Source organism: Pyrus communis, chromosome 8 (genome assembly GCF_041283825.1).
Source record: "Pyrus communis isolate YQ-2024b chromosome 8, ASM4128382v1, whole genome shotgun sequence".
NCBI classification, from domain to species: Eukaryota; Viridiplantae; Streptophyta; class Magnoliopsida; order Rosales; family Rosaceae; genus Pyrus; species Pyrus communis.
Window position 1 is genome coordinate 23,381,367 of NC_142572.1, and position 137,637 is coordinate 23,519,003.

Below are 137,637 nucleotides of genomic sequence, written 5' to 3' on the forward strand. Positions count from 1 at the left end.
CAATCGATTTTGAGAATTTTACAATATCATTATAAGTCAAAATTTGAATCGTTCTCACCACACCACATGTTTTCCAAAATTAATTTAGGATATTCCGCAGATTTTTTATAGATAAAATTGTATTTTAGGTGTAACATCCCACATCACCCAGGGGAGCGGATCCTGTAAGCCTTATATGTATATTCCCATCTCTACCTAGCATAAGGCCTTTTGGGAACTCATTGGCTTCGGATTTCATCGAAACTCTAAAGTTAAGTGAGTTCATACGAGAGCAATCCCAGAATGGGTGATCCACTGGGAAATTCTCGTATGAGTTCCCAGAAACAAAACCGTGAGGGCGTGGTCGAGGCCCAAAGTGGACAATATCGTGCTACGGTGGAGTCGAGCCCGAGCTGTGACAATTTGGTATCAGAGCTAATATCTGGTCGGATGTGCGTCGACAAGGACGTCGGGCCCTAAGGGGTATGGATTGTAACATCCCACATCACCCAGGAGAGCGGATCCTGTAAACCTTATATGTATATTCTCATCTCTACCTAGCACGAGGCCTTTTGGCGACTCACTGGCTTCTGATTCCATCATAATTCTGAAGTTAAGCGAGTTCGCGCGAGAGCAATCCCATGATGGGTGACCCACTGGGAAGTTCTCGTGTGAGTTCCTAGAAACAAAACCGTGAAGGTGTGGTCGGGGCTCAAAGCGGATAATATCGTGCTATGATGGAGTCGAGCCTGAGATGTGATAGGGACCTGGGGCGGGATGTGACATTAAGGTCTAAAAATCAATAAAAAAATAGTTTTGAGACCTAAGTAATTGTAGGATCACATCCAAAGGTCTTGCAACATTTTCCTTAACTCTCATGCAAATTATTTCGTAAAACAAAAAAATTCAATTTTTTACAAAAAAACTATGAGTTATAACCTATGTAATCGATTTTGGGAAATTTAACAAAAATCATTATAAACCAAAATTCGAGTCATTACGTTTATTTTCGACCAATAAAATTATAATTTAGGGACACTCAATTAGTTTACACTATTTTTTTTATAGTTTTCAATTTCAAAAATAAATAAAAAATAGTTTCGGGACCTAATTAATTGCAGGATCACATCTATAGGTCTTGCAATATTTTCTTGAACTCTCATGCAAAATATTTCTAAAAACTAAAAATTGTGAGTTATAACCCACATTTTCCAAATGATTTTGAGAATTTTAAGAAGAATCATTATCAGCCAAAATTTGAGTCATTCTCATTTAGACTACATGTTTTCTCAAATTAAGTACGATATTCCATAGATTTTTACAGATAAAATTATATTTTAGGGACACTCTAATAGTTTAATTAGTTTTCTACTTTACAACTTCAAAAATCAATAAAAAATAGTTTTAGTACCTAATTAATTGTAGGATCACACCCAAAGATCTTGCAACATTTTTCCTAACTCTTAAGCAAAATATTTCGTAAAACTTAAATTTCAATTTTTTACAAAAAAATTGTGATTTATAACCCACCCTTTCCAATTGATTTTGGAAAACTTAACAAGAATCATTATGAGCCAAAATTTGAGTCATTTCGTAGATTTTTGACTAATAAAATTATAATTTAGGGACACTCAATTAGTTTATGTTATTTTTCTATTTTTCAACGTTAAAAATAAATAAAAAATTGTTTCAAGGACCTAACTAATTGCAGGAGCACATCCATAGGACTTGCAACATTTGTTTGAACTCTCCCACAAAATATTTTTAAAACCTAAAAATTTCATTTTTTCACAAAAACTATGAGTCGTAACCCACGTTTTCCAATTGATTTTGGGAATTTGAACAAGAATCATTATTGACACACCCTGATCCAAAAATTGGGGCGTGTCAGTTATAATCCGAAATTCAAGTCATTCTCATCGAGGCTACATGTTCATCAAATTAACTTACGACATTCCATAGATTTTTGACCGATAAAAATTATATTTTAGAGACACTCTATTGGTTTATATTATTTTTTCTATTTTCAATTTTAAAAATCAATAAAAAATAGTTTTGGGACCTAATTAAGTGTAGGGTCACATCCATATGTCTTGCAACATTTTCTTATGATCTCATGCAAAATATTTCTAAAAACTAAAAACTTGAATTTTTTTTCACAAAAAACTATGAGCTATATAGCTCATGTTTTCCAGTTGAGTCATTCGCATCGAAACTACATGTTTTCTCAAATTAATTTAATGCATTATGTAGATTTTCAATCAATAAAATTATATTTTAGGGACGCCATATTAGTTTATATTATTTTTCTATTTTTCAACTTTAAAAATCAATTAAAAAAAAACAGTTTTAGGATCTAATTAATTGCAGGATCACATCCAAAGATCTTGCAACATTTTCTTTAACTCTCACGCAACATATTTCATCAAACTAAAAATTTCAATTTTTTTACAAAACCTGTAAGTTACAACCTTTATTTTCCAATTGATTTTGAAAATTTTAACAAGAATCATCATAAGTCAAAATTCGAGTCATTCCGTTGATTTTTAACCAATAAAATTATAAATTAGAGACACTCAATTAGTTTAAATTATTTTTTCTATTTTTCTACTATAAAAACAAATCAAAAATAGTTTCGGGACCCAATTAATTACAGGATCACATCATATGTCTTGCAACATTTTCTTGAATTCTCACGCAAATCATTTCGTTACACTAAAAACTTCAATTTTTTCACAAAAAAAGTATGTGTTATAACCCACGTTTCCCAATCTATTTTGGGAATTTTAAGAAGAATCATTATAAGCCAAAATTCCCACCATTCTCATCGAGACTACATGCTTTCTCAAATTAATTACGACATTTCGTAGATTTTTTACCGATAAAATTATTTAGGGATACTCTATTAGTTTAATTATTTATTTCCTTTCAACTTAAAAAATTAATAAAAAAACTAGTTTCGGGACCTATTTAATTGCAAGATCACATCCAAAGGTCTTGGAACATTTTCCTAAACTCTTATGCAAAATATTTCGTAAAACTAAAAATTTCAATTTTGATAAAACTGTGAGTAACCCACGTTTTCCAATCGATTTTGAAAATTTTAACAAGAATCATTACAAAACCGAAATTCGAGTAATTTCATAAATTTTCAACCGATAAAATTATAATTTTAGGACATTCAATTAGTTTATGTTATTTTTTCTATTTTTTAATTTTAAAAATAAATAAAAATTAGTTTCGGGACCTAATTAATTGCAGGATCACATCCCTAGGTCTTGCAACATTTGCTTGAACTCTCACACAAAATATTTCTAGAAACCAAAAATTTCAAAATTTCACAAAAAATTGTGAGGTATAACCTATGTTTTCCAATAGAGCTTGAGAAATTAACAAGAACTATTATAAGCCAAAATCGAGTCATTCTCACCAAAACAATTTGTTTTATCATATTTATTTACTACATTCCGTAGTTTTTGCCCAATAAAATTATATTTTAGGAACACTATTAGTTTTTTTTTTTGTTTTTTTTTTATTTTTATTTTTATCAAATGATATTATCAATATTATGGAGGGTTGTCTTAGTCTCATAATAGGCTAGCATGTGGTTCAAATTTGCCTTTGTCGAGAATTGAACCTAAAACCTCTCACTTACAAGTGAAGATAAATACCACTAGACCGTAATATTAAATGACACTATTAGTTTATATTACTTTTCTATTTTTCAACTTTAAAAATCAATAGAAAATAGTTTCAAGACCTAATCAATCGAAGGATCACATCCAAAGGTCTTGCAACATTTTCCTTAACTCTTACGCAAAATATTATGTAAACTAAAAAATTTTCAATTTTTTACAAAAACTGTGACTTATAACCCACGTTTTCCAATCGATTCTGGAAATTTTAACAAGAATCATTATAAGCCTTATTCAAGTCATTCTCATCGAGGCTACATGTTTCTCAAATTAATTTACAACATTCTGTAGATTTTTTACCGATAAAATTATATTTTAGTGACACTCCATTAGTTTACATTATTATTATTATTTTTTTCAACTTTAAAAACCAATATAATAGTTTTGGGACCTAATTAATTGCATAATTGTCACATCCCGACCCGGGACGGATCACCTCCCAGGCCCGCTCCACCATCGTAGCATGATATTGTCCGCTTTGGGCTTACCATTCCCTCACGATTTTGTTTTTGAGAACTCACGAACAACTTTCCAGTGGGTCACCCATCATGGGATTGCTCTAGCTTCCTTCTTGCTTAACTTCGGAGTTCCTACGGAACCCGAAGCCAGTGAGCTCCCAAAAGGCCTCGTTCTAGGTAGGGATGGGAATATACAATTAAGGATCACACCCCTGGGCGATGTGAGATGTCACAATCCACCCCCCTTAGGGGCCCGACTTCCTCGTCGGCACACACGCGACCAGGGTTAGGCTCTGATACCAAATGTCACATCTCCGCCTGAGGCGGATCACCTCCCAAGCTTGCTCCACCACCGTAGCACGATATTGTCCGCTTTGGGCTTACCATTCCCTCACAATTTTGTTTTTGGGAACTCACAAGCAACTTCCCAGTGGGTCACCCATCATGGGATTGCTCTAGCTCCATTCTCGCTTAACTTCGGAGTTCCTACGGAACCCAAAGCCAGTGAGCCCCCAAAAGGCCTCGTTCTAGGTTGGGATGAGAATATACAATTAAGGATCACACCCCTGGGCGATGTGGGATGTCACAATAATCACATCCAAATGTATTAACTCCCTCGCAAAATATTTCAAAAACTAAAATTTCAAATTTTTCAAAAAAAACTGTGAGTTACAACTCACATTTTCCAATCGATTTTGATAGTTTTTACAAGCATCATTATAAGCCAAAATTCGAGTCATTATCACCGGACCACATGTTTTTCTAAACTTGATTTTGGTATTTCCGAAAATTTTTCGCCACATCTCATGTTTCCTAAATTAACTTAATTTGGGGACCTTCTATTGATTTATATATTTTTTTCTATTATTCAACTTTTAAAAATAATAAGAAATTTCATAACCCAATTAATGGTAAGATCACATCGAAAGCCTCGTTTTCAATTGATTTTGGGAATTTTAGCAAGAATCAATATAAACCAAAATTTAAGTCATTCTCCTCAAGACCACATGTTTTCTCAAATTAATTTACGACATTCCCGTAGCTTTTTTACTAATAAAATTATATTTTAGCGACACTATTAATTTATATTAATCTTTTATTCTCAACTTAAAAAGTCAATAAAAAATAGTTTCAAGATCTAATTAATTGTAGGACCACATTCATAGGTCTTGCAATATTTTCTTGAGCTCTCACGCAAAATATATCTAAAAACTTAAAATTTCAAATTTTCACAAAAACAATGAGTTTTAATTCACGTTTTCCGATCGATTTTGAGAATTTTAACAAGAATTATTCTAAGTAAAAAATGGAGTCATTCTCACCGTGACTACATGTTTTCTCAAATTAATTTACGACATCCAGTGGATTTTTTACCGATAAAATTATATTTCAGGGACACTTTGTTAATTGATATTATTTTTTTCTATTTTCAACTTTAAAAATCAATAAAAAATAATTTTGTCACCTAATTAAGTGTAGGATCACACCCATATGTCTTGCAACATTTTCTTAAACTCTCATGCAAAATATTTCTAAAAACTAAAATTTTGAACTTTTTCACAAAAAACTGTGAGCTATATAATCCATGTTTTCTATTCGATTTTGGGAATTTTAAGAAGAATCATTAAAGCCAAAAGTCGAGACATTCACATCAAGACTACACGTTTTCTCAAATTAATTTAATGCATTCCGTAGATTTTCAACTAATAAAATTATATTTTAGGGACACTATTAGTTTATATTATTTTTCTATTTATCAACTTTAAAAATCAATAAAAAATAGTTTCGGGACCTAATTAATTGCAAGATCACATCCAAAAGTCTTGTAACATTTTCCTTAGCTCTCACGCAAAATATTTCATTAAACTGAAAATTTATTTTTTTATTTTTTTTATTTTTTTTAACAAAACCTATGAGTTATAACTTTTGTTTTACAATCGGTTTTGGGAATTTTAACAGAATTATTATAAGCCAAAATTCGAGTCATTCCGTTGATTTTCGACTAATATAATTATAAATTAGTTGACACACCCCGACCCAGAAAGTCCACTTGGACCCTGAATCGAGCTGTGCTGGCCGACACCTGGAAGGTGACGAAGCCATAAAATGTGATAGTGTATAAAAAGTGAATAAATTTGAATCTAAAAGTGTCTAAGTACCAGAGTGCGCTACGAGTGGGAGCGAACCCATTTCACACGCGATGTCAGAGCATAAGTAAGGTACAGTAGTATGGGTAAGAATCATACCCTCAAAATATCCATTAATACTAAGATTCACCACAGATTGTTGTCGATACAAACTCAGCAGCTAAAACCTGGAGGGCACCAAACAGAAGGTGTGAGTAAGCAATAAAACCAAGCTTCCCAAAGTTATTACCTCTCTAAAAGTAATGCCCTAATGTAAAACCCGTATCGTTTTCCATAAGACAGTACAACATATATACATATATCCAAACCATACTCAGAAATGACCAAAACCACGGTTTGCCATTAACTCCACCATACATTAATAAGTAGGCCAAATGAACTAAATCAATACAAAGTGATATATCAGTCAGAGTCATCTAAAATGACATGTACAACTTATCCGTATCTCATCAATCATGGCTAGCATATAAGTCGGAGTCACCTCTAGTGACCTGTACGACTTATCCATATCTCATCAATCCTGGCTAGCATATAAGTCGGAGTCACCTATAGTGACCTGTACGACTTATTCATATCTCATCAATCTTGGCTAGCATATAAGTCGGAGTCACCTATAGTGACCTGTACGACTTATCCATATCTCATCAATCCTGGCTAGCATATAAGTCGGAGTCACCTATAGTGACCTGTACGACTTATCCATATCTCATCAATCTTGGCTAGCATATAAGTCGGAGTCACCTCTAGTGACCTGTACGACTTATCCATATCTCATCAATCCTGGCTAGCATATAAGTCGGAGTCACCTATAGTGACCTGTACGACTTATCCATATCTCATCAATCCTGGCTAGCATATAGCTCAATAAGTATACCTGCACACGAGTCGGAACCACCTAAAGTGGTCTGTACGACAGGACTGGGTGTAAATAAATAAGCTCAAGTGCTACGATCACGTGAAGACTGGGCGAATAATCGCGGGTCACCTACGAGTCGGAACCACCTAAAGTGGTCTGTACGACAGGACTGTGCACCTACCTTGAATCCAAGGTGAGCATAAGGTGCGGGAGGTGAACATCACGTGAAGGACTGTGCCCTGGCCACGGGCGGGAGCACTAACACCGGGGTGCAGGTTTATGAGCTCTCAATGCATCTCAATATAACATGTGCAACACATGGCAACCAGTACGACAGTATCGAAGTTGCCTAACACATAACTGTAGTCATGCTATAACGCAATCGATTCAACTAGTACCATAAACTCACCTGAACTTACCTGGGTGTCCTGAGTTCACCTTTGCACTTGAAAGCATTCCCAATAATTATATGCAAGTAATATACATATTGATATACTATGATGCAATCTAATACTCAACCATGTCGTAGCATGTTCAATTATAAACAATACAGTGAGAAGTGTACAATCAATAACGCATTACTCCCAAACTACTTATTTTCAGGGATAATTATCCATGACGACCCAATTAACACTAATTTAGCTAACTAATTCATAAAACTAAAACTTGCCTTTACCAATTTCTTTCGCCTTACTCAATTTCCCAAGCAAGGCTTTGGTCTCAAATATTTTATGGCTGCATCTAACGTCTCGTTAGACTGCCTACGTACCCTAAATAGGGATCAAGCCATTCGTAGTTCATATCGTACTTCAAGCATTCACAATAATTAAATATGAAAGTAATATACCTAATCAATTTAAAATTGTCGATAGAAGTCTCAATAATATGTACGATAAAAAGGAAAAGATCCACTTACTTGGAGTCCACGCTATGATTCTCTAGCGCACACATCGAGGCGTCCTGAATGATTGGTCCCTGTGACCAATTATCAAATCACATCTCAGAACTCTTATCCGAAGAGTACGTAATTCACATAAAACACAACCTCAACGACATTCTAAAATAGTTTGATACCCATTGACCACAAGTCAACCGTCGATCAAAGATCGATGGTAGGGTTTACAACCCTGTATAACTTGACCCGGAAGATCCGCATATCAGATTTCCAATCCGCAACTCCCAACGATCCACAATATGTTTCAAGAATAACATACTAAAATTTCGTTACGATCCAACGGTCAGATCTCCGCCAATTGCCTAAAACAAGTGGCCATGAACATTTATTTTACTAACTTACAAATCCAATTCAGGAAGATCCGTAAGTCGGATTCCCGATCTGTAAATTCCTATAATCTTTAAATATTACGTATTATAATATATCCCATTTTGGTGATGATCCAACGGTCGGATCATCGATTCACATTTTTATCAAGTAACGTATCGTAACGAATTTAGGTTCCAACTATCAACCTACGTCATTCAAATGACAAAACTGAATTCAAGACATTTGACATAGCCTAAAAATAGCATTGGCGGCCCACTGGCCACGCGCCGCCGCACGCGCCGCCGCGGGTGGCGGTCCGCCGCCCCGACTCGCCGGAAAATCCAACTATTTCCAAAAATTCTCAAACTTCACAGAAATGAAGATCTCAGTGAGTGGAGCAACTTTCATACCTGCCACGAAGTCCAAAAGTGGACGGAAGATGGTCAATTTTGCCCACGAAGCCGGCGGATGCCTAAAACTTCCCGACGTCGATTCGTCGTCTACGGTGGTCCAACGGGGTCAAGGTTGGTTGGGTTTTGCTCCTGGGATGATGGGCTACAAAGCCCAAGTGGTGGCATCGGCCATTGCTTTGCCGATTTGCCGGAAAATCGAAAAGGGTGGCCGGAGCACCATTGATTTTCGTCAACTTTCGTGGCCTCAAACCGCCTCATACCATGGTCAATCAAGGTGGTTCTTGGGTGGGTTTTGTAGAGGGGAATGAGAGCTTCAAGATGGTGGTGGTGGCATCGAAAAACTCCACCGGAGTTGGCCGGAATCGGCCTTGGAAGATGGTCTCGTGGTGGCGCGGGTATGGGTGCACGGGAAGCTCTCTTCCCTTTTTTTTTTTTTTTTTTTTTTTTTCTTTTCTTCTTTCTTTCCTCCCTCCGTTACTGATTTTGGGCTTCCCCCACAAAGTGGGGGTTTAATTTAAATACACACTAAACCTTGAATAACCAATTTCGAACGTCCGTAACTATACCGTTATAATCCGGACGCGCAAACGGTTTTCGCCTATACGTTCGTACCAAAGAGTACTACGAGGATATGCTTAAAGAATAAGTCCCACACCTCTCAAGTCGATGGTCAACGGAAGTCAAAATCCTTGCCTCTAGGGCAATTTAGTAAATTCACGCTTTTAAAATAAAATAAAAACGTAAAATTCGGAACGGGTTGTCACATTAGTGACACTCAATTAGTTTATATTATTTTTTATATTTTTCAACTTTAAAAATAAATAAATAATAGTTTTGAGACCCAATTAATTGCAAGATCACATTCATAGGTCTTGCAACATTTTCTTGAACTCTCACACAAAATATTTCCTTAAACTAAAAACTTCAATTTTTTTTCACAAAAAACTATGCATTATAACTCACGTTTTCCAATCCATTTTGGGGATTTTAAGAAGAATCATCATAAGCCAAAATTCGAGTCATTCTCATCATGACTAAATGTTTTCTCAAATTAATTACAACAATCCACAGATTTTTGACCGAAAAATTACATTTTAGGGGCACTCTATTAGTTTAATTATTTTTCTATTTTTCAACTAAATAAATAAATAAATAATAGTTCCAGGACCTAATTAATTGCAAGATCACATTCAAAGGTCTTGAAACATTTTCCTTAATTCTTATGCAAAATATTTCCTAAAACAAAAAATTTCAATTTTTACAAAAACTGTGAGTTATAACCCACGTTTTCCAATCAATTTTGAAAATTTTAACAAGAATCATTATAAACCAAAGTTCGAGTCATTCCATAGATTTTCGACAAATAAAATTATAATTTAGGGACATTCAATTAGTTTATATTATATTTTCTATTTTTCAATTTTAAAAATAAATAAAAAAATAATTTTGGGATCTAATTAATTGTAGGAACATATCCATAGGTCTTGCAACATTTGCTTGAACCCTCTCACAAAATATTTCTAGAAACTAAAATTGTAAGGTATAACCCACGTTTTCTCATCGAGTTTGAGAATTTTAACAATAATTATTATAAGCCAAAATCGAGTCACTCTCACCGAGACAACATGTTTTCTCTAATTAATTTGCCACATTCTGTAGTTTTTGACCGATACAATTATATTTTAGGGACACTATTAGTTTTTTTTTTTTTTTTTTGGTTGAATGAACGATATTATGTACACTATGAAGGATTGGCTTAGCCTCACAATAAGCTAGCAACAATGTGGTTCAAATTTGCATTTGTCGGGAATCGAACATAAGATCTCTCACCGACAAGTGATGAGGAATACCACTAGACTGTAGTACTAAGTGACACTATTAGTTTATATTATTTTACTCTTTTTCAACTTTAAAAATCAATAAAAAATAGTTTCAAGGCCTAATCAATTGCAGGATCACATCCAAAAGTCTTGCAACATTTCCCTTAACTCTCACACGAAATATTCCGTAAACTACAAATTTCAATTTTCTCACAAAAACTATGAGTTATACCCACATTTTCCAATAAATTTGGGAATTTTAACAAGAATCATTATAAGCCAAAATTCCAGCATTCTCATTGAGACTACATGTTTTCTCAAATGAATTTACGACATTCCGTACATTTTTACCGATAAAATTATATTATAGGGACACTCCATTAGCTTATATTATATTTTGTATTTTACAACTTTAAATTCAATAAAAATAGTTTCGGGACCTAATTAATTGCAAAATCACATCCAAAGGTCTTATAAGATTTTCCTTAATTCTCACACAAAATATTTCATAAAACTAAAAATTTCAATATTTTCACAAAAATTGTGAGTTATAACTCATATTTTCCAATCAATTTTGACAGTTTTCAGGCATCATTATTAGCCAAATTTTGAGTCATTCTTGCCGCACATGTTTCCTATAATTGATTTAGGTCTTTCCGAAGATTTTAACTGCACCACGTTTCCTAAATTAATGTAGGAGATTTTGAAGATATTCAATGGATTAACTTAATCTTGGGGAGCCTCTATTGATTTATATACATATAATTTTTTTTTTCTTTCTATTTTTCAACTTAATAAATGAAAAAAAAATATTTGGAACCCAATTACTGGTAAGGTCACATTTAAAGGTCTTGCAACACTTTCCTTAACTCCCAGGCAAAATATTTCCTAATACTATAAATTTCAGAATCAATACAAATAGTCTCAGGACCCAATAAATGGTAATAACATATTCAAAGGTCTTGCAACATTTAACTCCCACGCAAAATATTTCCTAAAAATATAGTAGGATCACATCCAAAAATCTTGTAAACATGGGCTATGTATCCAAGATTCCGACTATCCCCTGTTGGAGGCTAAATGAAAGGAAGGATCAACCTTTAGGGCCATAGACAACTCAGGGCCAGCAATTAGTTCAAAACTTTTGGGACCAAGACACCAAAACTTGACCCACAGTTTTATTGCACACGTATTTTCTAGGGTTAACTGTACTATCCCTAACAACTTTTCTCTAGTGCAGACCACCAATACATATCTTAACATGCAATTCCTAAAGCCTACGGGACGCATCTAATTACAACTTTGGGGTATCCAATTGGACCTATAAATATTTTACCCAGGAGAGCCACTTCATCAACTAGGAGACATCCAAATTCTAGGGAGCTCAAAAGGCCCAAATTATGAATCATGACAAACTCAAAGACTTGTTCCATTCTAAGCCGGATTATCAAACGGATATCAGCAAAGCAAAAGTAGAAGAAAAACAAAACAAGCATATAATATAAATCAGCCTACATGAATGTGCCGGACAAAGACACTGCTGAAGTGGATAAGCTTGGATCCATAGCTCCGACTCATTCATCTTCTGCGCCGTCTAGTTCCATAAGCTTAGATCAACCCCAAAAAGCCGCAGCTGCAGCAGGGTGGTTTTATAGAATAACAGTCCTGCAATGCCAACCCAGTTTTCAAACCTGACAATGGAAAGTAAGATAAGAAGAAATGAAAGAACATGCGTAAGGGTCAACCTCATTCAGTGAGAAAACAATCCATCTTCACATCTGTTACATCGAGCCGCAGTATCTCTGCTCTACAACTTAAAATTGATCCAATGCTGCAAAAACACAATATTGATCATCAGTGCTTGTTCAAATTTAAGTTAAAGAAATTAAATAATTTCACTCAAATGTATATAACTCTTTCCTTTGCCGTTAAATGAGTTTTGATGCACGTATGCATCAACCCCTGAAGCAATGTTCAAGTTTGCAACATTATAAAATGACAGAGAAGGCCATTCTAAATTTCTAATGAACAGAACACACAGAATGGAGTTGCCAGCCTCTAAATAGAAGGGATCTCTACTGATCCTCCATTCTGTGATTGAGACAGAACCCTACTCTCTCAAGTTCAAGGTGATCAAATAAAAAATTATACCTAGGTTGGGTGCGTCCAAGATCCCCATGAACGAATTCCTTGATGTACGTTCCAGCCTGTGCTTCAAAGACATACATAAGTGCCTTGTTTCATATATATTGATTGTAATTTGATCTTTTCAATCAGTCAGTGGTAACAGGCAGAAATTCAACTAAATAAGCAAATAATATGGGAACTCTCTGAATTACTAAAAAGGTATTTTTTAAGTTTCTCTCAGCTGAATGAAATTCTGATGAGAGCAGTATTAATATGAAAAAAGATTAAATCCAAAATGAATTTTTATTCTCTTTATGACAGTTTCCACATGTTTTCCTAAGCCTTACAGAGAAAAGAAGAGGACAAATATATAGGAAAATGAAGAGTATTCATTGATTAAGGCTTCTCCTCAAATAAGTATGGAATTCGATTACCAAAATCGAACCTCTACGATGTGAATATGTAGGCTAACAAAATTTAGTTCAATAATATATTGCTTCAAGTTTTATTTTCAAGATAATGAGATAATTTACCTGGGTACACAGATGCAAAAGAAAATACTGAGAACTTCCAACAATCTTCTCAATTCTCATCCTAAATTGGAAAATGGAGAGACTCTGATTTAGATTCAGAAAAAGATTGGAGTCCAAACCAATGTTTGTTCCACAATATTTGAATAATAGACAAACCAATGTATGATCTTTTCTCGTTCTAATGGACTTCGGCGGTGAAGCACCCTGATGGGAGTCCTCTGCTGAATATGCTGTGCAAAATAAACAGATACTGGTAAGGAATCAGCACTAAGATAAGATTTCCCCAGCCACAGGAACTAGTTAAAAAAGTATAGTAAAAAAGGCCCAACAATTTGTCATCCTTTAAAGTTGACAATAACCAAGTAGAAAACTATTACGAGGCTCAGAAAACAGATCACCGTGTCTTTAAGTGAAGATATAAAATGCAAGTCCTCATCCTTGAGAGGGCGAGAAATCCACACTAACGCAACATACTGCTTCTGCATGAAAATTCAAGACAATATAACAAGAGGCCATCAACATGATGTGAAAAGAGGGGTAAGCAGGTGGGGGAGACCAAAAAAAAAAAAAAAATGAAGAAGAAAGAAAACCTGTTTCTCTGCTTCCCCTTCACGCATTAGATCCCATGACTGACTATCAACCAGCTTCAGATTTTTCACACCTACCTGCATGCATATTGTGCTTTTTTGTAATTGTTCGATGACAAGAAACAAAAATTCCAATTTGGCAGTGAGCTCACCAATTTATTTTCCAAGTTATTTATCGCTATTTCCAAACTTTTTACAGAGTCATCACACGGGACAAGGCGAGCGTTTTGTATCTCAAGCAGGAACGGCCTTCCAGAACCCAACATCCTCACCTAAGATATTTACATACTTTAGAATTTGCTAATTGAAATCAAACTGCAGTACAGAAAGGCAGATTTCCATTACATCGATATCTTCTCTTCCGGCAGCATGAAACTTGTAGTTATCACCATGACATATAGGAAGAACGTTGCTACCTAGTATCTCCTACGAAGGAGAACAGAAATAACAGTCAGCATCTCCAGATCTCCACCACTGTTTCCAGAGCAACAAGCCAAATTAGAAAGATTGTGGCCAGTATTTGGAGTAAATTTTACCTCGACGGATGATTCTCCCATTCTCTCATCATCAATAATCCAACAGGATTGACTCACATTTCTCGAGTACTGTAAAATAAAAAAGTAATTAGCACCAATTACAATACATTTCGTGTTAATAACGTCAGCTTATGGTACAGAGGTAACCATAAGATTAGCTTATGACACAAGTGACAACAAGATTGGCTTATAACACAGAGGCAACCTCAAGATTAAACTGATGCAAGCACTCTGATGTAGATATAACAAAACATTTAAACTCGTTTTCCAACTTTCAGATACAAGCTAATAGGTCGACGGTAGATTTCAATATGCCAAGATAAGCCTAACATTTGGTTATACTAAGTTAAGCTAGTTATTTTGAACAGGAAAAATCACAATTAGCTTACCTTCAGGTATCTCCCACCAACATAGATTTGCGTCCGGTAGCAGAGAAACTCTAAACAGCAAGGTTCACTGGACTAGAAAGGATAAAGTACAAGTAAAATTAGAATCAACAACATAAATGATTTACCGGACTAACTAGGTGATGTACAAGCATGAATAACCTAGACCATTCAGCCCTGATACCAAGTTAATGCTTAAAGTTTGAAACCAAGAAAGGCAGTCCAGTAACTGATCCCATAGTATAACCAAAATTGGACAAGTAACACTCAAATTAAGTTCACTCATGCATCATTATGCCCCATCACATTAAAAAATGGCAATTAAATTCTTCAGATCATTCGAAAAGCTTGCCACTTGGGGAACTAATACCATACAAAATTCCATGAGTACCTGCTCTAGAGGTAACTTCAGGCACACAGGCGATTCATTAGCTTGCAAACTCACAAAAGACCTTTCAACAACCGCATCAGCTTCACTTGTCGAAAACCCAGAGCATTTGATGTCATCATTAATTCTGTCCAAACCATTGCCTGAACCTATTAGAATAGCAGTAAAGAGACACTTAAAAAATCAGGCAGTTGGTATCAAGTTGGTATCAGATGTGGTGCCATTAAAACTGGGGTAACAGCCAATGTGCTACGTGTCAGCATGTAGAAATGCTGGAGACTCGCCTCCCTTAATTACGGTCTAACCATGAGAATTTGAAGTGAAAAAATGATGATGATGAATAAATAATGCTTCATCTTTTTTTTCACTATCAGATAATACTTTATCTTTTCAAATACTTTGAAAACCAGACATTAACACAGGTTCTCTCGCTTCTATTCAACACCCTGAAAATATACTTAAGCACGAGGAGAGAGAATAACAATAGACAGCTTGAAACAAATACTTTTCATTTTAGGCAGATGAAGAATTGGTTTCTAATAAACAAGCCCTGAGTTAGTTCTTAAAAGTTAAAACCTATTAAATATTCTCTTTAAAAACCATTGGAAAAAATCATAAAAGCAAAAGCTAGATGTAGCATCTTCTAACCAATCATCAAGGGATATCGACAGAAAGCATGACCAACAATTAGGCTTTGGCTACACCTATCTCCACAAACAGTAGACTGATTCCTCTTTGGGACTGATCACAGAAGGTTTACAAACACAATGCTTGCATATTCCCTAGTTATACATGACAATTTTTTTCTTAATATGAAACGTTGTCAGATTTCTCACTTCAGTATTAGCGTATAAATATCAAACAGTACCAAAATAGTGAATAATAACTTTAGAAACACATGTTATGTATATAAGTTCCCACTTATGTGCTAGAAATATAAGGGCAACAGAAAGCAAGATCCTACTGAATTTGGCAAGAAAACTAGAACAAGTGATGGAGTTTAAAACTGAACATGCCTGTTTTTCTTCTTTTGCACCCCTCATTAGAACTATCAACTGTTATTGATGCTATACGGTGAGTGTATGTCAAACGGATGCGGAAACTGCTTATGCTGGACTTACAACCCTGCAGAACTTCAAATTATTGAAGATTACTCTCATCCATTTGAAATTGATTATTCTTAGCTCTTATGGATCATATAAAACTCTATATTTGTTTTGTCAAATAATGTCATATAGATAACATAATTAGAATCTGAAAGAAGAGAAGCTTTACATACCAACATTGTTTCAAGGATCTCCGTAAGAGAAATTTTTAGAGCGTCCTTTGCAGAAATGCATTCAGAGAGTGATTTTCCTTGGAACCAAAGTTCAGATTCAAACTTTCTTTTCATATATAGCCTACAAAAGAAAGCACAAAATTACATTGACCTATATAAATAGTTTGTTCAATGAGCTTGGAGACGTTCAAACTTGGATAAACAGATACTTGACTCCAGTCTACAGTTCAGATGTAGAATGTGAACCGGATGCAGAAGATATAACTAATAGATTAGGTAATTTTGAAACTGTCCAAAGTTCAACAGTGAAAGAGCTTTACTGTGAAAGTACATTTCTTACCAAGCAATACGATCATTTTCCTGGATAATTGGAGGTATGGATACTTCAAGAGAAAAGCTGTCAATCTGAAAGCCCTGTTGCCTAATCAGATCGGAAATGGAAACAGCCAATTCACTGGCACTCTCCCTTTCTACCACCAACTTGTTATCCGCAGAATAAGTGAACTGCAAGATCCCCAAACAAACTCTGCAAACTACCGGTTCTCTAACATTACTATCCACCAAATGTTTCTCTGAATCTCCAAGAACTGAACTCAAGATTGACCGCGATAGTGAAGAACGATAGTAATCATGCTCTCTGATCCCAAATAACCGTAAGATGCATCTGGTGCATACCTACAAGGGAAATTTTTTTTATTTTTTTCTTATTAATCTCGGAAACACTTTAACTAATGAGGACGTTTGAACCAAACCTACTTAGAACTACGAATTGAATAATCACCGACTGCAAGTGAACGAGCCTCCAAAATATAAAAGTATTAGGTTTAATAAAATGCGGAAGAATCAATATTTGGAAGAATATGACGTTTGAAGCAGCCTCCAAAATATAGTGAAACCCTTGAATTAATAGAGGCAAAAGGTAAGAAGAGATAAACTAGGGCAAAAGCAGAGCTTACGCCGGAGGACCATAAGTCTACGACGGCGCGACTAGGCAACCCTCGGACGACGTCGCAGAGAGATTCCGCATTGTCGCCATTAACGGTGGCCTGCGAAGCATCTTGGGTCTCGTTTGCCATTTCGAAAAGCCCTAAAGCTCAATGGAGTGGATGATTACTTTGCTACTTCTCAGAACAATAGATGTAGATTGTGCCGATAAACCCTAACCCTAAGCTCCTTTTAGCTTTGTCGAATAACGGGCAAACTGGGCAAGTTAGGCCCTCTCCAACCGACTAAATACTTTTTCTGTTCCATTAGTATAGCTAAATTTTAATAGGATGACTCGGCGTCAGGTCCAATAATTTACAACCTAATCTTTTCAAAAAACTTCGTACAGTACTTTTGTGTTTACGAGCCAAAGTTTTAACATAAGAAAGTCAAAGTATATATTTTATTTGCGGTGATAGGCTAAAAATAGCCCGTTGACATGAAAATCATCTTTAATCGAGGATTAGGTTAAAGGTTTCTTGTTTCCACCCGCTCAAAAATGGGAGAACCGGCCAAAGAGCTGGCCAAGAGCCTCCAGCCCTATAGCCTAGCCCTCCAGCTCAGCCTATTTGAATTTTAACAACTACATGATGTCAGCATGATATCATCTAGCAACGACTAGCTGACATCATGCTGTCGTCAGGTTACTGTTAAAATTATTTTATTTTTTTTATTTCTAACGAATTTTTTTTAAAAAAATTTCTAATTTTTTTTCCTATAAACACCTAAGTCATTCTTGTACCATTTCTCACATATTTTTCACCATTTCATACTATCTTATCTCATTTTATTTCAATTCTTCACATTCTACTCTCTTACCTCTTCCAATAATCTAATTCTTCACTTTCTACTCTCTTACCTCTTCCAATAATCTTTCCTTTAATTTTTTCAATAATTTTCAAAATGTCACATCTGCAATGAAAGGAAGAGCTTGGACCCGACAAAAAGGTGAAACTCTTTGCAGGGCTTACAAATGGGTATCGGAAGATAGTGTCAAGGGTAGTTCTCAAACAAGTGAAGGTGTCTGGAGGTGTGTGAATTTTACCCCAATATCCAACCAATTTATTAACATTAGAAGCTGAAGATAAGAAGTGCCATGTAAATAAGAATCATATCTAAAATTTGCACAACAAATTACATCTCGACACGTGGCACTAGAAATCCTATAAAAAAAAATACTAAGATTACATATCGATAAGAAATCTGGAGAGTTACTCATTTTAGCAACACGTGTCACTCGAAATCTTATCGAAAAATTATTGAGCTTACATAAAGATAAGAAATTTGAAGAGTTACTCACGTTAGCAATACGTGTCACTCAAAATCATATCCAAAAAAATTATTGAGATTATATAAAGATAAGAAATCTAGAGGCTTATTCATTTGGCGACAAGTGACACTCAAAATATGTCCGAGAACCTTATTTTACTATGGTAGTTTAATTTAAGTAATCATATTAATTCAATTAAAATAATAAATTATGTTAGGCCAATGGCCTTTTGGCCCTCTCGGTTGAAAATGGTTTTTTGTCAAAGGGTTATGTTTGTCTATGGCCCTTTGACCCTCTCGATTGGAAATGATATAAAATATAGTATAGCACTGTTCATTAAAATATAATTTCTTATAGGGTTATAGGGCTAAAGGGAGCCCTTGACCTTCCTTCAGTTGGAGATACCTTGTAATATAAACCCTGGGCGGGCTAATTAAATTACTATTATCGCCTTAGTTATTGAAGTTTTTGTACGTTTTATGCTTTCTATTCCATTAAACAAACCGGCATAATAGTCATTTTACCTCTAATGAAAATGAGACATCAGTGTAGACACTAAATACTTGTAAGTTAGATGTCAAATTTGACTTTCATACTTAATATCCAATTATAATTGACGAGTTACAAATTCTCTTATTGTTGTGAAATCAATGATATGTGTGCAGTAGAATATAAAACAAATAAGACACAATATTTACGAAATTTTACAAGTGTGCATACGTCCTAAAGGCGGCAATAACACTTTCTCTTTCTTTCCTTTTCTCTTTCTGTGTGTTCTCCTCTCTTGCTTTGATGATTGTTTTATAGACAAAGTGTCTTCAATTTAACAAACCAGCCAAGCGACTTTCTTTGACAATTTTGTAAAGATACAAGTCATCCACTCAAACCAAATAATAGATGGAAGACACGTGGTCATCTATATTTGCAACACCCACGTTGTCTAGATATGTATAGATAGATAATTGACACTTAAAATGCATGTAAAAAACTTGATTCAAGAACAAAGACTTGTAGTTAAGAAGTTAAAAACATATCCCTTAACCCAAGATCCTATGTTCAAGCTTCAAATTCGTCCTCCTGCCACAACAATATAGACAATTTGGTTTGAATTTTCTTATTTGTCATCGGCCAATCAACACTTTATTTTCTAACGTAGACCACTTGACAAGCAATAGTGGGAGAAGATGATTTGAGGACATGAACTCAATATGGAGTACTGTTAACTTTAGGTGCAAGCCCATCGCCCCGTCATATAAATTTGCCCGTCAACGTTTTAGTGATAAATAGTTCAGCAAACAATTAATTGAAATTAAACTTTAAGAGGTAAATTGACAATGAGTTACAAGTTTAGGGGGAAGAATTTGGCATATACATGAAAGTTAACAACACTATGTTTTCTATACCCTAACTCATGGACAAGGAGGAATTCAGATTCTCTCATGATCTCGCAGTTTGAAACCGACGGATCAAGAAATCGGACCATTCAAGAGAGGGAGAGAGAGATCAAGACCCTTGATTTGTGAGGCGGCCCAATAATATGGGCTAATGGGTTGAGTAGTTTAAATCTCTGAATCCGTCAGCTCTAGACACAGAGATCAGGAGAGAATCTTGATTCGACAAGGAGTACCTACCGACACTATTTTCCCCTGTCTGCAATTCTGCATCCTGCTAGTTGTGGACTCTTGCCGTCCGCGGTGGTTTGGTTTCCAACAAAAAAACAGTGCCTGCAGGGTTCTTTTAGTTCAACCAAACTTAAAGATAATCTCCTTATGCTCTCACACATCACCGAAACTTGAATAATTTGTCACCTGCACAACCTTGTTATTTACAACTATGTCCTATACACCAACACATGTGAAGTAGTATGTTAAATGAAATTTTATTCAATACTAAATACACCAAGTTTTTTTTCTTATTGTTTACATTATCCATACACGTACAAGCAGAGGGCTATCAGACTTCCATAGTCCCCAAATAAAAATAAACAGAAAGTGTTCTACAGGCGCGAAGATAAACCATGTAGATCCACATAGCCAGAAAGCACCGCCCGGCTTCGTTCTTTCACCTTTGTTTGAAAAATCACCCTGCAGATTTTTACACTGACATTATCTCAATGTGCTTCTAAATAAATCAATCACAAAGACCAATAAGAGGCAAATCTACCTCAGGCCTTCGAGCCACATTTCAGTGAGCAAAGTTTCACCAGGGTAGACATGTAACAGGAACCGGCCTGATACACACTTGACCAGGTTTGGATCTTCTCCGCAAATGCATTTCACAATTGCCCTGACTGCAAATCCAAGTGTGCACAAGCCATGCAGTATCGGCCGTGTGAACCTTTGATAATGCAGCACAAAAAAGTTAGATAAACTGAAAACTTGGGTTATGATGAAATTGGAAAATCTATGGTACAGGATGCGGCCTTGAATATAAAATGAGAGCAGAATAGCTACAAGTTGTAATTTTCCTAGATTGTAAACAAAGCTTGTTTCAAATAAAATGGACCTCCTAATGACAGTGTAACCCATCGCAAAATTAAAAGAAAAATCTTTAAAAAAGTCCAGCTGTTCAATTTTAGTGTGGAACTCACCCTGCAGCTTTTGCGAACATAGGATCTGAATGCAAAGGATTGTAATCTCCAGATAGCCTATATAGCAATGCCTGTAGAAGGGCATAAAGAAGTCAAATGATTACATGGAATCCCATTTTCAAGGAGAACAGATAAATTGAATATCTTGTGTAACCATGTCAATTTATAATCTGAATGTATCTAGAGTATAAAACATCTTCGTCACTCACAAAGATGAATATACCTTTTTGTATACGATCATCAAAAATCATGTGCATCTTAAAGAAATATTATTTTAGTTTGGAAGCAAGCACAAGCCATTTATAGCTGCCTATTGGTCATTGTAAGCACCAATTGGGAATTAGGTTGACAATGAAGGAGCGACTAAAAGACTTGAAACATAGCTTTGGTAGAACTTGACGACTCTTAATTCTGCAGGAAAGAGTACCGCCTAACTCTTTACATGAGACAGTGACTTTACTTTTTGCAAATAACGAAATAAATGCTACATGCCTGAGATGGCTGTGTACAATCTTCATACACTGCAAAAGGTTGACCTTTTGGGGTTGTCACAGATGCAACCTGGTCTTTTGGATAGGTTGAATACGAATACCGCTGGGATGATTTTGAGAAGCCACCAGCACCTCGCAGAAAAACAGTCGACCTGGAAAGAAACACCCCATCTATGTCAATTGCTTGACAATATTAGATCATCTATTTCAAATGAGTACTCACCGATTCATGCAATACAGTACACCAGAATCTTTGTCGTAACTTTTTGTTTCAATCTCGAGAATAGCAGCTTTACCTGTAAATCAACAGCAAAAATTTGCTAATTATGGCCTTGCTATTAAAAAAGAATTTTTAAAAATGAACAGTACAACTTATTTTGGACCTTCGTTTAAGAGATGTGAGCCTTCAAGCAATATGTACACATCAAACTGATACACATACATCTTACTTATGTTTCAATATTAATAAACCTTTTAAGTCAAACTTCCTTGTACTCTTATGCAGATGATTCTGCAAGTTAAAGAAATAATAATACTTCTACTGATAGATACAAACCTTTATCATGGAGTCCAGCAAGAGTCACAATATTTTTTAACTGCATAAAACAACATAACATGGAGCTTAACAAAACCAATAAAAAAGACTCCTACCAAGGCAATCGCTGAAAGATCGATCAAGATATAAACTATCAACTTTGAATGTTATAAAAGCAAGGTACTTAATAAAAATTGTTGAATTGGAGGCAGACAATCTCCCTTTACTTAAACCAGTTATTCCATATGCTGGTAAAAAAGTTAAACTAATTCTATGTGAAGAAACCAACTACTGCATATTCAGGCATAACACGAACTATGTATCATATATATCTTGTTTTCAAAGGCCTTACAACAGCACTTGAAGGCAGTGGCTTGTAGAGTTCTATGTATTGTTGTCCATGCAGCAAGAGTTGCGGATCATATCTGGCGGCAACAAAAACCAGAAATTCTAGTTTGCTTCTCGTCAAGACAATGTAAATTCAAGCAAGAACTCAGAAAGTATTTTACTCATGAAATATGTAAGGGGTTCTTATCACTGATACTTACTGCAACCCTGGAAGACCAGCACCACCTGGCAGAGATCCGAGCGAGAATAGAGCAGAAAACGTCGGCAAGACCTACCGAAAACAGCAACATTCATTTACGCTACGCAAAATGCATATGTTATGGAAAACACACAAGCATACACGCACCTCGCAGCACCGTGTTTTTACAATTTACTCAATGTATTGTGCTAAACAAAACAAATCAAATCATGATTTAGCGAAAGCAAAATCGAATGAATTATTAACACCGCACCTGGATGAAATTCTGGCCCTTTTCATGATAAACATATTTCAGTTGGTCGACATCCACGGCATCCCGAGCGCAAGCTCCAATGCCCAACGCATACAGCGCGACATCTCTGCCGAGTTATAAAACATCAGCACAGGCAGTAAGCAAGTAATTAAGCGGCGTTAATTGAGAATTATATATGAATTTAATTATATATAAAAAAAAAAAAAAAAAAAAAGAGCTTTCGGAATTGCTGTAATGGAAGTGCTTAAGCTTACCTCTCGGAGTAGGTGTACGTGCGCTGAAGTCCCCATAAAAATATGCGCGCGCAACAAAAAGAGAAAGCAAAACGAAGTTATGAGAAAACGAGATCAGAGAGATAGGCTTAGTGGATCGCAATCCAAAGAATTACCAGAAAACAAGATTAATTGGAGCGCTGAGAGCTACAGAAACAAGCAATTAAACAAGGCGCGAAAAGCACCTCGGGGAATTTGTGAGATTCGATACGAGCGGGATCGAACTCGGACGACGCATCGGACGCCATATCAACGCTCTCTGTTTCTGCTGTGAATTCTGAGTAAGCTTGGAATGGGATGATGGATGGGGTAGATAATGGTCAGAAGAACTGCAGTCAGCGAGGGAGGTCGCAAAATGTTGGCACGCGTACCTATTCCCATTTAACAATGTCCAAATATTCACTACCATTATTAAGGTCTCGTTTGGTACGACGTATTACACGCCAAACAGGCGATTTAATAACGTGTAATCATCTCGGTCTGATTATGTTCTGGTGTGATAAAAGATTGTATCACTTCCGACTAATTAAAACAAGGGCCATTAGTTAAAAGTAGACATGTTTTTGACATTTGATTGTGCTTCTGATCATATTCTAAAAATTGCTCTACTTTTTCTTGTGACTAAGTCTATATTTGCCCTTTATTCGTTTTTTTATTGGTCCACATATCCTTCATTGATGTTAAACCACAAAGAACGCACCACCACCTTAAAGACACCCGACATTCTCAACTTCATTCTCATATCCATTTTTCGGTTGCTACGCCTTGACTAATTAAATTTGGAGGAGTGAAGAACATTTGAAACACCTGTAGACATCGAAATTTCAATGAAATAAATGTTAACTAATGTATTAAATTACAACATTTATTCATTTTACTTAGATCAGATATTCATTTCACTTACATCACACATTCATTTCACCTACATTACACATTTACTTCACTTACCAACTCCACTCACTTCACCAAAAAAAATGGATGGTGGTGATTCACTCTCTTGGCCTATAAATAGCCTTCTCCATCAAGAGAAAGGGGAGGAATTTTATATACACACCAAAACCTTGAAGCCTTGAAACTCTAAAGCTCTCAAGAAAATCCCGAAGGATCAAGAAAAACCCTCTTCGTTCTTCGTCAAATCCTCTTTCAAGATCAAGCTCCAACGGCCCTTGAAGAACTTCCACCAACTGAAGATCAAGCCCCGATGGCCTCTTGAAGAAAGTGTTCATCATTCATCATCCGTTCATCCTAAGATCAAGCCCCAACGGCCCTTTGGATCAACAACCTCAACAAACCCATACACCCATTCTTCAAGATCAAGCCCAACGCCCTTTAAAGATTCATTCATCAACTGTTCATCCCTAGATCAAGCCCCGATGGCCCTTTGGATCAACAGCTCATCCACAAACCTACACCCTACGAATATAGAATCAGAGGATCAAATTACAAAGGGATTGTAACCCCAAAAATCATTAATACAAAAATATATTTTGTACACGTATTCTTGTTTCTTGTTTCAGGAATTTTTCGTGTTTACAAATTTGGCACGTCCAGTAGGACATCTCTACCTCTCATCTTTATCCTCAAATCATCGAAAAACGCAAATGGCATCAAGAAAATATCAAGTTGTTCCCGCAATCAAAGCGAAGAACAAGAACATCATCGTCGCAAGTGGTGATATTTCGGGCATCACAACCTGAAGTAAGGCAAGAGCTCTTTTTGCCGTGGCTTCCGCCCCTGCATTAACTCTGTCAAAAGAACAAGAGCACCTGAGGCACAAGCCTGTGATCACCCTAGCCTCGCTAAGGGCGTTAAGAGGGGAGAGCCCGAGCAAATACTCAGAGTCCCTCCTCTCCGACGCTGATTCGAGCGGCAGTATAACCATGCAAGTCATGACCACTGGAGCAACTTCAATCGAGGAGCAGCTAGCTCAGATGAATGAAGCAATCGCAAAGCTCACACGAACTGTGGAAAAGAAAGACTTGCAGATTGCCGCACTTGTCAACCAACTAGATGCGCGGCCCGACGTGAAAGTCGACCCAAATGTTGGCCTATTAAAGAAAGAAGTCGACGAAGAAGAGGAGCCTCTAGCGGAGAAAGTCGAAGAGAAGCTGAAGCTAGACCAAGCAACGGCGTTCATGGGATCTCTCTCTATCCAGCAGCTACAGGAGATGATTGCAAGCACTATCAAGACACAGTACGAAGGAAGCTCACATGACTCCGTACTGTACTCAAAGCCTTATTCCAAGAAGATTGATGCTTTGAAGATGCCAAGGGGTTATCAGCCCCCAAAATTCATGCAGTTCGATGGAAAAGGCAACCCGAAGCAATATGTCGCCCATTTCATTGAAACTTGCAACAATGCTGGGACAGAGGGGGACTACCTCGTCAAACAATTCGTGCGTTCGCTGAAAAGTAATGCTTTTGACTGGTACACCGACCTCGAACCCGAGTCTATCAACAGTTGGGACCATCTAGAAAGGGAATTCCTCAACCGCTTCTACAGCACTCGCCGTACTGTAAGCATGCTAGAGCTGACCAGTACGAAACAGTGGAAAGATGAACATGTCGTCGACTACATCAATAGATGGCGCTCCTTAACTCTGGATTGCAAAGATCGGCTTTCTGAAACCTCTGCCATTGAGATGTGCGTTCAAGGCATGCACTGGGGGTTACATTACATCCTCCAAGGCATAAAACCAAGAACATTCGAAGAGTTAGCAACTCGTTCCCACGACATGGAACTGAGTATTGCTAATCATGGGAAAAAGGAGCCGATTACTAACTTCAAGAAGGATAAAGTATTCGCCCCAAATGTAGACAAGACCGGGAAGAAGCCCGCAAAGGAAGCTTTCACCATCAACACTACCCCCATCAAAACCTCCTCAGCGCCAATCAAGATCTCCTCCAAGAAGAAAACAAAGGAGATAAAGACAGGTGAGCCTTCTCGCACCCAAGACAGATACAAGAGCACCTTGAGAGAGTTGGAACAGAAAACGTACCCTTTTCCTAACTCTAACATGGCTGCCATGTTAGATGACTTGCTGGAAAAAAAGGTGATTGAGCTACCCGAATGCAAGCGTCCTGAAGAAATAAATCGCATAAACGATCCTAGGTACTGCAAGTACCATCGTATTGTGAGCCATCTTGTTGGCAAGTGCTTCGTTCTTAAAGAACTCATCATGAAGCTAGCACAACAAGGGCAAATTGAGCTCAACCTTGAGGACACGGCCGCAACGCATACCACTACAATTGCATTTGGATCGTTCGATCCCGTGCCTCTCCAAGAGACACCTGACCATTCTCGTGAATGCTCAAGCTGCACGGCACCTCCTACACAACCATCACTGGGGAAAGCGACCAAGATGCGCATACTGATGATGAAAAAGGATGGATATTGGTAACCTACAAAAAGACAAGGAAGCCAAGACCACGGGTCATACAGCCAAAGGTGGAACAAAGAAGAGATCACCACGGCCGCAACAATGGGAAGCCTAAAAGAAAGGATGATAAGACAACATATACTGGGGAACCTATAGAGCAGGAGCCACGCGTTCCCGTTTCCTTGCACGAGTACTTCCCGAATGACTTTTTCCAACAGTGCACTACCGTCGCTTGTCACATGGTTGAAGTAGAAATAGAAGAGCCCTCAAAAGGCAGAGCTATCACCACTGAGGTAGAAAAGACCCTCGCACCTGAAGAAGGTCTGCCAACACACTTTAGCATCAAGGAAGCGCTACAATTGCCAAAAAGGATGCGAAGAGCACTAGCAGCAGTCTTGGCAAGTCCTGGCGACCACGAAGTGCAAGAAAGTAACGACGAAGGCTCGAAGCTTTAGCCACATGAATGTGCCACATGTTGTGCCACCAATGACGCAATTAACTTCACTGACGAAGACCTACTGCTGGGATCAAAGCCACACAACCGTCCTCTCTTCGTCTCGGGGTACATAAGGGAACACAAAGTAAACCGCATGCTTGTGGATGGTGGGTTGGCCATAAACATCATGCCAAAATCAACAATGACCATAATTGGCATCAAGGTGAATGAACTATCCCTGAGCCGTCTGCTGATCCAGGGTTTTAACCAAGGAGGACAAAGGGCGATGGGCATGATTCGAGTAGAGATGACTATTGGTGAGCTTAAATCAAGCACGATAGTCCACGTGATTGATGCAATAACTTCCTACAGCTTGCTTCTAGGAAGACCTTGGATCCACGCAAATGGGGTAGTATCGTCCACCCTTCACCAATGCCTAAAATTTTACTGAGAATGAGTGAAGGTGATCCAAGGTGACACTAAGCCATTCACTGAAGCTGAATCACACTTTGCAGACGCCAAGTTCTACATGGACGAAGACATGGTACCCGAAGCTCTTCTGGAAGAGATCAAATCCACGGGCAAAATAACACTTAAAAAGCAGGAGTGGCAAGCCATGCCTAAAAAGCAAAAAGAGCAAGTCGTGCCATCGTTAAGCAAAGACGATAACGAGTTTGCTAAACCTGCGACAACCAAAAGGAGTAGGATGCCTTCAAAAGGACCGAACACGCCCATATTTTGGTATATCCCGATGTCAAGAAGAAAAAATGGTCAATCTCCATTCGAAACTGGAACAAGAAGAGCCGACACACGGTGGCACAAGGATAATGTGAAGTTGCTTAAGACGAATGTAGTTTTGCCTCTGACACAGCTAGGGAATGCTAAGGTCGCAAGACTACCATAAGGCTTCATAAAAGCTCTACCAGAGGAGGTGGAATCAAGCTTTCTTCCAACCAAAAGGACCGAGGAAGGTTTCGACCCAAACGCCTACAAACTCATGTCGAAGGCCGGGTACGACTTCGCTTCCTCTTCTACGGCTGGAAAGAAGGTTTCAAACACTGTCAATGACAAAGAACGTAACCTCACCAAAACTCAAAAGAAGTTGAAGGAGCATGGTTACGGAGTGGACAACAACAAAGCCGGACTTGGCTTTACACCAAATGCACCTGTGATGATTTCAAACAAAGCGAAAAATACTAGCGCTCAATAAGTCAGCGTGAGCATTGAACAAGACCAAGAAGAACCTAAACCGTCTCTCGGACGTCGGTCTTCGATAGGATGAGCCGTTCAAGCCCCAGAATTTCAGTGCTTAATCGCATTGGTGGTCAAGACCGAACCTCTGTCTTCAAGAGGCTTAACACGCCAACATCCCAAAGCTCTGTCTTTGAAAGGTTGTTAAAGCCTAAGAAACAAAGCAACACAGCTATCTCTCCTCTGCGACGATCAGCTTCAGAAAGATTTAAAGATAATGAAAAGCCTTCTAGAAAGAGGAAGACAACATCAAAGGAAGAAAAGCTCGATGGGTTAGCAGAAAAAGGCGACGTTCGAAGCTTGATTCCTTCAAGGATGAAGCGCCAAACAATCTTAGAGGTTGACACAAATGGACCATTGAAAGTAAGAAGGCGTACTATCATCCACACCGGACAATCCTCATGCCAACAAGCTCGAGAAGACAGCACTAAAGAGGAGGTCCAAGATGTCTTCCACATCACGATTCAAGAATGCAAAGAAGACGAAATCCCCGAGGAATATGTCACTGCTGCACCACCACAGCTCGAAGATGGGGGGCAAGCCACGGTTGATGATCTCAAGGAACTCAACTTAGGTACAAGCAAGGAACCAAAGCCTATCTTCGTAAGTGCATTATTAAGTACGGATGAGAGAGAAGAATATTATCAGCTATTGTTAGAGTACAAAGATGCCTTTGCTTGGACCTACAAAGAAATGCCCGGCCTGGACCCTATCATCGCTGTTCATCATCTTGCAGTCAAGCCTGGAACGCGACCGATAAAGCAAACTCAAAGACGCTATCGATCCGAGCTTATCCCACTAATTGAGGTCGAGATCAACAAGCTAATCGAAGCAGGCTTTATTCGAGAAGTGCAATACCCCAAATGGATCTCCAACATCGTAATTGTCCTTAAAAAATCAGGACAAATACGTGTTTGCGTAGACTTTCGGGACTTCAATAATGCTTGCCCGAAGGATGACTTCCCCTTGTCAATCATTGAAATCATGGTGGATGCAACCACTGGCCATGAGGCATTATCATTCATGGATGGCTCTTCTGGGTACAATCAAATTCGCATGGCCCTCGAAGATGAGGAACTAACAGCTTTTCGCACTCCAAAAGGTATCTATTGCTACAAGGTGATACCTTTTGGTCTAAAGAACGTTAGAGCTACGTATCATCGCGCAATGCAGAAAATATTCAATGACATGCTACAGAAAAACGTAGAATGTTACGTAGATGATGTGGTGGTTAAGACAAAGAAAAGATCAGACCACTTGAAGGATCTGCGAATAGTGTTCGAAAGGCTGCGAAAATACAACCTCAAGATGAACCCGTTAAAGTGTGCGTTTGGCGTCACCTCTGAAAAATTCCTCGGCTTCATCGTCAAGCACCGTGGTATTGAAGTGGACCAATCAAAGATCAAGGCCATTCAAAGCATGCCTGAGCCAAGAAACCTGCACGAGCTGAAAAGTCTACAAGGACGGCTAGCCTTCATGAGACGCTTCATCTCCAACCTCGCAGGGCGTTGTCAACCGTTTAGTCGCCTTATGAAGAAAGATGTTCCATTTGTATGGGACAAAGCATGCCATAATGCTTTTGAAAGCATAAAGAAATATTTGTCAAGTTCACCTGTCCTGGGGGCACCTGTGCCCGGGAAACCGCTCATATTGTATATTGCTGCTCAGGAAAGTTCAATCAGAGCACTCTTGGCGCAAGAGAATGAATCGCAGAAAGAAAGAGCACTTTACTACCTCAGTCGAACTCTCACTGGCGCTGAGTTGAACTATTCCCCAATAGAAAAGATGTGCCTCGCTTTGGTGTTTGCCATTCAGAAGCTCAGACATTACATGCATGCTTACACCATCCACTTGGTTGCTAAAGCCGACCCTGTCAAATACGTCATGTCTAAGCCAGTCTTGACAGGGCGACTCGCTAAATGGGCTTTGCTTCTTAATCAATATGAGATCATCTACGTCCCAGCTAAAGCCGTCAAGGGACAAGCGCTAGCAGACTTCCTTGCCGATCATCCAATCCCGGCTGATTGGAAAATCTTAAACGACTTGCCTGACGAGGAGGTGTTCTACATCGACATCTTCCCGACATGGACGATGTTCTTCGACGGATCCGCACGAGCAGATGGAGCGGGGGCAGGAGTAGTATTCATGTCGCCACAAAGGCAAATACTACCTTACTCCTTCCAACTGAGTGAGCTATGCTCCAACAATGTTGCTGAGTACCAAGCATTGATCATCAGGCTCCAAATGGCGATCAACATGGAAATCACGGCTCTTGAGGTATATGACGATTCCAAGCTCATAATCAATCAACTCTTAACTGAATATGAGGTGAGGAAAGATGATCTCGTCCCATACTTCCGGCTAGCAACTCAACTGCTACAAAAGTTCGAGGCCGTGACACTAGAACATGTGCCAAGAAAGGAAAATCAAATGGCAGACGCTCTCGCCAATCTAGCCTCGAGTATGACACTAGGAAAAGATGAAGCTGCAGACGTGCCAGTTTGCCAAAGATGGGTGATTCCGCTCGTTAATGAAATGTCACTGGATGATACAAATGTCATCGCAGTACTTCCAGTCGATGCTGAAGAGTGGAGACAGCCGCTGATCGACTACTTAGAGCACGAAAAGCTTCCAGATGATCTTAGACACCGTTCCGAAATACGTCGACGAGCACCTCGCTTCCTTTACTACAAAGGAACACTCTACCGACGCTCTTTTGAAGAAGTGCTCTTGAGATGCCTAGGCGAGGAAGAAGCTAATCAAGCCATGGAAGAAGCACATTCAGGTGTGTGTGGGGCGCATCAGTCTGGACCAAAGCTACATTTCCAGCTTAAAAGAATGGGTTACTACTGGCCGAGCATGGTGAAGGACTGCCTGGAACACGCCAAAAGGTGCCAAGCCTGCCAATTCCACGCCAACTTCATACATCAACCGCCTGAGCCATTACACCCTACAGTTGCTTCATGGTCGTTTGACGCATGGGGATTGGACGTTGTAGGACCAATTATGCCAAAGTCATCTGCAGGAGAAGCTTACATCCTAGCTGCAACAGATTACTTCTCCAAGTGGGCTGAAGCCATACCTTTAAGGGAAGTCAAAAAAGAAACTGTCGTTCGTTTCATCAAGGAGCATATCATCCACCGATATGGTGTGCCTCGCTACATTATCACTGACAACGAAAAACAATTCTCCAACCGACTCGTGGACGAGCTTTGCGACAAATACAAGTTCAAGCAGCACAAGTCTTCCATATATCATGCTCCGGCCAATGGCCTCGCGGAAGTATTCAATAAGACGCTGTGCAACCTCCTGAAAAAGGTAATCGGCCAAACAAAAAGAGACTGGCATGAAAGAATAAGTGAAGCACTTTGGGCATATAGGACTACACATAGGACTCCCACCCAAGCTACGCCTTATTCTCTCGTATATGGCGTGGAAGCTGTTCTACCGCTCGAAAGTCAAATCCCCTCACTAAGGATGGCTATACGAGAACACTTTCAAGTCGTGATGCTTCGATGCCCAACTGTTCTTGCTCTCGTATCAACGTATCTATACGTACTTGGACGGAAGCTAAAGAAGTTTCTGTGGCTTGATAATCTCCCGAAGCAGCTTGCTGAGAAGACTGGACTTGGGTTAGACCTGGTTTGGTACTGAGGTGATTCTGAAAAAAGCTGCTATAAAAAAAAGCTGGGAGCTGTTTTTGTGTTTGGTAAACACTCAGCTTCAGCTTTTTTTCACAGTTTTGGATGAAAAAAAGCCAAAAACAAGAAGCTGCAAAACCTAGCTTTGAAAAACCGGCTTTTTTTCACATCTGTTTTACATAAAAGTTTACCAAACACTCTAATACTGCTTTTTTTTTTTCTTTCAAAAGCACTTTTACAAAAAAGTTTACCAAACACTCTGCTGCTTTATTTCACAGCTACTTATTCTCACAGCACAGTAGAAGTAGTTTTTTTTCAAAGCACAGCAATACCAAACCAGCCCTAGTGACAAGTCTATTGCTGCAAGCTGGTGAGCTCTAACATCTGGACTCGACTTCTTCGAGGAAATAGCACGCAAGGAAGAATACTCAGTTGAAGCGGCCATAAGTTCGGCGATCTTGATCTTCAAGGATGAAGAATCAACGTTAAGATTGGCAATTGCAGAAATAAGCTTCGATAAATCCTCTTTAAGCAACGCAAGGTCCTCCAGTGGGCATTTTGAAATCCTCTCCTCAATATGGCTCTTGATATCCATTGCCGCACGAAGATTGATGCGATGAATAAGCTGCTCAGTACCACTAAGGTTTGGCCCTCTTAGAGAGATCTCAGAGCTAGCTGGTAAAGGTATAGAACGCATGACGGGATCTTGCATACCTCCACCTACACACGGCAAACTTGGGAAACTTGACGGATTTCGGACAAGCTCTGTACCAGGTGGATCCCCGATCTCCCCGCCTGTAGGAAGGTCACCTCCAAATAGCATCTCCGTATAAGAATAAATACCTGTGGTCGCCAAGTCAAAAGAACAAGAAAACCCAACCTAAAGAGAACAAAAAAAGTTGTTAGAAACAAAAGCTAGAACAATGAAAGCAGAAGAAGTCATAAGAGATAAGAAAATGCATACATCTTTCTCAAACGACACACTGTCATCGAGTTGAGGGAGCCTAAACACTTCTTTCTTCTTATGACAAAAATTGACATCGCTATCGACCTGAGCGCCTTCAAGTCGTCGCTTGTTTAAAACTTGTTGACGCTACCGCAAAACAAGTCCATCTTCGTGCGAATCAACTTCATCACTGGCCTCTTCAGATACATCCAGATGTTGAGAAGACAAGCGTGGGCATTGAGGGACTAAAACCACTGGTCTATCTTGCAAAGTAGCAGCACTCGCGCAATCAAAAGGTATCAGTTGTGTAGGAACCACAGAACAACCCCCTCGATACATTAAGGTGTGAATGAGAAGAATTGGTACCACTTGCCATCCCCAAGTTCTCATAATGTACCTTTGACCACCAACTTACGTAAGCACGGGTCACTAGACTACTCTTGAACTCGTCTTTGGCCGGCAGGGTGATAGAAGCATTTGTACATGCACGAGTACAAGACTCCTAATGCATATACACGGCTTGCAAGGAGTCTAATTGGTTTTTTTCCTTCAGCTTGCCTGGCACATTTTGGACAAAACCAAATTGCTTGCTGAAACGGTGGGGACTATACGGCTGAACAATGCATCGATCTTCTTGCCGCAAAGAAACATAACCCGAGCAAAGACTTATAAGGTAAGATAAGTCCGAGAAGCGAAGATGCGAATCATCTATGATGCCTCGCCGCACTGAGCCAATTCTCGCCAGATGGTCCATCTTCAAACCTTCACAGCTTCTAAACAGTGCTTGCGTCTGGGAATCATTGAGGCTTTTTGAAGAAAGCACGCCAGAATACTTCGTCATCAAAGGCCCCGACTTGTCTAGAGTTGAAGAAAAAAAATGAGTGCCGAAGTACTCACCCAACTAATCATACACATAGTGGTAGGGAAGAACCGCAACACGATCTTCAGTGTTCGCTGAGTTCAAAACAACACTCAAGCCGTTATAAATGTTGGCCAAGACCGGGATAGTAAGATTGAAAGAATCACCTGCAGCCATCTTGCTAGCAACTTTGAAAACCCCAGGACGAACAAAGTTGACGTCGCCGGTTGGAAAAACAAATTTACAAAGCCAACAAGCTAAGAAAGCAGCTAGGTAAGATTCTTCCACATGCTCTGATGTTATGCCAAGGTCCTCAAACGCTCTCAACTCGGCAGGGGAACGACGCCTAGCTGAACCAATAGCACCAGACGGATATGGGTCTCCCTTTGGCTTAGTGGTTTTGTTGCAACCTCTTTTCTTCAATGACTTCTTATACCTTATGTCCTCCCAATACCAGAAGCGGATCCATGAAGAAATCTTCACGCCTGATTTACCTCAAGCATCTTGGGAAAACTTGTGATATGCCCAAAATAAACAGCGACAACTCGCAGGCAATCATCGGCTATTGCAGAGAGAAAATTCCTCCGCACTAGGAACGACCTCGTCATAAAACTTACCTTGGATTGGCAAACCCCCTATCTTGTGGAGATCCTAAAGTGAAATTGACATCTCTCATTGAGCTGTATGAAGCGTGTTAGTGCTGAACACCAATGCTCGAAGAACGCATGAAGGATGGAAGGATGGAGATCATAACTGAACAAAGATGCGTACACGACATGGTAAAGGCCCACGCTAGTAAGCACATGTTTAGATCGGCCCAAGACATCTTCAAGCCACTCCCAATAAGACTCAGCAAAAATGGCTTCTCCGGTAGTCGACAAGGCATCATTCCAAGCCATAGCTCTGCTGCGGATGTGATCACCAAGAAGCTTAAACGAAGCTGGATGATTGTCACGAGCGTGGTGCGAAGGGTTCAAGATAAGAATCCTCAGTGTGCACGCCTTCTTCTCCGTACTTGATCGAACAAAGTCTGCCACCTCCCAAGATACTTCAGAAGACCACGACTTAATATGCATGGAGTTTTCTTTTGTAGGAAGAGCAAGCGCCTTAGGGCCAGTCAGTGGGGCGTAAATCTTCAGCGTTGTTCCCCTATCTTGCAGATCACTTTCCTTCGCAAGAATGGTGATGGTGTTGCTCTTAAAACACTTGAAAAATACCATGACCGCAACAAAGCAAAATCAGCCACAAAACTTGAACAGCACAACAAAAAGGGCAGCCACAGAACGTTCCTTCAAGACACGCTACAGTGGCAAAGAAAACCAAAATGTCACGCAATCGCACTACGCAACCCCGCAGCGATTACGCAAGCAGCTTTTTCCACCGCATGGCGACGTCACCACCAAGGGAAAACTGTGACCAAAAGGCATTACACAGCGAAGCCCCGCTGTAGTCTCTTGCACAGCACCACACGGCAACGCACCACCGAGGGAAAACTGTGATCAAAAGGCACTACACAACGAAAATCCGTTGCAATCTCTTGCACAAACACTAGGCAGCAAAAAAGCATATGTGCACCCGCAATCCTGCCCACTCTGCCACCAGCTACCACAACTTTGGAAACTTCATGAGGGTCCTAGCATCATGCTCTGCCTTCCCAAAAAAAAAAAAAAAAAAAAAAAAAGAATCGTATCATCACAACAAGGAAATCCATCAGTGGGGTACATACATTACATATTTTATACGCACAATGATGAGACAATCAACATATATATATATATATATATATATATATATATATATATATGCACAAACATGAAGTGACGGGACAAGCTATGAGACAATCACCTATATATATATATATACATATATATATATATATATAAGGTGCACACACACACGGGACATCCAACGTCCGTGCATGTATATATATATAAGTGCATGTCAGAAAGTGCATGTCAAAATCAATATATATATATATATATATGTATATATAAAAGTGCATGTCAAAATCAATATATATATATATATATGTACATATCAAAATCGTCTTCAGCTTAAAAGGATTAAACCTTACAAGGCAAAGGCTATGCAAAGAAACTTGCTAAGTGACTGCTTCCTCTCTTTCCCATCCACAGCAACTGAACTCCCACAAATAGCACAGAGAGCTGCAAAGGTTGAAGAAGTGGAAAGCAACTCGCCTTGGCAGTTCAAACTTACACTCGCAACCACCCTTTTTGGTCTAGCACCCAGTTCAACGGGCAGCAGACGTGGAGAACGCAGTGTAGCAAGGAAGCAATGCGTGCGGTTACCGGCAGGCAGGATTGCAGGGCAGGGTAGTCGGGATGCAAGAAGGCAGGCAATGCAGTGGCTGTGTAATGGTTGTGCGGTGACAATTCGATCCCATATAAATACATATATATATATATGTGCACATGAACCTAGAGAAGCGAATGAAGTGCAACGACTGTGCAAATAATGTTGCAGTGACTGTGCAAATAGCAATCCGCATGCAGTGAGGAATGTAATGAGATGACTGTGCAAACAGAAATGCACATGCAGTGAAGAATGTAATAAGATGACTACAAATAAATAAATAAAAAAAATGGTCCGCATGCAGTGCAGCCAGGAACCCAGCGGTGCCAGTCTGTCATACTCATCATCAGAACAATGTACAAGCATACAAAAAGAAATTGCAAGCTACTGTTAGCAAGTCAAGAAGGAAAAGGAAAAGAGGATGTGGCGACAAAATTATTACAAAGAAGAAAATAAGGGAAGGATGGTGCATGACACCACTTGCAAAAGTGTGATTAAAAAAAAAAGAAAAAAGGAAGGATGGTGCACGTCACCACTTGCAAAAGTGTGATTAAAAAAATAATAATAATAAAAATAAAAAATAAAATAAAATAATTAAAAAAAAAAATTTAAAAAAACGAAATAACACATCTTGGTGATATATATGTTTTATCTGTATTTAGCACAATACACTGAACAAAATAAAGCCTGTTCATTGATCTCCGAGAAATTACAAATGCGTACAAAAAAAAAAAAAAAGAAGAAAAAGATGGAGTTTTCACAAAGGTTGCTCACGTGAAGCCCCACTACTTGGCAAAACTCCAGGAGCGGGAGGCATCGAAGATAGATCATTCGAGGTCTCAATACTTGGTTGAACGCTAGATGACGAAGGCAAAATGTGCCTCTGAAAAAAAAAGCCATAAACCTTTGACGGTCACTTTGAATTCGACCTTCAGATTCTTGCAGCTGATCAAGCTTCCTCTTCATGCTCGTCGAATAATTATTTGCAAGCATGTGCAAATCACTATTCTCGCGCTTAAGCTGTTTGATCTCTTGTCTAAGATTTTCCACCTCCTCCGTCAATGATTCAACTTGACGGGTTTGAGCAAGTAGGCGTTGGCTCATGTTGGACACAGAGCCCGCACACTGAACACTGAGAGCTAGGGACTCTTGAACGGCCAACTCATCGGACCGTCTTGAAAGCAACCTATTATCTCTAGGAGTGAGGAGGTTCCTAGCTACTATCGTAGTTGTTGTTGCATCCTTCATCACGGAGTGTTCACCTGTAAGAGGCCATTAGAAGATAAGAAAGACGGGCACCATATATTACCCTGACGCGGCGCACCCGTATCACTGCTGAGACTCAAATCTAAGCAAATGTTAGATGGGTTAGCCATTTTCAAAGATGTTAAAAGAAAAGGGTGGGATGAAGTAAAATCTAAAAAAAAAAATACACCGGAGACGATTTTCACTAGCAGGTAATCTTCAAAGTGTGCATGTTGGATATGATCGATACCTCTATAAAAGGAGAGGCAACACAGCCACCAATTAATAAAAAAAAAAAAAAAAATATCGAAGAGACGCCACTCTTCAAATCTTAAAAGCCGGATTTTCCTGCGTAAAGTTCGTCAACGCTCTTCAGACGCAATCTCAGCTTTTCAGATAACGCGTGCAACTTTGTCAAAGATCTCTGACAAAGTTGAAAACGCGTGGAGGTCATTATCCCAACTACCACACTTTTGCCGACAAGCGTGGGTGACAAAGCCGCACCCGCACTACTAGTTGCCATTAAAATTCCTATATATGTCAACATTCATGGCAAGGCATACATCAAAAAACGCATGACTCTTCTTCTCGGCCGAGAATGTGGCTGCAACCAAACCTCTCAATATGCTTAGTTTTCTTCTTCCCTTGAGAACACCTAGGGGTGGTTCGGTATGGGCTACCATACCGAAACTAGTATCCCGAATCCCAAACCGAAATTTTTTGGGATGGGAATTTGAAGACTAATCCCAAACCAAATTTTCGGGAATCCCAAATTTCGGGAATCTCGAAATATTTTCGGGATTTTGGGACAAATCGGGAATCACAAATTGAAATATGAAATTATGAATTGTTCTTCAAATATATAATTCAAGAACACATTCATGAACTAGGAATTTCATTTCATTCACACTACCATTTAATTGAACACTGGCATGCTTGACTCTTTTTATCATAGTCAAAATTCAAATTAATTAAACTCTTTTTGCAATCTGTTGAGAGACAAAAAAATCAAGCCTTCTGAAATCATCAGCCATGGCAGCAGCAATAATAAAATCCACATGAATATCAAACAGAACATGAAAAATATGCAAGGTGTAGGGCATTCTAGGTTGCTGAGCATAAATTAGAAACTACTAGCATCAATTATAAAAGAATAATATATATATGTATAAATATATATATATAATAATTAATATTATATATTTTCGGTTTGGTATGGGATTCCCGAAATATCGAGAAGCCAATCTCGAATCCCATACCGAAATTTTGGGATTGGTTCGGGACAGCATTCCGAAAATTTCGGGAATTTCGGTTTGGGAAATTTTTGGTTTGGGATCGGGATTTTTTCGGTTCGGTTCGGGATTTTCGGGAATTTTTTCCACCCCTAAGAACACCTATCCAACTAAGTCTTCGAGAACAAACGTATCCCATATCATTAGGGTCGAAAGTAAGAGTATCTCATAGCATGCCTTTCCCCCGTCCTCTCCTTTGTCCTTGTTCTTCCCTGAAAGACAAAGAGAGAGAGAGAGAGATCAGTCGACACTTGGAATCAAGCTTTCCGTTTGGAGCCGACTACCTGGAATCCCTTCCCTGATTGCTTATCCAGCCCTGCTCTCAAATACTCATCTTCAACTATTGATGTACCCCCAAAGAAGATACCAGATGCCTGGAGTACAGATGAGGCAAGAGGAAACGGTAGATCGAAGCATGTGGAGACAAGCGCAACAAATATATGTGCTGATTCATTCGCTGCTTCTTCAAAAGCAAAATTATCTCATATCATCAAGGGAGAAAGCAAAGGTATCTCATATCATGCTTTTTCCCCGTCTTTTCCTTTGCCCTTGCTCTTGCCTGCAAGACAAGGAGAAAGAAAGCAATCAGTTGGAACCCGAAATTAAACTTCCGATCTGGAACTGATTACCCAGAACCTTTGCCTGGTTGCTTACCTAGCGTTGCTCTCGAGTACTCATCTTCAACTGTTGGTGAGTCTCGAATTCCCTTAGCGCATACTTCAGGACAGGTGACAGAGTGTCGGCTCTTTACACTGAAGCTGCCAAGCATGGATGAATTGCTGAGAAGTGATGCCCTGAAAGACCATTTAAAGGCAAAGGGTTGCGCACCACCTCGACTATGTAAAAGAAACAAGCAAAGAAGAATGCGGTACAATGAGCTGGAACAAATTGCCGGAGCGCGACACCTTCCCCTGCAGAACCATCCAGACAGAGGAATTTAAGTCAAATCCAAGCTCGACATCATTGTTCTAATCAAAGAGCTCGAGAAGCCTCAACAACCCTCCGCTGGCGTCGTCGCCAAAGAGCAAAGCCTCGCCGTGCGACGCTATTAAATCTCCAATACTTTTTCAAAAGCAAAAGTATCTCATATCATGCTTTCTCCATGTCCTTTCTTTTGTCCTTGTTCTTACCTGCAGGGCAAAGAGAAAGATAGCAATCAGCCGGCACTTGGAATCAGTTTCCCGATCTGGAACCGACTGCCTGGAATCTATTCCCTGATTGCTTACCTAGCGTTGCTCTCGAGTAGTCATCTTCAACGATCAATACACTTCCAGAGAAGATACCATATTCGCCTGAAGAACAGCTAAGACGAGTGACAATGAAACATCAATCTTGTGGATCGTCAGCCAACGCAACAACTGCACATGCTGATTCATCCCCTAACCCTCTTCAATATGAATTGGAAAGATTAAACAAAGAAACATGTCATCACCTCCACCTCGTGCTTGCCTGCCATGTGTCTGAATCCGGAAACCGCTCATGGTCCTATTTTCACTCAAGATCAAGCCTCGATGACCCTTGAAGAAATCACAAGTCCGATTCAAAATCAAGTGTTCACTACCCTTGAATCAAATTCAACTCCAGATAAGAAGAGTAAGTTCAGACCTTCGGAGGAGACCAAAAAAAAAAAAAAAAAAAATCTCTCCAGCCCAGTTCAAGATTAAGCCTGTGGAAATCAACGATTGGAGGAAACCAGAAAATCTTCCAATCGAATTCAAGTTCAAGCCCCGACGGCCCTTGAAGAAATTTCCAGCCCAATTCAAGATCAAGTCTCGACGGCCCTTGGGTTGACATCTACATTAAGGGACTTCAAAACGCATCTTCTACACGTGACAAGCACATGTATATGACGCGCCTTGAAGTGGGGGCATTTGTAGACACCGAAATTTCAGTGAAATAAATGTTAACCAATGTATTAAAATTACAACATTTATTCATTTCACTTACATCACATATTCATTTCACTTACATCACACATTCATTTCACCTACATTACACATTTACTTCACCTACCAACTCCACTCACTTCACCAAAAAAAATGGATGGTGGTGCTTCACTCTCTTGGCCTATAAATAGCCTTCTCCATCAAGAGAAAGGGGAGGAATTTTACATACACACCAAAACCTTGAAGCCTTGAAACTCTAAAGCTCTCAAGAAAATACCGAAGGATCAAGAAAAACCCTCTTCGTTCTTCGTCAAATCCTCCTTCAAGATCAAGCCCCAACGGCCCTTGAAGAACTTCCACCAACTGAAGATCAAGCCTCGACGGCCCCTTGAAGAAAGTGTTCATCATTCATCATCCGTTCATCCTAAGATCAAGCCCCAACGGCCCTTTGGATCAACAACCTCAACAAACCCATACACCCATTCTTCAAGATCAAGCCCAACGCCCCTTGAAGATCCATTCATCAACTGTTCATCCCTAGATCAAGCCCGGACGGCCCTTTGGATCAACAGCTCATCCACAAACCTACACCCTACGAAGATAGAATCAGATGATCAAATTACAAAGAGATTGTAACCCCAAAAATCATTAATACAAAAATATATTTTGTACACGTATTCTTGTTTCTTGTTTCAGGAATTTTTCGTGTTTACAACACCATGGAAGTGGTTGAGTAAGCTTCAATGCTCGAACACCATGTTTTGATATTTGTAAATACATCACCTAAAGATATGTGTGATTTCAATGCTACGTCTAACTCAATGTTATGGGTATTTTACCATTAGATTTGATTTCTACAGTTATGTATATCTTCTCTTTTCATTCCGTATCATTAGTGCTACATAGTATTGAAAAAATTACAAGTTCGATACTTAATTATGACTTAACTCCATATACTTCATATTTCTACTCCGTTAAAGCAGAATATTGTATATTATAAAATAAAAAATAAAATAAATACAATTATCTTACCACACTCGACTTAAAAATGTTATCCTACAAACTTTCCGGTTAACCCTGAAAAGATGTTGGGTGTAGAAGGAAAATTGTTAAGAAAATAATCAAAACAAAGAAAACCCAACCACGTTTTACCCGAAAACGATATTGGGTGTAAAAAGAAAATTGTTGTGAAAAAAATCACAACAGAGAAAACCACCTCCTACCACGGCAACAACCGCAAATTCCGTGGTGGTCCGAGCTGCCAAACATGGGGACTACTTTTGCCAGTGTCCATTGAGGACAACATTAGGGTTTTGAACCACGAATTGATGAATTGGAGTGGTTGGGAATAAAGACAGCGGGTGACGGCGATACAACCACCGGAGAGGGTGGAGGCTGCTGTCGGGTGGAATTAACAACATAAATCAGTAGCCCAAACGAGATGACCAGACCAAATAAGAAACATCCACTCAAAATAAATTCAAATTAAGTCCTCAGTTACAGTCCCGACGATATCAAAAACCCATTCTTCCAAAATTTTGTTTCGATCCCATCTAACAATAACATCAACGTACAAGACCACATATTGCTAGGCAAAAGAGCAGACATCAAAATACATCTGTTTCTGGCAATTCACATTCTATCTTCTCTCTTCCGTGGTGCACAGGTGATGATCTCATCAACTCTAAGAATCATCTCCGCAGCCTCTGTTGCAGACAGCAGCACGGCCTGCTTAACTTTAAACGCTTCTGATATCCCTCGTTCCGCCATGTCTCCTACCTGTCACAATGTTAAAAAAATGCCACCCGTCAAATCACTATGAGAGTTCAGACACTCGACAAGTAATTACTCCCCATTAACATGTAATGCTTCGCTTTGCATGAGAGATCACAGTATCGCGTAATGGATATGGCATTCCAAAGCTGAGGTCAAACACCATGCTCAATATACTAAAGAAATGTCATACATCTATGATTTTGTTCATTTCTTTTCGTTCTGGTACTTACTGTTCCAGAGATGACATCAATGCCGGAAGTGCATCCTTCTTTCTGGTGCTCCGCACGTAGCTTTGCAATCAATTCAGCACTGTCCAAGCCGGCATTGTCAGCAATGATAGTAGGAATGGCCAAGAGTGCCCGTGAAAAAGCTTCAATAGCATGAGATTTCTTTCCAGGCGTTTTCCTGGCCAGCTCATCAACTTCCTTTGCCATTATCATCTCAGGCCATCCACCTCCAAGCAAAACTCTGCTGTCATTGACCGTCTGAGACAGCACGCACAAGGCATCATGCAGAGACCTTTCAGCCTCGTCAAGCACGTGATGGCTGCCAAAGTACAAACATATCATAGCATCATCCAACTAAAAGTAAAAAGAACCAATTTCAACTCCAGGGCCAGAACAACTGCTTCCTACATCTTTTTGGGGAATACTTTATATGTAAATCCTAATTCTAGGTGCTACAAGGAATATCCATAAGTGGGAAGAAAGGGCAATACAAGCTGACAAGAGTCGATGTTTCCAATCAGCTAATAACAAAACTGTCAGCCAACACAAGCCACAAAAGTAAACCTGCACACATAATTTCTGGTATTCCAAAGGCATATGAGTCTGACAGACTCTCAGCCAGTTTAACTATGGCCGCAAATAAGATAAGCTAAACATTTATGGTACTCCATTTCATATACTATATAACCCCCCCCCCCCCCCCCCCAACACACACACAAAAAAGAGGTTAGAATTACATCCGTGTGGGCACAGTAATATCAGCCAGTGCAGAATTGAAATAGAAGAAAACAAAATGTAAATGCAAAAATACCTTGCGCCTCTCAGCACTATTGTGCAAGCCTGACCCAGTTCAACTCCAGAAAAGTGGATCAACTTGTCCTCACCAATCATAATTTCCTCAATCAGCTTGCAGTGCCCAAGCTTAACGGACTCTGGGTTATCAAAGGTTGATGCAATTTCACCACCAGTAACTAAGGCCAAACGCTCAATGCCATCAAAATCAGCATGCTCAATTGCAAGTATTCCAGCATCTGCAAAGAGTTCTTCTGGGAAATTGTAGATCAACTGTCTGTTAACAAAACAGTTAATTCCATGACCTATGATCTTCTGAACTTTTTCTCTCATTTTATCTTTCTCAGCCCCTTCAATTTCAGCAACTTTCGCCATTGAGTCAACACGAACACGTGCCCCATAAATCTTCACTTTGTCTGTGTCCATTGCTGTATTTGCAACCAAAATGTTTGCATTCTCTATGCGCTTCGGCTGACCAAGACCTATTTTCTTGTCAAGAATAAATCTGAACAATAAAAACAGAAGTATGGAAGAGGTCATGCAAGAGTAAATAAGAAATCAACATGCATAACCAAAAAAAAAAAACAAAAAGAAATTTACAGCCCATATCAGCTATTCAGATAATTGATGACAAAGAACAGAAATCTCCAACACTGCATAATAGAATTTCCAAAATTGACGAGATTGGAAGTAAAAATAACATAAGCTCAAAAGTTCATTTTCTTTCTTACCCTTCATCTAAAAATGAGTCTATAAGTGATCCACCGGGCTTCTTTATAATTTGGATGGCCTCTAAGTTGGTGCTCCCCTGCCATTGCAAACAGCTTGAGAAAAAACATGAAGACTAAAGAAAAAGAAATGTTTTCAACACTCACATTGAACGTTAACTACCAAACGTTAAGTTACAATCACCTTTAGGCGCATCACAGCATCAACTGCTAGCTGTGCAAAATGTTCCTTATCCTGAGAAAGAATTTTGGAGCTCAAAGTAGTCATTGCGATCTTCATTAGGTCTGACTTAAATTTCTCTGCAAAATTCAGTGATGCCTCCTTCATTTAGTTACAGTTGTGCAAGGCAAAGATAATGAAAGCATAGCTAATCCATTCAAAAGCTCCAACCTCAGAAAGCAGCATGCATAATGATCAAGCCCATCAAATTCATTAACTGAACATCATGTGACTAGAATAACTCATATCAATAGCTACTAAATGAATGTTGATCCCTAAAGTCATATAATTGATGAACGGTACAGAAGCAACTGAAGTCAAAATAAAGCAATTAAATTCAAAATAATAGTCAGTAGTGAATACCAGAATCAGCCTTGTTATCCACAACCTTATGCAATAAAGCATCACGAGCACATTCAGCTGCCATCCGATAACCTAAACAATCAAACTTACAGCATTACTAACTCTAAAGTCACATGGTACCACATAAACAACAACAGAACAGAGCAACAAAACTAGTGAGAGGTGTTTGCAGAAACTTCTGACAAACCTGAAATGATTGTCATTGGGTGAATCTTTGATGCAACCAGCTTTTCAGCCTCCCTTAAGAGTTCCCCCGCCAAAACAACAACCGAAGTTGTCCCATCACCAACTTCATCATCTTGAACTTTTGAAATATCTGACTCTTGTATTAAGGATCATCGCAAAATGTGAGCAAGATCCATCTCTACGCCTCCCATACACTTTCAGTCGTTGAAGATCACAGAGAACTTGCCAACAACAGTTTTGACCAAATCGGTCTACATATACGTAAAATGATAGCTAAAATGGAAAAACATGTCCACAACCTGTAACAATCAGTGTGAACAACAGTCACAAATTCAAAATGCAATTGCAAGGATACCGACAAGAACTTTGGCAGCTGCATTGTCAATATGCAGGGACTTTAAGATGGTGGCCCCATCATTAGTAACAGTAACCTCATGACCTCTTCCTGTTGATTGAAGAATTTTATCCTGTCCAAATACATTAATAAGAAAGTGATTAACACAAGTAGGAAACCATTGTATACACACAAGTGTCTATTCGTTTGGCAACAGAGTAAGAGACACTAACCATTCCCTTTGGTCCCAAGGTCGTCTTTACCAAGTCAGCAATTGCCATTGCACCCACAAATGAAGCCTTAAACAATACAAAATATAGATAAGTAGTAAGCATGAGGGATACGTCAAATTTTAGCTAGCCATATTGATTTGACATGTGAATAGACAAAAAGAGATTAAAATCCCCTAACATACACCGCCCTACACTATTATACACCAAAAAATTTCCAATATAATCTGGAACGGTCACAAATTCCAGAAAGCCTTGCGAACACAATTAATTATTGCAAATGAAAGATTATTTGAACACCTCAATTTTTATACAAAATCCACACTAATTCCTCCAAAAAAAAGTTTGGAAAACATTTTGTCAAAACCGAAAAATCACAGCATTTGAACGAATGCTGTGATTCAACTCCAGAATATTAACCAACAACATTTTATTTCTACTATTTTGTTACAAACGTTGCCTTTCGGGAAACTAAATCGTTCCATCATAAGCATAAAATCAATTTCAATAGGCAAATGAACTGTCAACCCTAACATAAATAACATTTGTTTACTACAAACACACGTTCAAAGCACAGTGCAGAAAACTCACCAGTCTTGCACGCTCTCCTTTCTCCTCACTAGCTTCATCTTTGAAAATTCTTTCCACCTATCGCATTCGTCAATCAAATCAAATCAAACAAAAAAAAAGGAAATCTGAAAAATAAAATGTCAAAAATCAAACTCTAAACATTTGCATACCGCCATGGAATCGAGATATGAAACGACTTCGCCTGAAGAAAATCTGTGAGATTTTACAAAACAAAGTAAAATAATACGGCAACAAACAATCCGAACACGCAAATCACAAGGAAATGAGAGAAGAGAGGAAAGTTGAAGGAAATAAAATCTCAAGTCTGGTAAAACCCTAAACCTCAAAATCTTACGAAACGGAAACCGTGATTGAGAAACTACCTGATCTTACAGAAGAGAAAGCGAAGATGGAGACGGTGAACGGAGAATCGAAGACTCTGGATCCCGCCCAAAATAACTGGTTTCGGCGTCGAGGGTTTTAAGACTCTGAACCGGCAGCACTGGAGTAGAACAGAAGTAGTGAGAAGAACCGGATGTGTAGCCTCCTCTAGGTTGCTCGATTTTTGAAAATGTGATGCATCAGAACAAGGGCTATGGAACGAACGGTTGGATTGAAAGGGGAGGGTGGGCCAGCGTGATTTCTAGCCGGTGATTTGAAATGATAAGTACCAAAAGCCCTAGCGAGTTATATATAAGGTCGCACGGGAACTCTTTATGTAGTCGCGCGAAGTCGCAGGAAGGCCCCATTGCTTGTTCTCTTATATGGCTTTTTCTTCCTGAATTTGGTTTACAATAATAAACACACACTTTTAATTTAGTTTTGATCTTACTTAAAACTTTCAATTTGTGCCAATTTCTCCGCTGTTGGTAATTTTATCATTAATTTGTCCAATTAAAAGTTTATTTTAATCTATTTGGTATATTTAATATTTTTAAATTCAATTTAGATGTGTAAGTTTCAGTTCTTAATTTTTTCTCACAACTCAGTTAGCCTAGTGCCTAGGCAGATTAAGCGGATTTAAGTAAATATATTATATTTTATATAAATAAGTGTCCGTTTATAATTAAAATATATATAATTTAATCATAAACTATAAAATAGAATGATATATATATATATATATATATATATATATTATGAAATATTGGAACATAATAAAAATATGAGGAATAAGCATATAATATACGTTCATTTAAGTATTCAACAAATCTCTTACAATTAATTTTAAAAAAAAAAAGCAAAATTAAAGTTATTTATTTTCTGTCTAAGTGAGTTGCAAACTAGGTGGATCTGGGCGGGCTAGGCGGGCGCCACAGTAGGTATAGACACCCTTTCTTAATTTTCAAACGTCTAGGCATTAATAGGGGCGGTGGCCAACTGTCTAGCGTCTAGGCGGCGTCAGTTTGAAATTTTTAGAATAGTGCTAAAAACTCAAGTATTTACTAATATTCCTTATGAGTGTAACATTTTTTTTTTTTGGTAATCCTATGAATATAGCATTTGTTAATGTGGACATTGCTATACTTTATGAAATTAATTCAAAATTGTGACAAAATTATTCGGCAATGTGGAATAAGGCCTCAAGTTTATGTGGACATTGCTAAAAACTCGACACAAGGCATCGGCGTAGATAATAAAGTGGGGGGTCAAGCACTACAACTACAAATCTCATTGAACAATAAAATATAAAAATAAAAATAAAAATAAAATCTCATTAAACAAAGTTGTTGAATCATTTGGTCAAGTTGTACTTGATCTTTGTCTTGTTGGAGCAATCTCATGAACAAAGTAGCATGATATAAGGTAGATGTGAATAGGTTAATTGATCGAGAGAATTTTTGCTTCTTTGCACTTAAGATTGGACTCTCTACTCATAAATTAGACGAGTTTATCTTCTTGTTAAAAGAAGAAGGAATTGTTAGACTAGTTTATCTTCCTACTCACTTTTAGGCACCAAATAATATAATACTTCTTGTAAGAAGCACTTTAAATGTTTTTCTAGGACCCACTTGAATTTTTACTTGAGATTGATTTTAAAAACATTTTCAGCAAAAATTCTTTCATTTATTTTAAAAACATTTTCAAACGAGCTCAATATTATGCACACAGCAAAATATATAATAACAGAAAACTAGTGGGTAGAGATGATCGAGAAACAACTTGAGGACAGGAGGGTCACCCAACCTTATCATAATTATACGAAGCCTGGTGCAATAACAAAAGGAATACAATCAATCTGCTCTAGGAAAGAATTAATGTGACCTCGAGCTGAGGTCTTTGACAATTCCGATCATGCTGCATAAATATATGTCGTAATCAAACGGCACCCCAGAAAAATCAAATAAGAAGCAACAGTTGAGTTAACTGTTGTTCTATCTTAACCAGATAAGCTAAAACTCGATCGCAGAGGCCCTTCACTCGCTCGCACTCTGCTGGCATAGCCCTTAATTTAGAGTTTAGAGGGGTCGTGTGCGCTGGCCGCTTGCTTTGCCACATAGCCGAGCATTCCTTGGAATGGGGAATTCATCCCTAAGTGAAGTGGATGAAGTATAAACACGCAGATATAATTGTTGTCCAAGGTACTGTCGTGCCCAAAATTCTGTCCTCAAGTTCCACATTCCCACGTTATCGAGCGCAATGTGGATTGCCGTCCACGATTTGGGATACACCTGCATTCACAGTGTTCTATAAATTAACCATATGTATATACCTATGTTACTGCTTGTTTGTTTTTGTTTTTGTTTTTCTCTTCATTGTCGCAGCTGTTATAATGTGAGCATCAAATGCAAATGTAACGAGGAGTAATTATATACCTGAGTGGTGCAACGTGAAACCGCATCTCGGAGATTGTACGCATCCCTGCTAGCAGTTGTCCACTGGCCTCCATCCATACTGCAAATATTTGACAAGCAATTTTGAATTATTTATCAAGATAGGCTGGATTGAGTTAAAAGCATATGGAGCTGATAATTGAGTATGCTTACCCAACAACAAAGAAAGAGTAACCATCAAGATGCCAGCTTTGAATGATATCTTCGTTGTTTTGGAACACAATCTCGACGAATGTTCTAAAATCAGCACCCAAAACTGAGGTGTCAAGATACAATCCTCCACCAGTAGGCTTGTCGGAGATGCTTCCAACACGGAAAACTCCTCCAATTTTGAAGTAGTCAGCAAGCTTCAGGGGAGTGTCCGCTGGAACAAATGACACACTGTTCACTCCATATCTTTGTTTCCCATTCACTTGACCAGCGGAGTTTTCTAGCACGTAAGTTTTGGTTAAGTTGATCATTCCATAGTGGTATGAACCCTGTGGGTTTGGCCTTGGTCCACTTGCTGTAAGATTAGTCCTGAAATAACATACATGCATAAAATTCAATTAGCTAGGACGTTATATTATGATCGATGAAATTGAAGTGTAGATTTAATTATGAATGAATATTGCATATTGTGTTGGCTTAAAACATAAACTCGTTTGGTGGCTAGGACTAGAGTTGAACGAAAGCTCTATATAGAACTTGTAAGATGTAACACGTTTCAACATTTATAAGTTCATCGAGCAGTTGTCAGGACATTAGTCCAATTTGATTGAAATAGTCTGAAATGAGAAAGTACCTGATAGAGCGGGCTTGGTTCAAAGACCAGTCGACTTGGATGGTGGGTCCACCAGGGGGTGGGCCAGAGACTGCGCCAGCAGAGTTGGCGTAATGGACAGTGCCGGTTGTGGTGAGGATTGGAGAGGTGAAACGAGAGGAAGCTACAACATAGTAGTCTTGTCCGGGCTGATCAGCTGTTACAAGAACGGAGTAAGATTGGCCAACGTGTACATCAAGGGATGAGTAGGTAGTTTGGAGGGTGTGTGTTCCCTCTACTTCTACCAGCTTCATTTTGTGGTTTTGAATGCGGAAGTTGAGGGAATTTTGCAACCCAACATTTGAAATTCGCAGCCTGTACGTTTTTCCTGCAATGAGATACAGTAATAAATATATACCATTAACAATCTAAAGAAGATAAATGTAGGATGGTTGTGATTGCAAAAGTTGATATCAAGAATAAATTTGAAGGCACACCTTGTTCGAAATTAAGAGAAAATCCACCGGGACCGCGACCGTTGATAAGGATTCCATCAGGAGAAGGTAGCTTCTTACCACGGTCCAGATGAGCCTTCAAGGTCTGTACAAGACAAATAAAATTATCAACATTGATAAATTAACAAAGCAATCAAAGCTAATCAAGGTTGTTCTAGAGATAGACGTGAATGTAGTCGCATTGACTTGACCCGATATGCTTTTTTGTGCACTAGAGTTCGATATTTTTCCGCAATTTAAATAGTATAAAGTAAAATATTTGCTTGCATCAGAAATTTCTCCGGCTACTGAGATATGGTTTCAGAGATGAACTGTTTGGCTTTATTAGCTTCCGTCACACGTGAGGTAGATAACGGGAGTGAACCACAACACAATAAAACAATGCGCAACAAGTTACAAGATTAGGGGAAAACTGGGTCACTAAATGGGCGATTTGGAGTGGGCAGATGAAGAAAGCGACACGCTCAACACTGCGTCTGTGGTCCAACACATACACACAGACACACTTACCCACAGGCCCGCAGACCAACAAGGGTTACCACGATTTCGATAAGGTGGTGCTATCAATATACGATTTTTTACACCCTTTTCATTAATTCTAAAAACTGTGAGAGAGAGAGAGAGAGAGAGAGTGGGGTAGATGAAAGATAAAAAGAAATGTGTGAATATTCTGTAGACTGTAGAGCGCTAGTTCTCTTAGTAATCCTATTAGAACTCGTCTCTTATTTGTCTTTACATTATAATAATTTTATGAACATCAATACTCACCAATTCTTAGGTTAATGGCTTGAAATTCAGAAATCGTTAATTTAATTTTCTTTTTCTAAAGAAACCAGTTGCAAAAATTGCTTTTGATTTTTCTTTTCTTTTTCACAAAAAATTGCTTTCGAGTGGAAATAAACTTGTAGCTCAATTTAGAGCATTCATTCATGTATTTGAAGTCTTGTGTTCAAATTTGTTCATAATTTAGTGTAAATTATTTTATAGTTTGTAAGAGAAAAAAAAAAAGAATAAAAGCGCAAAACGAACTGTTTTACCGAGGTGGTAGGATTCTCTTCCAACCTAATCTCTCTCCTCTCCCTCCCCGTCAAGTCTTATTTTGAATTTTTAAAGAAAAAAAAGACAAAAAAGAGTGAGAGAAGAGGAGGAATGGGAAGAAAAATAAGGGGAAGAGAATCCTGCCAAGACAGGATAACAGACGTGAAGAGAATCCTGCCAAGACAGGATAACAGACGTCAAACAGGCTGCAGAAAAGTAAACGATAACATGCTAACGACATAAGAGCTTTATGATTTTTGTTTGTTTTCTTTCCTTCCGAAATGCCGGAAAACTTCAGATCAAACCAAAAAAGGTGGGAAAATGTATGTGACTAGGAACACGGGTAAATGAACTGTGTGTGATTTTAGTGGAGAAAGTAAAAAGGAGTGGAAAATAGGATTTACCGTGTGATTAGACTTGTACCAATCGCCAATAAGAACAGTGTAATCACCGTCAGGATCGGGGAAAGGGACGGGAATTCTGGGCCTGCTGAGAATTCGGATGCCTCCGAAGCCGCCGGCAGCCTTGTGGAAGTCGAGTGATGGGAAGTAGTAGAAACTTCCGATTTGGTCCTTGACTTGGAGAATGTAGGTGAAGTTCCTCCCCGGTGGAATTGGGCAGGTTGTTCCGTACACTCCGTCCTCATATGAATTCCTTCTTTGCTGGATTCCGTTCCTATTTTTACAAAACCAAATTAAATAAAATATTAATTCGTTAAATAACCTCCTGCTTCCTTTAACAAGAATTGATTAATTGACTGGATTTCTTTTAATATATTTCATTAATGGATGACTTTAGGTTTATATTTAGAGAATCGAAAACACAATCTAATACATCAAATGTAATACTACAATTAATCGAAAACTTAAAAAAGAAAATTTTCATCCAATTTATTATAATACTTAATGTACCAGATCATATTCCCGAACAAACTGAAAGATTTCACATTATGAGAGATTTTTCAGGAAAAAGAAACAAGTCGCAAGGGTCCCAAAGGACAATTAATTTTCTACTCGTTCTTGGTCCTTTTCAAGGACAATTAAGTCAACAAACTTAAAAAATCGTAGCTTAATTTATTAAGATGCTAAAAAAATTCTTAGAAAAAAAAGGAAAAAATTGGGCACCCTACTCTACTGAATAAAAGTTTCTTTCGTGTAAGTCGTTTTCAAACAAATCAATAATGGTAGGGGAAATAAACATCAAAAATCAAAATAAGGCTAATGTTGGTTAACAAGAAATAAATGATTAAGCTCAGCCACAGCTGTCGCTCATTCAGAGACGAACCAAGTCATACTTTTTAACAACTCTAACGAAAAGTTTTTCGTATTGTTCATTTTAACAAAAAATCATATTTTTACATTAAAAAGTCAATTACGATATTATTCATTTTACTTTTTATTTTATCCTTATCTTTAAAATCCAAAATTTTCAATCTATTTTCATGAGTTTCCTTGATTTCTAATATATACGTATAGAAAGCTCAGCTGGTGTGGTCGTAGTCGTCGTCAGTACTATATCTGATTGTTCAATTCCATGCCCTCCCTCCAACAACTGCAATCAACATGCCCAACTGAACCCGTCCAAAACTCTAACCGTACCTCACTTACCCAGATCTAAACTCAAAACTCAAAACTCAAAAAAAATAAAAATAAAAGATATAATACTAGTCTGAAACGAACAAGGGCGTCAGAGAAGTACGTGCAGTGCAGCATTAGTATGATTCCAAAAAAAAAATCAAAGGCTTAACATAGTTTAAGAAAGAATAAACAGGGCAATCTTGTCATTTTCATTCCAATACATGCCAAATAACTAATAAAATGTTAATCTAGTATAATCTTTGGCTTTGCAATTTGCCCTAACTAATCAGAGAACCAGAGAGAGAGAGAGAGAGAGAGAGAGGGTGGAGTGAGTACCAGGAGAGGAGGAAAGGCTCGTCCAAGCTGTTGAAGACGTTGATGATGAGATTGTCATTGGTGACGGAGTGGATGTCTGGCCCCGGGAACTGTCCATTTATCAGTATTCCCTGAAAATCCCACACATCGGAATCCCATTCATTTCAATCAGATCGGATGAATGAGATACTGATTTGAATAAACGTATAAAAACAATGCGAGAAATAAAATAACTAGATTTGGATGAGAAACCTTTTGGCGGACACCGAGAGGGTAAATGTCGCCGTAAGTGACATTCCATTCGAAGAATCTGTAGGGATCTTCAGCGACGGCTATGGAGAAGAGAGCGGCGAGACATAGCAGTGCCAAAATCGCACCTCCCGCTCCGTTTACCCGCATTTTAGTTATGTGTACGGCAGTCTAATTAGCTCCGATTAAGCTAACAACGGACTGAGAGATTTTGAAGACGTTGGGACGGGTTGAAATTGGAACAATAAGAGAGAAGCAGAGCTGCGGATGGTGACTTTGGAATGGAGGAGGAATGGCACCTGTATATATATTTAAGTGCGGTACAGAGTCTCACAGGAAAGGGTTGCCGTGTATTGCAGCCTAGCCGCAAAGATAGTGAGGGAAAGTTAATAAAAAATGATATTTTATTTGGAATGAAAAAAAATATGGAAAGAAAATAAAATAGCGGTGCGTGTCGTGTCGGTGGTGTTTTTTCTACATATTTGTTTATAATTGAATTTGAATTATGAAGTTAATGAGTGAATAAATTGGGAGTCTGAATTGTGTGTCTGCCACATGGGTTGGCTGTGTGTGAGTGTGGAGGCGGGTGTGGAGGCGAAGGTGGTGGTGGTGGGGTGGTAGTTTCGTTTTGGCGCCATCACCCAAGACCAAGGAGTGCATGTGATTAGTTTTAAACTCATCCCTCATCACTCACTGGTTAGTCAAGTCAACCATTTTCCACTCAAATCTGATCTGCCATTTGAAATGTTATTGACTGTCATTTTACAATCATCGTAAATGTGTTTTTCTTTTCAAATATAAAAAATTTGAAATGTAGAATGAGATTTTTGAAGTGCCAATAACACTTCTCTAATTTAATTGGAATAATTAATGCCTAATCCAACCCAAATCTTATACTTAATTACATAATGATATGAGGGTCAATGCTGTCGTGAATATCACACGCAATTAATCAAAACTTGTAAGGGTTATATACACACATATATAGATAGGGTTTCGTTTCATTCTTCTCGTGATAGCCTTCGATCTTACCTAGGAACCAGGAGTCAGGGTCAGGATTACTTAACTTTATTATGGTAATAATACAGCTGTAATACAGAATTTGAATGTCCAGCAAAAACTCACTTTCTTCACTCTCTTTTTTTTCGTTCTTTGTCTCTTTCTTTCTCGTTATTTTGACATAAATGGGTAATGGTAACAGGATATCCGTAGAATAAAATCAAGCACATGTTTGACTGGAAAAAAAAAAAGGAAAAAAGGAAGGCACATGAATTCAGACTTTGCTGTTCGCAAGATACATTCAAGTCACATGAGAATGGAACGACACTATACTTACTGGCCTTTTAATTTTCAACCACATTCTACCCCTCTTTTGCTCCTATAATGTCTTAAAATGTAGTACCTCGAGTAAGTAAGAACATTTACTCTTGCATATAAGATTTTTCTTTTGGTTCTCCCTTCTATATTATTACTTGTGCAATGTAAAAAACTTTTTTCGTCTAGTTTTTTACAATAAATAACTTTCGTATTTGAATAACCATTTTCTAACTGATTACCAATAGTTAATCATTTTCATGTTTGAAGAATTATTTTCTAAATGATTGCCAACTAAGTTACTGTTTATTAATTTATATTGTCGTAACCCAAATAAACATGCAAGAAAGTCTGACCAAAGAAGTCATTAATAACACGTTTACTAACGGTCGAATATGAATTGGACTAATACATAAAATAAACTAAAAAGTGTGAGTTGTAGATTAAAATTCGTTACCCAATACCTAAAATTAGAATTCGTTTCGTTAGGAGACTAGTTGATCTTATACCCGTTCATTCTTTCCTTCCCACAATGCAAGAAGAATAATAGAAGTTATCACTCAAATTTACCAAATTTAGGGATAAAATAGCAGATTTAGGATCCACGGGACAAGGCTCACAGCGCGGCAACACATGCGTACGCGGTTTCTAAATTAGAATTCAAATGCGGCCCCAAACCCAACAAATTAATTGATAATGTTTGATTGCTTTGCTTTGTTGGTTAGTAGTAGGTCCCATTAACCATGATTAGAGGGTGCATTTTTAGGACTAGCATTCTCTCCCATCATTTTTCCATCCTCTCATCTCACATTCTCTATTTCATCTTTATTTTTTTATAAGATGTTGACGTGGCTTAACTATGACCGTTCAAATAGAAGGGGAAGGAATGAGAGAAAAAAAAAGAAGGAAGAGAATCATACTCCGCATTTTTGCTCTTGCTCACCATCTTTAAGCGATGGTAATGCTCAATGCTCATACCCAATAATAAAGTTTAAATTTTGAAATTTATGTCTATTTACTACATAGATCTTGAAATTTAAACTCATAAATGAGATAATAGGTATCACCATCAAAACTTAAAGGTAGTAAGCAAAGGGAATTATTATTAGAACTCCAAAAATCTCATTCTACACTCCAAACTTTTTATATTAGGAAAGAAAAATACACTTGTGAAGAGTGTAGAATGAGATTTTTGAAGTGTCAATAACACTTCCCTAATCAAAAATATTCCCATGATTAGTAGGCATGTTGAACTCAGACCATACAACCACAAAAAGAACCAAATCTATGTTGAGGCCATGGTGGAGTACCGTAACACAGCACAAGACAGCTGTTCCACAAAAACATAAATTCAAAAAAGATTTAAAACTTATGTTGGACTCAATCATGTACTCAGTGAGGCCCACAAAAAGTAATACAAACACAGCACAAGACATGCAAACAATCATTGCTCTCAAATCTCAATCATCCCACAACCTAATCCCTACTCTCTACGACATGCAAACAAACATTGCTCTCAAATCTCAAGCATCCCACAACCTAATCCCTACTCTCTCTCTCTCACACACACACACACACACACACACGGAAAATGCGTGTGAAAGCTACAAATGTTACTTGCACAACTAAGCTGACCAATTCTCAAAATTCAACTATGATAGACACCACTCTATTACTAACATGGAATGGGATCTTATCCGGATCCACTTTATGGATATCTTAGGAATTTTCACATCTTAGTCATTCATCGTGTATCGTACGCTTAGAAATCATTTGACTTTTTTTATTATTTAAAATTAAACACAAAAGTATCTAACGAAAACTTACTGCACAATGTAAAATGAACGGATAAAATGTGGAGATTCCTAAGATCCCCACAAAGTGGATCCCGAGAGGATCCTCTTCCTACTAACATAACACTTTCCTACTCTTTTCTTTTTCTTTTTCTTAAAAAATAAGAGGGCTTCAAAATGGATTATGACACTTGATGTACTGGACCGTGTTCCTAACACACTAAAAAATCTTTCCTCAAACTGACCCTCCCAACTGCTTCAATGCAATCATTTCATGCTATTGAAGGCCCATATGAAAAGAGAGATCAAACCAATCCTCCAAGAATCATTGAGTGAAATGCGTGCAAGGGAAAGCAATTTCGACTCATGGTAAAAGACCTCTATGTTTATGTACCAAAGAAAATAAAGTAAAACCCAATGAACACCGCTTGGCTTCTTACGTATAATGAATCATTCCTCCTTAAGTGTGAATTACAGTTCTACACATATCAAAATCTCTCAATGAAACTAGGAAATGACAAGTTCTACCACATATCTAAATCGTCTACAAGAAGGAACACCTGCTTACAGGCAAGGACCCAAGGTGTATTCCAACCTGAATTGTTGAATACATAGGCTAACAATTTATTCGCTCACACCAAACATTCAACACACAAAGTTTAATGAGAAAAGCCATGAACCCATTAGAATAACTTTTAATTCTTCCATCCTTTTGCTTGTTTGCCGATGAGATTAAAGAATGAAGTACCAGCTTCAAAGGTGCAGAAGCAAATGTGTGCGTATGCACACAAATCAATGATATGGCAACACAAGCTTGAACATGATAGAAATTCTATGAATTGGGGCAGAAAAGCATAGGCCACGAGAGGAGAAAGATAGGACGGGTACGAAACCGGTAGTAGAAGTTTAACTCAATTAGAGATGTTCAGAGTGTAGTGTGATGGTAGTGATGCAGAACTAGATGCAGGTTGTCCAACACATCAACCCTCAAATATCCAGACACAGAAACGAACCAAAACATAACACAAGATCCGCTGTCTACTTGAGCATTATAAGGAAACATGAAACTGAAACAGATTTTTAAGCGCTTGATTCATCTGCACAAGATGTTTCATAACCAAAACAGACAACCCTTAACTTTACCTAGAAATTTTGAGAACGGTTAACATGCTAAATTCATCACAGGATCAGAATCTGCCAAAACTTCAGAAAACAGATGACAAGCGAAATCCATCACAGGATCAGAACCAATAGAACGTTTGAATCACAAGCTCCGCATCCAAGCAAACCACTAAATCTTGTTTACTTGAATTGAATTCGTATAGTACCCGACCTAAAATCATACTTTAAGCTGAGCAGTGAGAACTGACACCACCAACACTTTCTCGACCAACAGTCGGTCAAATTTCAATGTTAAAACCTATAACCAAGGACCAAATGCAAGAAATCTAAGCAAACGATACAAATCCCCCATTCACTTACAATCAACAAAACACAAATTGAGCAGAGTGTTCAACAAGTTATTTGAAATATTAATTCCTTGTCACATTCAAATTAGCAATTGATCGAAAGTAGAACACAAAACAGCATGCATTCTGCTTCAGAATCCTAAACCCCAACTCTCACACAAAAACCCTAGGTAGGTCCACAACAATTATTAATCGCGAAGCCACTAAAATTGAGCATCCAACTTATCAAATGTATTTCGTATCGAATAGCTACATAGAGTAACAATAAAGAGAAGGAATCCTCAGAACCTGAACTCACAGTGCGATCACTCTCGTTCTCCAAAGAGAAGGCGAAGCCTGGAAGCGAAGAGACCAGTGGGTTCGAGAGAGGCCTCGTGGAGGAGGTCCCGCTTGATGTTCCTCGTGCGCTCGGCTAGGGCTTCCTGCTCCTCCTTGAGAGCCGTCGTGTCCTCCTGAAGATTGTGGAGGCGGTACTTCTGGCCCAGCGATCTGACGCTCAGCAGCAGAATTCCAGTCATTGCGAAGAACTGGATGAAGCTGTCCTTGCGCTTCACAGCATTTGCTATGAGCCCCAACGATTTCTTTGAGTTCTGGACGCCCGCGGAGGAGCTTGGTGGTGCTGATGATGCCATGACGACGGAAACTCTGTTACACAGAGCGCTGCCGCTGCGCAAGTGTAACGAACTGACGAGAGTCCCATATGAAAATGAGGTTTAAACATGTATTTCTTACGACATAAAAATATGTGTCGTTTGTAGGACAAAATAAGGGACAGGATCCTCTCCGGAACATATCTGTCCCGATCCTCCGGATCAAGTCAAAAAACCCAGTTTCGTAAGCCTCACAGGATCTCCACCTTCCTCCCCCAAATCCCCACCATCGTCGCCGTCTGAAGTAGAAAAAGCGAGCCCCCCACAAGAAGCCTGCCACCCCAAAATTTCGATACTGCTTTGTCCCCCAGCAGTTCGAATCCAACGTTAACGACTTCTCCAATATTTGGTTTTGTGAAGGTCGCCGCAAAGCTTCTCCGATCCTGGGTTTCTGATTTTCAGGTGGAGATCAGTGTGAGGCTTACGAAACTGGGTTTTGTGGCTTGATCCGGAGGATCCGGACAGATATGTTCCGGAGAGGATCCTGTCCCACAAAATAACATGTGTAGTTTCCTTTACATGAAATAATGTGAAAGAGATCAAAAGGTGAAGAAATTTTTCAATACGACGAAAACATGGCCGATATACCAACTGTAATAATACCATTGGATAGAATTTTTTTTTTTTAATTTTGAACAATTGTATTTTACATTTGATGCACCGGACTGTATTTCCGGCACACAAAGAAATCTCTCCAAAAGGTGAGCCTGGTGTGGTGAGGCAGCTGATTTTATCTTGTGACAAAATTGGAAATTACACAATTTAATCGTATTAGGAGTGCTAACTAAGCTACAGATGAGGAAACGTAAACAAGTAATTACCCGCTAAAACCAAACCATTACAAGTGTTGCAAAAAATATCCCAACCTAGCTTTATTATTACTGTCGATCATGATTTTATACTGTATAGCCTGCAGGTTTAATCAGAAATCCAAACTTCCACATTGCTTGTTTTCGATACTTTTTGTTCCATTTCTTTCCTTAGCATCCTTCATGTCATCGTTATTAAGTCCTCGAGTCCGGCCAATTCCCAGCTTTGGCAAACCCTTATTCAGCCCCTCAAGCAAAACACAGGCCTTGCACCATTTCTGCACAATAAAGCAACAAATGTTCAGATTCTCTAACCAAACTCTACCCAAGTAACGAAAGCAAAGGAGTCTAACATTAATCGGATATCTCAACCACATGTCACGTATCGCAGGGTGAAACTAGTAACAAACTTACCTGACTGGAAATGTAACCGCACCGTTCACAAGTCCCCTGTTCTGGCATCTTTGTTGAAGTTGAAATTCTGAAATTCTCCCCAGATTTGATGATATCAAGTATAGCCCTGGGTCTTCAGTTGAAAGAAGTCCAGTAAAATGTCAAACTAGGAGTACAGAATGTGCATACTGAAGATGTAATATAATAAAATAAAAAAAATTTGTGACAACTACAACGCCAACCAGCGAAACATTCTCTCAGCAAGGCACTCACCTGATTCTTTCTAAATCTTTGATGAACTCACGAGCAAAACCACGATACGCATTGGGTGAATAAATGCCTGCAATTTGACAAAAATGTCTTCTGAGATCTAATTGTAAAAGCATTAAACATAGAAATATAGTGGCAAGGGTGGTTGAGCGATGGGAAAATAACCGAGGAAGACTTGAGAGAACTATTTAAGAGCCTAAAGGAAAGATAAATTACATTCAGTGGAGAAGTAGTCCAGCCTCTTGAAATATGCATACGTGCAAAATTAGTTAAGGCTTTGCAAACAATTCCAACTCAGCATTAAGATGAATAACAGTGATGAAAGAAAAAGGAAAAAAAAAATCAGTATTGAATAATTCAGCAGCAAGGATATATAACAATCTCCTTCTCATAGGTGTATTTAAAAGGTTTGCATCTTGGAATTGGCCCGTCTTCACCAGTGACAATTGAAGTGCATCTACTTAATCTACAAAATAAAACCAGCAACTCAGTTCACTTTGCAAACTTAAGGGGAAAAAAAAGAACATTAATGAAATATGAACAAGCATTACCTTGCAATGTCACCTCGTAAAATGTTCAACAGAACTGTTTCAGCAATATCATCTGCATTATGTCCAGTAGCAAGCTTGTCTACCTTCAACAGTGCAGCACCACGATCGAGGGCCTGAGAAGTAAATAGATATATCCATTAAGTTGAATTGTTCCTTGTAATCTATCACCAACCAATAGAATTTGATCATGCCTTGCATGCTTAAAGACACAGAAAGCTCACAAATGACAGCCTTTGTAGGTGTTATCAGCAGAAAGTTTGAATGACCAGTTTTAGTGCTTTAATTACTCATTCATAACTAAGTAACAAGCACCATAAGTTTCTGTGCAATAACCATGTTGATTTGGAAATAATATTTTGTAAAAAAATTTGAATGCCCAAGTCATGTCTAAATACATACATATAAGATGCCTAGAAAAGGGAAAACACCAATTTCCAAGACAGCCAAATACCTGACGACGAAAAACACCACAGAAGGTGCAATTGTTCTTGAGACCAATCATCTTTACTATTTCATCCATGGTCCACCCATACAAATCCTTGTACGAGACTATTTTCAGCGGCAAACCATACTGAAGGTAGAGATTTCGAACGAGAGTCAATTAAAGCTTAAAAGTAGAGAAACATAAGGCATTAAACATGACTGAAAATTCATAGTCGAAATTCACTTGACCTGGATTTCATTTCTTTTGACGGTTTCAAGAGAATCGTCCCTGTAGCCAGTAATGCCCTCATCCACTGACAAGAGGAAGAGATCCAGACCGTAATTGTGGCGCCTATTCAATTCGGATAATACGTAAGCGAGGACAGTGGAATCTGAAGGCAGCAAATAACACAAAAGGCAATAAGCAGAAGGAACTTAAGGACCATATAACATAACTTTTACAATCCAGTACGGCATTATAATTTATCACCACTCCCTAGCACTCCAAGCACAGCTTGATTGATTAGTTTACCTTTGCCGCCGGAGGCACCGAGGGCAATGCGCTCACCAGGCTTAAATAACTGGTTTTCGACAATAACATGATGAATCTCCTCCTCAAACACCTCGTAGAAACACTCCCTGCAAATCTTCACAGACAATAACCGATTCGATTCAATTCTAGGGTTTTACGACCGCAAGATACAGATTATGAGTTTATGCCTCTCATAACAGCTTATTGGAAATCACACCTCAGTAGGAGAAATTACCTGCTCTAGGGTTTTGGGTCTCTTGAGGGCGGCCCGTCTCTCATGACAGATGCAGCACTGGCGGCCCCCCGCCTTCTTCTGCTTGCCGTCGGCTGACGACTCCATTGAACGTGACGACACTCGGTCGAAGCTCAGGATCTGCGAACCAATGACGAATGTTCCCAGTTAATTGTTTTTGTTCTGCTCGCCTCTCTTTCTTTGCTTTCGAAAACACACGCACAATTTTGGAAACTACACATATTTACGAAGCCGTCCTTCCCCTTGATACAGTATTCCTTAATATTGATCGTTATCAAAAGTATCCTTATTAGTATTGATCGTTATCAAAACTAAAACTTAAGGGTGGTTTGAAAATGTTTTAAAAATGACCGAAAATGTTTTCGGTTTTTAATTCTTAATAAAAATGCACGTCAATTTATGTCACAATCTTTACTAAATTCATCACATAAAATGAACAAATGCGCACAAACAACTTTTATACGTCAACAAAACATCACATCCACAAGAAAAATTAAAATTAGTAATTCAATTATCATAAAAGTTTAGGGGAGCTCATCTGTATTAACTCAGATTCAGAACTGATTTTGTGTTTACAATAGAAATCGATTAATTATAAACTGGTTCGAACAACGAACCAAATGGTACATCCAAAGCAATGCAAATCAAAGCCCCAATCCTAATTTGTACATCGACATTCTGATCAATCTGTGAAACAAATCTCAAATGGCAACTCTAAAACACAAGTAAACCCACGACTCTTCCCCTGGAAACCATGTAGCATGTAGGATCCACAGCAACACCTGCCCGCCTGCAAGGCTGTATTAGCACTTGTCCTTGCCCGAATCACCCTCAAGTCGTCGCCGTATGTCCCTACGTAATATTTCAACATATTCCTGCAAAAGTCGAAGAGAGAGAACTGTTTAAATACACTACGGATTAATCTCAAGACTAGCACCTCGCACAAACGACAGGCATATAGCACATACGCCGGAGAGACTCTCGTCCCTGCACAACTCATCCACAAGTTCTTGAGAACCGCTTCCTCTGCCAGACAGCTGCACCGAATTTTCAACTAAAGCATGAAAAACTTCCCCTGGTGCATTCAGGTTCTCGATTCTCTGAACCACTTCTTCGAGGTTAACCTAGAGCATGAAGAAACAGAGCTATTAGAAGTTACATCAATTCAGAAACAAACCATAACCCTTTATGGCCACAAAACGAAAATATCATGTCCCAAAAAAGTGAAATGTTATACAAGACTTTGATGAATAGACAAGTTATACAAACCTCAGAACTAGGGATATTATCATCTCTACTGAGACTTCGCTCATTGTGGGGCGGATGAGATTCAGGAGACAAAGCAGAGGATGGCCGGACGGGGGGCGATCCAACCCCAAGGGCACGAGTTACAATGGGCATCATTTGTTGGAACATCCTGGACATATCGATCCCCCCACCTTGGCCTCCTCCAAACAAGTTTCCCAAATCTTGGCCGTCAACCTGTTCGGCAATCTGATTGACAGCACTCCTCATCTGTGGATTCTGTGTAAAGCTCTGTAGCATATTCCTCAATACATCGGGAGAACCCACTCCAGTTTGGTCTGAAACACCTGCCAACAGACCATTCAGAGCTGGACTCTGCAGAACCTGAGACATCATGCTTCCCATATCAACTTGGCCAATAGGACCTTGCCCTCCCAATGTTCTACCATCTCTGACCTGCCCAACAGCAGGGGCCGTTTGTCTTTCAGGTGCATCATTTAAGTTCATCCTACTTGCAGCAGAACCACGAGACGCAAGGGATTGCAAAACTTGCTGGCCACCTATTACTTGCTGATTCTGATTGATGGGAGCACTAGTTGTTCCGCCACCTCCATTCTTGGTCGATGGTTTTGGCTGCCTGGCTTGTCTCTGATTGGATCAATGATACACAGTTTCAGTAACAACCTAAATGAAAGTTGACCGCATGTATTTATTTATTTTTTTGTTTTATATGTAGGAGCCTGAAAACAAACCAGTAGTACTTGCACTCTTAATTGCTTCCCCAAGCACTACACATCCATCATAATATGGCCATGGATTTCTACTTTAATTAACAGCTGAAATATCAAGCCCGCGGTGGGGCATAAATTTGGTTCGTAAATTTTTATTTTCTTTTTGAAAGCAATGAAATTGATGTAAAAATATTATACCTTACGCTCCAAAACTCCAAGTCCTAAACCAAGTGGAACAGCTTTCGCACCCTCAGCCTGCTTCTCACTGGATTGTGGAGCACTTCCCTTCTCATCTTCTCTCACCACGGTGTTTTGGCCACTTGAAGAGCTTAGAGGACCCCCAGCTGGGGATCTTGAATCGTTTTTCAATGTACTACCACTTGCTGAATCCTGACAGTTATGAACTTTGTCACATTAGGGTTGGGATTCGGATTACATCAGTCAAAGAATAAACAAAATAACCTAAATAAAGGGTATTCCAAGAATGTGTAAACATACCTTCTGACCTTCACTTTCAGATGTACAACCAGGTAGTGATACACTGGACTGCCCAGCTACATCCACATAGCCAGTACTTGGTCGTTCACTTCCTGCATAATTACGTGAGTCAACAGATGGACCAGTGGATACCTCTTGACCTGATTACAGAACAAAATAGCTTAGGAAAACTAGAGTGACATTCTATATCCACAGAAGCCAAAGCACATACAGCAAGGTACCTGATTGAGCTGTGTCATCTGGTTGTGCATTGCCAACAAAATTTCTAATATGTGAATTAAGTTCATCAACAATGGAGGAAAGCGAGGAGCCAGAAGGCGGCTGTGAAACAGAACCACCAGGACCGGGTTGCGATGCAGAGGAGACTGCGACACCAGTTTGGGAGGATGGAATACTGGCACCAACTACATTTCTCACTGGCAGCACCTGGCCACCTGAATCCCTAGAACCAGAGGGGATACCCTCCCCATTACTACCCCTAGCACCAACTGCGGAAACAATTTGTGCAAGTGAGGGACGATGATAAAAAGCGTTACAATGATACATAATAGGTACAGGCTTCAAGTCGGCGATCAATTTTACTTACCAGCATGTATATGGATGTTTACATTCCTTGGAGCACTTCCAATCCCAACAGGACCAAAACTCGTAGGGTTTGATTGAGGTACAGAACCACCAAAGAGTGAGCTTGTTTGAAGAGGGAAAGGCTGCAAACAAAACATTATTCACTAGGCTTGGTTGGCATCTAAAAATCAATATATTTAAACCAAAATTAACTAAAGCTCAAAAAATGGATATACCAAAAAAAAAGATAAAATGCCGTGTTAAATGACCACAGTTATTGAACTAATGGCCATATTTGCTTCTCCACTAGACTATGAAATTTAGTCCCCAATAATAAGTTTTTCACTGGACTTATTCACTATAAATAATTTATATAATTTCATTTGCCTGTCTTGCTTAATCCATATGTGAAACTATGTATACATTCATAATACATGCATCAACGAACCTGGACCATTATGGGATTAGGCCCTGCTGGGGATATATAAACTGCTGGCCCAGCATTCACAACAGCTTCTCCCTGTAGATTTTTTGGCCAAAACAATTATAAACGACTATATTCTATTATTCACAGATTTAAACAAAGAAATTGAGATCAAACTAGAACATACAGGAGACTGCCCCATACGAAGCGTCCAAATCGTTCGGCCAAGCTCAAGAAGAAGAGAACCTAAGTGTTGCATTGCAAGCCCTAATTGTATAGATTCTGTCTGAATTTGGCTTCTCACAGAGGAATCAGGAGACACTCCCTCTTGTTCCAAGCGTCCTGCAATGTGCTACAAAGTTGCAGCAAATTAAAATTAGACACATAATCAGTTAACAGAGCAGTAAAGAAATATGAATTGGTTCATGAATCTTTACCAAGATAAAGCTTTCAATTTTAATAAAAGAGAGTTCATAAGTTGAAATTATGGAAACAATAACTTTCTTTGACTGAATTATGTTTGGTACAGGATATGAGCAAACCACTTGACAATAGATTCAATCTTCATATTACACGTGAATCTATTGAAATTGGAATTATTGGATAGATAATGACAACAGATCAATCATCTAATCCTATGAATCCTATCCAACCTATCCAACACTATTAGCATTGGATTGGTTTAGATCTGATTCCAAAATCTAAAGCCGACCAAAATTGAATCAGTTATTGTTATGGATCCAATCCACCAAACTGAACTGATCAGCTGCGTGGATTGAATTGGATATGGAACACTCCAAAATGTCATAACTACAGTGAAAATTGCATGAGTGACTATGCTATGCACACACTTTAATAATCCAAGTCTCAAAAAAGTTTGTATCCTTATCAAAAGGCAAATTTGAATTCCCTTAATCATAGAAGACATGAAATTTTAGAACTGCATTGTTAAACAATGCAAAGGACCTCTTCTCCAAATAAGAAGTACATAACTTATCGAAGTCCAAGACTAACAATTAATTCAAGGAAAAATGATCATTGTATATGTATGGTGCCATGATAGTTTTTCTAGAAAAAAAAAAGTAGCACAAACAGCAACATCAATAGGTTAAGATAAATTTAGAAGTCTCACAGATAGTGCAGAAACAGCATGATCGCTGAGAAGTCGCTCTGCATGACGAAGAACAATCCCCAATGCCTCAGGTGTTGGCATCCCCCCTGCAGTGGAAGGTAAGTTCACCCTAGGCGGTTCTCCTGTATTGGTTGCAGATGTATTTGGCTGATAACCTACATAGAAAAAGAAAAGGTTAGCTTAATCCTTATTTCTTACTGAATAGTTGGTTTGTTACCATTTTGCGATAATCCCTGCTCCATTCTGTTCATAAACTCCGAAAGAGTATTCAAAGAGTGTGGAATTGGCTGAACAGAAAACAAAAAACATTAAGATGTCATATACATAGCCAATTCAAGATTAAGACATGCCCAAAATATCATAACAATACCATATTTGATGGAGGCATGGGAAATGCTGCAGCTGCATGAGGAGGTTGCACAGCCTGAGGAAAAGTTTGGAATGGTTGAGTAGGAAATGCCTGTCCAGACTGTGCTTGATGTCCTCCTCGGTTGACATTATGCAACCCTTCTGCTTCATTTCCATTAGGAGGCTGACCAGGAGTGTTTAACTGTAGAAAAACCATACAAAAAATTTATACTCTTTTCCTAAAGAACCTTTGCCCATTAACACTTACAACATTTTCTTTGGGTTTACAAGATTATAGCACTTTCGAGAAACTAGTAATTTGACCAATTTATTTATCTGGACCATAATTGCAAGCGAGAAAAATACTTATAACATTAGACATATCCGGTCGTAATTTCAAGAAACATACATTGCTCACCGAAGTAGTGAATTGTGGGTTGCCTGTGCCATTAGTTGTAGCCTGGGTGCCAATTCCAATAGAATTGAGAACTGCGCCAATAACCTACCAATAAAGAATATAGCATAATGTGCTTCCGGAAGTACCAATTTAAGGCTCCTTGCCCATTTATATATATATATCCCATTACTTTAACATAACAAGAAGCGAATACGAACCCGATTAAGATCAGGAACAGCACCTTCACCTTGATCTCCAACATTAAACGTCCCAAGAACTACACTGTGTGATATCTGGCCAATGCGACCACGAGGAACACCACTAGGATCATTTCCTGCCAAATTACATCAAGAAGCTTACATACCAACATTTCTCAAAAACAAATTGCTCTGAACCTGAAATGGAAGTACCAACATTTCTCAAAAGCAAATTACTTATTTACCACTATTTGCATGTGCCTCGCCAGAACTTGTACCCGACGAAGGTTGTGGCTGGGACGGCTGCCTTATAACTAAGTGCAATGTGTGCCCATTTTCCAAATCTACAACGGGTTAAGGGATCATATGCTGAAACTGATTCAATAATTGGTAAGATGTGCAACGGCAACCAAATTGCAGGAACAACAAGGATTTGATCATGAGGCACTCCCCAAAGGTTTAGCAATAGAAACTAAGTGGTGGGATCAACAATAATTATTGTAATACCTAAATTAATCTGTCATACAGGAGGTTTGTATGTCAGTATATGCATTGTGATGACACAATAAACTAACCAACCCAGCTGACAGATGATAGGCAGAGATCCAATTCAGTTACTCAAATTTCAAGCATTCTGCCTGTGTGAACACACTACACACACCAGAATCTCCAAAACCCTTGTAGACCTAGTTATGCTTGTTAGCAAGACATTGCATTGCCCAAAGAGCACCCAATCACCCCCAAGAAAGTTAATCATATACTCCCACGTATATAGATATGTACACTATACTTGTATTGACAACTACTGCGAAGTTACTGAAATGTCATAAATCTCAAAATCCACTTCTGTATACACAGTTAATCCTATATACATCAAACATAAACAATAAATGTTTGAAATGGTAGGATACGATACTCAGAAAGAGGATGGTCATCTTTTAACACTCTTCCCCTGAAAATCAGCCGCTGCTGACCAACTGGAACACCTGTTTGATCAGCTATTTTTTCCTTGAACAATGAAACTCGCATCTGAAATAAAAATGTTTACATATAAATATCAAAAATGTATAAAAATAAACAAGATCCTGAAGGGATCATATTCATGATAAAGGTGGGGACAACCATTTAGTTCCTAGCAGTTAGTTCACAGTTTAATTCGGCAGAATAACAAAACTAAAACCCATATAAGCAATGCAAGACATGACCAAAGACTAGAACTCACATTTTTATCAACTTGAAAACTATACATCTGTGAGTCTAAAGTCTTGATATTGATCTCAAGATTTGAATCAGAACCAGCCCCAGGAACAGTGCCGGAACTGGTGCCTTCATTGGAGTGCTGATCTGCCATGCTAGGCGAAATGGTTCAGAAAGTAACCTCAAGTTTCCAACCCTTAGTAGCTGCCTGTAGAATCAAACACCATTTTTCTGTTAACATCAAAGATCAAGCTTCCTAGTACATAATTTGCAGAAACCTCACGCGAAGAACAAATTTGGAGGAAAAAAAAAAAAAAAACAGTAGCAGAAATTGTCAGATTTTGCAATACAAAATAGAATCCTGGAGGATGCTATTGCTACACTGAGCTGAATCTGAAGGTGCAAACAATATAGTAAAACGCCAAGTATTTATATTTAGGGTTTTGCAGTCAAACCCTATAAGACTCGAAATTTCATTGATTTGGGAATTGCCGAATTGCGGAATATCACGGGCTATATGTCATGCTGAGAATACAAATTCCAAATTCCAACAAACAAACTTGGACACAAATGATCTCCGAAAAGCAAATCTACATACCCGAGAGTCGTTTCAATCCCGACTGCGATCGCAAGCCGAAGCACAACGGTGGAAAGTCCGGTTCCGGTGGTTTCCCTGTGTCTGCAACTGCAAGCCCTAGATGGAATCGGCTGAGAACGATGACTACGATGGATACGTAGGTGGTGGTCTTCAAAGCAAATACAAAATCCCTTTGGGAATGTTCGGGAAGCTTCCAGTTCCTGTTAAACGAAGGGTGTGTAATACGACATTTTTATTTTTTTTATTTTTTATTTTTCCCCTTATAGCAAGCTAAATCCTAAAATTACCTTAAAGAAAACAATTTTTCTTTTTTAATTTAAAAAAAAAACAAAAAAACAAAATTTCTTGTACACTGTTTTGGCTTGTGTTTATTGGAGACAGATTGTCTGCCTTCCTGCTTAGGTGCTCTTTCTATCCTCTTCTATTTTGTACGGTGGTTATTAAACCACGTCAACATTTTATATTGATTTTTTTATAGGGATAATAAGACAAAAAGTAATAGGAATATAAAATGTTGATGTGATTTAATCGTGACCGCACAAATAGAAAGGGATGAAAATGATACCCAAACAAGATGGCGGACAATCTGCCATCGTGTTTATTTGAGCTGAATTCCCCAACCCCTCTTTTGCCTTCAACTTTCTTCCTCACATTTGGGGTTAATTTTAGGAAATGGCAAATTCCAAATGTAAGTTAAATTTGGGATAACTCTTTCTTTTTGTGAACAAATTTGAAAGACCTTAGACATTTGACTTAATTTCAAGAAAAGATAATTTGGTGTTTGTGGCTCAAGTGACTCAAAGATTATAATAAGGAGATGTACAATTAGTTGTACATCATTGATAATTTGATATTGTCTATGTTTAAATAGTGGCATTGTAATTTTTACGATTTGTGTCGAGATCGTCTAAATTGGCACTCTGTAATTTTTCACATTTTATAAGTAAGAGAAATAATATTAAAACCCAAATAATCTATTTGCACACTTAGCCTTAATAATATTTGTTTGAATTTCCTATTTCAGTAATCTAAAGGCAGTTTGATGATCATTATATTTTTATTTTTTTATACAAATCTCAATTAAAAAAAAAAGAGCGGATTTTTAATTTTTAGTTTGGGAAATACTTTTAAATGACTGATTTAGATCCTATTAGAAGAACTTGATTTTCCTCTGGTTGACTTGATTATTCTACTAAGCATTTCCAGTCCTTTTTTCACATGTAAACAGGTGACCATTGAGATGACTGGCGAGGGTGCAGATTATTGCTCCGAATGTGATGGATTGGCATCGTTGGTGAAAGAAGCTTACGCTTGTATCCGAAGGGTTTTCTCTTTCTCCCCTTACCGCTCCTATCACTCGCACACACATGCATTCGAAGGCTTCACTATCATGCCTTGCCATAAATTTTGTTGAAAATCTGGCCAAACAAGAATGTGCTCTGCATCGTACTGATCAGCCATCAGGATGAACCAAGACAACTATGATTTGTCAGCACTACGCATTGAAATATTATCGTTCTTTTGAACTTCAGGGCTGGGGAGAGACAGTTATGGTAGGTGTCGCGACAAGCCAGGGTCAGAGGTGAGCCTTCCCTCTCATGATATCCTTCGCAGCGGCAAAACCCTCATGGGATCCTTGTTTGGAGGACTCGAACCTGAATCTGATATCCCTGCTCTCATCAATCGTTACATGGACAAGGTGATTTAGCACTTAATTTTTTACTTGAATTGTTTTCGCCTTACTGAACCCGGATATCCTTTAAATTTTTTTGATTTTCATGCTATCAGGAACTACAACTGGATGAGTTTTTGACACATGAAGTGAGGTTTGAAGACATCAACAAAGCTTTCGATTTGCTCATTAAAGGGCAATGCCTTCGATGTATAATCTATATGAGCAAAGACTAAGTTACTTCTGCGAGTAACAGCCTTTGCATTTATATTTATTCTATGATATCAATAGGCATGTAAGGTTTCAGTTTCTAAATAAGTACTTATTTGAATCCCTTGCTACCTTTTCCTCTTATTTTCTGTAACAAGAATACACATGGAAGAAAAATCCTAGATAAATATTTAAGACACTGCAAATCCACTAGATGTGCCGGTGAAGTAGGTGTTGGGGGAGTCCCTGGTTTCCTTTGCTGAACCAAAATGCCTTAGCCTGTACACCCCTGAATTTGCTTCTGTCGGTATTTCCCATTCTATGGTTGCTGTGCCATATAAGCTACTGGTATCTACATTCCACTTGAAAAACAGGGAGAAATCATCGTCGTCGTAAACAGGAACCCAGTGTTTTCCTTGAAGCATCTCTACCACTGCATATGTCCCTTCCGTCAATAGGTCATATCTTGGGTTAGCGCTCCAAAATGTGGCAGTTGGTCTATCTCCCTTTTGGAATGATCCACTTTTTGGTAAGCTGACATCCTCTTTAATATCTCCAAATTTTGTACCTGGGGGAGGTGAGTCTCCTGTAGGATCACCTAGTCTGATTTGTACAGAGGAAAGATCTGGTGGTAAGGGACCTTTAGGAAGGTCTTTGTCTCCCTTTGCCATCGCTTTGGCTAATTTATTGAATTCTTGAATGTACGCTGATAATGTGTGAGGACCATAGAGAGTGGAAGCAGCCTGCAGATTGCACGATGCATTGAAAAATCTAGATTTAAGTACTGCAAAGTTAAGAAATTGTTTCCCTAGGAATCTATTTAGGTAAATCTCATGCCAAACATGTTAAACAATAAATTTTGCTTATAGGTTGAGTATGTACCTCATATCGTTGTTGTGTGTATTCCTCAAAAGTTGCAATATATTGCGAGTAAGTATTAGTAAGACCTGCTATTACAATGCGAGTATCCTCATCAAATTCACCATTGCTGTTACTTATAAGGGTCTCCTTGACTGCTTCCCTTAGCCGCCGACCTGCCATTGTGGTGAATTCTGCAAGAATCGGTAGCTTAGAGCTTGTTAAATCCATTAGTACAGCTGTCAAGAGCAGCCCTTATGAGCGCAAAACCCTGTGAATGGTGTGTGCTCATGGTGGCTGTTGGTATTATAGTATATGTCACTTGTGAAGGGTTTTAGTTTTTAGATTGATTTACGCAGCAAGTTGTAAACGAATCTCAGTAGTGTTGGAATGAGGCTGCCTTTATGCTTTGGTATAGAATTAGTCAGTGCGCATGCGATCGATATAGGTATGAGTTGTGAATTGTAAAAGAGGACTAACCTCCTGGGACAGAAAGTATGATCAGCTTCCCCAACCTGAGCATTTGAATAGGAACGATTGCAGGCTGCATTTGAACCATAAGGTTAATTAGAATAGTTTGAGAATTTTCTCTGAACAGCGTGCTACAAATGTGTTTAATGTGTTGAATTCCACCCCTCCCCCCCACCTTTTTCTCCCCATATCGCTTTGTGTAAGGAGTCTTACCGCCCATGCATAAGGTACAAACATTTCCCCAGTGCTGAGCAGAACTGCCTTGGGCTGTTGGCAGTTCACTTGATATTGGCTGGGTTTTTTTAGCGAATCCCTCAGTCTTCTCCATGTCGAATTGATCTGAAAACAGATGATTAATTAGCCCGATAGTAGGAGTCGAGGAGAGCAACTTACATAACACGGATGCCAGGGTGAAGGAAGGTGTACCTGTTAGGAAGAAAATAGTCCAAAATAAAAGTGGAAGATACTGCTGACCTTTTGATCACCCTGTTGCAAGCCGAAGACACCCGGTCCATCTGTAGTCCCAGCGGCAAATCCCGGACCAAGCCCTGCGGGGCATGTTTTCACTTTCTTGTTTCCTTCTAAATCAACCTCAATATTCGTGAAATCTAGGTACACATGGCGATAGTCTATTTTCCCAGTCAGCTGCTCTGTAGCCGACGTGAATAGATCAGCCGCCTTTAGAAATTGCCTCTCCCCTATAATTTTCGTGCTTTGTATTTCATCTGGGTACCTATCAGCATGCGGTTAACGAATTAAAGTAGAGTCACTATGTTACAGATTTGCACATTGCGGCCGAGTACTGATATTGTATTGTTATGAAATGCATCGATAACATGTTAGTACGATTTGTTAGCATTATGAGCGTACCCAGGTCCACGGCCGAGGCAGAGTTGGTTGTTCCCATGACAGGAGGAGTGAGTGAAGTCGCAAGGTTTTCCAGAATCGGTGCAAAATGCTCCAAGCACATTTGGAGTCACATCTCCCACGTTGGATTGGCAAAAAGCTCCCACAAATAGTGAGCCATCGTTCTTCCTCACCTTGAATTTGCGACTGGTTGTTTTGCCGCAGGGCTTTCCTCCCGTTGCTTTGATGTTCTCCGCTTTCTTTAGTAGCGCTGCTGCCACGCTACTATCTGCATCAATGAACATAATTAATTTACAGAACGTAGTTTAAAGATCATGATCTGGTGATAACTATAATTACCTGGTGGAGATGATATCGTGGCACCAGTACTAGTATTAGTTGTAGTGAACCAGTCCTCAAAGAATCTGGCAGCGGCACCTTTGTTGTCGCCACTGATGAGCTTGTTGTCCTTGCTCATGGAGGTTCCGTGGGTGGCAAACCAGCTGAATGCTCCGATGGTCTTCCCGCTTCCGCCATCCACAAACTTCAATAGAGTCATCAGAGTATCCACATCTTTCGGGTACCGTGCTCTCTCCTCTGCCGGGTTTAGCAGATAAGCACTCGGGCTCCTGTTTATTCCCGCGTTTACCACATCCCCTACAAAGTATTCAAATCCCGTCAATAAGCGCCAGTTAGACCTTATGTAGTTAAGTGATCGGGAGAAATTTTGATACAACAAATATTCCGCTTTAAATTAATCTAAAATGTTGGGAGGAGGATTTGAACTTGGATGCATACTAAAGAGCAGATTTGCTCTAGTCAACGATAATGATACAGGAAATTTGACAGGTAGCTTGTTAGACGGAGTGATCGGAAACTTGACTCCGTCTAACATAGCTAACCTTGACTCCGTCTAACATAGTTAACCTTGGTTGATGAAAATGGAACCAGGCTTGAGGTTGTGATGAGCCAGAACAATGCTCTGCACAATTGCATTGACGATGGCATCGAAGGATTGTTGGACAAAGCCCAAAGATGTTACAGTGTAAACCAGGTACTGCAAATAACCCCCTGGTCCTGCGTGCGTGTGAATCCCACTAATCGCCACATTGTCTTCAGTGTACAAGTTTCCAAACCTTCAAATTGAAGACACACATTAATTAAATAGTGTTGATTAATTAATGCATATGTGGGGTTAGGACAATGCGTCGACCTTCTTCCACTTAATTCCGCATCTTCATTACGTAAATTACACTAATTTAGAATATCATCTTTGTTAAATAAAAAAAAGTACTGATTAATTATATACCTTGATTTGAGTTTGTCGAGAACTTTAATGTTAACCAGTTGCGAAGCCATTCCAGCATCAAGATTAACAAAAGCGAACCTTGGACCTTGGGAACTCTCGGCCACGATGAAGGTTCTTGCCCGTAGCCGGAAATGTACACCGGCGGTATTCTGGTCCATGTTGGCATAACCCATCATGTTGACCCCGGCCGCTGGGCCAGTCATGTCAAAGCTGCCCACTCCAATCAAATACTCCCCATTACTACTGTCGTCTGATCTTGTAACAGGGAAGCTAAGTAAAACGCTAACAATAATAAGTGACAGAAGAGTTGAGTTCTGCTGTGGAATTTTGCTTCTGGTCTTCATGTTTGATGGCAAATTAACTAAGTTGATTAGCATGAAGTTGTATATATATATGTGTTAAGCTCGATATATTTATCGATAACTTAGAATTTGTCCCTTTTTTTAATAGGTGCACTATGAGTTTCTTAGTATGTAGTGACTGCTAATGACTAGCTTCCATCGCTTGTTTCAACCTAAAACAAAAAACTTTTGGGGTTTGAGTTGGCAAAACAAGAAAATCTCTTTTCTCGGTTGCTCAGCCGCGTGCATGCAAGAGCGATGGCCAAGGTTTGCTCTTGTCCACATTTGCGGGCATTGCGTGTGCCGCCAACTATACATATTTATGTTCTTTGCATGCGCACACAGACGCAAAGGGGATTTATTCCTGAGTTTTTGGTCATAGTGTGTTGCTATTCACACTTCTATTTTTACCTCACACGTTTCTCTCAATTTTTGACCGTTGGATCGAATGAATTGAAAAAAAATTAATGAGAAAAACATTAACAAGAATGTATAGAATGTAAAAATGTACATGTGAATAGCACTACCCTTGATCATAATATACTGTTGATTTTGCACACAAGTTTTTTATGAATCTGCAAGCCACATGAAAGTAAAGTCATGCCACGACTCATGAATGCATCAACAAATTAATCCGTAATATTCGATCATAATATTAACTTGTTAAGAATTGTTAATAGTTGCATGAAAGTAAAGTCATGCCACGACTCATGAATGCATCAACAAATTAATCCGTAATATTCGATCATAATATTAACTTGTTAAGAAATGTTAATAGCCACTTCAAAATTTTCACTCTACTCATCTTTCTATGATTTTTTATTTTTTTCAATTATTATGATGATCTAAACTAATTAAATTCATACACACTACCAAAAAAGTGGTCATTCAAACTTAAGTGCACAGATAATAGTTTTTTACTCTAATTTCAACCAAGGCCTAGGATAGGCCGAAGATAAAATTAGTACTGTTTTGTCAATTTTATTGTGGGCGTGCTGATAGGTGCATTATTTATCATATTTTCATATTAATTATCCTTAAGTTTTGTTAAGGAATTAATTATAAAAGAGCCTTATTACTTTCCTTTTCTCTGTTTCAGCCAATCTGCGCACTCATGACGTTTTTGGTGATAATTTGACTTTCCGGAGGAGTCTTGATGCAAGGCTAATTGGAGAAGGAAGCTAAGAGGCTAAAGATCGTTGTATCCAAATTTCATAATTTTCCATGGAGCCATTCATTCCAGTTTTACAAATCAATTCCGCATAAGTTGTTTTCCCGTCAGAATTGCGCAGCTGTGGGAGAATGAAGATTCAGAGGCTTTCCCGATTTTTCCTAGTGGCGTGCTATATATGCTTGGAAAGATAAGAGATAAAGCTACGTTTCTCATATTTTTACATAATTTTCCAGAAGATAAATCGACCCCAAAACTGGCGTGCAAGAAAGATGACGTGTTTTCCAAGTCAAGAAAGATTCTTTCCTAGTTTGTGTCATTAATTGTTTAGGAGTTTGTTTTGTTTTAGGAGAGTTTCTCCCATACCTTTTAGGGTTTTTTTAGTATAAATAAGGTCCCTAAGCTCTCTCAAAATATCCATCCACCCCACATCCCATATACCATCACAACATGCTCTGCCATGGATTCCAAGTTCTATCTTTCTTTTATTTTTATTTCTATGTGTAACTAAGTTATTTTTTAAGGTTTATGATGAAGCCATGACATGAATATTTGCGAAGTACTTTGTTGATTATTATCCGATTATATGCCATGTTATATTCTTAATCTTTGTGGGTAATTTATTCTAGATTCGGGCTTCTAACAATTGATCACCTTTATGAATTTTTGCATCTAGATAGTTAGATAAATCTATGAGGATGACCAATATCAATTACGTTTATTGGAATTAAGATTAAGAAGAGTAGACAAACTAGTAAGGATGACCAATATCAAGCTAATCCTACTTGGTTGACATGATTCTTCTACACTCAATGGGTTTTTATGTGTTTAACTGTATGTCTAACCAATAGGATATATGTGTCATGTAGAGATACAACAGTTGATGTCTGACCACGGATTAATTCATACCTTAGAAATAACAACCTTTAATATTGGCATGGTAATTGGGTAGTAGTTGGCTCTAGGAAAAGTAAATAGGATTGTTGTTGGTGGATTCATAACGTTAGACTTCGATTGTTTCTTAATTTCTTCTTGTGTCATGTGTTTATTTTAATTCATTGTCTTTTATTTTTCTTGTTAATTATAATTTTAATCAATTATATAATTCAATCTATCATTTGTTTGTTTAAGTAAGTTTAGTGTGATTAATTAGTTAAATTAGTGTTAAAGTAATCCATGTGGATCGACCTCGTATTTGCATATATTACTACAATTGATTCGTGCGCTTGTGAATTTAATTTGGTTTAAATTAATTTATTATTTAGGTTAGTTTAAATATGCCACCACTCATTTTTAAACAACCGAAGTAAAGAGAATTAAAAAATCAAATACGCGAAATATGGCAAACTTTCGATCTGAACAATTGAGCGACAAGAAAAGCAATACCAACTTGTCTAGGCTCTTATCAGAATTCGTCTAGACTTACGTAAATAACTAGTTATAAACTTAGAAAGAATCCCTGTCTATTCGGTCATAAGTTGCGCCAATGGGTTAGCAAGGTTAGATCTTATGAAAAGGTTGTTAAAATTTCATGTGGATCGTTGATTGTGTGAATTATTGAAGGGCCTCGCCTTGTTGCACGCAAGCTTGTATTTGTAAAAGCAATCTGCGTGATGGCCCCATTGAACACGCACACACTCTCTCTCTAATCTCTATGGCGATGACCTTATAAATTTTTTTTTTCAACCATAAGCTATTGGCCAATAGCAAAACTTACAACTTTTTCCTTATCTTTTGATATATACCTTCAAAGAACCATGCAGTACCCAACTCTAGCCGTAGGAAGTCTTTTGGTAATTATCAATATTGTTTCTTCGATTTTCCATTCATCCGTGAAATTTCTTCTTTGATTTCCCTCCATCTTATCTTACAAATTTAGATGCAAATAATGACACACTACTTTAACTTACTTATATATGTTCAAATTTATCTATTCCTCAATGGACATGCATGATATTTATTATCGAGTTTGATCATCAGCATGAATCATGAGTGTCGTCAATTTACTCACAAACGGATAAAATCGAGACATCAGAGTGTGGGCCTAATGGAGTAAAGTTCATCATGACCACGACTAAGACTACAGATCAAGGAATGTAATGTGTGGATGCCTCTGGATCCGGATGGTTGCATCTGCGAGAGCTTTCTTTTCCATCACAACAACTCCCTTTACGTCGATGCCCCGTAATTCACCATATGATTGTGGGCTTGAGGGACACACAGTCCACTTTTCTTTTTATCTTTTATCTTTTTTCGTTTTTGCCCCTCAAAAATAGGTAAATTGGCTCGCCTTCAACTACAGATAATTAGTTGATCGATGAAATGTCTCCAGAGTCGTTGACGTCCAAATCATAATAATTGAAATCAATTAATTTTATACAAAAATCTGCAGATGAGGTCTTTCAAGTTTCGAGTGATTTCTTAATTCATGTCCTCTAATATTAATCCAACAAAATGAGACGATGTCACGTATTCTCAATTTTTTAAAACGTAAATCATGTTAATTATTGAAAAATATATGTTATATTAATATGAAGCATCAGTTCACTAGTTGTAAGAAACGGACTATCAATATTAAGACGCGTGCACGATCCATCATTTTCTCAACGGTCATCTCCTCATATTTTTGTCAAATTTCATATTGATGTAGGAATAAAGAAGCAAACAGCTGGTGGAGAAATTATTAGATAGTACAGTATTACCGCATCACCATACAGTAATTCCAATCAAAATTTGACGCACGTTCAATAGTTATTCAGCTGGACTTAATACTTATTTTAACATAAAAAATGAAATTAAAAAAAGAAAACATGTAGAAAGTAAAATATCCCATAACCACCTCCCTCCCCGATGATTCCCAACCCCGTCCACAGCCACTGCCTGACCAGTGACCAACGTTGGGTCACGTTGAACCCAGATCGTTGGGTCACGTTGAACCCAGATCGTTGGGTCTGCCAAGAACCCACACCGTGGGAACTCGTTGGAACTACCACTACATTTCGTCGAAGAAAGACGACCTGTTCGAAACCGCACCCGCACTCGACCTTCATCACGCTCGCATCACCACCGCTCCTGCTGCTTCACAATTTCCCAGAACCTGCACTACACCATCCCGCTGCACCACAAACACTACCTTGCGTCTGTCGTGCTGGAACACCCCACCATCACCTGCATGACCCACCGCCGCCGCACAACCATCAATTTGGACAACTAATTAGAGAAAAGGGTCAGGTCCTTCCAGTTCATTGCCGTATTGCAATACGGGTCGCACAACCACAAAACCATCAATACGGGTCTGATCGATTGAGAATTGCCATTACTCTTTCCGACTCTGATATTGATTGAGAATTGCAGAGAGAGGTCGGAGAAGAAAGGGAAAGCCCACAGCGGCAGCCATGGCTGCAGACCTTTTTTTTAATTTCCTTTTTCAAAAAAATTATTTTGTAAGATTAAAATAAATATTTAACGAAAAATTAATAGAAATAACTTGAAAATTTTGAATTTTAAATATAAGGATGAAATAAAAAATAAAGTGAATAGTATCAGGTTTGACTTTTTAATATAAAAATATGATTTTTCATTAAAATGAACAATACAGCAGATTTCTCGTTAAAACTTCGAATATTTAATCTAATTGTAAATAAATTGTATATGTGGCTGATTTCGAGTGAAAGTATTACAGCTGACGTGGTGACACGGTGTCACTCCATAATTTTTCCAGCTGGTGAGATCCAAGTAAGTCCCTCCAGGCAGGCCCACCACAAGCTGACAATGTCAATGTGGTAACGTTATTGAATCGATTCAGTGGGCACTGAATCCTTCCACATTTTGTGTTAACATTCATCTTTATACATCTGCTTATTTGGCAGAAAGAAAATAGAAAGATTAGAACAAGCTCACGATAAGAAAATATAAAATCAAAAAAATCAAAAACTAAAATTAATATTAAATAAGTTGTACTACTTCTTTTTTTTTTTAGTATATCGATATTTTTACACTAAAAGAATAAAGAGTTCGGTTAAGGCACACAATAAGCAACCTTAATTTAGTATCAAATTCATTATCCAAGATATTCGAACCTAAAACCTCTCATTTTCAAATAAAGAAGAATGTCACCATACTATAGTACTAAGTAGCATGCTACTTTTGTTATAATATCACAAGTTAAAGTATTACGTTAAGAGAGACCATTGACATTCCTATCTCGACCAGTCAAGCCTCCCTTCTTTTCCACCTCCACGCATGTTGACATGTTGCTCTACTTATCACTCCAACTCCATGTTACTCTTCTCTTACACTCATGTACAACAATCTACGGTACATGGATCCAAGTGATCGTCCAGAGAAATGTTGGTTCCTTGGGCATTTTCTTACATGTCTTAATTTGCTTCTTAAATAGTCAATGTATAAATTACTCCAAGGGAAGGTCCCTTCTTTTTTTTTTTTTTTGGTAAAACACCATGGTAGGTTGGTGATAAAACAAATTTACAAGGAACCATTCAACATTCATAATCGGATTTATAATCATGATCGACCAGTTTTTATAAATGCACGCATGCTAAAGGCTTATGCTTTTATATATTTATATATATATATATATATATATATCACACAAAGAGAATACAAGGGAACAACAAATATCTTACTAATAAACAATAATGTTTATGTCACATACAAAAGAAATTAAAGGTCCTTCCAAAACAGAGAGAACCTTAGAACGGCAACGCTAGACAAACTGGTAAATGATCGCAGAGTCTCTCAAAATAAAACGGCAAATAAACCACCCATCACAAAAACAAGGAAAAATAACAAGCCACAAATGACACCACCATAACCACTCTTTCCGAACACAAGACAAGATTATGTATGTGTTTTTTCTTTCTTAATCCCTTAATTAGTAGGAAGGAGTATCCTTCTCTTTCTCCTTGATGTCCTTGTGTTCTTCCTCGGTCTTGGAATGGTACCCTGGAAGCTTTTCCTTGATCTTCTCCAAAATACCCTTCTTTTCCTTGGGCTCTTCGCCAGCTTCATAAGAGGCTGCTACCGGTGGCTCCGCCGCATGTTTGTCGTCACTGTGCTGTTCGTGCGAAGCAGCACCAACTGGAACCTCCTCAGTCTTCTTGTGGCCAGGTAGCTTTTCCTTGATCTTCTCGAGGAAACCCTTCTTTTCCTCAGTTGGGGAGTCGGTTGGCTCTTCGTGGTGATGAACAACCGGAGGTGGAGCTTGATGATGATGTTCCTCCTCGTACACCTTCTCCACCGGGACAGCCGTGTCCTCCTCCTTGTGATAGCCTTCTTCCTTGTGCTCATCACCGGAGATCTTCTCCTTGATCTTATCCGTCAATCCCTTCTTTTCTTTCCTCTTCTTCTTCTTCTCTTCATCTTCCTCCTCATCACTTGACTGCAAATACTCAAGAGTTATTTCCAACAGTTTAGACAAACTAAATTTTAAGTTAGGGAAATCAAGAAGAAAAAGTACAAATGTTATGTGAAGGGATACAGTCGACAAGAACACTACGTGATTACACGTGGCATATGCATAAAAACCCTCATCTATAAAGCCAAACCAAGAAATGCCAGCTGGAAGATCTTGAAGTGATTATTTTTTTTATGAGCCTAAAGTAAATCGCTTGTAATAAAAAATCAATTTATGAATACTTACAGAGCTAGAGCTGCTGTCAGATCGGTGAAGCTTCTGCAGGAGAGTCTCGTGCTTCTTCTCCTTGTCCTCCTCCTTTTCTACTTTGTTGTACGATGATGCATGCTGATCGTGATGATCGGAGATCTTGACTTTCTCATCAAACTCAGCGACGTTCACCTGATCCCCTTGCTGATAAGGAGTTGGCTTCTCCGCCTCTTTCTTCCCCAAGAAATCAAACAACCCACGATCCTTGGTCTCGCCTGCACCCGATCCCTCCTCGTAATCCCCAGTCTTCCTCTCGTACTCATGTTCATCGCTCTTCTTGTTGTACTCCTCCGCCATTCTTTTCTTAATATCAAATCACAACTTACTACTTAATGAATAATGATTTTGTAAAGAGAGCAGATGAAATATTGCTTTGATGTTCTTTGCTTATGCAGAGAGTGAGCTTTTTATAGCATCCAACCACACGCATATGACGCGATTAAGTTAAAATATATTATATAAACGGGAATGTGATATCCACACATCATTTTTTATTTTTCACACATTTCGTATTAATTTTTGTCATTAGATATTCTTTAATTCATTCAATTCAATGATAAAATTTTTTAAGAAATGTGAGAAATAAAAAAAAAATGTAAATAGCATATCGTTGTATAAACTAATGCATTCATTAATAAAATAAATGTGAGTAGTGGCAAAACCTAATCCTACTTCTTTCAATATTCCATATTTCTTTTTGATAAGATACACCAAAAATGCTGTGCCATTCCCCTTCTTTCCAATTGTAACCGACCGACGTGGTACAAAGGAGATAGGAGAATTGGCATCCGCACAACTTTCCACTCGCCATGGATGGCCGACACGTGTCTGGATGGTGTATGTGCCAGTTAGGAGGGGCGAGTGTGCTCTCCCTGCTGGCAAAGCAAAGAATGGGAAAGAAATCAATCAAACAGTCGAAAGGCGAAAGAAGAAAGTAGAAAAGATGCGAAGGAGGAGGGCATGGACCAATAAGGGCCTGCAACGTGTAAGAAGAACGTGAAGGGATGCAATTGCGGGACCCCAGAGTGTCGGCTTTGTTTGGATGAATGCGAGAAGGTCGGTTTGATGGAGTGGCCCACGTGGCAGTCGTCGGAAAAAGAGAGGGGTTTTTCGAGATTTGCGACTGGTAGGTGCACGAGAACTAATCATGGTGGGCCATTTTAGTATTCATCAGCGTGATGAACGGTTATCATCTTGCTACATGTTGGTGGGGTACAGAGTACAGAGGGCAAGCATTATTTTGTGGCCCTTGCTTTTTACCACTTGCCGCACTTCTCGAAATATCGCATCAGGGCGCCGTATCATTTTGGTTTAGTTAAGCCCAAAACTCAATCAATAGAATAGGATGAGGACCCCATTAGGATCCAAATGGTAAAGATTTTAGGAATTCTCACATTTTAACTGTTCATCATATATTATGCAATTAGTTTATATAAAGTATTATTTGTATTTAATTTTAAATAATTTTTAATTGATAATATACGATAAAATATAGATCTGAATGGGTTAGGACGTAAGGATTCCCATCATTTAGATCTGAATGGGATCCTCGTCCAATAGAATATAACTTAAGTACCATTTTTGGACGGTCTGCACCTGACATTGCCACGTGTCCTATGCACGTGACTTGTACTCTTTGTCTAATATTTTTTTTAACTTTAAGATGAATATGTAGTTTGATTTATTTGTACGTCTTAATAATTTGTTAAATTGCATATTTTTTAAAATTTAAATATACTACATAATTTTTCACTTTTAATCATGTTATTTCAAACATTTTTTAATAATCAAAAAATTTACGTCCTTATTGTAACTTTATTGAAAGAATAGAAATATGTAAATATTTTAAATATCAAAATTGAAAAAGTTGTCAAATTTTTCAAGATACTTTTAGTAAAATTGTCAAATGATATACGTACATATTTTTTCACATACCACATCGATACAATATTTTATTAACGCATAATAGAATAAAAATAGTGTTCAATATAAAGACATAATCGACAAAACTAACGATGATGCACGTATTAAAAGTTTATAGGAGCTTAGAAATGAAGGCTTTGAAAAGAATTTTATTTTTGAAAATATAAGAGAAACTGAAAGTATCTGATTTATGGTGTTTACCAAATTGAAAAATGCTATTAGTGAGCACTATCAAAACATATATAATGATAAAAGTATACAAGAATGGCAATCATTGCCCCCAACCATAAATCAAACTTGTATTTTGGGTTTTTTCAGCCTATTTCAGTCTCTGCGAACCAACCGGCTTCACCGCCCATATTCCGCCCATGTGTATTTTCGTTATACGTTCAAGGGCATTTTATCCAAGTTCAAGGAGAGATTTTTCAGTGTGACCGGCACACGAAATGGCACACCACATATCACTATACAAATGATGAGATACGTGCGTTAAAAAGTTAATAGCTTAAAAAATAAAAATTTTCACCACTTACATAAAAATACTTGGTGTAGCACCCGTGTTCCGATCACAATAAAAAATTTCTGAAGTCCAAGGACTTCAGATGAATCGATCATGAAGAAAACTTCCCTCTCTTAATCATTTGTCCTTAATCCTTTACAATATGGTAGGAGTGGGTAAGATTTAGAATATAGTGATTTTTAATTCAATCCAATCCAATTCCTAGCCACCAAGTTATGGTATGTTTAAGATCAATCAAATTCGACCATTTCTGTCATCCATCCTTTATGGTATGTAGTCCATATAGTCCATGGAGGTTGGAAACAAACAATAGCGCAAAAATATATGTAAACACAAACATCCACACAAAAAGCATACCGCAAACTGAATGAAGAAAAATCATACTTCTTCAACTAAATTTATGAGTGAGAGAGGATGACGAATAAATAACTCCCAATCACTTTTGCACTTCCAAGGACAGAATTAAGCAACAACTAAACAAGGCTGAAATAAACACTACCTGACCAAATGAGTTCAGTTCAGTTCAGCTGACAATGGATTCCATCCAGCTGCTCAAATCAATGATCCAATCAACTGCAATCCATCCATTATGCACAACCCAAACCCAGGATTCTTCATACTTGAACTCCTCCGTCTAAATTGGGTTTTGATTTTGCTGTCTTAATGTAGCTTATTAGAGATTCCCCAGCACCACTTAAACCTTTCCTCCCAACCAACCTCACCCCAAATTCCACATTTATCATTCTCATCTTGTTCCCATCACCCTCTACCTCACTCAACTTCATCGCCTGATTCCTCGAAATCAAGCCATACAGACAAAGAGAGAGACGTGATCCCACCTCCATATTTCCCACTCCAAATTTCACCCTCAACAGCGAGTTGGCAGAATCAAACTCATTTGACCGAGGATCAAACAAAATGGAGAAGCTCCCACATCTTACGTCAGGGGTGTCAAATAACTTATTCAAATCGTCCATTTCATCACCAACATTACTTGGTTTTTCCAACGGGATAATTGACCGCTTTTTGGCTACTCTCAGTATGTTAGCAGCCTCTCTCATCCCACTCAGAAAAGCTCCGTGCATTGTTGCCGGATACTGCTTGTTAGTGGCCTCCCCAGCAAAGAACACTCTCCCATCCCCAATACTCTCTGCCAGAATATCATAATCATCTCCTGAAGAACCTACTGCAACGTAAGAATACGAACCGTATGCAAAGTCGTCCTTCCCCCACCGAGTGCACACTGCCTGAATAGGTTCCGGAACAGCAATCCCTTTCGGGTTGAAAATACCCCTTAATATGTCCAACACCCTATTCACAGACTCAACAGGAGACATCAACTCAAACTTAATTGCAGCATCTCCAGCCACAAGAGCAACCAGAAGAGGCCCTCCTGATACAGAAGAGTAGCTATAAAACAGAAAGAACTCGCCTCTCATTCTCGGATCCTCAGTCAAATGCCCAAAAGTATCAATATCTCCACCCCAGAAGTTATAAGGGAACAATATGGCAACCTTATTCAGTAATCCAAATCCTATACTCTGAATTGCATCCTTCTTCCTTTGTGGAAGCTGAGGGACAAATTCAATGGAACCCTTCTTAAGCACGCCTAATGGGACTGTGCAAAGAACCATGTCCCCACGAAACTCCTGCCCGTTTGCATAAACCAAAACCCCATCAGAACCGTACCGAATACTCTGCACAGTCCTTTCATAGAAGATTGGAAGGCCCTCTGCAAGGGACCGCACAAAAGTCTCATTGCCTCCCGGGATAAAACAATGGTCACCTCCCATCTCATAGGGATCATCCTGATCCCAATAGGCCATGGACAAATTGGACATCAAGGAAGCATTAGCATATTCCAAATTAGCAAGATGCCAGTCCAAGAGCATTCTCTCCTGCGGGTCTCGTGCAACACTATAAACGCGTCGAAAAGCTTCCAACGCAGTCCCTAATGGAACATCTACGGACTTAACTTCTTCAATCATTGCGTGCCTAAGCTTACAAACTCTATCTAACAACTTATTAAAAGAAGCCTCTATACTAGAATCCATCTCAGAATTCACAGTTTTCCCATCTGGTAAATAGAGCGGGCAAATATCCCTCACCTTATGAAGAGGCAAACCCAGTTGCCTAGCTAAAACTCCGAGCGGGTTTCCATTGATTCCGGTGAGAACACTTCCCCCGAGATCCGCTGCAGCCTCCACTCCCTCGCGCTCGCCCACCATCTTCCTCGTCTTCACGCGACCACCAGGCCTGCTTCTACCTTCCAAGACCACAACTTTGAAGCCCAAAAACACCAATTGCCTCGCCGCCACCAAACCCGCCAAGCCAGCCCCCACAATGACCACATTGCCCCTCTCGGCCCCGTCAAACGACCTCAATTTTGCATCTTTCACCGCCGGTGCAAGCCCGAAGTTGATGTAGCCGTGCTCCACCAGAAAGTCGTAAGCTGAGTCGACCAGGGCTTTGTGCTCCGAGCGAATCGACTCCAGCGCCAGCTCCCGGGTTAACCAGAAAGACACATTTGACCTCCACCGAGACAGAATGTGGTTCCTCACGACGATATAGTTGGCTTGCTCAACGCCGCCGATGGTGGGGACCACGTTGGCCTCAATTTCCTCCTCAGTGAGTGAGTCGACCGGAAACCCCACTGAGATTGCGATTAGGGCTTCGACGTCTACGTCTTTGTTAAGGTCGGTGCGGCGGTTCTTGGCCAACGATGGAGAGCCATTGAGCTCCGTGAAGAACTTCTTCCTGCGACGGCGTCTCTTCGCTGGCAGACCGGGTTCAGCTGGGCCCGGTTCGATAGGGTTTTGGAGGTGCTGTTGATCGAGAAGGGTGTCTTCGCCTTCGAGAATGGGCTCGGATGAGTCATCTTGAGAGTCCGAAACGGGGGCTTCGAGAGTCGTTTGGGGAGGTGCCGACGGGTTTTCCGACGAGTGGTTTTCGTGAGGGGTCGAGCTTGAGGGAGTGAGGTCGGTTTCCGGCGACGAGTCATCGAAGACGACGTCGTTAGGGGGATTATCGGAGGGGTTTTGGGGGTTGTCCGTTGTTTCCATGTGGGAATGTCATTCATTCGGCTCCACTGCAAATGTGGACTGTCTTTAACTTGAACCGAATTTTAGGGCTTTCGGATTCAAAAAAACTTCCATATCAAAAAGAGTTGTGGGGCTTTGGAACTTAAGAAGGCCCAGCTTTACCCCAAACACAAGAGAAATGGGCCGGGTGAAAAGCCCGCCTTAAGGTTAACTTTTTGTTTTTTTTTTCTTCCGCCAAAAGTCATCACAAATAAGGATTTGACTACAATACTTACCGAGAAAGTCATGATCACAAGATTTGAAATTACCTCCCTCTCTAGTAGATTTGATGCTTGGTAGTTGATTGTTCAAGTATCATTGTAGCGATTTTAATGTATGAAACTTATTTTAGGAGTATGTGTAAGTAAAAGATTGTGTGACACATTTAGCGGGTGATACAATTACTTGTATATTAATTCATGATAAATAAACAGTAGTAAGTATTGTGAATTTTATTTTATCAAATTTACCTAAACTTGTATACTGATTTTGATTATTATTTATTTATTTATTTAATATTTGTAGAAGGGTATTAAAAATTTTCCATACAAGTTTCACTTCTCAAGCTTCCAAAAATGCTTCAAGTAAAATTAAAACAACCTAGTTATGTTTGCATGTACTTAGAATGAAATTAGCGTTATTCGAGTTGATTAAGTGATTGAGATTGGATATAAAGATACTATAACACTACATACGTGACCCAAAAGAGTAGAATAATGAAAGTTATTATGTGACATACAATGCATAACAAATGTATAATCTCTAAAATATAAACCAATATGTTGTAACATGAACTACAATAGTGAAGCACAGTAAACCATCATCCCGACAATGAGTCAAGATACAAAACTTCAAATACTTGATAATAATTTCATAAGCTATTACTTTCCTTGCCCATCCGTCTACGAATAATTGTGTTATTGATTGTCATACTCTCTTTAGACCCAAGCACGACTCCTTGCCGTTGACGGTCCATGATGGAAGGGCTTTAGCTTAGTCTTCTTTATTTACTTCATTTTTTATATACGGTCAACAAAATTTCATGACCGCCAAATTATATGGTTGGAATCAGTTTGTTTAATCGCAATGGTAAATCAACCACCGGGCGATCGAGTGACACAAGGCAAAGTGCTCTTTCTATAAAGATTTATGGGCTGGTGGTTCAAACTTTCGAATGAGATCGAAGAAGATTGAAGATGAGATTTATGCAGAGTGAAATGTTATGTATGAGAAAAAAAAAAGATACGAGAGATAAAATAGAGGACATATATGTACGGGAAAAGAAAAGAATATCATAGTTGCAAGAAAAAGTATAAGTTGATGAAACAAGAAAAGCATCCACTTAACAAAAATAGGATATGCTTTGGGTTTTAAGCTTTCAAATTTGTTTGATGTGGTGGTATATTTAGGTGAAGGTTGATGTATGCTTTTGCCCAACGAAATGGACCAATGCTACATGTAAATGTCTAAATTTGTACCAAAAATATTTGAGGGTGTCAATTTGGTTCAGTTGATATCTAAACCGCAACCAAATCTATTAATGTTAATTCGTTATGGTTTACCATTAGTATATTAGAAAAAAATTAGAATAAATGACTGGTTCAACCGATTTTTGTTAGAAAAAAACCCGACATACCAAATTGTGCCATAAAACCATGCTATTTGAGTAACTCACATAGGGATTTGGATACCATACGGATCCAAATTGTGGGGATCCTAAGGGTCCTCATATCTTAGTCATTTATCGTGCATTGTGCGGTCATAAATCATTTGACTTTTTTTATTTAAAATTAAACACAAATAATACGTGACAAAAACTAGCCGCACAATGTGCGATAAACAACTAGAATGTGGGGATCCCTAAGATCCCCACAAAGTGGATCCGAAGATGATATTTTTCCCTCACAAAAATCAATTTTAACATGGTTAAATATATCGAGTGTTATAATACAAGTAATTAAATATTAAAAAAACAATTTTAATTACTTATGTTCATGGCATATTGAAAAATTTCTCATAAAGTTAGTTTTTTTTTTTAATTGTATTTTACTTTTTATGTAAATCTTTAAATATATATATTTTTGGAAAAAAAATCTTTAAATTAATTGAATTTAGAGAAGGGCAAGAAAATAAGGGTAGAAGAAGGAGAGAGGGCTAAAGTTCCAGGGTGGATCGGGAAGACGTAACGAAAACCAGCAAATACTCGTCGTTTCGTCTTCGAATCCGTTGTTGCAGTTGCAGAGGACCTCGTAGGAGAGCTCCTGTAAATATAGTAAGAGAGATTCATACAAAGCAAAGGCAAAGAGATGATAACGCGATCGAATCTGGCGGAGCAGTTGAGAGAGTATCAGATTCGATCGAAGCATGACTGGGCCTCCGTCTCCTTCTTCTCCTCCACCTCCTCCACTCATACTTTGTCAAGGTTTCAACCCACTCCCTTCCACTTTTCCACGATTTCTGTTTAATTTCTCCATTAATCTTTTATTTATATTATCTTTGCCTTTTGATTATGCGATCTACATGCTGAACAATTTGGGAGAAACATTAAATTTTGCTCTACTTTAGATTTGATAATTGCTAATTATTTAAATTGAGGGTTTTAATCACAACTTTAGGCTTTAGCTTCGATTCGAGGCCTAATTCCTGTCGTTTGAGCTCGATTTAAGGAAGGGGTACAATGTCAGAATTCTAAATAAAAGGGAAAACAAAATGGTGATGAAAATATATGCGTTGCTATGGTGATTTTTTTCTTTAAATTTGGGAGTGGCTGGATTCCTATAGATGCTTAGGTGCTCAGATTGTCGATTCATCTCAGGAAGTGATGTAGGATAATAAGAAGAGATCCGATTCTGGACCTTCCGGCCTTCCGCCAGAGAGACTCAAAGACTATGAACATGCAGACACATGTTTAAACTCCATTTATTTCTCACGAAACTAGAAAGAATCTCAATTCATCACCGTATGAACTTGGCTTCTGCATCAGCGAGGAACTTTACACAGATTGTTGTTATGCGTTCTCTGTCCGAACATGGAAATGCATTCTAGTGAATAAACTTCCCATAAATAGCAGGTTTTAAGGAGAAGCAAGAGAGAATGAAAAATGAAATGATTTTCTCGATATGATTGAATAATGATTACAGAGAGGTTTAAATGGGTTTGGACATACAAGCTAACACTTGTCCCGCTCAGTTAACAATATCTAACTAGCTAATTGTATTGACCAAAACTAAACTATAACAATTAATCAACTTATTGCTAACTATCGTTGATTTTGCTAATCATCAGAAGATTCAGTTTGTGAAGAAGATGATGTATCATTAGGGTTATCTTGGATAGTGATTGCATTTAGGTGCATGCTGCTTTTATGTTGTCTTTGATTCTCTTGATGTTCTCTAGTCTTTTGCACATAATGAACTTGGTTAGAACTTACCCTTTTTGATAAATGTAGAAGTATTGTGGTTGTGCATATTTCTCATACCGATATGTCTGAGACGTTACCATTGATGCTAATTTCCTTTTTCCCAACTTATGGATGCAGGGTGGATGTAGTGCTCTTTGTAATATGGGAACTGGTAATCCTAGCTTTCTTGGTTTTTTCGGCAGTTTCTTTATATTTTAGGCATATGCGACTTGCTTTTGTCTTAGCATGTATTGCAATGCTCTTGCTTTTGTGCATAAAAGTTACAAAGCAAGTGAGATTGGCTAGGAAAAAGAAACGGAGGATGCTTCTTCCATTATCTATGTAATACTAGATGAGGGGCATGCACTACCCAACCTTATCGTGTAAATCTTGAAGAGTCTTGGCCATTGCATTTGGCCTGTATCCTCTTTTTTGGTGTATTGGGATGTGTAATCATTGCCTTCGAAGATTAGGTGAAACACTGATGTGATTGCTGTGGAAGATGCTCATCAGAGTGGCAAGTTGATCGATCAAGATATGAAGATTTGGTTAGTGAGGGGAGGAAAGGTTAGTTGACCATACGGTTTCTTCTGTTACTACCGAGAATATTTTGTTTTTACCAATGATATAGTGATGATGTTTGCATTACTTATCAACAATACAATGACATAAGAAACCAATGAATGACATTTCAGATGCATATACCCAAAGTGTTATTTTAGTGTTTGGATATGCAGCGTGAAGTACAATTATTTTAGATGTCAGAACACTTGTTAATATTGTTGCTTCCTTCTTTAAGATCACCGTTGTGTATGTTCCCTTATAAGCCAGTGGTTATAGGACCAGGACAAAGTGAAGGAGTCATCGGTTGATAGTTAAGGTCGAGAGTGGGAGGCTCCTTGGTGGTGTTGTTGCCTCGGTTATTTTTCAGGCTTGAAGAAGTGGACTTCTATTCCGATCGTGACTATGTTCCAAATTGCTCCGGTGATGATTAATATGCTTAGGACTATCCCCAAGGCTCCGAGTACCCAGTTAAAAATTGTGCTACATTTACAAGGTTTCTTGATCAATATCCACATGAAACACGGATACGCCAAGGTGATTGGAACCGCAACTCCTCCGATGAGTCCTGCTAAGCTGGGCAAGAAGGGTAGTGCAACAGATATAAAAAATGCAACGCAGCCGTAGAAAATCCTAAATCCGGAGCGTAGCCACCGCGGACAAGGTTTGTTCATGCTGCTAGTGAATCTGAATTCCAGATTGTCGAAAACCGGCATTGCATATATTTGAAAGGAGCTTAGACTGTTAACCACAATAAGCATGCTCGTCAATCCTAGGACAAATTTTGATGTGTCGTGTCCGTGGTATTTGTTCAAAGCACCTAACATCCCTCCACTTGAAGGTATCTGCAGTACACTTCTATACGTAAGTACGACCTTCAATAATCCAAATAAATCCGGGCAGAAAAACATGCGCTAATTTCAATTTAGTCAAAAGATGTTTTGAATAGTAAGACAATGAACAGAATGTCGTGTTCTTACGAAATTTCCGTAAGCCCAGTAGCCGCCATTTGCCAGGGGAAACAAACACAGTGCTATGATGAGATATGCGAACTTCACTCCCTTCCACATCGGCAAACGCGAAGGCCTCTTACTGTTCGAGGGCATGGTTCCCTGCGAATATAACCTGAATGTGATTATTTTTCAATTGAATAAAATATTTTCGATATATTGACAAATAAGAAGCTTTTAAGGGAAGAGATTTCATTTTAAAAAAAAAAAAATAAGGACATTCTCTTAACCGTTGGATTTGGTTTTAATGATTAAGAGGGTGTTCCTATTTTTTTTGAAAAATGAAGATCTATTCCCTTAAAGAGCTTGTTGACAACTATATCAATTATATTCACGGTTTCGACCACATGCACGTGGAGAAACTTCGTGTGTATATACATAACCCTTTTAATTATTAGCTCATTTGAAACTATTTTTAAAGTGACTAAAAGTACTTTTAGAAAATATTTTTTTATTTGAAAAGTATTTGAAGTACTTGTAAATCTTTTTCCTAATACTTCTTCCAGGAAGCATTTCAAGTGTTTTTCTAAGATTTACTTGCTTTTTAACTAAAGATTGGTTCCAAAATATTTTTGATCAGTTTAAAAGCACTTCCAAACGAGCCTGATTACATACCTGTATTTCAAGCACAAGGTTGTGGCCTCTAAAAGCAAAGATAGTGATCCCAAGCGCATTTAGGACGCCAAAAACGGTGGCTGCATCAGATTTTGTTTCCAGCGGCTTATAAGAAATACCGTTGGGTCTATCTTTAGTGACAGAAACCACCCAAATGAGTGTGCAGTAGCTTACGGCGGTGATAGCTCCAATGAGGGAAATTCCAGCTATTGAGTTGAGGTTAGGAAGCTGAGCGAGAAGAATGGCAGTGCCGGTGAACACCAAGTAGCACTCTATCGTTGACAGTGGACTTACATGGCGGCATGTCTCACCGCACACGATTTGGAAAAATATTTTCATTGTCCCACCTCCGATTATGATCAGGGTTACACACGTACCACCTGAGAGGTACATGATTGGAAACAATGCCAGAATTTTCCCTAGCTTCTCACCTGCAACGAATACATAAAAAAAAAAATAATAATAATAAAAAGGGAACGTTTTGCGATTAATATTAAGAGAGAATTAGTTTACACACTCTAGCTTAATTACAGTTTTTTGAACAATTATTGAACCACTATTTGATTGGTATCTTTTTTAGGACGTTGCAAGAACCACTATTTCGTAGCAGTGAGTGTTCGATCAGTTAATATATCAGTATATGTATGTGTGTATATGTATATATATTATGCATGATTAATTACCAAAAGCTGCCATGGAAAGTCGAAGGTATCTGCTGTAGCGCACTCCCGATTCGGATTCGTGCAGTTGTATCAGTAACCAGAGAGTATAGAGCTGCCACATGAAAGCCACCGAGAGACATATAATTCCCCATGCCCTGCAATGCATGCACATATACACATGCAGTTAAATTAGTTAAGCAAATGAAGAACCAACAAATTAATTACACATTAAGGATCATTTTGGTCTATGCATATTAATAATACGTAAGGGCCAAAATCTAAAGCACCCTAATTATAAATATCATAATTTAGAGAGAGCCAATTAATTAATTAATTAATTGAACTTACCAGCCAAGAGTAGCGAAAGATAAAGGAAGAAGGAGGGCTGGAATGCCTATTCCGGAACTGAGCGTGTGAAAGGCGGAGTAGAGGGCATTTCCGTTTCTGGACTCGGTGATGGGCAGCCATGCGTCCTGAGGATCAAGCTTTGTCAAGTGTCCAACTTCTTCTAGGTAGCCTCGCATGCTTGTCATCGCCTTCTTCATCGGACTCGCCAAAGGAGTCGCCATAAAACGAGAAACGAACGGACTTTTAGGGGTCATGTTTGGATTACTCATTGGGCTCGACTTCACTTCCTCCACCTCATCCATCTGATCCTGCATGTTCTGATTCGGAGGGTTCCTCTTTACTGTATATACCAAATATATATTTTGCTGAATATATATAGCTAGAGAACTGAGACGCCGACAAAAGTAAGTTAGATGTGGCTAGGGACTTGGGAGGTGGTTTCTGATCATTTCTTTTTGGAGAAAAAAAGGTGGGGTGGGGCCATGGGATCGGTGGATCATGATCCAAGCATGGACTGAGACGATGATGAGCATATGATTTATTTCCCTTTTTAATGTGATCTTATAGTATTGTATAAAATTTATATATATTTGAAATTATTTATCTTTTTATGTTGTACCTATATTGAGCATCAATATTTGTGCTTTGTTACTTAGCTCATGATTTACGTAGGAGATAAGGAAACCCTTAATCTATAAAAATGATCTTTCACCCTCATTTTGGAGATGACAAATCCTAGTCTGTCTAGCAACAAGCCTCTATGTATAATATAACCCGCATCTTACATAATGAAATCCGAATCTGCACCAATATAGACGCAGCACCACTTGAAGTGAACAACGATATATCTTCGTGTTCTAATGCGTATGTGTGATTTACGGTCAGATTCAATTGGTCTAAAATCGACCCAATTTTTGCATCAACATTTTATTATCAAATATAATCATCTCTTTAAAAAGTTTATTTCAAGTTTAGAAGAGAAGAAAGACTTTGAGTGAAATTAATGGGAAGGTAGGAGGAAAATGAATCCATAATTTACACGAGTGAAATTAAGCTTTGGTACTTGTGAGGATTGAGGACCAATTAAGGCAAACGTGGGAAAGATGTTTAATTCAAAGTTCAAACTGGAATCTTTTGACTGAGTTGGCTTGGCTGCTTTGCATGTTATTTGTACTTTCGTTGTACAAAGACTTCGGAGAGGAGAATGCATTCGTGGTTGACCAACACTTTTCCTTTTAGCTAGAGCCTTGTCCGTTTGCTATCATACCACAACCACTTTGCCAATTGCTGAGTGCCACTGCGCTCACCAAAAGGATTAAGTAGAGGGATCTTGGGGATCTGTAAATCGTGTCTATTTATCGTACATCGTGTGGTTAATTTTTATCAGGTATTATTTGTATTTAATTTTAAATAAAAATATTTAAAATAATTTCTGACCGCATGATGTACGATGAACGTACACGATTCATGAATTCTCAAAATCCATACAAAGAGGATCCGGATTCCATGATCCATGGCAATTGTCCATTGGCAATTGGCGTGGACATCATCCATCACTCTTTGTAAATTTACTTTTTAAATCTTAAATTCTGTAGTGCTAACACTGCTCACTCACAAAGAAGCAAGTCTTGCAGAAAAGATGAATTAGTGTTATATGTATGTATGTATGTATGTATATGCATTGCAACCTTAATGCAGCTAATAGCACGCAGGGACGTAGTGAAATAGTTAACTGAGCGAACCTTGAGATTGGATTCATCGTTGTTGGAAATTATATATTATAATATGAAATATTGTAATATATAATTAATAAATTAATTGAATGAAAAATATTGTTAACCAATTTCTTAGAAAGATTATGTTGTTTAGGTGTATTTCCTTGATAAGTGATGTATACTTATAGACGAAAAGTTACATATCTTTAATAAGTAGAAATTGGATTCTATATAAACCCATGAAACCATTGGTATTACATATAAAAAAATTAGAGTTAATTTTTACTCTTGAGAAATAAGGTTTCCCCACTTTGTTTCTCTTATGTTTCATGTGTCAAATTCCGAGTCGTGTCTTGAGAGTACGGAATATATAAAGTTCGCCAGAGTCCGAAGATTGAAGTGCTTTGACTTCGGATTATAGATTGTTGAATCCTGGGAGATGGACGCCTACCGAACTACAAGCACAAGAGTAGGGGCGAAATTCTATCTTTAGGACATTGCATTTATGCAAGCCTCAATCTCCAAGTTTGTCGGTTATTCTAACTTTCTCTCTAGTTGTTTATATTAATCTCATATATAATTGATGTTGTAAATTTCTTTATGATTATTATCATTGAAATTATATTTTTATTTTTCATATTTTCTAATATTGCTTCAACAATTATTAGTCAAAAATTGGTTTTATTGGATATCAAATCAATCCTGTTCGTTAATTTACTATAAATTGTAATGAATTGGGTCCATATGCATTATGCATAATGGGAACTCCACTCTCCACACCACATAATATGACATAACCCTTATTCATTCTTCAAAGGCGACACTTCTTTTCAGCAGCAAATGACATATAGAGGCATGCATGCGTGCATATAACAGGGCCGGTTTGGCTATATATATCTGGTCATTCATTCCCTTGTGAAGTTTCTTCGAAGCCCTCCTCGTTTGCCTTTCATTGGCTATCACTAGATGCTTAAAGGAAGCCTAAAGCGACTTCTCATCTTTATATTCTTACCCTCTTTAATTTTGGCTGTTGTTTTCATTTGTTTTATTCAATCTCAAAAACAAAAGCAAATGACCAAAAAGTTGTGAAAATCACTTCCTTTGTAAAAATGCCTTAAGCTATGGCATGACCTAAAGAAGAGAGGTGTATTTGCTTGATACATGGACATGGACATGGTGGTATCCCTTCGTATCTCCGTGTCGTATCGTGTCGTATTCTTTGGTAGTTATCCAACAATTCTTCTTCTTAATTGACGTATTCTGTGTCATATCTTATCTCTGTATCCGTATCCATGTCCATACAACGTAGATTTGCTTCTACTATTATTCAGATGGGGATTGATTTCATATGGTTTTCCCTTTTTGTCATTTGTAGTGACTTTGTTCAATTTCTGTGTATTTGCTTAACAATTCCCCCACAACCACACACAATCATTCGGAGGCTATGATTGTAATCATCAATATAAACACCTAATCTGGGGAGAGACGGTTGTTTGAATTGGAAGGATTGGAGCTTGCAGGTTACCTTTGAACCCTATGTTTACGGCAATATCAATGTGTTTCTGTCTTGATGTTTTCGGAAGAAATAAAAAACGATTTATTTAGTGTCAAAGAACATACATACATAGATATCTGAAATACGTACGTTCCCAATACTATTGAGGCTTAAAAAAGCTCACTTGAATCCCGGTGTCAATGACAACATAAACTCCAGCAGCTATGAGTATTATACAGAGAACTGTGCCCAAAAGTCCGAGTCCCCAATTGAGGCACCACATAATGCTATATTTCTTGGGCTTCTTAATTTTCAACCAAAGCAAGGAAGGATAAACAAAGGTAATCGGGATGGAAATCCCTCCTATGAGACCGGCAAAGCTTCCCAAGAATGGAATCGCCACTGCCACGAAGAAGCAGCCGTACCCGAACATGGCGCGGGATATCGAGCGGAGCCACCACGGGCACGGCTTGTTCATGCGTTTGATGTATTTGGATTCCATATCGTCAAACATTGGCATGCCAAAGATTTGGAATGAGCTAACCGCATTGATTACCACAAATAAGCTCGTTAATGACAGAACCCACTGTGAAGTGTCACGTCCATGGTACTGATATATTGCAGTTAGCATCCCTCCATTTGGCGGTATCTGTTTCCAAAAACAAAACAAAAAAAATGCTAAAAACGATTAGTCAATGTTCATTCGACATTGTCGTACGCATTCAAATAAAAATAGCTTTATATCCTCCAATCTGCAAGATGGAAATTGTTATTGATAATTAGCACTTCAAAGTAGTTGTTAGGCAGTATATAATATCAGGCCCTTTATATAAAGGGATTTCTATTTTTTTTTTCAAAAAATGGGGATTAAGTGTGAGGCTCATTTCGCATCGAACTTCAACAATCTGAACCGTCAATTTTGTAAGTCTTGATTCTTAGATCATTTTTGCAAAAATTCAATTCAATCCGAAACTATTTGCTTATTTAATTATCAAGATAAAATTTCATTGTTTCTTCTATAACAAAATATTCGTTAATTTCTTTAAACCCAATTAGATGTCTTAAACATTTCCAATTTGGCTAATATTTTGCAAGGATGATCTATGAGATGCAACTTGAAAAATAGACAATTCGGATCATTATAGTTCGATGTACGTAGTGTAGACCTTACAACTAATCCTTATTTTTTTATAAAAAAAATAGGGATGCCTTTCCTAAAAGATTCTATATAATATTATACATAATAACTTATTCAAAGTGCGGATAGCAACTCTCATAAATTTATAAATTTACAAATGTTACCATGTGTCCGTAGGCCCAATATCCTCCAATTGCCAAGGGAAACAAGCACATTGCGACCATTAGATAGGCAACTTTTACCCCTCTCCACATTGGCACATGAGATGGTTTCTTCTCACTTGAAGGCATAGTTGCCTGCATAGCAAAGAAAACATGTAGTTTTGGACCAACTTATTAATTTCTCAAAAGCAGAGGCGTTCGATTGCTATATATCTTGTTAATTACCTGAATTTCAAGGATAAGATTGTGGCCTTTGAAAGCGAAAGCAATAATGCCAAGAGAATTGAGGACACTGAAAATCATAGCGGTGTTGCTGTTTTCTCTTTTTGGATCGTAAGAAACGCCGTCCAGCCTTCCCTCCGTGACCGCGACGAGCCACATAATGGTACAATAGCCAATGGCAGTGATGGCACCAATCAGAGAGACACCTGCAATGGAGTTCAAATTGGGGAGCTGAGACAGAAGCACGGCGGCGCTGGTAAAGACCAAATACCACTCGACGGTGGTGAGTGGCTTGGCGGTGCATTCGTGGCCACACACGATTTCGAAGAAGAGCTTCATGCTGGAGCCGCCAACGATAATCAAGGCGACACAGGTGCCGCCCGAAAGGTAATAGATGGGGAAGATAGCGAAGATCTTGGCCATTTTGTCACCGAAGGTAGCGCGGAAGAGTTGAAGATATCTGCTGTAACGCATCCCAGTTTCAGTGGATTCATGAAGCATTACCAAAAGCCATAGGGTGTATAGCTGCCATATGAACGCCACTGTCAAGCATATGGTCCCCCATGTCCTGCATGCATGATCAAAATCCACTTATTAGAAACTTGTCAGTACGATCCTCGCACTACTGCTATCTGCATGATATCATCAATCGATCCGCTGATGTTATAATTTGTGAATTTTGTTGATTAGTATTATATATTAAGTTCATGACATATAAACCTTGTCGTTCAATATTGATATTAGAACGTGGATTAGTAACATAAGATTAGTGTGACGGTTGTACTCAAAAACTTTATACGTAGTAGGCAGGTACGTAAAGGTGAAATTACCAGCCAAGAACGGTGAAGGAGACGGGGAGCACAAGGGCTTGCATTCCAATTCCAGAGCAAAGGGTATGGAAGGCAGCATAGTAGGCATTGCCATTCCTTGACTCGGTGATGGGGAGCCAAGCGTCCTGAGGGTCGAGCTTGGTAAGTCGGATGGCCCTTCGAATGGGGCTACCAAGAGGTGTGAGGAAGTTGGGAGTGCGAGACATCCATGGGGTAGCTCTACGGGCAGCAACGTTTGAAGGCACTATAGAGAGCAGAAGGGGCTTTTTTGACATGGATGGCGAACTAAATGCACTGCCCTCTCCCTGTCCCTGTCCCTCTGAGGATGATGACTGCATTGGAGGTGCCTGCGCCGCGACCACACTATCATGACCATCAACATGATGATCATGGTGTTTCCCTTGATCTTCATCCACGCGGAATATTTGATCATCGGAAGGGGCGTCGATTGTAGTGGAAATGTCTTCGACTGTAAATTCATCACTACCACTCATCTTTCTTGGATTCTGATATTCCTCCATCTAGTTCGATACACAAGCCAAATGCTATAGCTTGATTATATAGGGTACCGAATCAACTGATGGATCCAAGTCTTTTCTTGCATATATGCTAATTAGTAAAGTGGGGGAGTTGATGGTGATGGTGATGTTCATTAATTGGTGGTTGTGGGTCGACAACTGCTTTTGACCGGCTCCTGCTTTTTCTGGGATCAACACCCGCAAGGATTTGACATTGACTATTATGCATGCCTTGATCAATTATTTCCTCAAAGGGTATCCTTTCCATCTTTCTAGTTAGCTAATCATGCAATGTTTATTTTAATTCTCGAGTTAAGTGTATATGTGAGGAAGGTCGTTTCCGGTAGACTTGGACTGGGTTGCCGTTTTCAGAGAGTCCCGCTGCAATACTTAATTTAATCACTAATTACCAATCGGATTAACACCGAATCTATACGATAATTCTCACAAGGTCAGACTGTTATTCTTGGAGCGCCTCAATTAATTGGTAGACCAAGAAGCTCACAGTCATCATGAGTGGACGTCTTATGTAGTTATTTTCCTTGTAACTTCCTCGATGGAATTTTCTCCTTTTTTTTTTTGACAAAAATTTGCACTAAATTACAGATGAGAATTCAGCGGCCTTCCAGAAAGTTTGAAAATGGGGGCAATTAACAAATTGATGTGATTTCTCCCCCCTTCTGGGATTAGAAAAATGCGTTTGAAATTGTAGGCACTAGCATTATTATTTGTAGCTAGTTTGTTTAGGAATGGGGACTGATTGACACAAAGGGATTCGCTTGCAAGATTTTCAAGCAAACGCGTTCATATATTTATATGCATAATGTGCATAATGCATGCCTTCTAGTAGATAAGACTCGGTATATTTACTTATTTCATTAGAGCATCTTCAATAAAACGTTTCAAGTTTGATATTTATCTCTCATTTTATATTTCGAGATGTATATTTTAGTTTTATTCCAGCGTGATAAATGTAAATTTTGTATTTCATTTATTTTTCTTTCTGAGTCTAGCGATATTCACCTCCAAAAGATGCAAAATGCCAATTCCAAAGCATTTTCCATCTCCCATTATAGATGCCACAATGATCATCCAAATTCTCTTGCAGTCTGGATGAGATCCTTTCAGAGAATCTTGCCAGATGGATTCTTAGGCACGGAATCTATAAATGCCATCCTCCTAAGGGCTGATTTGGTATTGATGTGTTTTGAAAAAAAAACTGTTTCTGCTGTGCTATGAAAATAAGCTGCAGAGTGTTTGGTAAACTTTTTTGTAAAAGTGTTTTTGAAAAAAAAAAAAAAAAAGCAGTACTATATTGTTTAATAAACTTTTATGTAAAACAAATGTGAAAAAAAATTGGTTTTTCAAAGTTGAATTTTGCAGTTTTGTGTTTTTGGTTTTTTTTTCATCCAAAACTGTGAAAAAAAGCTGAAGCTGAATGTTTACCAAACATAAAATCATTTTTTTCAGAATCACTTCAGTACCAAACTATGACTAATTCTCTTGTAGGGAGCCATCTGCTTGCCCACAAACTTCATCACTCCGCTCTCGTTAAACTGCTTCCGGCTTTTCTTACCACATATGCCATTGGATACTGTCCAACCTTTTCATCTGGAAATCTGCCAACAACAACACATACATACATGTACGCATTGATCATCCAGTACTGGAAAAGCATTACTTTGACATAAAAATGGAAAGCTAAGAAGGGAACAGTCTTCCACCAAAACCATTAAATCAAGTAATTCAAGCCTTTAAAATTTCATAGAAAAAAATTATTAATTTATTATAGCTTTTAAGAAATTAAAAAAAAACATGAAATTTTAAAAGCTCATATTACTTGATTTGGTGATCTTAATGGAAGAGAATCGGAGAGAATCTCTGGACAACTTACGGTATAACGGCAGCATCAACAATTTCGGGATGCGTGAGCAGCAAAGCCTCCAGTTCAGCAGGGGGCACCTAAATCATTGACAAAGTAATATTTTTTTTTATCAAATTACAACGTGCTTGTCGTTGATGCCTTTTTGTTTACTTTTCTTTCGATAAATAAATTCATAACATATTTTCATACTATTTTAGGTGATATTTAATATGGATAGTTATATTATTTAAATTAATCAGATTTTTAAATTTAGTTTATTGTTTAATAAACTAATAATTAAAAAAAAAAGTTAATTAAATGATAATTGTGGTATACGAAAAGTCCTTCTTCTTCATTTCCTTGAATTTTGCAAATTTTTCAAATAATGTGGCTGTCCACATTAGATGTCATCTAAAGTAAGATAGAAATATAGTATAAAAATATAGTATAAATAACATTACTCATTTATATTAGTGTTCCATTATTATGGGTAATGGAATGTACGCAGTCAATCTGGCTAAAGAAAATTGGAAAGGCAAAATGTCATAAAATAGTGGGACGCACGTTTTCCCACTCAAACAGTTTTGCATGAGGGCACTCTAATTAACTCAATTAAAAAAAATGCAATTAAAATAACATTACCAAGAATTAATGCATTTTATTTTTCACACTTTAACATCAACAACATTACAATCTCATATCATGACTGGAATTTTTGAAGATATAAATTTATGGAGAATTTTGAAACAGGAATTGTGTTTTTTGAGAGAAATGTTAGCAAACTAACAATTATGGGAGAGAAAAAGATGAGCATATTTAGAGCGTATTTGGTATTTTATTTGAGTTCAAGATTTTTAACTCAAAAACTGTTTCTCAATTCACAATTCAAAAATTTGTTTGGTAAGCTTATTTTGCAAAACTTGAACTAAAAAATAACTCAAAAACTAGCCTAAAATATGAGAACAACAAAAGTATGTTTTTACTGTTTTTTTTTTCTTCTTCACGACACCTACAAGACCTTGGAGTCGAGACCCGACACCAAACATCAATTGAGAGTAATTGACGGTAATGAGAGATATGTTTCCGGCGACTGAGATATTTTCTTCCCACCATCCCTGACCCACTGTCCTCTCACTCTAATCACCTGCAAGCCCCAACCTTACCTCTCCACCATTACCAAAGCTTTATTTCAAACTCAATTTGCTCAATTTCAATGGCAACGTTTGAAATTAGCAACCCACCACCATATATGTGAACAAAACTCATATGAAGACAACATGATTTCATAGTATGAAGTGTGAAATTGAGAGTTCCAAATCAAGTCGTCCAGATATTGGGTCTTGGTGAGTATTTTCTGGGTGGCTTCTTGGATCTCGACCCAACCTTAATATCCTCCCTCAGCCATTGCCATCTAATGGTTTTGTACAGACAAGTTTTTGGGTTATGTAGCCTAAATCCTTGAAGATTTAAAATAGTTTACAGGTTAGATACCAAATAAGTTTTTGGGTTATAAAAAAAAAAAATTGTTCTTGAGAGAAGTTCATCCAAGTTGTTTTTAAGAATTATAATTTTTTTTAGTAGGATATCAAACAGGCTTTCCTTAAATTTTCAATATTTTTTCCCTTACATCTTCGGAGTTTGGATCTCTTTTTTTGTTTAGTTATAGATCAAATGTTGAGTTTGCTCGAAAATTTTTCGTCGTCGTTTGTGTAACTAGGAACGATGATTATCAATTTCATGGTGAAAGGAAGACTAGTATACCGGGGAGAATTTTTGTTGGAGTTTCTGCATTTTGACAGGGAGGCGAGAGAGTGGGGAGGAGAGAATATATTATTTAATTTCACCTCTTTTTTTAAACTAGGCAAATACTATATATTTGCATTACAAAACGATTTATTTTTGTGTTTAGTTTGATATCTAAACTAAGTCATTATGTATTTTATCTCAAATTTTCGCTTGTATCAAAAGAACACCATCACACTATCTTCGAAAAATATAATAAAAAATTATGTTTTATTTAATTTTATCTTGAAAATAACGAATCTGCAACCAGTTTATTTAACTTATTGACTCTATCATTTGTCAAGAAAGAAACTTTGCTTTCTATGGGCCTGTATTGGGCTAATGCTGATTCCAAAATCTATGAATTCATCTTGAAGCTGGGCTTGCAGCAAAACTAGTCAAGCGAAGCCCACGATGGGAAATAGATTCGTCGTCATGGACTCATGGGAAGCAAAAGTGGGTCGGGAATAATAGAGTTGTTATCGGGTCTGGAGCACTCCTCGATTGAGAGAGATTTCAGAGTGTAGGGGTAGCTACTAGCTAGCTCAAATAGAGACGGAGAAAGAGAGATTTATCGGCAAAGATGGGAGGAGGACACGGAGAGGGCATAACATACAAGGGAATCACGGTGCATCAGCCAAAGCGGTGGCACACCCTCACCGGCAAGGGCATGTGTGCTGTGATGTGGTAAACTCCGTCGTACTCTCCCTATTTCGTCTGTACATTAGCGTGGTGAGGTCAAATTTCTGTTATTTTGGATCTGCCTGCCGTGTTGTTTTTATCTTGTCTTTTGTACAATTTATAATGTTTTCGGAATTTCGGATTCATGTTTAGGCATCGATTGTTAGGAACGTAGACCTGAAAATGCTAATAGGAAGAAATTGCAATTCATTCACTTGAATGTTGGGATTCAATTTGGGGATTCAGGCAGCTCAATACGTGTAGGGGTCGATTGGTTAGGAACTTAGACATGATGAATTTAGAATTCTCTTAAAGGTTGGGATTCAAGTTGGGGATTCAGGCAGTTGAATAGTTGTGGAGATGAAAAATCAAGGATTTCTTCTCAGCCGAAATTGACTTAGGCAACATTTGGTTGATGAGTAGCTTATATAAAGCTATACTATCAAACATTACTTTGTATCTTTTTCTTACCGGTAAGCTTCCGGACCAATTTATGGTTTTTGTGGTGCCTTCGGCATAGAGGACAGGTTTTTGTGGTGCTTTCAATACGAGTTGGAGTCATGGGATAAAGTTTTGAACCTTGGACAGGTTTTCTATTGGTGTTAACCTTGGTTCCTGCATGGAGATAATGCAGATTGAATGGATTCAACTTAATAATTTTTACTAGTAAAAGTGCCAAGATATTTGAATCATGTAACCACGGTAGCTTACGGTTTTGTTTAAATTTTGATGGATCAGGTTTTGGGTACTGTACAGGGCCAAGAAGGATGGTCCTGTAGTTTTGGTAAGAGCTTCTCTTATTTTGACTTTTCTTTGCAATTTTATAAGCTCATGTTACTCACTTTCTTATTATGTCTTTTAGGGTTGGAGGCACCCCTGGGAGGGCCACGATGATCATCATTAGGTACGGGTACAACGACTTGACCACCACTTATTAGATACTTGCATGATCCACTGTATTTGATTTGCTTCATGTGTACTTTCTTGCCTTTGATCAATTGTGACATTTGTGGAGTGGGGTTTGAACTCATGAACTCCTATTTAGAGTAGCTTTTGGCTACCAACTGGGTTTGATTAGTTGTTACCATGCGTACACACTGTTCATCGATGATTATGTGCCTTTCATTTTAAGGTCTAGGCTTAGTAGTTCAGGTTTCTTTGAATGAAGTAAATACTGAAAACAAGGATGTTGCCCAAATAGAGATCATCACGACAAGTTAGTTTTGGTTTGGTTTGATTTATGTTTGTTGATACCCTACTTCCCCTTGGTTTTCATTTGAAGAAAGTGGCTAGTAATTGAGGAAGTCCATGAGTTCGAGGACCAGTGCCTCTTTATCTTTATTTTTGGGTGTTCTCAAACAGACTTTAAAGTTTCTGTAACTAATTTTCCGCATGGAAGGAAATGTCGAAAGAAATAATTGAACCGTGCCCTTACCGTATTGTTGCAGGGATCGTGTGGAAGAGCCAAGAGTTGATAACATAAAGGGCTTATTCGGCGGGATACTAGTGAAAGCGTAAACGGTGCATCTTTCTTAATTTCCGTTTAATAAAGTGATTGTGAAGAAGAATATTGTGATGCGAATGGTGTTGATGACGTCAAACTCCGTTTCGGAATGCTAAATTTATGATGCTTGTATTGTGGTGCCCTTTTGTTTCATTTTGGTTTCGCTTGAATTTTTCTGCAACTGAAGTTCCTCCGGAGGTGCAAAAGAAATCATACAGGCATACGTGTGTCATAAAGCAAATATTGAGTAGGTAAAGAAGTTATATGGAATGTATGATAGGAGAGTAGAGTGCATGACATTGCAGGTTGGTTGATTTTACTTTTGACTTGAGTTGGAGATCAATTTTGCACTTGGGAGGAGTTGCAGGTGTATGGTCGCCCAAAAGGCCCATACGCACAGTCCGATTCAAATAAACTTAAAGCCTCATCTCCATCTCATATCAGTTCAACGCTATACTCTCTAGTCTACGCTAGTGAAAAAATCAACGAGAAACTTAATAAAAACGACAAATAATGAAGGAATGGATGGCATATTGAACACGTAGGCGCAACCCAAGCAACAATCATTTTATGGTGTCGTTTCGTTTGAAAGCAGAGAGAACATAATCAACACGCTGGTTGAATCAAAATCCAAGAGAAAAAGAAAAAGGACAAATCAATTCACAGCTCCCAGCTTGCCACGATTCATGTATTTTAGACTCTTTTTCCCCTGTAAAGCTGAATCCACGCCAACAATCATTTCCCCTCTTATCCAATCTAACACCAACACACCTATATCAGCAAACCCAAAAAATAAACAGGAATAAAAAATCGTAAGTAATTTCGAAAGAAAGAAATAGCTGTGTTTTTATCCCACACCAACAGATAACAGCACCCAAGCCATGGCTTCCACCACCAACCCTTTGCTCTTTTCCAACTTCTTCGGAGCCACCACTGTCCTCCACTCTCCGCCCACTCCTAAAACCACCTCCAAATCCAACTCATCCCTCCCAATTCCCCTGCCCTTCTTCTCCAAGCGAAAGCTTTTCGCCACCAAAAACATCTTCAACTCTCAACCCCATTCAGAGCCGTTAAAATCCGCAGCTTCCCAAGCCACTTTAGCCGCCCTGCTCTTCTCCTCCCTCACCCCACAAGCCCTAGCCATAGACAACACCCCCACTCCCACGCCGCCACCCGTACTCCAACCCCAGCCTTCCAAACCCAACGCCGCCTCTCCTTTCTCCCAAAACCTTCTCCTCAACGCCCCTAAGCCCCAATCCCAGGTCGCCACTGACCTCCCCGAAGGCAGCCAATGGCGCTACAGCGAGTTCCTCAACGCCGTCAAGAAGGGCAAGGTCGAGAGAGTCAGGTTCATGAAAGACGGTTCTGCCCTTCAGCTCACTGCCGTCGATGGCCGCCGCGCCTCTGTCGTTGTCCCCAACGACCCTGACCTCATCGACATCTTGGCCATGAACGGCGTCGATATTTCCGTCTCCGAAGGTGATTCAGGAGGTGGGCTGTTCAATATCATCGGCAATTTGTTGTTCCCAATCTTGGCCTTTGCCGGATTGTTCCTCCTCTTCCGGCGTGCTGGAGGAGGCCCAGGAGGGCCGGGCGGGCTGGGCGGGCCCATGGATTTCGGTAGGTCCAAATCCAAATTCCAAGAAGTTCCGGAAACGGGGGTGACTTTCGCCGATGTAGCTGGAGCTGACCAAGCAAAATTGGAGCTGCAGGAGGTAGTGGATTTCTTGAAGAACCCAGACAAGTACACCGCCCTCGGCGCCAAAATCCCAAAAGGATGTCTTTTGGTGGGCCCACCTGGTACCGGGAAGACCCTTCTGGCTCGCGCCGTGGCCGGCGAGGCTGGGACGCCGTTTTTCTCGTGCGCGGCTTCCGAGTTCGTGGAGTTGTTTGTGGGAGTGGGGGCGTCGAGAGTGCGGGACTTGTTCGAGAAGGCCAAGTCGAAAGCGCCGTGCATTGTGTTCATTGATGAGATAGATGCGGTGGGGAGGCAGAGAGGCGCGGGGATGGGCGGCGGGAATGATGAGAGGGAGCAAACTATTAATCAGCTGCTGACGGAGATGGATGGGTTTTCTGGTAATTCCGGTGTGATAGTTTTGGCGGCAACCAACAGGCCGGATGTTCTTGATTCGGCATTGTTGAGGCCCGGGAGGTTTGACCGACAGGTGACCGTCGACAGGCCTGATGTTGCTGGCAGAGTTAAAATCCTGCAGGTTAGAACAATTGCCTAGAATCAGTACTAGTTTATCAGTCTTAATTAGCATGAAATCCATTTACATATCTGCTTAAGCAAATTATATGTTGTGTAAATTGAATTTTATGCATGCTTGTAAACCATTGTGGTTTGCACGGTTGTTTCGAAATTAAGTGTGGTTGAAGGTGTTTTGCTAGAATTGTACACTCCATATTCTCTCAACTGAAGCATTTTCGAATGGCAGGTGCATTCTCGAGGGAAGGCGCTTGCAAAGGATGTGGACTTTGACAAAATTGCAAGGAGAACACCTGGTTTCACAGGGGCTGATCTGCAGAACCTGATGAATGAGGCTGCCATTCTCGCAGCCAGACGTGATCTCAAAGAAATAAGTAAAGACGAGATTTCCGATGCTCTGGAGCGGATCATTGCAGGACCCGAGAAGAAAAATGCTGTTGTCTCGGAGGATAAGAAGAAATTAGTCGCCTACCATGGTATATACTATATAGAACACGACCAGTTCTCCCCCATATCCAATATTAACTTGTGATTTGCTATTATTTGGTTTGGATTTTTAATTCGTCCATTACGTGATTGTTTTGCAGAGGCGGGGCATGCTCTTGTTGGTGCATTGATGCCGGAATACGATCCTGTTGCTAAGATATCCATCATTCCTCGTGGCCAAGCCGGCGGTCTAACCTTCTTTGCCCCCAGTGAAGAGAGACTCGAGTCTGGACTATACAGTAGAAGCTACCTGGAGAATCAAATGGCTGTTGCCCTTGGTGGAAGGTTGGTTATACAAACTCTTCAGTTTAAACTGCTTTCAAACAGTCTAATGATTCTTCCCTATTGAATTTGAGCTGATATTGAAGTCTAGTGTATGTATATGAGAAATTTTGTTCTGACCCCATTGTCCTGCCGTTGCAGAGTTGCCGAAGAAGTTATCTTTGGTCAGGAGAATGTGACAACAGGGGCATCTAGTGATTTCATGCAAGTGTCAAGGGTGGCAAGGCAGATGGTTGAGAGATTTGGGTTCAGCAAAAAGATTGGACAAGTCGCGATCGGTGCTTCTGGTGGCAATCCCTTCGTAGGGCAACAGGTAGAGACTATAATCGAATACGGTCGTTTATTCACTGTTTAATCAAATGCCTATGGGATACAATCATACAAGAGAAGTGATAGAAGCTATATATTTGAATTTGCAGATGTCGCCCCAAAAAGACTACTCCATGGCAACTGCTGATGTGGTGGATGCAGAGGTAAGGGAATTGGTAGAGACAGCTTATTCAAGGGCCAAGGATATCGTCACAACTCACATCGATATCCTCCACACGCTTGCCCAGCTCCTCATGGAGAAGGAAACTGTTGACGGTGAAGAGTTCATGAGCCTCTTTATTGATGGAAAGGCTGAGCTGTATGTTGCTTAGTTAGACAGACACCCGAATCGAGCAAATTCATTATCCATGTATTATCCGTCTCACAGGAGCAAATTCATATATTATGTATCACTCCGCGACATCGCAAAACTGTTGTATTATAAGTTTCATATACACAAGTACACATTAAGAACCAATTAATTATTCAATGAAAAATTAGAGGAAAAGAACTGCGCAGCAGTTGAAACACAAGATACAAGCATCTCCCTCTACCTATATATTGCACACGTTTGGGCTGAAACTACTCTCTTACCCCGTTGCACATGATAACCCTACATTTTTGTTACAAGTTACAACAGCTGGAGCAACTTCAATACAACAAAAATAATTACAGAGCATTTCAGGGTCCTCTTCTCTCATATCATCTCCCTCCCCGATGTCTTTTTTCTTCTAGGGCAGCAGCCTCATTCAGCATGTCAGCTGCATCCTTGTGCATATCTAGCTTGGCAAGAGCAACCGCCTGCATGTAAAATGCAGTGGACCAGTCAGGGTAGACACATTGCGCTTGCATTGCATCTCGGAGGGCAGCATCTGGCTGATCACAGAGGAGATAACATAGGCTTCTTCTTGCATACACCGTAGGGGAAACCATAGTCCCAACATCTATGAACTACAATATCAGTTAGAATGAAATTAATGAACCATAACAAGGGGAACGCTGCAGTAAAATTAAGATGGCCGTAAATCTAAACATCATGACATGAATTATCACCCCCTTATAAATCCTCTATAATGTATGAAGTTCTGCACAGTTCAAGAAGACAATGTACCAATTACAAAAACTGCTTAAGACTCTAATATGAATAATGTTTTTCTCAACATCACGATTGAGATCTCATTTATCAACAAACTTCCAGCAGCATTGTCCTTTGTACTATGAAATCATGCTAATTCGACACTCATTATCTAGGGGAGAAGAACTGAAGTGCCTTAATCCCTTGTGCATGAAAAACTTATCAAGTTAAAAGTTCTTGACAAGAAATGGAGTACTTTCCCTTAGGCACTACCCATTCTCAGTACATTGCAGAATAAATACCTGGGAATAGCAGTCTATTGCAGATCTAAAATCTTTGTCACGAAATGCCAAGTCCCCACGTTTTCTTGCCTCCAACATATCTTTCATTTGCTGAGTCCATTCTTGGAAAGACAACTAATGCCAAAGACAAACTTTCAGAAGGGCAACCAGAGAACCATCTAAACCTACTTTTGCACAATTCAATTACCTCATTGCTTCCTTCATCATCTTTATAGTGTATCATTAACAAAATCTGATGGATGGCCGTAAGGTCCATCCTTGAACAGGCATCACCCATGGCAGAAAGAGGATGTTGTGGAGTTGGAGGTGCTTCCTCGTGCTTGGGAATTCCCAGCATCACATAAGAAGGAACCTACAAAGCATCATCACCATAAAAAAAATGCTGACCAAGCATGTTTGGGAAAATTTAAAGGTACTTAAAATTGCTGTCATGGTAATATTTAATAGAAAAACTTAATAACAGATCATTGCATTCATGTGGGGAAAAGGCAAGAAGACTTACATCAGGTTTATTTTGCAATGGAGCAACCGTTACAACAAGGTCTTTGATATTTGGTCGCTCCCTAGGTTCATATTGCAAACATCGTGAGGCAAGATCAAAAACCACAGTTGCTTCTTCAGTTGAAAATTTTCCCTCCAGATGTGAATCCATTAAGAGAAGAATGTTTTTGCCCCGAATCATATCAAGAGCCTGCATCAACACAAACATCAATTATAAGGAGATTCTGTTTATCAAAACCTGCCTACATAATTATACTAAGAGATTGTCCGGGCAAAATCAGACGAATAGAAGAATAAAAGTATAAAACTATGATCCAAGCTACAAGCTGGTCTTCAACATCAGTGTCTTGTGATCAATCACAACCAAACTATCGGAAATTCAGTATCAATTAATCTTAGTACATAATAAATAATCATTACAAGAAAAGGCAACTTAAGTGTGCAAAACGTTTTTTGAGTATGTGCAACTATATTTTACTACCACACCTCGCTAAAAACAAGCGTTTCCCTAATGCCGAGTACTAAACACATACAAGCAAGAGCCACTTTAACAAACAACTCTTCTGTGATCATACAGAATCTGGACTTCTGCATAACTCAAATAGCAGAAGCACTGCATTTTAACTATTAGATTATGGGTCCATTCCAAACCAACTGACTGGAGAACAAGTGCCTGGCGCAGTAAATACTTACATGACCAGGAGGGATGTGTTTTCCACTTAGAAGATCCAAAAGGACAGTCCCAAAGCTGAAGATAACACTTTCTGGAGTCACCCTTCCTGCAGCATCAATATATTATAGTTGGTATGGAAGGCACTTGTCAAAGACTTCATTGAGTCCAGCAGATTGTAAAATATAACTCCTGACTCATACTATCTTACTCATTGACTCGGCCATAGTTCAGTTTACACCTCCCTAAGGTGTATAAAAAGTGGTATAATAAATAATAATATGATTTAAGGAAAATAAGCAATTACCATTTCTTAGATATTCAGGAGGTGTGTACGCAAGATTAGTGCTGTAACTTTTTCCATCCCTGCTATTTTTCATCAATCCAAAACATGAAAGCCGAGGATCACCATTCTGCCAACAACATCCACAAAATTACCACTCTGATCTCATACAAATCCATGTAGTTATCATATAAAAAATCTTAACACAGAAAGAAATATGTCTACTTATCAAAAAAGGGCCACAACGATATGTGATTAAAATTATCTCACTTCTTGTAAAAACTGAAAAACTAAATAAACAAACTTGGGAAAGGAAAATTGAGACAGCACCTCATCAAAGAGAACCCTATATGCATTTAAGTCATGGTACAATGGGCGGCCTTCACTACTGCAGTAATCCAATGCTTCGGCAATGTTCAGAGCAACTCTTAGTCGCATAGCCCACTCAATGGTCTGATTCTCCCCTGTCAAGAAAGTGTGAGATGAATTTATATCGGAACCCTGAACCACTTTGAAAAGCTATAGGCAATAAATTTCAGACGTCAGTTGTCAAGAATATGAGAATGGGAAAAGCAAAATAGCAGTCACAATTTGAAATGAAAATAGCACATGTGTAGATAATGAATCAGCTTCGTGAGAGTGGTTTGAGATTACAATATTATGCTCAAGCAGAACAAATGCATTCTTAAAAGCGAGGAATGTCCCATAAACCAATATCTTATGTAAAAGAAGAGAGAGTTATATCTTTGCAGAACTGTCAACAAATATATATTGAAAAGTTTGAAGTTTCAATTGCATGGCTTTTCACATTACATATCGACGGTAGACAGTGGATGCAACCAATTCGTATCGTTGAAATGCAGTGCAACTTTAAAATAGAGGGTGTTCCTCCTCATATTTCAAGCAATGTGTCAAACATGTTCTCATTTCTCGTGCAGAAAAGAAAAGCCAAGGATTGTATGAGAAACAAAATCATTGACAAAGATAAGAGGCACATACAGTGGAAGAGATGTTTGGCAAGGGTATCATTAGGCATGTACTCCGCCACCAGCAGCCTTTCGTCGCCGTCGCAGCAATACCCTATCAAATTGGCAAGCCTTTTGTGCCTCAGCTTCCCAACGCCCCAAGCTTCATCCTGTTGCCCCAAAGTTCAAATTTCTCAATTCAATTGGAAATGGAAACCCTAACCACGATTCCCAAAAATTCCCTAATAGAGGGATTATAATAATAATAAAAATAAATAATGAATGGAGAAGAAGAGAGAGAGAGAGTGTTTATATACGGCGAATTGCTTGGGGTCAGGCCAGGCCAATTTGGAAAATTTCTTGACGGCAATCCAACGACGGTTATTTTGGTTCTGGAGGCGTCCCTTGTAGACGACATTGGGGGCTTTCTCGCCGCTCTCGGAGACGATGAAGTCGGAGCTGAAGTTATTTGTGGCGCTTTTCAAGTCGACCAGCGAGAATTCCGAAAATCCCGGCACTGCTCCAGCTCCGGCGGCATCGGTTCCACCGTTGGACGGTTGAGGAACGCGGTTGGTGGTTGTGGCGGTGGCGGTAGCGGTGGAGCTGAAGGTGTTCAAGGGGTGGTGCTGGTGTTGGCGTGCATGTATAAAAGACGACTCGCAGCACCCCATAACTCAGCTGAGTTGACTCAGTGCCGCGCCTCAGCCAGCTCTTGGTTTAAAAACATGTACGTGCGTATAGTAATAATAAAATATATGCGGACTGCCGAGGGAGAGGAAATTGGGTCAAAATTCTGGAAAATACGGAGAAAGATGCATGGAATTTTGTATTTGTAAATTCTAATGAGGAGGAGTGTTTGCGAGCTGCAGCTTTCTTTTCCTTCGCATTGCTAATTTGCTTGCTTGCATCCTCCCTCTGCACCGCCAAAAACCTCTCTCCCTGTATTCGTCTGACAGTTGAATTGTCCTTTCCTTATCATGAATAGGGATGGACAAAATACACATGGATTTGTCTAATCGCATTTACCTGTTTATTTAAAATTCACGGTTACATTTATAGATAACCGTTTCGATGAACAAATGGTTATGAGTATAACCGTTTATTTATGAAATTAAAATGGACGGTTATGGGTATTACTCGAGGTTATAACGAATATCCATCAGTTATGGGTATTACATGCGGTTATAATAGATATCCATTTACCCATTTAATTTAATATATGAAAATTTAAAAAAAAAAATTATAGGCCGTTGGATTGGTTATACCCATTTAATTTAACATCGAAGTTCTGTGGTTGAATTCGTATCTGATAGTTTCTTTTCCCGTGTTTATATGTTTCTAAGGCTGGAAGAAGTTTGATGCTTTGTGTTGTCTAGTATATTACCTGGCAATGTACTGAAAAAAATGCTTTATGCTATCGAATGATGAAAGTATTTGTCATTTTACTAGTATGGTGGTATCCACCTGATAAACTTCTGTAGAATGGATCGATGGTTGAGTTACAGTAAGTAATTTACGGATTCCCGATTTGTTTTAAAATTCTGAAACTATTTTAGGATTTCTGAAATTTTGATTTGGGATCGGTCTTTAAATTAAAGACTTGCTTGGGTCTAGCAGGAAAAAAATCGTTCGTAAACTATTATTTCAATTATTAGAATTATATGATGACTTAAATGATTAAAATAGAGAAATGTATACTAAAATGTACATATAACGGTGTTTAATTATCAGAAAACAAAAATTATGACAAAATTTTCTTTTGTAATTTTCAAGTTGTTAAAAAAAACATGTAGACGAATGAAAAAATGGGTAAAAAAAGAACAAATGGGTTCAAAAATGGGTAAATGGTTATGGTTAAATGAGTAAACGGTTATAGTTAAATGGGTACATGGTTATGTGTATGATTAACTGTTTATAAATGGTTATGGGTATGAGTATAACCGTTTATGCAATTATCTAACGGGTAAACGGTTATGCAGGTATAAATATAAACAGTTACAAGTAAATAACCGCGATTAGTCACTCACTATAACTGTTGCCCATCTCTAATCATGAAGGGCATTATGGTAGTTATTTCTTTACATCTCTGCGCATTTTTTTTAAATGCTACTCTCAGCAGATTTTATATACCATATTTGTAATATCTCTTTAATAAATATAAAATCCCTATTTGTTGGTTGACCCTATATTTATTAGAGAGATGATACATCTACAATGTAACATAAAAAATGTGATAAATGTAACAATATTCTTTTCTTTTATCACTAATTTTTTTTTGTATACACATGATATTTAACACTTCAGTAGATTTAGGCTAAAAGCATCGAACAATAATTTGGTATCAAATATATCGAAAATGTTAGGAGATTATTTTTTATTTCTATAAAAAAAAAAAAAAAAACGATATTGTCTATATTAAGATCATCTCCAACCTTTGGGCTAAAAGACAAATTTTTTAGCCTCGAAAATTTAGCTTTTAGCTCAGAAACAATTTTTCTGCTCCAACCATTTTGAGCTAAAATTTTAGCCCGAGATTATTAAAAAATGAACTTAGGCTAATTTTTTTTCTTAAATTAACTTTAAAAAAAAATTATGTAGACTATCGTAAATTATTTTTATGAATATTTTAATCTTAAAATATTTAAATTCCGATAAATATTGAAAAATCACTAAATTTGGGTGAACTTTGAGTTAAATAATTTTTTTACAATTATTTTAGCCGTTGGATGCAGAAAAGAGCCGTTGGGCTATGGGTAGTGGCTGACAGCGGCCCTAACAGTGGGCCCTCCCTGTCGGGCACTAAAAGCTCATGGGGCGCGTGGGCGAGTGAACAGGGCGAGAGTGGGGTAATTTTGGACGAGTCCATGCGTTTGTGGGCTAAAACTTGGGGGGTATTTGGCCTTGGTTTGGCATTTGGCTTGGGTTAGGTTGTGTTTAGGGAGGGAATAAGTGGGCTATTTTGGCTTTTAGCCCAGGGTTGGGTGTAGTCTAAAAGGGCGGGAGATGGCTAAACTTCACAATAACCTCTCACTTATAAGTGAAGAAGAATGAAATCATATTTTTAGATTATATTTAGCTATTAGATAAAAATGAAGATACATGATGAAAATGAAAAGTGGAAACTTATTACTACTTTCTAGTGATATTCATTTTTATTTGTAAGAAATTTCTTAGATTCGATTTTGTCCAAAAGCAATTTTGAACTAAATTATTATGACTAGCCTATTGTGACGTTAGACTCACTCTCTTGCTCTTTAATGCAAATCACATCGATTCTATTAAAAAATGAAAATGAAGAGTATGCATAAAACGAAAAAAAAAATTATATACAAAAACCAGTTCTTAATAGTTTTTTTTTTTTTTTAACAAATGATATTATCCACATAGGTAGCCTATAGTATTAAAATATGCATTCCATTCCACCACCTCCCGCTTTTGAGATCGGAGCCGAACAAAGTTTCATCATTAAGAAAGCTAAGTGGCCTATGATCTTTTTATTTAAAAAAAAATAAAAGAAGTAAAGACTTGGCACTTTTATTTGTTAATTCATCATCCGGATTGCCTGCAGCTGACTTGTTGTAGTTCAATGTGTGCATGAATCTCATTGTATGCTTGCAATGAGTTTGCGGTGAATTTCTCCATCGCCATCAATGTCCGCTTCAAATCCCACACTAGATTAATATTCCTGTCACTCCGACTCTGTTGCTGCAGTCTCTCTCTGTTCGACTCATCTTCTCCTGCTCGCAAACTACTCGAAGCAACGTTCTTTTTTACTCCTCTACCGCGCATCAGCTTATGCAGTATCTTCTGTTCCTTCCCCTCCTCTGCCTCCAAAAACTTTACTTTCCTTGCTACATCTTTGTTTTCAGCTACCATCCTTTGCTGCACCATTTCCACATCAATATTGTTGCCTTCCATTAAAAGCGTATGTATACTAGTTGTGAATCCCCCGATGGCTTCAACAACTTCCTCATCTGAGAGTCTATCCATAGCTTGTGACCACTCATTACATATCACAAAAACAGGCGGCGCTCCAATAGCCTCGTCTGCTGTTAATTCTTGATCGGCTACATTTGGTTCGTGTAGAAGACATCTTTGAACCCATCCATTTAATGCTTTTACATACACCTTTTGGGCGACAATCCAATTGGAGAAGCACACATTCCAGTTTTGAAGCTCTAACTTGAGTCGAATTGCAGTTTCAGCATTATGTGCGCCGCTCAACTTTGCTTTGGATATTGCAACGCCATGTAAACCCTTGGCTTCCACCATTGCTCGGTACTGACTCTTGTGACATTCTACCATAGCTTTCCACATGTCGAGTAACCTACAAGCACCAAAACAAGTTCACTAATCATTTGCCATTTTGTAGAATTGATCATATTCCTCAACGGTGATGGGATAGAACAGATATACCTGTTGATGAATTCGATCATTTGCGGCCATAGCTCCTCGTCCCTCAACTTGTTGATGGTAATTGATATTTTGTCGACAATCTGAATTGCAATTTTCATTTTTGTTAAAAGATCGCGGACTGCACTGCGAAGGGAGTTGAGTTTGGGAGCCTCAGCAGCACTAGTAGTATTACCGTTGCCATGTTCTAAATGTTTCAGCATTCTACTCTTCTTCTCGTGCGTAACGCGCAATCTTTCCTCAGCCTAATTATATATATAGCACAATTAAGTAGTCAAGATTATGCTTTAAAATTTTGATTAATCAGCAAAAGCTAATGAAGAAAAAGAAGCATAAATACCTTGACTTCGTGGTAAAGTTTCTTTTCCCACAGGAAGAGCGTCTTCAGAGTGTAAGAAAGGTTTTGCGAGCTCATCACCAAGCCCTCACGGTCATCAAATCCATACTCTGCTTCTCCAACGCCAATTCGTCAAATTAATTATGCATTCTTTATCTATTAATTTGGAATAATACTAAAAATTGACTGAGAAGATTGAAATGGATAAATTACCCTGATCAACAGAAATCGTGTGATGATGAGACTGCAGCGACAATAAAACTTGATTCCCGGACTCAGACGCCCTGTCAAATAGAAGATTAAGCTCTCGCATCGCCTCTGTTTCTTCTAGCACAGGGACCGAGACAGAGACAGACGGAGGAGTTGCCGTCGACGTCGCCATATGAGTCGTCTTACTCTTCCCTGACCTACTCTCCTCTTCCTGATCATCTCCAATATTTTTAGTGTTGTGTTTAACATTGATATCGTTATTGCCGCCACAATTATCGACTTTGATTTTGTCAGCAGCGGCAGCAGCAAGTGCAGGAGTATGAGCAGCTTCTTCAAGATCCGAATTAGTGCAAGAATAAAGTGGTGCTAGGTAAATATCTCTCTCGTAGGCATCAAACAGACTAAGGAAATCCCAAGCGGAGCTAAGCGGAGGCGGTGGCGGAGGAAGCGGTTCGGAAGTCAGTCCGCCGGCTGAATTTTTGTAGGTCTCCCCCTCCCCTTCCCTGAAATTTTGATCACGCTCAGAAACTGGTGTCGGCGTTTCAGCCAACTGTTTAACGGTGTGGTCCTCTTTGGATTCGGATTCGGAGTCGGAAGGGAATTGGAGGTGCGAGTCTGATTCTGGTGGCGGCGGCGGTTCATTTCCTGCAGGAATGTCATGGAAGAAACGGTGGAGAGCGGGGCCAAGGGTCCTGAGGGAGGCCAAGTAAGCGACGTGGGCATCAGCCAGAACTTGGGCTTGGCTGAGAGCTTCCTCCAGGTACTTGCACCGGTCTCGGCACAATGCCACAGCCGGAAGATTCTCCAACTTTGAGGCGGCGCAACCCATCGCAATTCTCAGTATTTCTCAATTGAATGTGTTGAGCAATCTCCTTAACTTGCAAGGCACCACCAACATTCTCTGATTTCTCTGATTTTTCTTTCTGATTTGGGTTTTGTGTGTGCAGATTTTAAATAGGTATGAATGGCTTACTTGGTAATTTGGTATTTACTGCTCTGCGCGTCTGGTGAACTGTTCAATTATGTTCCTTCCTTAATTGCTCAAACAGGGAAAACCTGGCGGGATATGGCTAACGTCTCTTTTTTAATTTTTCAGATTATTTCGTTGTTGCCCCGTGTGTTTAGGTGTATTCCATCCTTACAGCGTTTTTATTTTCATATCTTCATTTATACCCCTACCCCCCACTCCCCAAAAAGTATAAGTGTACGTATTGTAATTTTCCGTCTCGGGTATACTCAACCCGGAATGAAAAGCCAAAGCAGTCAATTTCTGTGATGTTGGAATTCAAAATTTCAAACACTATATAGTAAGTACTGGTAATTATAATTCATAAAAGTAGCCAAAAAGGTTTTGGCGCAAGTTAAAAAGAAAAGAAAAAGGCTAATTGAAAGGTCAAATAAATGATCATGACATCCAATTAATGACAAAAATGATATATGACAGGGAAGTAACCGTTATGCATGTCATGTATTCATGGGTGTGGAACTGTGAAGGTAAATTTCCGAACCAAAAATTTCAAGAAAATCATAATTTCTGAATAATAGTAGTAATAATTACGATGAGGATCGGTTGGTGTAAGATGCAGGATATCTATATCTTAGGATTTAGGAAAAAAGGATTATCTCTGAATCCTTTTTAGTAAATTCAATCAATCAACTAATTTGAGTTTTTAAAATTTAATCAAATAATTAAAAATATGTGATTTTTTAAAAAATTATAATAATTTTAATCGTTAGGTCAAATTTTGATTAACAGAATTTGGAGAAAATGTTTCGAAAGGATCCCTTTCCGGATTTAGGAAAGCCTTAACATTTTTTTCTGTCTTTTTATACTGTCATTATGTCATATTTGACAACTGATAGATATAGACTATAGGTTGTTGAAGTGCAGGTGGTTGGTTTTCTCACTTGGTCGCTGGTGCTTTTCATAATGAGTCATCATTTGGCCAGCGCCTGCTAAAGGCGGGTCCCAAACTTTCAATCCAGCCTTTTATTTTACGGTCCATTGGTAATTTAGTCTTTAAATTATCATTTGAATAAAAATTAAGTTTTTAAATTATTTTTTTATAAAAAAAATCAGTTATTGAATTATAAAAATCTGATAATTATATATCTAATATTATATTTAAAGCTACTATATTTCATTTTCAGTCAATTTAAGTCACGTTACTTTCATGTGATACACATTGGATGGTAGATTGGTAATTTTTTATAAATAAATAGTGTTTGGAGTTAACTTTGAAGGGTAAATTAAACATTAGATATCCAACCTATATGAAATGTTAAGGGCTTATAAGCGAGAAAATGATTGTATGATACTCTAAAGTGTGTCGTAATTTAAGTTGACGAAAAAATTAGATAAAATAGCTTTGAATATAATATTAGGGATGAAATTAACAATTTTTAATGAATTTATGGACTGATTTATTGAAAAAAATCATTTAGGGGCCTAATTTTCACTGATATGATAATTTAGGGACTAAATCGACACTTCAACCTTTATTTTATTACGTAGGACTTGGATCAAAGGTACGTTTAAGAATTGAGATTTTACATTTAGATTGAGTAGGACTTCAGCCTTTTACGATTGAGATTTGAGATTGAAATTGACTGCTAGTTTTGCCATTCTTTTTGTTAATCTTCAAACACATTTTTTTCCTTATATTCCTAGATGATCATACATTCACCAACCGTCCATCACTACCTATCTGCGTATGACAACCTATATTAATATTATAGCTAAATTCAAATTACATACCTAATACTTGAAGGGGGGAGAATGAGGAGAAAGGAGTGGACGATCAGGTTCAGGGGGATCTATGAGGAGGAAGGGTGAGCATGAAGAGGGTGGCTAGGTGCAAGTTGTTTTTTTTCCAGATTTTATTAATTTTTAATTTTTTTAATGTTTATTTATATTTGTCACGTACTCCGTGTGTTACATTTGGTGTGCAAAAGTTATGACAAGTCATCAGTTAAGTTGACATGTATTCTAACGGAGGTATGAAAGTGATCTAAAAATCAAACTATACGGTATGAATGTGAGAAGAAAAAAGTAAGTGTAGTAAAATGCAATTTGTGTGAAACTTGAGGTAGTAAAATAGAATTACCCAAACTAAAAATATGATATTTTAGCTTAAAGTTGTTTGAGATTAGGTATTTAAATTAAAAGCTCCCTAGTATTATTAGGAATAATTAAGGACCACTAATATCTCTACTATAAATCCTCGTTGTGTTTGAGAACAAAAACATGCTAAGCCTAAAGTTAAAATTAGCTGCGTCTGTGACAGTATATGGAGAATACCTAATGTCATACATATATATACAACGCACGCATGTATAATTTTTTTCGAAAGATAAGTATAATTAAACTTGAATCGTAATATTTACATCAGAAACCAAAGTATTGAACAACCACTTTAGTTCAAAAGAATCTCATGTATGAAAGCTACCTATGCTAGAGACAAACGAAGTCACTGGACGTGCTACTCTATTACAAATTTGCAGAGCAAATATAAACTCTACTACTGACCTCAATTGCATTTGCACACACTTAATGTTGAAGAGAAGACTTTTTTTTTTTTTTTTACACTGTTGAAGACAAAGACTTTTGATAATGACGTTTGGTTGTGTTGTTCAATTGATCATATCCACGAGCCCCTTAGAATCCGTTTCCGCTTGAATCACATCAAACCCTCTATCCAAGCAAGCAAGGCTGCTCGTAAACCCTGTTCTTCTAATTATACAACGCATGTATAATTAGAAGATAAAAAACAAGTTAGTCCGGTCCCGACATTAATTATAACATTATTAAGATAATAACGTACCGTGCCAGGTTGGCTCCCATGTAACCATGCTAGCTAGGTTGGTTGCCCTTCTCATCAAGCGTGCATGGAGTTTTTGTCAATGTCGGTAATAAATTAATAGTTAGCTACTTGTTAATCATCGGCTGCAATATTAACCCCAACGCTTTATGCTATTGCACACAAGTCTTCTATTAATTTAATTCGACGACGGAGAAGAATTAATAAAATGATGGGAAAGAAAAACATCAACAAGAACATTACTTAATTTGTATAGAAAGTAAAAAGGAAAAAAATATAATAGAATTTGAAGACATATATTTAATTAAATGTACACAAGCAGTAAACAATAATTTAGAGTAGGGTGAGAGTGTTGAGCAGTGAAACCCTAGCGTTGATTAAACTCCTGAAAACTGTTTCGGAGCAAGTTTCAATCCCAGCGATGGACGCCTCCAATCCCTGCATCTTCTTTAATGTTGTTTTGACTTCTTCATCTCCTTTCTTTCTCAAGTTACGCAAGTTCTCAACTCCAATATTATTACTAACTCGTACTGGGTTTTCGTGACGATCAGTACATAATTGATTATCTAACGTTGCCTTGATGTTGAATATTCCCATCCACGTTGCCCGCATTGACGACGTGACAGTCGATTTGGATGATGATAATGTGGGCCCGCCGAATGATATGTCTGCCGCGACTCCAGTAAAAAGTGCAAGAGATACCGCGACCGTCACTTGAACAACCTCGCTCATAACACCCGCCAGCTCATGGTCAACGTTATAGTAACTAATATCATCGCCAACGTACTCGAACGGCGTGGCAGCGGCCGTTGCTGGCCGTGCGATGGAACGAAGTGCGTTGACTAGCTTAATCATTTCCTTGGCCATTCTCTTTCTAGCTTTGACGTACAATGCTATCTGAGAGTCGTTTCTCTTCCTCAAAGCCACTTGAGCAGCGGAGTGATCCTGTTTGAGAGCCAAAACGGAGGTGCGGAATATTCCGTAGATGTCGGCAAAACGGAGGAATTGGTCGAGAAGGTTATCGACGGAGCAGCAGCCTTTGAGACGGCAGAGGGATTCTTGGGTTTGGGGAAGGCGGAGAGTGTCATCGAGGCAGTGGTGCAAGTCTTTGAGGCGGGTCAAGCCTTCGCATAGCCAATCGGGGAAGGGGGCTGAGGAGGAAGAGGAGGAGTTGGTGTTGGAATAGGAATATTTGAAGGATTGAAGGCGGGCTATGTGTTCTTTGAGGTGGGAAATGAAGGGGTGGGGTCTGGTTGGAAGACTGATGGATCTGGTGTGACGAGACAACGGCAGTCGGACTTTTGATGGACGGTGGTCACGGTTATTTGGAATATTGTTTGGGTTTATTTTGTTTGGGAAAGAGAGAGACCGCCGGAAAACGCCTACCATGATTTCTTTCCTCGACGACCTGCGTATTAGTTGAGATATGAGTTGAGACTTGTGGAGATGGGGTTGATGGTTGCATTATATCTTGCATGGGATCGATATTTATATACAAAGCAGAGGGAAATATTAGTTAAGAGGTAACCCTAGCTAGCACCGGAGGTACGCGAGGGGGATATTATTAGATAATCAACGATAATCAAATATTAATCAAAGTAATTATAATGCATATTAATTGGCCTGGTCGTCTCTGAGATTTTGAGAGTCCTGTGCAAAATTTATAAAAGCGTCCCTCCTTAAGATAAGTCTTAAAAAATGTAAGACAATGTATTGACGCTAGAAAACAATCACTTAAATCAAAACAATGTTTAGCATTCACTGATTGCAAGTATAAAAATGTCATTAATAATAAGTAAAAAGAGCTACAAACATAACGTTTACTAAATAATCAAGAGCAGTTCACTCTTAAACAATCAAACAAGAAAACAAACTTCAAAAACTCAAACTTTAAAGTTTCACTTGAATATGTAACATTATTATATAATAATATTGAAAAAAAATATTGTCTTTTATGGTGTATTATTGACACTCAAAATATCTTATTGTATTCTAAATTTTTGCATTTAGAAAGAAAAAAAAAATTACATTTATAACAAGTGTAAAATGAAATTCTAAAGTGCTAACAAAATCAATTTTTAAATATAGAATATTATTTCATAACAAAAGAAATTTTAAATATAAAATATTATTACATATAAATATTAGGTGATAAATTTTAGAGGCCCCCTTAAATTTAGAGCTCTATGACCGCACCTTTTGCGTCCCCTCTGCTAATTGGATTAGACTGGAACGACCGGGCAGGCAGGTAACCCTAATACAGGCTATACGGCTGAGCTGTCAGCAGTTTACGTATCCCTCAATCATGTGGGAATGGGGTACACACCACGTGGTTTCGACACACTGGCCACCCTTCACTGTTCAATCAATTTTGATAGCCAATGTTTTTTAGTTTTTTTTTCAAGAAAAACTTTTCTTTTAATAAAAAGTTATTTTTAAAGGTACATTAAATAGTATCAGAAAAATGTATAAATGTGAATTTTTTTTGTTAAAAATGAACAATACCGAAAGTGTTTTGTTAAAATCCTTTTTTTTTTTACTCTCAATTAAATTACATCCGCATACTTTCAGTAAAATATCTTCAATAGGTGATACAAAAACAAAATCCTTCAAATAAACATTTTATACTTCTTATTAATTACCCGGAAAAGCTCTTCAATATATTGATATAAAATATCCACATGTGGAATCCACATGTGGTAGCTGTTTTAGTGGTTACTCAAGTTTGTCTGTTTGAACTTATTTACTTAAGATCGATTTTTTGGTCACTGAAGTAATATATTCAATTGGCACATCTATATCGGTTTGTAGTGTTTTAATAAAATATTAATTTATTGCTTCTTGTAAAAAAATAAAAAATATATATATAAAAGGTGTGTCCTGTGAGTTATAGAGAGAAACATAAACGAGATAATTTTTTTTTTGCATTTTCTCCATTGGAGTGGAATCAACATCCATCTCTCCAAAATGCAAAATAAGATCCAAATGTGATTTTTACATTTCAAATTTGCGTCTCTCTAGAATGTGTTAATTTTGTGTAGAGATGGCATCATATTTGGAGCATCTCCCCTGGTTTTGGAATTCCAGAAATGCTGTAAAACCATCATGCATATGCTTGGGAATCCAGACACGACAATCTTGGACAGAAGGGGGCTGAAGAAATTGTCGTTTCAAGCCGTAGCCAGCTCAAATTATTATTCATGGGCATTGATTTTTTAAATTTGATACAACATTAATTCGAAAATAAGTAAGAGATTCCGTGCGTAAAACTGTCCCATTCCAGGCCACTAGGACAATAGTTATTTAGTTAGCATGATACAACGGCAAAGGTGGTGGGTTCTATTTTGCAGCCCGTTTTATATAGGTCCTATATATGCAGTGGCATTGAGTCATCCCACGATCGAGAAGATTAGAGCTAGCTTGCGATATGTTGAAAGGTGTATTCTCTACTTATTATAACAACTAGGAATATCTGTCACGTTTTTAATTGTCATTTCTTAATTAATTAATTAAATTTGAAGAACTTGCTGATTAGTCCAGAACTGCACAATTTATCATAACTAATTGGAGGGAATTATTATTGATTTTATATGTTTTTGGGAGACTATAATTAAGGAGAGAGGATGGTTGACGGTGCTCAAGCGCGTCAAAATTAACTGATGATCAATGATCACAAGTAGTAGTATGTTGGAATTATAGTAGAAGGTTGTTTGAGAATTGAGTTAGTTGATCAGAATATGGTGTATAATTATATATATTTACAAAATATACAATATGCAGGACTACCAATATATAATAATTAGTGACCAAGTTTTCGAGGTACATGAACATGATTGGGGGACTAAAAGATAAGCAAAAACAAATAATCAAGTGGCACGAATTAGTTAAGAAGAATGATGCATAGACCATTACCACCAATATTATCATTCTTCCGTCTTATAATTAATAATTAGTTAGGGTCCAACTTTTCAAGGGGATTATTTGGGGAAACAAAACATGAGCCAAAACAAATAATCAAATGCCAGAAAAGATGACCAAAGCCAAATATCAAGTGGCACAAATTAATGAACACATATAAAATGCATGCGTGGTTGCCCAATACTACATGGCCAAGTAACGGGTTAAGAAGTTGAAATCAACTTTTATGGCATAGCTACACCGGCATAGTGGTCTTCCGTGCGGGTAATACAAAGACAAGTAAAAATAATTAGCACATATTCTTCTACTCTTGACACAAAATGTTGTCGTACTACTTATAACTGTGTCATGCAAGTTATTTTCAGAAGTTAGCTGATCTCGCAAGGAGTCTTGGACTGCAACTAGCCCAAACTAATTGAATGCGTTAGAAAACTTTTTTTTTTTCTTTTCGCAACTTGGGACTAAATCTATTTATTGTTAGGTTAAAAGCATCATATATGCTATTGGGAGCATTTTTGCTCACCACCAAAGTAGCAAACTAAGAAATAGATGGTGAGCATGCACCAAAGTTAATGGTGGTGAGCAATTTTTTTTCCCTATTTTAGCCTAAGCAATACTATTTGGCGCTACGATTTGTCCTCCGTGGGTTTGTGTAGCTGGTTTTAGTACATGTAATTAAACATACATGCTTTGTCATCAAATTGTCAGGGAGGAGGATTTTCTACCCTCCTATTCTCATCCCCTTCCATCCTCTCATCTCACACACTGCTTTTTGTCTTATTATCTCTATAAAAAAAATCAAATAAGATGTTGACGTGGCTTAACCGTGAACGTTCAAATAGGAGGGCATGGAAGGGTAGACATATTAGGTCATCTCCAACTGAAGGGTCCAGATTGCTAGAGGGCTGAAAATAGCCTAAAAACCGTCTCCAACCGAGGGCTAGGCTAGAGGGCTCATGAAATCTGAGAGGGCCCCACGAAATTTGAAAGGGCTAGCTGCTGGCTGGCCAGACAACTGATTAATCCCGTCAGTTATAACCAACAGGAATTCTTAAAAAGAATTTTGAATCCAACAGCTAGCTGGCGCTAGTTACCGTTGGATTCAAACTTTTTTCTTTATTTTTTTGGGCCTTTTTTTTTTCCCTATAAATACCTAAACCATTCCTCACAAAATTTCACCATTCCTACACCATTTCAATTCTCATATTTTCCTTCCTCTTTCAAAAATCTATCCTTCAATTTTTTTAATAATTTTGAAATGGTCTCGTCTGCAATGAAAGGTAGGGCTTGGACCCGAAAAGAAGATGAAGCTCTTTGCAAGGCTTATAGATGGGTGTCGGAAGATAGTGTGAGGGGGAATTGTCAAACAAATGACGGTGTTTGGACTCGTGTGTCCAAAAAATACTTAGAGTTCTATGAAGGTACCACTCCAGTGAATATATTCGAAACCACGAGAGTTGTTCTTCAAGATGGAAGATACATCTTCAGCCAAGTTTGAACAAATGGCATCAAGCATTGTTAGCAGCCGCACGTAGACATGAAAGCGGCATTAATTACTACGACAAAGTAAGTGTTTTCACAATTTATTTTAAATAGTTAATTATATTATATTTAATTTCATAAATTAATTTCCTTTAATTTTTTTTCTAGGTGCGCCAAGCGGAGGAATTGTATATGGAAAGCAGCTTGAAACCCTTTTAGTTTCACAGTTGTTGGGAAATTTGTAAATGGTGGGTGTTATTTGAAGATCCACCACAGAGAGCTCCTACGCCGGTGTTCAGAACTGCATCCTCAGTTGCAAATATGGATGAAGATGGATCTCCAACCATTCAACAAATAAGGGTAGAAAATCCGTCTTCGGGTGAAGGTTCCATACCTAGGGCTATGGGACGAAACAAGGCGCGAAGGTTGAAGGAAAAGGACAAGGCAAATGATGATTACGCCGCTCAACATGAAGTGGCGGCCTCATTGCGATTATTGACGGAGCAAAATGCCCTTGAGGTGGAAGAAAGGAAGTGTTGACATGAAGAAAAGGCCAAACAAATACAAGAAGAGATGGATGATAAGAATATGGAAAGTAACACTTCAAATTACACTCCAATGAGTAAGGCCTATTTTGATAGGAAAAAAAAAATTATCAGCCGACGGCAGTTGTTTACCTCTGACTATACTCCTACGATGACAAATGATGAAGATGATGTTGATTATGGATATTAAATTTAAGTTGTTGTAGTTTTTAAATTTAAGTTAATGTTGTTTTCGAATTTAATTTGTAGTTTTTAAATTTAATTTGTTGTTTTTAAATTTTAGTTGTAATTTTTAAATATAAGTTGTAGTTTTTAAATTTAAGTTATTGTTGTTTTTAAATTTAAGTTGTTATAGTTTTTAAATTTAAATAATAAATTATGTTTGGCCCTATGACCCTCGGTTAGAGACGGTTTTTTGTAACAGGGTTAAAACGAGCCCTCTGGTCCTTTAGCCTTCGGTTGGAGACGGAAGCAAATATGACCCTATACTGTTCATTAAAATATTAATATCTTGGAGGGCCAGAGGGCTAAAACGAGCCCTCTGGCTAGCCCTCGGTTGGATATGGCCTTAGGAGGGTAGAGAATCCTCCTCCAATTGTCAATGGCTTCTGCTAAGTGAGGGAGGTTGCTTGGAGGCAGAAGGCATTGAGAAGACATGGAGGTTCAAACAAGAATCAATTACTCATGAAGTAGCTATCTCAAGCTCAAAATGTCAAATTGACATGGTCTTACCCGGTTGAAACTAACCTTTTCTTGGGTTAAATTCTACTAGATTGACAGTTCTGGTTTCTCTCATTTTCCTTGAATTTTTATTCTCTGTCCGTAGATTTTGGTCCATACACATCGGATTTCACCTCAAGTAGCTATCTCAAGCTCATCGTCTGCAAGTTAGAAGTTACAAGAAAAAAGAAGACGAGTCAGGAACTTGTGAACTGTTTTACAAGAACACGAGTTGGCTTTATAAGCAACAATCTCAAATTGTGTTATGTCCTTATCTTCTGTTCAACTTAATCTAGGCCTCTATGTTTAATCATATTATGCTACTTGACATATTATGCTGCTAACCAAATTAGTTATTGGCAGGTATCATATGTTTATAACAATCGTGGAACTGAAATTCACTGCTTAAAGGTTAGCGTACTGCTTTATATATTTTGGGTCTTTCAGATTTATTACTGATGACTCTAATAAATTATATCTTTACTATCTGATAACTGATCAGTTCATAAAAAGGTGGGATATGGTTTGTTAAATCTTAGGTTGGTGATGGTATAGGACAACAGCAAAGGTATACTTTAAGATTGGTGCATTCCTTCTTTCCTCAATCAATAAATCTTTGATTCCCTGTTATTTATATAGAGATGCTTACTCTGGATATCATTTTTTCGACAGACCAGACATGGGAGACTAGAAACACATGTTTATAGCACAGCTCCATCAGAATTTCTAAAAGGTTATATGTATTTCTTGTCCATGTAGGAACATGGTGCAGTTTCTAGGCTTCAGTTTTTGGACAAGCACTACCTGTTGGCATCAATAAACAATCTTGGGCAGCTTCATTATCAGGGTATGACAAACGGTGTGATGGCAGGTAGTTACAGGACTGGGTTAGGCTGCACTAATGTGATGCAGGTGAACCCCTACAATGGGTTTGTTGCTTTGGGTCATTCTCTCGGTACAGTTTCCATGTGGAAGCCTACAACTTCTGTTCCTCTTCTGAAGCTGCTGTGTCACAGGGGCTCCACCTCGGCAATGGCGTTCCACCCTAATAATGGCCACAGCTGGTAAAGAGAATAAAATTAAGCTCTGGGAGTTGAGAAACTTCAGGATGAGCCGCTCTAAACTTTACCTGGCCATACAAACACTTTGACCTTCAGTCAGAAGGGTCTTCTTGCTTATGCAGATGGTTCACGTGCAGTAGTCCCGAAAGATTTGTCTCGGACTCAGAGCTTTGAGGAAAAGACATATATGACTCATAAAATGGTTAAAGGTTACCCAATAGGAAAGGTGTTGTTTCGACCCTATGAAGATGTTCTGGGCATAGGGCACTCCATGGGGTGGTCGAGTATTATGATTCCTGGTTCTGGAGAACCCAACTTTGATTCGTGGGTGGCAAATCCATTTGAAAACCGTGAACAGAGAAGCGAGAGGCGAGTGCTGTCTCTATTGGTTAGGCTCCCGGCTGACACAATTATATTGGACCCCACAGCCATTGGCACAGTGATGCCTGAGAGGAAGAAACGGATACCAACAAAGCAAGAGAAAGAGTCTAACATTGAAGCTGCAGTTGAAGCTGCCAAGGGTAGTGTCTCGAAGAAGAAAACGAAGGGGAGGAATAAGCTGGGCAAGAGGGCGACGAAGAAGAAGGAGATGATTGCAAATGCCAAGAGGCCTTTCTTGGAGCAACAGATGAACGAGGAAGAACAAATGGCTAGAAAGAAGCTGAAAACAACTGAACAAGTGGAGTTATCAGCAACTTTGCAACGGTTTGCTCGCAAGCAAGCAAATACATAACCCAAGAAGAGAAATCCTAATATTCAAAAAAATCTAATGATAAGGTAGGTAGGTAGGTAGGTCAAGGTCCTAATGCTCTCAGTTTTGGACTGGTTGAAAAGCAATTTTCAATCTTTAAGTCTTTGATTATTGTTCTCGTTGAGTAAAGTCGGAAAGGAGGTTATATGGAACAGGTCCATCGCCTTTATGGCATCCCTGCCTTCTTATACAAGGCATATTGGGAGTCTTGAAAGGCCATGGTTGAAGAGAACCTGTTCGTCCTCGTAAATTCCCAACACTCTGTATTCATCAGTGTTTTAAAAAACTCGTCTCTGGGCACTCCTAGTCAGCCTTGGATGCGGGGTGGCAACATTTTTGCATTTGTTTTGTGAGTATCGACCAAATACTGACCTAGGCTTCGCCGGGTGCGCCTGAGGCGTCGACTAGGCATCCCTTTTTATTTTTTAAGTTGCTGAAATTTGTAATTTTTCAGTTGCAGACCATGAAAACAATCAAAGGAGATGAAGACGACAACTATGTTTTTACTTGAGTTCGTTTATATATATATATAATTTTTTTTTAAGCTTAAGTTGACCCTATTTTGCTGGCATTTATTACCCAACTACTTTTCACATTTTTATTTTTAATATTTTTTTTAATGACATTTATTACCCCACTAAATTTTTTTTCTTTTCACTTTTTTTTTTCTTTTCAATATTGAATAATGTTAGGTTGACTAAATTTGTAAACTAAATAATGTGTCGCTAATAAAAGATAAACACGTTAATCAACACTTAATAATTCAATCATCAACTTCTATATCATTTAATTTACAAAATTTAGTAACATTACCCTTTAATATTGTGCTTTCTCATATACTATATATATATATATATATATACATATATATATATATTAGATAATAATTTTTATTAGTTATTATTTTACTAATATTCTCATGATTGGCCAGTAGGAAAAAAAAAAACATTTTTTATTTTTATATTTTTGAATGTTATATTATTCCTTATTTTAAACGTCGTTAGTTCAAAAAAAAAAAAATTTGTTACATTTATCCTTATTTCTCTTTTTCAAAGACTACCTATTCCATCCAAATATTACCTAAAACTATATATATATATATAGGGACAAATATTTGTATAAACCTTTGGATTACAAAACATTCAAAGGTCTTTATTCATGCATTAAATGGCATGAATGCTTACGTAGACTTTAACTTATATTAAAGATAAAAATAAAACTGAAAAAGCATAAAATATGAAAGTAATAAAAAATACAATTAAAAATAAAGAAACCTTAGCTGTAAGCGTGCAAAATAGAAAGGAGGTATTGATTCAAAGTATTGTAACCTCCATCTCCCTCTTTGACAATGAGGTATGCAACTTTCATGGGATTGATATGAAATTTTGATGCTTTCTACAATGATTATTATTTTATTTTTATTTTTTAACAAACGATATTATCTACGCTAAGGGGGAGTGGATGGGCTTAGTCTCACAACGAGCTAGCAATAATGTAGTTCAAACTCACCTTTGGCGAGAATCGAACCTAAAATCTCTCACTTACAAATGAAGAGGAAGACCACCAGACCATAAATCCTATATTATTGTAAGAAAAACAAAACCCTAAACCCGATATTGATGTTCATTAGGTAAGCAAAACAAAACCGTAAACCCTATATTATTGTTCATGAATGTAGAGTGATTAAATTAGGTTTTGCAAAATCTTTTTAGTTTTGTCAATTTAGGTCTTTGATGAGTTTTCAACATTTTTTTTTAGTTTTTCGAATCAAACAAACAACTATCTCTTTTGATTTCATTCGTGTGTGCTTTCAATTTTTTTCATTGTAGTAGTTTCGTTTATGCTGGGATTAATCCTATGCCTGGTATCACGGTTTTTGTTAAATCATGCTTTTTTTGTTATTTACTAAGGTTCATTTTTTATAGAATGAAAGAAAAGATTTCATCGAAAGCATTGCAAACCTCATCAACAAAGAGGAAGATGGAGGTTACAATTATTTTCATGTATCTGTTTTCTTATTTTTTTTTATTTTTTACTATGGGTTCAAAGTTTGATTATTTGTTTTTTCAATTTTATCCTACTAGATATTTATTTTTAATTTAGATTACTGTTTTCTTTATTAATTATAATCCACATCATCATCCAAGTCATTTAACGTTTAAAACTCTCCACATCACTTTTTATCTAGACCGTTGAATGTTATAAAATTTAAAGGCTACAAAGAAGTGTAAAATTGTTTGTAAAAATATTTATCCTTTGATCGTATCTCATATATAAATAGGCACTTACTTAAGTAGATGTTTGAATATTGAATAATTTGATTGCTTAAATGACTTCTGAAAAGACTATTCCATCCATACTTTGTTGTTATAGACAAAAAGTAGTATAGTTTGAGCTGGAAAGCCCGAGTGTTCTGTTAAAATATCACTACATATGATTAAATCAAGAGAATGTTTCTTGTTAAAAAAAAAGAAAAGAAAACAAAATCAAGAGAATGTACGGATCCAAAAACACTCTCTTCCCCACTATATTTGTTTCTCCTATCATTGTCGTTCTGTATTTGTTAATGTTCAGTGGCTACAAATCTGTTCCGCCGGCGGTGCGTCCCAGTTGGCAGTTCGGTTCTTCAGTTGGTTGAAATCATGAATGCATTGATCTGTCGTCATGCCTGCAACTCGCTTTCGCTCGGCAGCGAGTTTCTTCCCAGCAACTCGGTCAAATTTGCTCTCCCAATTCTTTTCCCAAGCTTTATGGGCATCACAGAGCTCAAGGGTGCCGTTGGCCCAGTGGGTCCAGCTCCATCCTTTGTAGAGGCTCAACATCACGTCCGCCACGCACGGCCCTCGGCACACAGGCGTGCAAGGCCTGCACTTGGCCCCGCTCAATGGCCCTGGGCTTGACAAGGACGCCACCGGCACTCCAAAGCGGTGTGGCGGGAACTCGTACTGGCGGTCTGTTACGATACAAAAGGGGAGTCGTTTAGTGACGTAAGGTACCCCTTGGGTGGTGAGTTGGGCCTTGAAGGCGGTTTCGGAGTTGAGTTGGTGGAGTCCGGCTGCGTCGAGCTGGGGAAGGAGGGAAAGGCGGGAGAGGGCGACAGTGGAGGTGTTGAGGTCGCCAACTCCAAAGCGGTCGTTGAGTCCGCCATAGCTGGAGCCTGGTGGGACCACGTAGTGACCGCGCACGAAGTATTTGGGGTGGAGGGGGGCGTTCCAGTAGCCGTCAACTCGGGTTCGGACAATCCAGTCGTAGGTGAAGTTGTTCTGTTTTTGGTAAGCTTGGATCATAGTTAGGCAGCCTTCCACCAGGTTGAAATATTGCAACAGACCCTGCACATGTATGACTCATAAAATAAATGTAATTTAATTACTTAGAAGTTGGAATTTCATGAATTAAAATTTCCACTTTTATATTATGTATCAACTATCAAACAAGAAAAAGAAAAGGGAGCAACGGAAGAGAGAAAATGACTTCTTACACCTTTCCTTGCTGCTACAATTTATTTAAGGGGCTTTAGATCCAGATCCAAAAACATACATAATTTTTAGAAGTGGGTTTAGTTATCTAATTATATATTTTAATTTTTTTATAATCATTTTATATATTTTTAAATATTAAAAATCAATTAATACTGCATTTTTCAACTCCGAAAAATCTAATTAACATCTTATAACAAAAAAATTAATACGCTAACATAAATCTATATGCAAAACATTTTATCTGAACTCAAGTAACAAATATATGAATGTATATTATACCTATAAATGAGATATGAAACCTAACTAAAGATTAAAAAAAATATAATATACCTACAAGTAAGATACATTAATATGTGACATGTTGATTATAAAAAAAAAGAAAAAAAGCCTGTCATAATAGTAAGAACAAAAAATAACCAAAAAAAAAAAGAAAAATTGATATAAATTGATTATAAAAATAAAAAATAAAATCTATAATAGTTGATTATAAAAAATAAAAAATAAATCTTTCATATAAGTAAGAACATAAAATAACGAAAAAATAAATAATCAAGAAAAAAATTAATTTTTATAAGAAATCTTATCATTAATTATTGATAACAAAATAATTAAATTTAATAAATTAAATTTATTTTAATAAATTGAACTATTTCTACTATTGCTTTTAAAAATTAAACTTATATATCAAGTTTCCTCTTTATTTAAATTATTATGATTATTCAACAATTGGTTGTTCAGCTGGCCTAAGTATAATAAATTTACATAAATTCTATGGCATGTGAGTGCATTCTTTATACTTTCTCCTCCTTGTCCTACGTGTAGCTCCGTCTAGGAGGTTAGAGGGCGTTTGTTGCGCCGGACTATCTCGGACTGGATTAGCTTCAAGGACTAAGCTGGACTGGCTTAGACTAGACTAAACTGGACTAACTTAGTGAAGCGTTTGGTGCAGTATTGGACTAAGAAGATAAATAATAACAAATTCTAATATTATTTTATTTAATATATAAATTATTAATATTTTATTATAATCTTATCTTTTTCTTCATCTTTTCCTACCATTTCCGTTCCACTCTTTTCCTCTTCTCTCATCGTCCCACCCTTTCCCTCTTTTTTTCCTCTCAGACCTCTCAATTCATGTCTCTTTCTCATTTCTGGTCAAACTCCTTATTGATTCCAGTCTCTATTTCTCTGTCCTTCCTCCCTCTCTAGCTATGCGTTGTTCGAACGGAACCTCACGTCTCCAATTTTCCCGACGAGTTGCAGGTTTCCCGATGTATTTTTTGGCCAACCCTCATTAAATTGGATGAAGTTAGCACCGTCAAAAAATTCATCACTATCCCTGGACCGAGATCTTAGCTTTGCATCCTCGAATTTGTCATGGATTTGAAGAAGCCCAAACAGGCCGAGACTTCCAGGCCATTTTCCGGCCACATTCGACCACATTTTGGCATCGATTCAAGTAAAATCGTAATCTTGTCACTCCCAGCTTCAATTTGGTATATTTTACATGAAAGTTGGTTGTAAAATGGATCTGAAAGAGAGTCGGGAAGTTAATGATTGATCTAGGTGACAGGCGATGACGAGAAGTCTGTCGGGAGTGGTCGTTGAGCATGACAAGGACGAGAAATAAAGGATAGTTTTAGCTAGTCCCATGGTTATTGGGGGGTCTCACTAAGACCTCTTAGTGAAGGATTTTGTCCATATTAGTCCCCTTTAGTCTCATTAATGTTAGTCCCAACATGGAACAAACACAATATTGGACTAATAGTTAGTTCAGTCCAGTCCAGTCTGAGTTAGTGAGGGCAAACAAACATCCTCTTAGAGTACACGACTGAAACGGCAACTAGAAGTAATTGTTGTAAACACGTTATATACCACGATTAGTCACGATCCCTAATCTTCTTTCTTTCTGGTCCAGCCAAAATCAATTAGTTCTGTGTGACTATACTATAATATCCCAAAACAGAAATAGAGTTAATAGTTTATGTTATTTCTGTTTCAAGAGAGAAATTACGAAAAAAAAAAAAAAAAAAAAAAGAAAAAAAAAAAAAAAGAAAGAGGAAGAATTGAGAAAGAAAGAGGAACCTGGATGCCATTGGGCGAGTTCTGGGCGGTTAGGACTCGGAGCTGGAACTCAGTCTCGGGCATTGGTTTGGGGTGGAAGATTTTGACGGCGGCGATCCTTGGCGCCGATTTGAGGAGCGAGAACTTGAAGGCGTTGGGGTCCACAGGACTGTGCAAGAAAAGATCGGAATTGGAATATTTGTTGAGAATCTTATTGAGGATGGACGGCCCCGTGAGCTCGAACCTCCGGGCCCCACCTACCAAGCAGATGGCGATTCTGGAGCGACCCAATTCATCCTCCTTCTTCTTCTTGATCAACAACTCGGTCCGATTTTGATTTTGGTTTGGAGTCCCTGTAGGTGAAGTAGGCGAAGCAATTGGCGTTGAATTGAAGTTGTTGGACGGCACCTGGAACTGGAAGGCGCGGCCGCCGCGAAAGATGGATCGGATGGGAGCAAAAGGGATGTTGGTGGGAGAGAAAAAAGAAGAGGAAGAAGAGAAGGAGGAGAGTGAGAGGAAGAGTATGAGAGATAGGGGAGGGATGAGTAAGAGCAGCCGGCGCCAATCGAGATCGGAAAACCATCTGGAGAGATAGACGGTCATCCTATTTTCAGGGAGGAGGGTTCTCCACTTTACCATGTCATCTGATTAGATATATGTTGACGATGATGATGGTGCTGGATTGGATCCCGTGGCAATAAGTGGCTTGAGAAATTAGGGGGTGACTTTGCGTTTACTCCTCCCTCTTCACCTCAACACTTTAATCACACCACTTTGATGTTATTCCCATATTTTTCGGTTTCCGCTTCCAACTTTGTTTCGCTTTTGGGTGTTGGATGGGATCGACTGTGGAGAAGGAAGGAAGATGGCAAAGCCTTTTGGTGTGAGGGGACGATATGAGATTCTTAAAATTAGGTTTAAAGGAGGATCATGATATAATGACGTGATATTTTAGGGGCAGAGGAAATTTTCCGTTTCGGGAGCCTACGGGCTCTTGTTGCCTTACTTGATCCAGCTGTCTGGGTCTGGTTTTTAATTTTCTTGGGTTTGACTCGGTGTCTATTGTTTGGTTGGTAAACTAGCTACATCCTTTTGTATCTTCTTGGGCTCTGGACTTGCCTGTGCTTGTCTATCTTCGACTTTTCCGGCTTCCATAGGAAAAGGCCAAGGGCAAAGTATAAATTATGTAGGGTTTGTTTGGAATTGTATTTTTAATAATTAAAAGTGTTTTTGTTAAAAAATATTTTTGAAACTAATTTTTAGTAAAATTACAAGTGAATTATGAAAAGACACTTAAAGTGCATCATACACAAAACACATAACCGTTGCTTCTTGTTGGAAGCACTTCTAATGCTTTTGGAACTCAATAATATTTTTACTAAAAATACTTTCAGTCGTTTTAAAAGTACTTCCAAACGAATCTGTTGTCTAATTTGTTAATTGTATAGACGTGTCAAGTGATAAGTGTGAAAAATAGATAGGGAAGCTTTGCATTATTTTTTTAATTATTTTTTGTCCCTCTCAACTCTTTTCTTTTTCGGTTCCCATAAATATATTTTCCCTTGCAAATATAATTAAAGGAAAATAGAATTAAGGGGGAAAAAACAAGAATAAAACGGTAACATGTTCAACATTTTAAAGTTGGGCCTCTACGGCTCATTAGCCCAAGAAAATGAAATTTTGGGTGCTGTAACTTGGAAGTGAGGCGAGGACGGGGTTGGGTTGTGCATGCAAATTGCAACGACGACGGTCGTAGTTTCAGTTTCGAGCAGTGGAGCAGCAAATAGCAATGCAAGGAGGATCATCGGGGGTTGGACATGGTCTGAAATACCACGTGAACTTTTGAAATCCCTAATCCCCATTTCCCTTCTTTTACCCTCTTTTCCCCCAAATTCATAAACCCTACTGATTCGATTCCGATTCCCATTCGAACAATCGAACAATCGAACAATCGGCCAGGCTAGATGTATATCAGATGTTAAAGCCGACACAGATCATACTAGCTTCATCACCGGCAC

The 137,637-nt window shown here is 38.3% G+C and overlaps 21 protein-coding genes, 1 long non-coding RNA gene and 2 pseudogenes across 30 annotated transcripts in view; 7 read left to right on the top strand and 17 right to left on the bottom strand.

Annotated features, from left to right (window-relative positions):
• Positions 1-6,247: 6,247 nt before the first annotated feature.
• On the bottom strand, positions 6,248-9,307 carry LOC137716849 (uncharacterized). Its single transcript, XR_011065752.2, has 3 exons — positions 8,810-9,307; positions 8,052-8,110; positions 6,248-6,446 (listed from the first exon to the last, which is right to left on the bottom strand). It is a non-coding gene; the product is annotated as an uncharacterized LOC137716849 (long non-coding RNA).
• A 2,674-nt stretch (positions 9,308-11,981) lies between these two features.
• Positions 11,982-17,799, bottom strand: LOC137717646 (Pseudouridine synthase family protein). 2 transcript variants are annotated; one of them, XM_068457067.2, is made up of 16 exons: positions 17,425-17,799; positions 16,809-17,143; positions 16,469-16,589; positions 16,206-16,314; positions 15,193-15,338; positions 14,805-14,876; positions 14,416-14,484; positions 14,225-14,305; positions 14,032-14,151; positions 13,883-13,957; positions 13,691-13,771; positions 13,449-13,522; positions 13,293-13,353; positions 12,784-12,839; positions 12,378-12,463; positions 11,982-12,297 (listed from the first exon to the last, which is right to left on the bottom strand). In XM_068457067.2, the coding sequence occupies exons 1-15, from the start codon at positions 17,542-17,544 to the stop codon at positions 12,379-12,381; spliced, it is 1,605 nt and encodes a 534-aa protein (XP_068313168.2). In that variant the 5' UTR covers positions 17,545-17,799; the 3' UTR covers positions 11,982-12,297; position 12,378. The 2 variants fall into 2 exon arrangements, with proteins under 2 accessions (XP_068313168.2, XP_088555110.1); XM_088698984.1 differs by having other exon boundaries at positions 13,670-13,771.
• A 2,783-nt stretch (positions 17,800-20,582) lies between these two features.
• ECH2 (enoyl-CoA hydratase 2) lies at positions 20,583-23,789 on the bottom strand. The gene is made up of 11 exons (XM_068457506.2): positions 23,596-23,789; positions 23,393-23,415; positions 23,139-23,244; positions 22,887-22,957; positions 22,691-22,763; positions 22,360-22,399; positions 22,027-22,099; positions 21,805-21,955; positions 21,313-21,383; positions 20,886-21,059; positions 20,583-20,806 (listed from the first exon to the last, which is right to left on the bottom strand). Exons 1-11 carry the CDS (start codon positions 23,656-23,658, stop codon positions 20,719-20,721), a joined length of 933 nt encoding a protein of 310 aa, XP_068313607.1. The 5' UTR covers positions 23,659-23,789; the 3' UTR covers positions 20,583-20,718.
• Positions 23,790-26,145: 2,356 nt separating this feature from the next.
• On the top strand, positions 26,146-31,827 carry LOC148695394 (uncharacterized; annotated as a pseudogene).
• A 10,287-nt stretch (positions 31,828-42,114) lies between these two features.
• On the bottom strand, positions 42,115-46,832 carry LOC137717484 (T-complex protein 1 subunit beta). Its single transcript, XM_068456866.2, has 12 exons — positions 46,469-46,832; positions 46,256-46,298; positions 46,107-46,163; positions 45,519-45,584; positions 45,307-45,418; positions 44,953-45,081; positions 44,766-44,837; positions 44,367-44,482; positions 44,186-44,262; positions 43,474-43,959; positions 42,666-42,981; positions 42,115-42,438 (listed from the first exon to the last, which is right to left on the bottom strand). The coding sequence occupies exons 2-12, from the start codon at positions 46,259-46,261 to the stop codon at positions 42,292-42,294; spliced, it is 1,584 nt and encodes a 527-aa protein (XP_068312967.1). The 5' UTR covers positions 46,262-46,298; positions 46,469-46,832; the 3' UTR covers positions 42,115-42,291.
• Positions 46,833-48,233: 1,401 nt separating this feature from the next.
• LOC137718480 (L-ascorbate oxidase homolog) lies at positions 48,234-53,998 on the bottom strand. Its single transcript, XM_068458038.2, has 8 exons — positions 53,359-53,998; positions 53,128-53,237; positions 51,619-51,889; positions 50,159-50,261; positions 49,704-50,049; positions 49,073-49,438; positions 48,902-48,980; positions 48,234-48,757 (listed from the first exon to the last, which is right to left on the bottom strand). The coding sequence occupies exons 1-8, from the start codon at positions 53,503-53,505 to the stop codon at positions 48,545-48,547; spliced, it is 1,635 nt and encodes a 544-aa protein (XP_068314139.2). The 5' UTR covers positions 53,506-53,998; the 3' UTR covers positions 48,234-48,544.
• A 3,975-nt stretch (positions 53,999-57,973) lies between these two features.
• On the bottom strand, positions 57,974-58,686 carry LOC137718482 (uncharacterized). The gene has a single exon (XM_068458040.2). It carries the CDS (start codon positions 58,561-58,563, stop codon positions 58,237-58,239), a length of 327 nt encoding a protein of 108 aa, XP_068314141.1. The 5' UTR covers positions 58,564-58,686; the 3' UTR covers positions 57,974-58,236.
• Positions 58,687-59,186: 500 nt separating this feature from the next.
• On the bottom strand, positions 59,187-62,160 carry LOC137718481 (cytoplasmic tRNA 2-thiolation protein 1). The gene is made up of 10 exons (XM_068458039.2): positions 61,795-62,160; positions 61,560-61,674; positions 61,277-61,419; positions 61,056-61,175; positions 60,605-60,717; positions 60,427-60,519; positions 60,270-60,310; positions 60,057-60,123; positions 59,805-59,916; positions 59,187-59,668 (listed from the first exon to the last, which is right to left on the bottom strand). Exons 1-10 carry the CDS (start codon positions 61,897-61,899, stop codon positions 59,504-59,506), a joined length of 1,074 nt encoding a protein of 357 aa, XP_068314140.1. The 5' UTR covers positions 61,900-62,160; the 3' UTR covers positions 59,187-59,503.
• A 145-nt stretch (positions 62,161-62,305) lies between these two features.
• Positions 62,306-69,405, bottom strand: LOC137718008 (uncharacterized). 4 transcript variants are annotated; one of them, XM_068457532.2, is made up of 18 exons: positions 69,144-69,405; positions 68,571-68,753; positions 68,260-68,377; positions 67,594-67,692; positions 67,370-67,485; positions 67,164-67,256; positions 66,777-66,956; positions 66,624-66,693; positions 66,407-66,561; positions 65,462-65,626; positions 65,299-65,370; positions 64,873-64,993; positions 64,508-64,774; positions 64,287-64,426; positions 63,987-64,178; positions 63,082-63,705; positions 62,781-62,936; positions 62,306-62,687 (listed from the first exon to the last, which is right to left on the bottom strand). In XM_068457532.2, the coding sequence occupies exons 2-18, from the start codon at positions 68,697-68,699 to the stop codon at positions 62,616-62,618; spliced, it is 2,769 nt and encodes a 922-aa protein (XP_068313633.1). In that variant the 5' UTR covers positions 68,700-68,753; positions 69,144-69,405; the 3' UTR covers positions 62,306-62,615. The 4 variants fall into 4 exon arrangements, with proteins under 4 accessions (XP_068313633.1, XP_068313634.1, XP_068313635.1 ...); XM_068457533.2 differs by having other exon boundaries at positions 67,173-67,256; positions 69,144-69,383; XM_068457534.2 differs by having other exon boundaries at positions 64,287-64,378; positions 69,144-69,345.
• On the top strand, positions 69,244-71,051 carry LOC137718019 (alcohol dehydrogenase-like 7). The gene is made up of 4 exons (XM_068457541.1): positions 69,244-69,357; positions 70,372-70,456; positions 70,676-70,842; positions 70,932-71,051. The coding sequence occupies exons 1-4, from the start codon at positions 69,244-69,246 to the stop codon at positions 71,049-71,051; spliced, it is 486 nt and encodes a 161-aa protein (XP_068313642.1).
• LOC137716872 (neutral ceramidase 2-like) lies at positions 70,971-75,240 on the bottom strand. The gene is made up of 9 exons (XM_068456231.2): positions 74,510-75,240; positions 74,128-74,336; positions 73,561-73,857; positions 73,225-73,489; positions 72,829-73,087; positions 72,568-72,693; positions 72,364-72,427; positions 71,908-72,077; positions 70,971-71,768 (listed from the first exon to the last, which is right to left on the bottom strand). The coding sequence occupies exons 1-9, from the start codon at positions 74,884-74,886 to the stop codon at positions 71,217-71,219; spliced, it is 2,319 nt and encodes a 772-aa protein (XP_068312332.2). The 5' UTR covers positions 74,887-75,240; the 3' UTR covers positions 70,971-71,216.
• Positions 75,241-80,642: 5,402 nt separating this feature from the next.
• Positions 80,643-82,420, bottom strand: LOC137717233 (uncharacterized). The gene is made up of 2 exons (XM_068456529.2): positions 81,684-82,420; positions 80,643-81,422 (listed from the first exon to the last, which is right to left on the bottom strand). The coding sequence occupies exons 1-2, from the start codon at positions 82,002-82,004 to the stop codon at positions 80,916-80,918; spliced, it is 828 nt and encodes a 275-aa protein (XP_068312630.1). The 5' UTR covers positions 82,005-82,420; the 3' UTR covers positions 80,643-80,915.
• Positions 82,421-84,504: 2,084 nt separating this feature from the next.
• On the bottom strand, positions 84,505-87,299 carry LOC137717547 (lysine-specific histone demethylase 1 homolog 1-like). Its single transcript, XM_068456945.2, has one exon. The coding sequence runs from the start codon at positions 87,210-87,212 to the stop codon at positions 84,765-84,767; it is 2,448 nt and encodes an 815-aa protein (XP_068313046.2). The 5' UTR covers positions 87,213-87,299; the 3' UTR covers positions 84,505-84,764.
• Positions 87,300-89,340: 2,041 nt separating this feature from the next.
• Positions 89,341-91,332, top strand: LOC137717981 (uncharacterized). The gene is made up of 2 exons (XM_068457510.2): positions 89,341-89,652; positions 90,769-91,332. The coding sequence occupies exons 1-2, from the start codon at positions 89,537-89,539 to the stop codon at positions 90,974-90,976; spliced, it is 324 nt and encodes a 107-aa protein (XP_068313611.1). The 5' UTR covers positions 89,341-89,536; the 3' UTR covers positions 90,977-91,332.
• Positions 91,259-94,243, bottom strand: LOC137717982 (lysine histidine transporter-like 8). 4 transcript variants are annotated; one of them, XM_068457511.2, is made up of 5 exons: positions 93,827-94,220; positions 93,500-93,633; positions 92,817-93,247; positions 92,172-92,303; positions 91,259-92,036 (listed from the first exon to the last, which is right to left on the bottom strand). In XM_068457511.2, the coding sequence occupies exons 1-5, from the start codon at positions 94,138-94,140 to the stop codon at positions 91,551-91,553; spliced, it is 1,497 nt and encodes a 498-aa protein (XP_068313612.2). In that variant the 5' UTR covers positions 94,141-94,220; the 3' UTR covers positions 91,259-91,550. The 4 variants fall into 4 exon arrangements, 2 of the variants coding, with proteins under 2 accessions (XP_068313612.2, XP_088555320.1); XM_088699194.1 differs by having other exon boundaries at positions 91,789-92,046; positions 93,827-94,236; XR_015965713.1 differs by having other exon boundaries at positions 91,895-92,036; positions 92,172-92,316; positions 93,827-94,242.
• Positions 94,244-97,114: 2,871 nt separating this feature from the next.
• LOC137718517 (lysine histidine transporter-like 8) lies at positions 97,115-99,967 on the bottom strand. Its single transcript, XM_068458072.2, has 4 exons — positions 99,388-99,967; positions 98,561-99,125; positions 98,339-98,470; positions 97,115-97,685 (listed from the first exon to the last, which is right to left on the bottom strand). The coding sequence occupies exons 1-4, from the start codon at positions 99,906-99,908 to the stop codon at positions 97,197-97,199; spliced, it is 1,707 nt and encodes a 568-aa protein (XP_068314173.1). The 5' UTR covers positions 99,909-99,967; the 3' UTR covers positions 97,115-97,196.
• A 4,058-nt stretch (positions 99,968-104,025) lies between these two features.
• LOC137717321 (NADH dehydrogenase ubiquinone 1 beta subcomplex subunit) lies at positions 104,026-105,889 on the top strand. 2 transcript variants are annotated; one of them, XM_088698989.1, is made up of 4 exons: positions 104,026-104,238; positions 104,971-105,016; positions 105,095-105,142; positions 105,681-105,889. In XM_088698989.1, exons 1-3 carry the CDS (start codon positions 104,135-104,137, stop codon positions 105,134-105,136), a joined length of 192 nt encoding a protein of 63 aa, XP_088555115.1. In that variant the 5' UTR covers positions 104,026-104,134; the 3' UTR covers positions 105,137-105,142; positions 105,681-105,889. The 2 variants fall into 2 exon arrangements, with proteins under 2 accessions (XP_088555115.1, XP_068312733.1); XM_068456632.2 differs by having other exon boundaries at positions 104,034-104,238; positions 105,095-105,136.
• A 406-nt stretch (positions 105,890-106,295) lies between these two features.
• On the top strand, positions 106,296-109,555 carry LOC137717317 (ATP-dependent zinc metalloprotease FTSH, chloroplastic). Its single transcript, XM_068456629.2, has 5 exons — positions 106,296-107,949; positions 108,175-108,421; positions 108,533-108,716; positions 108,855-109,026; positions 109,133-109,555. The coding sequence occupies exons 1-5, from the start codon at positions 106,618-106,620 to the stop codon at positions 109,352-109,354; spliced, it is 2,157 nt and encodes a 718-aa protein (XP_068312730.1). The 5' UTR covers positions 106,296-106,617; the 3' UTR covers positions 109,355-109,555.
• On the bottom strand, positions 109,446-113,905 carry LOC137717319 (serine/threonine-protein kinase BSK1). The gene is made up of 9 exons (XM_068456631.2): positions 113,136-113,905; positions 112,853-112,988; positions 112,184-112,317; positions 111,878-111,983; positions 111,594-111,679; positions 110,902-111,090; positions 110,587-110,751; positions 110,400-110,513; positions 109,446-109,973 (listed from the first exon to the last, which is right to left on the bottom strand). Exons 1-9 carry the CDS (start codon positions 113,487-113,489, stop codon positions 109,725-109,727), a joined length of 1,533 nt encoding a protein of 510 aa, XP_068312732.2. The 5' UTR covers positions 113,490-113,905; the 3' UTR covers positions 109,446-109,724.
• Positions 113,906-116,213: 2,308 nt separating this feature from the next.
• LOC137717318 (protein ALTERED PHOSPHATE STARVATION RESPONSE 1) lies at positions 116,214-118,918 on the bottom strand. The gene is made up of 4 exons (XM_068456630.2): positions 117,782-118,918; positions 117,572-117,678; positions 117,235-117,476; positions 116,214-117,145 (listed from the first exon to the last, which is right to left on the bottom strand). Exons 1-4 carry the CDS (start codon positions 118,605-118,607, stop codon positions 116,368-116,370), a joined length of 1,953 nt encoding a protein of 650 aa, XP_068312731.2. The 5' UTR covers positions 118,608-118,918; the 3' UTR covers positions 116,214-116,367.
• A 3,014-nt stretch (positions 118,919-121,932) lies between these two features.
• Positions 121,933-122,988, bottom strand: LOC137718018 (DUF241 domain protein (DUF241)). Its single transcript, XM_068457540.2, has one exon. It carries the CDS (start codon positions 122,986-122,988, stop codon positions 121,933-121,935), a length of 1,056 nt encoding a protein of 351 aa, XP_068313641.2.
• Positions 122,989-123,785: 797 nt separating this feature from the next.
• Positions 123,786-130,503, top strand: LOC137718016 (uncharacterized; annotated as a pseudogene).
• A 1,907-nt stretch (positions 130,504-132,410) lies between these two features.
• On the bottom strand, positions 132,411-136,677 carry LOC137718320 (uncharacterized). The gene is made up of 2 exons (XM_068457844.2): positions 135,641-136,677; positions 132,411-133,405 (listed from the first exon to the last, which is right to left on the bottom strand). Exons 1-2 carry the CDS (start codon positions 136,256-136,258, stop codon positions 132,647-132,649), a joined length of 1,377 nt encoding a protein of 458 aa, XP_068313945.2. The 5' UTR covers positions 136,259-136,677; the 3' UTR covers positions 132,411-132,646.
• Positions 136,678-137,518: 841 nt separating this feature from the next.
• The window catches only part of DWA2 (DWD (DDB1-binding WD40 protein) hypersensitive to ABA 2), a gene marked incomplete at its 5' end in the record, with an annotated part of 9,983 nt that continues 9,864 nt past the window's right edge, over positions 137,519-137,637 (top strand). Inside the window, 1 exon segment of the mRNA XM_088698363.1 lies at positions 137,519-137,637. This exon segment is cut by the window's right edge and continues 25 nt beyond it. Coding sequence (XP_088554489.1) covers positions 137,519-137,637 — 119 coding nt within the window.

Coding starts and splice junctions, on each gene's coding strand:
- LOC137717982 (XM_068457511.2), bottom strand. CDS start 94,140: ATGCAGGATCAGATGGATGAGGTGGAGGAAGTGAAGTCGAGCCCAATG. Junction 93,634..93,826: donor TCTTTCGCTACTCTTGGCTG/GTAAGTTCAATT, acceptor CATGCATTGCAG/GGCATGGGGAATTATATGTC. Junction 93,248..93,499: donor ACTTTCCATGGCAGCTTTTG/GTAATTAATCAT, acceptor TATTCGTTGCAG/GTGAGAAGCTAGGGAAAATT.
- LOC137718481 (XM_068458039.2), bottom strand. CDS start 61,899: ATGGAGTCGTCAGCCGACGGCAAGCAGAAGAAGGCGGGGGGCCGCCAG. Junction 61,176..61,276: donor TCAAAAGAAATGAAATCCAG/GTCAAGTGAATT, acceptor CTCTACCTTCAG/TATGGTTTGCCGCTGAAAAT. Junction 60,520..60,604: donor TTACGAGGTGACATTGCAAG/GTAATGCTTGTT, acceptor TTTATTTTGTAG/ATTAAGTAGATGCACTTCAA.
- LOC137717981 (XM_068457510.2), top strand. CDS start 89,537: ATGATAACGCGATCGAATCTGGCGGAGCAGTTGAGAGAGTATCAGATT. Junction 89,653..90,768: donor TCCACTCATACTTTGTCAAG/GTTTCAACCCAC, acceptor TTATGGATGCAG/GGTGGATGTAGTGCTCTTTG.
- LOC137718008 (XM_068457532.2), bottom strand. CDS start 68,699: ATGGCAGATCAGCACTCCAATGAAGGCACCAGTTCCGGCACTGTTCCT. Junction 67,257..67,369: donor CTGTTCCTGATCTTAATCGG/GTTCGTATTCGC, acceptor CTTTATTGGTAG/GTTATTGGCGCAGTTCTCAA. Junction 65,627..66,406: donor ATGCTGTTTCTGCACTATCT/GTGAGACTTCTA, acceptor GCAACTTTGTAG/CACATTGCAGGACGCTTGGA.
- LOC137717646 (XM_088698984.1), bottom strand. CDS start 17,544: ATGGCAAACGAGACCCAAGATGCTTCGCAGGCCACCGTTAATGGCGAC. Junction 14,877..15,192: donor TGAAGTTACCTCTAGAGCAG/GTACTCATGGAA, acceptor TATCCTTTCTAG/TCCAGTGAACCTTGCTGTTT. Junction 12,464..12,783: donor CTTGGACGCACCCAACCTAG/GTATAATTTTTT, acceptor GTGTTTTTGCAG/CATTGGATCAATTTTAAGTT.
- LOC137718320 (XM_068457844.2), bottom strand. CDS start 136,258: ATGGTAAAGTGGAGAACCCTCCTCCCTGAAAATAGGATGACCGTCTAT. Junction 133,406..135,640: donor ACTCGCCCAATGGCATCCAG/GTTCCTCTTTCT, acceptor ATACATGTGCAG/GGTCTGTTGCAATATTTCAA.
- LOC137718019 (XM_068457541.1), top strand. CDS start 69,244: ATGGAATCGGCTGAGAACGATGACTACGATGGATACGTAGGTGGTGGT. Junction 69,358..70,371: donor CAGTTCCTGTTAAACGAAGG/GTGTGTAATACG, acceptor ACATGTAAACAG/GTGACCATTGAGATGACTGG. Junction 70,457..70,675: donor GGTGAAAGAAGCTTACGCTT/GTATCCGAAGGG, acceptor TTTGAACTTCAG/GGCTGGGGAGAGACAGTTAT.
- LOC137718018 (XM_068457540.2), bottom strand. CDS start 122,988: ATGGTAGGCGTTTTCCGGCGGTCTCTCTCTTTCCCAAACAAAATAAAC.
- LOC137717321 (XM_088698989.1), top strand. CDS start 104,135: ATGGGAGGAGGACACGGAGAGGGCATAACATACAAGGGAATCACGGTG. Junction 104,239..104,970: donor GGCATGTGTGCTGTGATGTG/GTAAACTCCGTC, acceptor TTGATGGATCAG/GTTTTGGGTACTGTACAGGG. Junction 105,017..105,094: donor AGGATGGTCCTGTAGTTTTG/GTAAGAGCTTCT, acceptor TATGTCTTTTAG/GGTTGGAGGCACCCCTGGGA.
- LOC137717318 (XM_068456630.2), bottom strand. CDS start 118,607: ATGGGTTGCGCCGCCTCAAAGTTGGAGAATCTTCCGGCTGTGGCATTG. Junction 117,477..117,571: donor AACTTTACCACGAAGTCAAG/GTATTTATGCTT, acceptor ATATATAATTAG/GCTGAGGAAAGATTGCGCGT. Junction 117,146..117,234: donor ATGATCGAATTCATCAACAG/GTATATCTGTTC, acceptor TGGTGCTTGTAG/GTTACTCGACATGTGGAAAG.
- LOC137718482 (XM_068458040.2), bottom strand. CDS start 58,563: ATGGCATCATCAGCACCACCAAGCTCCTCCGCGGGCGTCCAGAACTCA.
- LOC137716872 (XM_068456231.2), bottom strand. CDS start 74,886: ATGCTAATCAACTTAGTTAATTTGCCATCAAACATGAAGACCAGAAGC. Junction 74,337..74,509: donor CTCGACAAACTCAAATCAAG/GTATATAATTAA, acceptor TTCAATTTGAAG/GTTTGGAAACTTGTACACTG. Junction 71,769..71,907: donor ACACACAACAACGATATGAG/GTACATACTCAA, acceptor TGCAATCTGCAG/GCTGCTTCCACTCTCTATGG.
- LOC137718517 (XM_068458072.2), bottom strand. CDS start 99,908: ATGGAGGAATATCAGAATCCAAGAAAGATGAGTGGTAGTGATGAATTT. Junction 99,126..99,387: donor TCCTTCACCGTTCTTGGCTG/GTAATTTCACCT, acceptor TCATGCATGCAG/GACATGGGGGACCATATGCT. Junction 97,686..98,338: donor ATTGGGCCTACGGACACATG/GTAACATTTGTA, acceptor TTTTGGAAACAG/ATACCGCCAAATGGAGGGAT.
- LOC137717233 (XM_068456529.2), bottom strand. CDS start 82,004: ATGGCGGAGGAGTACAACAAGAAGAGCGATGAACATGAGTACGAGAGG. Junction 81,423..81,683: donor CTGACAGCAGCTCTAGCTCT/GTAAGTATTCAT, acceptor GAGTATTTGCAG/TCAAGTGATGAGGAGGAAGA.
- LOC137718480 (XM_068458038.2), bottom strand. CDS start 53,505: ATGCGGGTAAACGGAGCGGGAGGTGCGATTTTGGCACTGCTATGTCTC. Junction 51,890..53,127: donor GAGCCTTTCCTCCTCTCCTG/GTACTCACTCCA, acceptor TTGTAAAAATAG/GAACGGAATCCAGCAAAGAA. Junction 49,439..49,703: donor AACCAAGCCCGCTCTATCAG/GTACTTTCTCAT, acceptor ATGTTATTTCAG/GACTAATCTTACAGCAAGTG.
- LOC137717484 (XM_068456866.2), bottom strand. Junction 45,082..45,306: donor AGCTGCCAAAGTTCTTGTCG/GTATCCTTGCAA, acceptor TACAAGAGTCAG/ATATTTCAAAAGTTCAAGAT. Junction 42,439..42,665: donor TTGATGTCATCTCTGGAACA/GTAAGTACCAGA, acceptor ACATTGTGACAG/GTAGGAGACATGGCGGAACG.
- ECH2 (XM_068457506.2), bottom strand. CDS start 23,658: ATGGCGTCCGATGCGTCGTCCGAGTTCGATCCCGCTCGTATCGAATCT. Junction 22,100..22,359: donor TGCTGGACTCCATGATAAAG/GTTTGTATCTAT, acceptor GTTGATTTACAG/GTAAAGCTGCTATTCTCGAG. Junction 21,956..22,026: donor GTACTGTATTGCATGAATCG/GTGAGTACTCAT, acceptor GTTTCTTTCCAG/GTCGACTGTTTTTCTGCGAG.
- LOC137717317 (XM_068456629.2), top strand. CDS start 106,618: ATGGCTTCCACCACCAACCCTTTGCTCTTTTCCAACTTCTTCGGAGCC. Junction 107,950..108,174: donor GCAGAGTTAAAATCCTGCAG/GTTAGAACAATT, acceptor TTCGAATGGCAG/GTGCATTCTCGAGGGAAGGC. Junction 108,717..108,854: donor GCTGTTGCCCTTGGTGGAAG/GTTGGTTATACA, acceptor CTGCCGTTGCAG/AGTTGCCGAAGAAGTTATCT.
- LOC137717547 (XM_068456945.2), bottom strand. CDS start 87,212: ATGGAAACAACGGACAACCCCCAAAACCCCTCCGATAATCCCCCTAAC.
- LOC137717319 (XM_068456631.2), bottom strand. CDS start 113,489: ATGGGGTGCTGCGAGTCGTCTTTTATACATGCACGCCAACACCAGCAC. Junction 112,989..113,135: donor CTGACCCCAAGCAATTCGCC/GTATATAAACAC, acceptor TTGGGGCAACAG/GATGAAGCTTGGGGCGTTGG. Junction 110,514..110,586: donor ATGATGAAGGAAGCAATGAG/GTAATTGAATTG, acceptor CTTTGGCATTAG/TTGTCTTTCCAAGAATGGAC.